This window comes from Barbus barbus (assembly GCF_936440315.1).
Source record: "Barbus barbus genome assembly, chromosome: 44".
In the NCBI taxonomy this organism is placed as follows: domain Eukaryota; kingdom Metazoa; phylum Chordata; class Actinopteri; order Cypriniformes; family Cyprinidae; genus Barbus; species Barbus barbus.
This window is the reverse complement of record NC_136722.1, coordinates 1,441,642-1,585,820: the sequence shown is the minus strand read 5'-3', so window position 1 is coordinate 1,585,820 and position 144,179 is coordinate 1,441,642. Positions and strand designations below refer to the sequence as shown.

At 37.7% G+C, this 144,179-nt stretch overlaps 1 protein-coding gene across 5 annotated transcripts; it reads left to right on the top strand.

Annotated features, from left to right (window-relative positions):
• Positions 1–74,248: 74,248 nt before the first annotated feature.
• LOC306863494 (neuropilin-1a) lies at positions 74,249–139,781 on the top strand. 5 transcript variants are annotated; one of them, XM_079406854.1, is made up of 18 exons: positions 74,249–74,667; positions 75,834–76,159; positions 78,093–78,267; positions 95,936–96,117; positions 103,484–103,711; positions 106,910–107,065; positions 109,917–110,083; positions 118,537–118,692; positions 122,774–122,918; positions 126,193–126,524; positions 127,529–127,673; positions 129,845–129,934; positions 132,921–132,977; positions 135,258–135,401; positions 135,492–135,769; positions 136,230–136,326; positions 137,013–137,066; positions 137,349–139,781. In XM_079406854.1, the coding sequence occupies exons 2-18, from the start codon at positions 76,093–76,095 to the stop codon at positions 137,633–137,635; spliced, it is 2,760 nt and encodes a 919-aa protein (XP_079262980.1). In that variant the 5' UTR covers positions 74,249–74,667; positions 75,834–76,092; the 3' UTR covers positions 137,636–139,781. The 5 variants fall into 5 exon arrangements, with proteins under 5 accessions (XP_079262980.1, XP_079262978.1, XP_079262981.1 ...); XM_079406852.1 differs by having other exon boundaries at positions 74,555–74,667; positions 129,845–129,955; XM_079406855.1 differs by lacking the exon at positions 74,249–74,667 and having other exon boundaries at positions 75,547–76,159; positions 132,921–132,968.
• Positions 139,782–144,179: the final 4,398 nt, after the last annotated feature.

The window sequence follows — 144,179 nt, the reverse complement described above, 5'->3', positions numbered from 1 at the left end:
AAATATGTCTTTATATGTAATTTTAAAATATGGTTGAAGTGTACTGCTGAATGCATTTCTTGGAAACTAAAACATACTTTAATGTCCTTTGTATTGAAACTTGCGTGTTGTGTATTTAAATACATTCATAATTACACATAATTACACAGTTATGATGCTGCAATTTAGTGAATTTAAAATATATACATTTTATATGTGATACTGAATAACACACTACAGTTTAAACTAAAATCTAGTGCTTTAAATGTGCTTTAGTATGTTAGAAGTCAACAGATCAAGATAAGTGTACAGTATAAAAATATATTATTTATTTAAAATATTAAAAGTAGTACTTTTAATTTGACATTATTAAAAAGATCACTTTGTAAAAATGTACTTAAGTGTGTTAAGAAAATGGACTTTAGAAATGGAAAATACACTTTAGTGGCCTTTTACTTATATGGAAGTGCCTTTATTTATATATATTTATATATATATATATATATATATATATATATATATATATATATATATATATATATATATATATATATATATATACACATACACATACACACACACATATATATATATATATATTTAGAATTCAAGTACACTATATTAAATAAAAATATTAATGCTATTTTTATCATGCTTTCAGCTAGTGAAAATGTAAGTAATGTATGGTCCGTTTGACACATTTGACCAAGTTTAAGCCAATTCAGTTTATGTTTTCCCCCACAATCAGCACATAAAATGTGAAAAAACGTGCAGATACTGCGTGGGCTCTAGTGATACGATGTCCATACAAATCTGTGATTATTGTAGAGCCATGGAAGGATGTTCATGTACTCTGGTGGACTATTAAACTGCTTGTTTTAATGCTCTATGTAAATAGTTGTAGCCTTGTATGATAGTCATATAATAATGTATTTCCCTCTGTTAATAACAGTATAAAGTTTTAGTGCCTCATTACATTTTACACGGCCATTAATGCCAGCTCAGGAACTCAGTATGCACTGTGAGTAACCCTTAACGGCTGGTGTGTATGAACTGTTTCCCAGTCACTGAGGGGAGACTTTCACTTTTTTATGTTTTATCCTTTTGGAATTAAACAACACAATCTTTGACTTTCAACTTTGATGTTTGTGATTTCAAAGTTCCTCAATATGTATTTGTAACACAGTTCGTAGAACGGGAAGAAGGAGGTGGGAACCGGCAAACATTTAAAGAATTTAATAACAAAAATAAACAAACATAGAAGTAAACCAGCAGCCCCTCACGGACGACTGCCGCACACAAAACACAAAATAAAGTCCAGGCCTGGTCCTCGCTCGTCTTCCACTGTCATCACTCCTCTTTTTATCCTTCCGGAGCTCCTCCGTGGGACTCGAGACCGGTGAGTGGTGCAGGTGTCGCTCATTATCATCAACTCCACCGGCCTCGCTCCGTTCCCACGGCTCTCGGCTCCGCCACACTCACTACAGTATTTAATGTCTCTAATTGTATTATCTAATAAATCCCAAGAGTAGAATCATACTGAAATTAATTTAATCTCACTGGAAATTCAGTAAACCTCTATACTCATGTTTTGCAATGGTTTAAAACCAAATTTGCATGTGGTAAAACACATCCTTTTCAAGTTGTTAGATGTGTGAATTTCAAAAGCCTCTCATCTTATGAAACTGCGCTTAAGAAACAAATATTTCAAAGAATGCATGCAGACGGTCAAACAGTCGATAGCATTAAGGTTTAGCTACAATAGTGAAATTCTGCAACCCAAAATGCTCCACTGTCAATAGAGAAGCAATGCATGAAGCAGAGCTCACAAAGAAGTCTTTGCCGTCCAAGCAGCTTTCTGTTGGTCAAAGTAGTGAATCTGCAGTTCCTATTGAAAGAACTGGATTTCATCTGTGAAAATTTGCTGAATGTACGAATGTCTTCTCAGAATGGGACTTTTCGTATCAGCCAGCTTCATTTAACTGCAGATCACTTGGTTAAAGCATACTGCAAGCTACCACTCAGTCTAACCAACAACAGATTTTTCCATCTGTGTGATCAGATTAATTTAAAACCTGCACTGATAGAGCATGCTGGGAATGTGATGGTGTCAAACAGTGTGTTGTGACATCACATGCTTTACATGTAGGCCAAATACCACCCACGGTTAGGTCAGGATAATGGTTACACAGGGTCCAGATCCCAAATCTGTCCTCTCCAACTTTGGGAAGAGATCAAATAGTCAGTATTGCTATCAGTATGTGTAATGTGTATTTTCCTCCCTTCATCTGAAACGTGATCTGTGGCCCTGACTGCTCTTGACATTTGGGTAAACAATATTATCGAAGGTTCCTGACCTTTGTACTTTGGAAACACTGGAGAGTTGCACCATATTTTTAGGCAAATCGCTCAAAATTGAACACACGTTACTCTCTAATGCCAGTTTTTACTCAACATTTGGTGCTCGGCGAGGGTTCATTTTTGTCCCTGGGTACAAATCCTTTCACGTGAAGCAGAGCATTCAGGACTGTGATGAAACATGTTCATACTCCCCAAAACATCATACCTCAAGTGGAAGATAGGAATGAAGATAACCGATGCAGAGACTTTAGATACAGGTACAGGTTGTAAATACACATTCTCAAATCTCTTTTTTGGGGGAAGGATAAGTTATGATACAACCATTCCAAGAAGTGCAAATCTTTTCAAGATTGACAGTAAAAGCAGCATCCATTTCTCCATAACTAATTCTGAAACGATTGCATGTTGTGTTGACAAGAAAGCATAGATAAATTCATTCAAGGGTGTTCAGAGTTGTTTTACAGACAACTAATAAAGCTGTTCTTCAAACGTGACATATAAATATATATATATTTTTTAATTTTATATATATATATATACAGTGCCCTCCAAAAGTAATGGAACAGTAAAGATAAAATTGCTCTGTTGGCTGTGGAGTCAAGACATATACAAATATGATTAAAAGATGAATATGAGCCAAAATTACAGAATGCCACATTTTATTATTGGGTGATTCAACACATTGATGTTTTAGCAGCTAAGAAGTTCAGCACTTTTAGAGTTCATCCCTCTATCTGATGTGAGCATAAGTATTGGAGCAGTTGCCTCACAGGTCTTTCTAAGTGATCAGCTGTGTCCTGTTGCATTAATTCTTCAGATATTAAAAGCAGGGAATGTGTCGTATCAGTTATATCCATTACTTCTGTATTCTGAATCTTGCATTCGATGATGACACACACAAACCAGGATGAAGACGAGGGAGCTGACTTTGAGAGAAAAGCAAGCAATTTGGATGCTAAAAGAAAAGAGGAAGTCAGTTAGAGCTCTAGCAAAAACAAAGAGCATGGAGAAATCAAGAGTTTGGAAACCACCAGCGACACCAGCAACCAACAACGACCTGATCGGCTGAGAAAACAACAGTAGTTGATGACAGACAAATCATAAAAGCTGTGAAAATGAACCCTAAAAGACGTGTCTGTAAAATCACCAACAACTTCCAGAAAGCTGGGGTGATGCTCTGACAATCTACTGTCCTCAGGAGACTTTGACACAGAATTACAGATGCTACACAGCAAGATGCAAACCTCTGACCAGCACCAAAAATAGAAAGGCAAGAGTAGAGTTTGCAAAAAAGCACAAAGGTGAGCCAGAAGAGTTTTGGAACTGTGTTTATGGGCCGATGAGACAAAGATGAACCTTTATCTAAGTGATGGGAAAGCAAAAATGTGGAGAAAAAAGGGAACTACAATGATCCCAAGCATACAGCCTCATCTGTAAAGCATGGTGGAGGTGGTGTCATGGCATGGGCATGCATGGCTGTCTCTGGAACAGGCCCTCTCAACTTTACTGATGACTTAATGTATGATGACAGAAGCAGAATGAATTTGGAAGGGGACAAAACCATCTTGCCTACCAATATTCAAGAAAATGCCACCAGATTCATTGGGAAGTGCTTCATATTGCATCAGGACAATGACCCAAAACACCCTGCCAGTTCAGTCAAGGAATTTATAAGGGCAAAGAAATGGAAAGTCTTAGATTGCCCAAGTCAATCTCCAGATTTAAACATGAATTTCACCAGCTGAAGAGGAGAGTAAAGGCAGAAACTCCCCAAAACAAGCAACAATTGGGATTGGCTGCATTAAAGGCTGGGAAAAGTATTTCAAAGGATGAAACCAAGAGTCTGGAGATGTCTATGGGTCACAGACTCACTGCTGTGATTGTGTGCAAGGGATCTGCAACTAAATAATAGCTTTTAATCTTTTATATCTGCTTATGTTCAGCTGTCCCAATACTTTTGCTCACATCAATGAGTGGGATGAACTCTAAAAGTGCTGTTCTTTTTATTTGGTAAAACATATATGTGTTGAATCACCCAATAATATTTATAATAATAATCCTTACTGTTCCAATACTTATGGAGGGCACTGTGTGTGTATATATATATATATATATATATATATATATACATACAGTATATATACAGTATACAGTATATTCTCGTTAAGCCGTTAAGCTCTTCTTGCACTACACATATGTCTGCACAGTTTTGTTTTATTTAACTGGTTTGCACTTTTTCTGCCTTGTGCCTTATGCCACTTTATTTATCTCTTTTTTACTTTTTCTACAATATCCTCAGACTGATAAGCTCCTCTTGCACTATATATACACACTCTATACATATACACATATATCTGTACAGTTTTGTTTTATTTAACTGGTTTGCACTCTATCTGTCATGTGCCTTATGCCACTTTATTGATCTATTTCTTTATTTTTCTACAATGTCCTCATTTATATATCTGTATAGTTGTATGTACATATGTTTAAACTGTATTTATCTGTATTTGAACATCTACTGTCAGTGTTTTAAATGTTAACTGTATGCACCAAGGGTCTGAGAGTTTTCACTGCAAAACGACAAGAATGGAATTAACCCTTAGACTTAACCATTTCGAGAGAGTTGAATAATTTAGAGACTTGAACACCCTAGCAACCAACATCCAGCATCATGTTTGCCAGGCAAGCTTCTCTCATATTTTCTTTAGAAAATGTAAAAATAGTATTTTATTTATCTCATGTCCGAGGACTGCTCTCAAAATTCAGTCTGCATAGCAGCACTTGACACCTCCTGAATTGTGTTTCAGCTGTTTAGGCTGTTGAGTCTTTCAGCTTGTCGGCGTATTATGCTGGAAACCATTTTGGATGAAATTAAGCACAAATAATCCCCATCAACAAAAGCCAGCAAGCCCAGTCATGTTCAGATCGAAGTGTTTATTCACATCTAACGGACCTTTTTCATGCTTCACGGTCGAGACATGTTCTGTCACCACCCTCTGAAACTCGAAACTAGAAAACAAGGGCTGTTTTGAAAACGTTCTCATCTGAGTGCAGATATGGTTATGTTTTGATTTCCATCGTAGCAGAGGGGAGCATAATACATGCTGTTGGAGTGAGTTCTCCCTCCAGAAAACCGACAACTTTATTGCTTTGTAATACCCAAGACCTCACGGGAAACACTGTCGACCTCTGGTGCTAAAGTCATCTAGACCTTTGGCAGACATGGCTAAGCCTTACCCCAAAATTTGTTAGGGCAAAACCTTCAGAAAGGGCAGCTGAACGTGGGGCGGTGAGTGAAAACACATCACATCCTTGTCGTGTACCTCCTTAGGGTGCGACCTGACCTTTGACCTTCAGTCTCCACAGAACAAGCTTTCATTTCTCTCTTCCTTTCTCACTCACCTTCTCCAAAACTTTGGATTTTTACGCACAATATTCTGGCCTCCACAGGTATATTCTAAATAAATGACTGCAGGAATGTGAACTCAAAGAAAGAGCTTTGTGTTTCCTTTGGGGGATGACCTTTGACCCCTGCAACAGGAATAATGCCAAGTTAAAAAAAACACCGCATGAGGCTCTACTTTAGTCTGTCAATCATCCAGGCATGTCCCCTTCGCTTAAGTGCATAAGAAACGTCCCTTTTGCATGATAAAACGCCGGAGCGAGCCGTACAAACACACAGCTGTCAAGATAACGCTGTTATTTACAAGACACGATAGGTTACTGATCTAATGATGTAGTGTTTGTGTGTTTTATGAACATAAATGTCATATACATAATAAGTACCTTGAAGATGTGGCTTTGACAATTCTGTTGACTTATAAACCAAAACTATAATTTTATACACTGCATTTTAAATTGCCCACATAAAAGCTACTGCAATGCTAAAGGGTTGTGAGTCATCGCAAAAGCACTTTAGTATGTTGGTATGCAGTTGCTAGGGTGTTCGGGATGGACGTTTTTGGGTAGTTGCATACTGACTTAAAAAAAATACTATTATACGCTGGTCCATAGATATAGCATTTTCAGTGTACTCTGGCTTTGAAAGGTTTGGGGTACAGTAAGACTTTTTGTTTGTTTGAAATGTTAAAATTACATTTCCACAAAAAAAAAAAAATATATATATATATTGTGCAGCACAACTGTTTTCAACATTGATAATAATCAGAAATGTTTCATGGGCAGCAAGAAAAAAACAACAGGTAATTGCGATTAATAATTGTGTAATTGTAATCCTCGCAATTCTGTCTTTTTTCTCTGAATTGCGAAGTATAAACTTGCAAGAAAAAAAGTCAAAATTGCAATTGTATATCTCACAATTCCAGCTTTATTTCTTGTCATTGCAAGTTTATGTCCCACAATTCTGACTTTATAACTGATTTAATATTTATTTTATAATTGCAAGTTTAATTCATGCAGTTCTGAGAAAAAGTCAGAATTGTGAGATAAAAGTCACAATTACACTATTTTTTATTCAGTGGAGGAAAGGGGCTTCCATTGAAAATAGTTATTTTAAACTTTAATAATATTTCACTATATTGATGTTTTATTGTATTTGTGATCAAATAAATGCAGCCTTGATGAGCTTCCATTCAAAAGCATTAAAAATATTACTGACCCCAAACTTTTAAATAGCAGTACAAGTCACTGTTTAATCATCCAACGAGAAAATCATTAGTTGCACCGCTTATAAAAGTAACCGCACACCTGTCCTCAATAAGATGCACGATTTGAGTCATTATTCATGTCTGTATCTGTGTGAGTCACGCACTAAAGTTTAATGCAGTTTGTTCTAACTCTAGGTATTACCACGGATGTTTGCTGTAGGAAGTGCCACTAACTAATATACCAAATGTGTTGTGTGCTCAGATATTATGTTAAAACAAACAGTCCTTTCCAAGAGACAAAATAAGAAATTCCATCCTACAGCACCCTATGTTTCAGTGACCTTGAAGAGCTGTAGAAAAAACACTCACTAGCAGAAAAATGCTGAAGGTGTTGGAGAAAATGAAAGAGAAGAGGGGTTATTGGAGGTATCTATGGTTACCTTGGCTTTATCACTGTTTGTCTTGGATTGCAAGTGCAATAAAGTGAGAAAGAATGCTGACGTGAGAGCAGTTATTGCATGAGCATTCTTTCACACAGAGTCACCAGGAGACAACATGGGAGGTCCTGAGCATCCATTCACTCGTTCTCTAGTTCCATCTGCTCTACATGTTTGATATACTCATTTCCCATTCAGATGCCCTTCTATGTCACATTTCATCTGTGTTTACCAAGGTCCTTTTTTGAACATGAAGTAGAAAATTAAGTATCTGCCAGTCTCATTATTTAAATATACCCTGCTGTATTGCTATAGAGCGCACCACGATTATGCATTTTTGCAGGCCAGCCCGAACGTTTGCATCACCCTGGTTCCCTCAACAAAAAGCTAAAAAAAGGGTTTTGCCTTTGGCTTTTGGATTATGTAGAAAATAATTGCTCTGATGAACATTTTTATGATTCTTACACATTTTCTTCATCACGATCATCTTCACACTTATGAATTTTGAAGCCTAAATACAATAGTCTGAGGTTAAAATTTATTAACCTAATTTCAGGAGGAGTACGCCCATCTAATCTTCCAATTACTATCAGAGTATAAAAACAGCCTCTTACCACTTCCGTTGTTAGCTCTTTCGGCATCCCTCTCCATCCCCATCTCCTCCTTTATGCATATTTATTTCATTTATCCTTCTGTCTACAGGAGTGCTATCGGAGCTCGAGTAGAATAGTCTCTCTGAGCACTCCATTGCAGACATCAGGCCAAATACTAAGATTATATAGGCACACAAACTCGTGAAGCCAATATTAGGAAATAAATTAATTACATCACCGTCACATGACTTTCAAGTTGTAAATTTGAATTGGAGAGTTTGCAAGCACACAAGTATAAACTTTTGGTGCTGTATAGAGTGCATGTCTAACAGGTAAATCATCTACCCCCTATCTGCTTTTATGTTTATTGGTTCAGTGGTTCTTCAGGGATTCTTCAGCGGTTCTTTGGCATGACTGATGTGCTATATAGCACTATACAGAACCTGTTAAGCTCCTGTATGGTTCTTCAGCGGTTCTTTGGGGTGATTAAGGTGCTATATAGCACTACTGCCGTACAAAGAACATGTTAAGCCCCTTTAAAGGCTCTTTACGAGCCAAAGAACCACTGTTGGTGCTGTTTAGCACCATTTTTGAAATACAATGCAATATGGAACCTCTTATGGTTCAACTTAGCACCATTCGACAAAGGTGCTGTATAGCTGATGTGTTTAATGCCACATAATAAAATATCTTGAGGTTGTGTTAACCGGATTATTTCAGGCATTTAATCAAAAGCTCATTCAAAAAACCCATTGACTTCAGGATGATGGAACATATGGAGTTAAAATACTTTTTTAAGCAAATAGAATGCATAATTGAGTTTCTAAAAAATAGTTATACTTAAAAAAAATAGTTAACTGAAATATATATATATATATATATATATATATATATATATTTATATATAAATATATATATATATATATATATTAAAAAATATAGTAGAAAAAATATAAAATATATATATAAAAAAAAAAAATATATATATATATATATATATATATATATAAAGTACTCATTTATTTTACAAATATAATGCATATTTAATAAAACTTATAATTTTATATTATTAGTAGTTGCCAAAGCAACATTTCTCATTTTATAGTTTATATTGAAATACTAAAATAACTAAGAAAAATACATATATAAATATTAAAAATACAAAATATAAAAAGAAAGCTGAAAATACAAAAAGAAAAACTAATTTATATAAAAGTGTGTGTGTGTGTATATATATATTTTAAAAAGATAACTGTCGCAGATCAAATGCAAGCATTCAGTTGCCATGAGAGAAAGCAAATCCCAGATCGTATTTTGTATGAAACGTGACATTGGAAAATGGCTAAAGAGAGGCTATTTAAAAGCATTCGTGTACTTGTAATGTTTTAAAATGCTGTCTGGTTTGGCAGCTTGCTAGTTTTGGAGCAGCACAATTGTGTGTTATTCAGTAGAGCTGTATCATTCTGTCCCATCCTGATAAACAGCATAAAGAGTGAAATGCATTCAGCTCCTCCACCATCCCCCTCACCAGCTCTCCAGGATCCTGGCCCCACAATTCACTGTGTGATCCTCAAGATGGGGGCCAAATTATTTCCTGTGTTACCCCCTCCTCAAGATGTATCATCCCTACACTTGTAGACCATCATCACCGTTATCTCTCGCTCTTTCTGTCTCCCTCTCTCCTTCCAAAGAGGCTGGAGAATTGAACACTCAGCTATTATTAGTCTGTGAAAGGACAATGTTTGGAGGAGCCATTTTGCAAGATATGGGGTGAGGAGGAGAGAGCGCAAAGGGGTGCCAGCCAGTCTTTTCTTCTCCATTTCTGTCCTCCATTCTCCCTTTCTATTGGCCTCCTTTCGAGGGGCACAATCACTTTTCCCTGTGCAGTAAGAATGATGTTTTCAGCGTGGAATGCTAAAACCAGGAGCGCTCTTATGGGACTGTGTTTTTGGTCAACGTATGTCAAGATAAATTTATTCTAATCTAAAATCTTCACTGCTCTGAGAATCATAGACATTATTCATTACAGATCTGTTCTCATAAGGCAATACTGACCCCTTACTAGTGCTCTTATTCAATATACCCTCCAGCGACTGACTCTGTAAAGTGAAACACCATTAGAAATATCATAGCACTCAGGATGAGTATTGACATGCAGATATGTTTCCTTATGTCATAACAGATGAGGATGCTATTTCAGTGGAGGCATGGCAACTCTCTTGAAAGGTTTATTGAAGATTTCGCTGACAAATACAAAGTAGGCCAAATCTTGCCAAAAACTGCACATGAGAAAAATCGCATGAAACTACAGCCTTTAGGCTGAGAGAGTGTGAACAAGCACAATGTATTCGCCCACATCTCACTGAAAATGCAGCGAGACCATCTGAACAAAAGCTTGCATTACTACGCATACTTCAAATGTGAGAATGGATTTATTTATTATTAAACAAATAGCTCAAATGTTCAATTGGTTTACTGCATATTTTAAAATTTAGATTATCATACACAGTACCGCCGCTACCTATACGCAGAGTACGCAGAGTACGCAGTTTGCGTAGGGCACCAACTCCCAGGGGGTCACCATCCCGGTTGCTCAAAAACACACAAACAAACAAACAAACAAACAAACACTTGACACGCCATTCCCACATTCACACCCGCTCACACCTCATGTTTGCGGCTGAATGCAAATGATCATAATTGATGGACAGCTTGTCTATGCCCGTGAAAAGATAACAGCAATCTGGCGCCAAGAAAATAAAAATAAATAAAGATGAAAATGAAGCCCGTGCATCACTTTCAGGTAGGCTACATTCATAATCCTGTGAACTTTTTTGGCTGTTGACGTAATAGCTAATTTCACCACCGCCAACGCATCTAATATTCTTTCCATGTTCCCTTACGAAAATTAGCCATGGTTTTAACATGAATAAAACCAAAAATCATGGTTCTTGTAGTCATGGTAACCGTAAATTAACCATGGTTTTGTTACTTCAAATAATAATTTACAAAGAAGTAGATAATATTTTTTTGTGGTTATAAAAACAGACCTAAGCAACAACAGCCTTTAAAATGACTTAAATGCATTATATAAAACAATGAAGCAATGATGATTGGTTAATTAATAATTATGGTTTCATTGAATAACACTGTTAAAATACATAATGCAATGCAAAATAAATGTATGTATGTACATTGCATGTTATTACATATGCCTGCAAAGGGAGTCAAAGGCCTGGTAATTGCTGCTGTTACACTTACAGGACGATCAAATCCTTTTTTAACAGGCTATCGACCAAACATTTAATTCAAATATCCACTTAATCTTTCATTTTTGGCCACCTTTTGGTATAGATGACACAGCCTCTATATTTTCTTCAACAAAAAACATGTGGACATCACAACCCTTACAAAAATTAACCATGGTTTTATCATTGTAAAACTGCTTAATTTTCTTTTGCGTGATTTCTGAATGCTTGAGACCATAAAATCAATCAGACAACTGTATTAATAAAATCATAGCCAGGTAACTGTCTAGAGATACAATTGTAATTTGTGAATAATACAATTTGATTACAATTTATTTATTTAGCCTACTATTATATTTTATTAAAGTTCTATTTTGACCCCTATAGGTGTTTTTTTTTTTAACTTCCATAATATTTGAGAGAAGGGGCACAGCAATACAATCCTGCCTAGGGCACCCATGTGGCCAGCAGCAGCCGTGATCATACAGAACTATTGCACAGACAGAGATAGACTAAAGAATTAACCCTTAATGAGCACTATTTCCTGAAATGCACTTTCCCTTTAAGAGCTGTACACATGCAATAATAATAGAACTGCAAAAACATTGTTCTCTTGAAAAAGACAACCTTTATTAACCCTCCTGTTGTGTTCTGGTCATTTTGACCCAGAGGCAATTTTCGTTTTCCCAAAAATACTAGTTAATCCTATTGTGTTGGCCTAAAACTTAATGACTTTGCTCACGAACATTATAACAACTCCGCAAAGCAATTTAGATATTATTTGTACTTTTGGGGGGATTTCTTTTCCCCACCTTGTGAAACTTTTGGTGCTCAAAAATTAACATTTTATACATTTCTTGTTATGCTATATAAATACTAAATATTGAACTCAATCTCAGACTAGTTTTCTTTCAATTGCCACAGGTGATCTGAGCTTATGCACATTTATTTATTTATGTGTTTTTTTTTTTTGTATGTGTGAATATATAAACAAATATTTTTTTATTTTTTTTAACTGAGGCGCATAAGCTCAGACAATGAGGCCTATGATCAATCAGCTCCAGAAACAAAAAAACCTGTTCTAATTGAAAGAAAACAAATTGATTAAAAGATTGAATCCAATATGAGAACTATACGGCATAATGAGACATGTGCAAGCAATTTTTAAAAGGCCGGTCATTTTTTACCGAGAACATAAAATTATGTAAAAGATTTTCTGCAATAAATATAAATAAATAAATCATCCTATTATCAGCACTTTTTTTTACTATTATTTTACTAATTCAAACATCAAACAGTATACTTGTTTATAGCAGTTTTAATGTAGTGTAATTTCTAAATTCACTTGTAGCATACAGACTATTTTAGCTTTAGTGTGCTTTTGTAAGGGATATAGATTTAACAAATCAGCCATTGCATAAAAATAATTAGCAGTTTATTGGTTTCTACCAGAATTCTAATCCCTACCAAACGGTTTCATTTCACACCAGGCCCATGCGTCAATGCCAGCCTCTTTCAAACCCATCTCCTCAAGGCCAGAGACCCTGATATAGCGCCCAGATCAATTTGAGATTGAGGGATACATTATGAGAAAAATGCTTACAGAATTTAACGCCAAGATTATTTTAGATATTATCTGACCCACTTGTCAAAATCCTGCCAACCCATAACTGAGGACTGAGATTTCTGCTCAATGTGGAATTTTGGAATTTAGAGCAAGCAAAGACCTTGGAAGCAGAAAGATGTCATTTTAATGTTCACCTTTAAACTAAACACCATCAACATCCTCAACACTGAATCAACATTTCTCTGCCCTTTAGTTTTGCTCCCAGAACAACTTTTGCTTATCAGATTTTGTATAGGCTCTCTGATGGCTGTACAGTGTACAGTCGAAAAATATCCTCCATATAAAAGGTTAGTTGAGGAAGGAACCCGTCTGAATATTACCTCAAAGTTCAAAACATACTGCAGACTCCTTTCATTAATTTATCATTCCATTACATTATTTCCCCCTCTTCATCTTATATGAGGTCCACAGTACCATTGATTTTTCCGTTACATGCTGTAGAGTTTGTATCAATATCCTCGGGTCCAGAATCAAATCAAGTGTAAGTACCGCTCTTCAGGGGTGGTTAACAATGAAAAGGTCTCTTTATTAGAAATACCGTACCAGCCTAACCATGTTCAATCCCAGCCAGTGCGCTCTCATGATGGACCATGACCAGCCCTCAAACGCTGATCAATACCAAGCCTCTCTTTCATCGGCAATAATCACGACGTTCCTCTCTATAGCTCCTCCATCCAATCCTTGACCAATCTTATTGATGGAATGCCAAGGCCAGGATTATGGGATGATTGTTACATGGCTTTTATTATCACACATCATGTCTCGTGAAATATAAGGATATTCCTGCCTTATGTTGTGTTGTTAACCTAAAAATGTTGGGATCTCCGAGCTCCTACTAGGGTTGTGCACCCTTCATAGTTGAATTGAGCCTTTTTACTCTAGTTTTAATTTTTTTTTTTTTTTAAAGTTTAGAAGTTTGAAGGTTTATAGTATGTGCTGCAGAAGTTAGTTCTAAAAGCCCAAGCTTCATTTATAAAGTGTTGCGTCGAAACAATCCTACATCCAAGATTTATTTTCAGATGTATGTGTATGAGATTCAGAGAAACTAATGTATGCGCAAAAACATGCATACCTCTCTTCCAGAAGTGGAATCTATAAACCATAAATGTGACCCTGGAGCACAAAACCAGTCTTAAGTCGCTGGGGTATATTTATAGCAATAGCCAAAAAAACATTGTATGGGTCAAAAGTTACAGATTTCATCTATATCATCATTAGGACATTAAGTAAAGATCATGTTCCATGAATTAACAGTTCTACTCTAAATATATCAAAACTTCATTTTTGATTAGTAATATGCATTGCTAAGAACTTCATTTGAACAACTTTAAAGGCGATTTTCTCAATATTTAGATTTTTTTGCACCCTCAGATTCCCAATTTTCAAATAGTTGTATCTCAGACAAATTTTGTCCTATCATAACAAACCATACATCAATGGAAAGATGATTTATTCAGCTTTCAGATGATGCATAAATCTCAATTTTGAAAAATTTACCCTTATGACTGATTTTGTGGTCCAGGGTCACAAATGATCTTGAAATGGTGCAGAGATGAATGGTTTAAGGTCTCTGCCTTGTAAATGCCCCCTAATTAATGTCATTAGCATGTAAAAGAACACCAGTCAATGTCCAAATCCTTTACTAGAGAATGGTGAGCGGCGAGAATTGCTTAGATTTCCAAATAACTGCAGTACATCAATGTTTGATCTTTAGAGTGTTTTGGAGCTTCCAGAGCTGGGCTCCATTCGGTTCCATTGTCTCAATTTTATTTAATTTTTGTATTTTTTTATTTAAACAGGTTTTTGGTTAAATGCCTGATAAAAGGTCTGTGGTTAACACAAGCTCAATATATTTTGATGTTTTATTCTATGACATAAAATACAGTAATACCCCACTCATGATTCTTTTTTTTTTTGTTTGTTTGTTTTTTTTTGCTAAAACGTGTCTAAATGGAACTACATATTTTGCTTATGTGTCCGTCAAATCTATGTGACCGTGGTGTAGTTCATTTACAGCCTACTGTTAACTTTTTACTTCTGGTGAATGCATTTAGGCTTCAAAATGTATGTTAATTTGTGAAGATTATATTGATGAACAAATGGCAAAAGAATCATACAATTTTGATCTTATTTTCTGCTGTAATCCAAAAGCCAATGGAAAAATCCAACCTGATATTGAGAAACGTAACTTTGAGGTGGCGATTTCTTATGAATGTGTACAATGTGATGCGTAGAGAAAAGTAAGATTTTTATAAAATAAAAAAAGCAAGCATGAAGGTCCACACCTAAACCTAACGGTCGGTATGGCATAAGCTGATCCAATGACAGTGAACAAATGAGATTGTAAAATAGTTATGAATTGCCATGAGAGTGTAATGAAACAATCCTAATGATTTTTTGTAGAGGGAACCAGGGTGACACTAGTTTTGACAGCAGAAGATCTGATCTCTATTGTAGCTTTCATTGGCCAAGGATTGCCCAAAAGGCCATCTACATGTAAAGGAACCAGTCACAGTTTGCTCCATGTTCCTACAATAACAGGCCAGCATGCAACCAATCAATCATTCATTCAGGAACATTGTGCACGTTTACTGCAACAATGACACAGAGCTTGACACACTTTTGAAAATCCAGCATTTAGTTGATAAGTGATCATTGTCACCATTATAAAATAGATGGCTTTCTTCTTCCATGAAGGGGTTTGGCACCACAACAGCTTTGTTTCTAAGCAGACCATTCCCAATGGGCAACTGATGTTGAAATGACTTTCAAAACTGACGGTAAAAAAAACAATTTGATGTAAACTGAACGTCAAACATATTGACTTACATATATACATTAAACCAATTTCAGTGTGGGATTAACTTTCTGATTACACCAAATTACCACTGGAAGAAACTGCTGTCCAAACTGAATTTAAAATGATCTTACAGCATCTTGTTCAAGTCTTTGACTAATGTTTGATGTTAAATTGATATCATGGTGCCCACTGGGTTAAAGAACATGACACATCGACCTAGCAATCCTATAGAATTTAACCAATGAAGTGTTTCCCTTTTTATGTGCCTTATGTGTGTACATCACGTCTGAGACTGACACTAGGGTGACGCTAAATTCCTTTATGGCCTACAAAGTTACACCATACTGTACCTGCAGCACTCTATAGGTCTTGCAAATGTAGAGAATGATAGACAGATGGCGCTTGATCTCAAACTTCAGATCTTTCGGTCAAGCATCGGACCACAGATAGAATTTATGTTCTGAAGCTTCCAAGTAAGAATGTTCTGGATAAAATGCTACATTTGCTTATGACTACCAGTCCCTCTCCGGTGCAGCAGGTTTATGTTGGACAAATTTCAGATTGTGAGATAGCAAATATGTTAGCAGTAAACCAACAATCACCCCATGTGACTGGCTTTGCCGTTTTAAGCTTTAGACATGGAGTGAGATAAACGTGATGTAAACTCTCCTCCCCTCACAAACTCTTCCTCACGCCGAGCCCAGTATGGCATCTCCAGCCTCATGTGGTGCATGGACTAATTGCAGCAGGCGAACACTTTAGGCCCATTAAAAGGTGTGAGACCCCCTCTTTGTCCCCCTGTTGGAACAGATGGCTTTGGCAGCCTTCGGGGTTCTGTTTAACTAATTGCCAGCACTCAGAGGACCCAGAAAGGGGTCTATAACACTGTTACTCCTTCTCGGCACAAGCCAGGCGCCTGGGGGGGAAAGGTCAAGGCCAAGGCTAGGAGCAGGAGGTGGTGAGGTAAACATAGGCGTGGTGCCTAGCCACCCGTGGTCCTGCTGGGAGGAAAGGAGGAAGGAAGGGAAGATTGTTTCAGGAAACAGAGTGCTGTCAATGCAGGAATTGTTTTACGATGACACATTGTGATCAGTATGAGGTGAAATCGAAGGCAGGGAGGGGTCGATGAGTTCATATTGTCATACAGTTTGAATGCACCATATAGTAGATATGCTTGTGATACAGTACAAATGCAAAACTCTAGTGATGCACACAACTATCCTCAAGATGTACAGATTATGCATCAAACTAGAAATGCTGTTGAAGTTCAAACTGCAATGGGGCTTTAAAGTCAAAATGAAATGAAAGTAGATCCATGATGTGATGTAAATCTGAGTGTAATGGGATAAAATGTAGGATGGGGGCTTGGTTCTATGCATCAGTTGTGGATTGGATTTTGAGATGTGGCATTCGCTTGCAGTCGATTGCAGAAGGATTGGGTTTAAGCGGACTAAATGATTGGAAATCTAAAAGACAACAGCATGGAAGACACTTTTTAGAGAGGGTTTAGTAGGCTAACAGTCAACTGTCAGAAGCTAAAACCCACTCAGAGAAGTTGCATCTTTTAATTCATTCCCTTCAAAGCAACCAAAATTATTAAAGAAATCTAGATAAATTCACTCACTAAACTCTCTGTCTTGTTGGATGAACGTTCTCTCAAGGTTCTCTCAAAGTTTTAAACCAACGTTGCCCACACTTAATTTTAAGTTCCCAATATTAACCACAAGTTTTGCCTCAAACTCTTCATTTGTTGCTTAATAGTTAGTAAGGTAGCTGTTAAGTTTAAAATATGGTCATGCATAATAAGGCATTAATATGTGCTAACAAAAAGTACTAATAAACATTTGGTAAACACTATATGCTTATTACTTGTTAATTTGTGCTTATAAATAACACATTCTGTATGAACATATTCTACATCCCTAATCCTACCAATACCTAAACTTAACAACTACTTTACTTACTAATAAGCAGCAAATTAGGAGTTTGTTGAGGCAAAAGTCAATGGTTTGTTAATAGTGAGAATTGGACCTTAAAATAAAGTGTGACCAAACATTTCAGTTGTATGTTTATTAATAAAAGTTTTAGAATGTTCAGAGAACTTTCAAATGATTGAAATAATATATATTAAAAATATAATGTTCTCTTAACATTTGCATAATCAAAACAAAAATGTTTTTAAAAAAAAATGGAGATCATTCAGAAATAATGTTTAGATGAACTTAATGGCAACATTAGCAAAATGTTCTTTGGACAATTTTTTGTTAACTGGGCCATTCTGACTCAAACCTATGTGTAAAATATAATATACTAGAGTAAAAATATAAGTATGCTTACATACTAGGTGGTACAATAGTGTGATTTTTTTTTTTTTTTTTTTTTTTTCAGACAGTTTTAGTCTATTTGCAGCAGGTGCTTGTCAAGGCATTACAAGACTTACATTCTGGTAAGTACTGTAAAAGGAATGTTGCGTGGGGTTTATATAGATCAGTGATTGCAGTTTAGAATCAACATCCCATAATAACGGCACTTCTACAGATCGATGTTAATTAAAGATATCAATGTCTATTAAATGCAACTCACATATACCCACACATACATTAATATAAAATCTCGATGTGGTTGCATAATGCATTCACAAATGGACGTCTGAAGGGAGAATACTAATTGAAACCCAAAACTGTATGTTGGAAAGACAGGTTGAGTGTGTGTTCGCAGATGTGTGCATGTGTAGCTGGCTGGCTTTGGGGGCACCAAACGCAGGGATTTATTCATTGCCTAATGAATGTAACATTTAGCTGATATTTGCATGCCATGTGTCGTTGGTTTTGCATGCAAAATGCTAAGCTTAGATTAAATAAATCTTGGCAATTACATACAATGATCCATGCACTTATATAGTGCAAGTTGGCCGCACTGGCCTGGATGTTTGTCCCAGGCAACTTAATGTCAGAGAGCTCATTAACCTCTACAAACTGTCCTGCGCAACATTCAAACAACAAAAACTGCGGATCCCAGAGCGATGTCGTTTTGTTCAAGTTTCCATAACCTTGAAAACAGGATGCAGGTTGCTACGGTGACCCTCTGTCACATTCTATTGGCTGGTTGGTCATCACTCATGTGATGAGGGAAGATTACAGTTAACAAATTTACCCGGTAACTGGGAGAGTTGCTCAGATGCACTCCCTGCAGATTTGCTCCTGCCGGCGCAGCGGACACATGATGAGATTGTAGGGTCATCTGGGGTGTCGACTCGTGCCGGATCACATCAGATTCTGAGAGCAATGGCATTACTTGTCTAATGGATATGTCACGGTCACCGTTTGACTGGCAGGCTGCAGAATAACCCATGTCTGCTGGGTTCATTCAAGATGTGTAACATCTTAACACTGAATGACAAGGAAAAAAGTACGAAACTAAACAAAAAAAGAGTGATTTTTTAATCCAAGGTGAGGCTATTTGATCATAAAATGAAATATGTCAAAATGTCAGAACAATTCTGAACAGTATTTAAGAAGTTTTACTTGCTCACCTAAGGTGGCGTGTCTCCTTGAGTCGGTTAATTAATTTTCACACGCATAAACAATATAAAACCCAATGCAGTTACCGAGCTGGTTGCTATCATTCCTGACATTTGGACCCTATTAAGGTGCTAATGCCCATGGCTGTATTACTGTAGTCAGTCTTTCTGCTAAGATCACACTCATTAATGGAAAGGTCTGTCATGACAGTTGTAGCATGCCAAGCTGCAAGCAATCACGCTAATAGGATTTCAGAATTAAAAAAATAAAAATAAAATAACTTTTTGTACGTAATTAAAAAAAAAAACATTCTGTCAAGATCTCAGGGATAGATTTATTATTTGTGTTCAGCTTTGGCTGCGTGAAGAAATATTAGTCCTTGTAGGAAGACAAAACTGAGACAAAATTAGATAAGACAAAATTATTATAGCTTAGGTTTATACAGTGTAATTCATGTATTTCTGGGAGTGATATAGGAAATATGCTGTATGGTAATGGATATTCTGTTCTAGTGAATATTACAGGGTGATATAGCTAAAAAAAAAAAAAAAAAAAAAGGTCACACTTTATTTTCAAGTCCAATTCTCACTATTAACAAACCATTAACTATGACTTTTGCCTCTATAAACGCCTACTTTGCTGCTTGTTAATAGTTTATAAGGTAGTTGTTAAGTTTAGGTATTGGATAGGATTAGGGACGCAGACTGATCATGCAGAATCAGCACATAGCTTTACTTTATAAGTACTAATAAACATTAAATATGTTATTAATAGTCATGCTAATAATTAACTAGTTAATTGTGAGAACTGGTCCCTATACTAAAGTGTTATATATGTGCACTACTATTAAAAATGTAATAAATAAATAAAAATAGGGACATGTTTAGTATTTTTATTGTCTAGGTATACACTAGTTAGTATTGTTTTCCTAAGCGACATCATATATACCCCAGGTGTCATATGTTCTTGCCAAAATAAATGCTAGAGAGTGTTGCTCTCTGGGCCCATTTGTAGGCCTGTCTCGAGAGCTTTGATATGCGCGTGTGTGAGCGTGTCTTTGTTAGAGTGTGTGTTCGTCCTCTGGGTGCTGTGCATTGAGTCTTAAAGTGTCTCTAATTATCCCTGACCTTCTGGGACGTTCTCCACTTTCAAACCTCACCCCTGTGGCTTCTTTCAAAATGTCCTCTTTCTTTCTTTTCGTCTCTCTCCTCTTCCTTCTGTTTGTCCCTCATCCGTAAAAATAACCCTCCAATCCCAGCCATCCATTAATTGGTACCATTTTTTAGTAAGACAAAAGAAAGGGGTTTAGGTATAAAACGGTCCCTCCCAAGGTCAAGGCAGGACACAGGCAGAGAAACACCTGGCTGTTTGGGTGAAAAGCGCTTTTTAATAACACTACTGCTTGTAAATTGTTTGCTGCCAAATCAAAATCTATCATTAGCAGCCACTCCATGCAAATTAATGTAATTAAGCGTTCAAAAGATTGAAGATTTGTTTTATATTTCCTTACTGGTTATTCAGTCAAACATCAAAAGCTTTCGGGTTCTGTAGTAAATAAATCAAGATGACTGAATTGAATGAAAGATGCTTCCTTGACAGTTTGATCACAGCCATAGCAGCCAAAGCAGATGTGCTTCCAAAGACACCCGAAAGGCTAAATAGACTAAACATTAGCTTGAAGTGCTATAAATAAACAGCACTATTGTGTCTACATTTACCCTTTGCCCCTTGTGCAGGGTTCAATAGTTCACAAAGACAAACAACCCTCGCAGTGTCCACTCACAACAGACAAACATTCATAGTGCTAGCCCCTGTCATGAATATATGGAAGGTTATTTATGCCACTGAATAAAAAACAAAAAAAAACATCTGACTTAGCATGACCATTGCTAGTTTGCCTGACAAACTCCCTCAGTTTTTTCCTTCACAATTGGACTTTATAACTCGCAATTGACTTCATAACTCAAAATTGTGATAAAAGTCAGGATTGTGTGATTTAAACTCGCAATTACGAGAATAAAATGCAGAATTGCAAGATATAAGCTTGCAGCTGTGAAAAAAAAAAATATACATCTTGCAATTGCAACTTTATATCTAAAAAAAAAAACAAATCATTATTGTGAAATAAAAATCACAATTATCTTAAAATTGTATTTATTCATTCATTCATGTTATCTCAATATCATTGTTCTTGGCTCTCCAGTTGTTTTAGTGTTTTTGTTAGTTTTTCCTGTTTTTTGTTTGTCAAACACGATCAGTTTCACCAGGGAAGAACTGCTTAACATTGGGCAGAGCACACCACAAAATCTCCAACCGGTTTTCGATTATTCGGATGTTTTGAACATAGTAGTCGGCGGAGCTGTTTAGACGCTTCAGGACGCGCAGACGGGGGAAGTGAGCCAGAGCGCTCATGAAGCTCAGACAGCGCAGATTTTAAATGCCGTTGCCTAGCATCCATCTAGCTAATCTCCGCTCTCTACCCAACAAAACGGACAAACTCCTTCTGCTTTCCCGGTTAAACAAGGACTTTTCTAACTCTGCTGCTCTGTGTTTCACGGAAACCTGGCTGAACGGCGCCATTCCAGACAGCGCGTTACATCTGCCTAATTTCCAGCTGATCAGAACAGATCGCGACGCGGAATCAACAAGGAAATCGCACGGTGACGGGACATGGCGGGAGATGTGCTGTTCAGATCTAGAAATGCTTTTCATCAACTGTAAACCTTTCTACTCGCCGCGGGAGTTCTGCTCCTTCATTCTCGTTAGTGTCTACATTCCACCGCATGTGCACGTGAACACAGCTTTACAGAAACTCACTGATCTGATCACAGACACAGAACAACAACACCAAGACTCTGTTTTAATCATTCTTGGGGACTTTAATAAAGCAAATCTCTCCCATGAACTGCCAAAATACAGACAGCCCACCAGAGACAGTAATATATTGGATCACTGTTACACAGCAATAAAGGATGCATATCACTCTGTTCCACGAGCAGCTTTAGGACTCTCTGATCACTGTTTGGTTCATCTTATTCCAACCTACAGGCAGAAACTTAAATCTGTTAAACCTGTATTAAGGACTGTAAAGAGATGGACTAATTAGACAGAGCGGGTTTTAAAAGCCTGTTTCTCTCTCACATATTGGAGTGTTTTTTAAGCTGCTGCAAATGATCTAGATGAGCTCACAGAGACTGTAACATCTTATATCTGTTTCTATGAGGATATGTGCATTCCGACCAGGACTCATCTAACAACAACAAACCTTGGTTCACTGCTAAACTCAGACAGCTCCGTCAGGCCTAAGAAGATGCTTACAGGAATGGGGACAGAGTCTTGTATAAACAGACCAAATACACAGTGGAAAAAGAGATCAGAGTGGCAAAGAGGAATTATTCCGATAAGCTAAGGATCCAATTTTCTTCCAGTGACACGGCTTTAGTGTGGAAAGGTCTGAAAGACATCACCAATTACAAGACACCATCCCCCAGCACTGTGGAGAATCAACAACTGGCAGACGATCTGAATGAGTTCTACTGCAGGTTTGAAAAAACACCACTCACACCTCCTGCAACCCCCCTCTCCCCCACACCTGAACTGCAGATAAGAGAAGATGACGTGCGCCAGGTCTTCAAAAAGAACAAGAGAAGGAAGGCACCAAGCCCAGACAGTGTGACACCAGCCTGTCTGAAATCCTGTGTCTGAAATCCTCCATCTTCACACAGATTTTCAACAGATCACTGGAGCTGTGTGAAGTCCCCTCATACTTCAAACGCTCCACCATCATCCCCGTCCCAAAGAAACCCAAGATAACAGGACTTAACGACTACAGACCTGTGGCTCCAACATCTGTGGTCATGAAGTCATTTGAAAAATTGGTTTTGGCTTATCTGAAGGACATCACTGGACCCTTATTGGACCCCCTGCAATTTGCCTACTGATCAAACAGGTCTGTGGATGATGCAGTCAACATGGGATTGCATTACATACTGCAACACCTGGACAGACCAGGGACTTATGTGAGGATCCTGTTTGTGGACTTCAGCTCGGCCTTTAACACTATCACTCCAAACCTCCTCTTGCCCAAACTGAAACAGCTCTCCGTCCCCACCACCGTCTGTCAGTGGATCAACAGCTTCCTGACAGACAGGCAGCAGCTAGTGAGGCTGGGAAAATACACATCCAGCACCCGTACAATCAGCACTGGAGATGGGGGTTCTCAGGGCAGTGCTGCTCAGGGCCGTGTTCTCTCTCCACTGCTCTTCTCCCTCTACACCAACGACTGCACATCTAAAGACCCCTCTGTCAAGCTCCTGAAGTTTGCAGACGACACCACACTGATTGGCCTCATCCAGGACGGTGACGAGTCTGCTTACAGACAGGAGGTTAAGGAGCTGGCTGTCTGGTGCAGACTTAACAACCTGGAGCTCAACACACTCAAAACAGTGGAGATGATCGTGGACTTCAGGAGAAACCCCCCTGCACTCCCCCCACTCACCATCATGAACAGCACTGTGACTGCAGTGGAGTCATTCAGATTCCTGGGCAGCACCATCTCCCAGGACCTGAAGTGGGACAATCACATTGACTCTATTGTATTTCCTTCGCCAGCTGAGGAAGTTCAACCTGCCACAGGAGCTGCTGAAACCTTTTTACTCTGAATCCATCATTGAATCCATCCTATGCACTTCAATAACTGTCTGTTTCAGCTCAGCTACCAAATCTGACCTCAGAAGACTACGGAGGGTAGTCCGGACTGCTGAGCGAATCATTGGTACAACCCTCCCCACTCTCCAAGAACTGTACTTATCCAGAGTGAGCAAAAAGACTGGTAAAATCACTCTGGACCCCTCACATCCAGCACACTCCCTCTTTGAACTGTTGACATCTGGTCGACGCTACAGAGCTCTGAGCACCAGAATGACCAGACATAGGAACAGTTTCTTCCCTCAGGCAATCCATCTCATGAACATTTGAACTCTTGTGTCGCGATATACCGGTATTGACGATAACCGTGATATTCAAAGCAACGATTATCGATATCGTGTTAATTTAGTGTGTGACGATATACTGGTATTGGCAATAACCGCAATATTTAAAATGAACAGGACTTTTATGATAACACCACATGTAAATACTCCAGCGCCAGTACCTGGTTGACCTCCAGGTGGCAGTATTGCGCCTTAACCCTGAAACCTGTCAAACAAGAAGACGCAGCTAGTTACTCCGAGAAGAGCCGTTTTCATCTGAGTAAGTTGCCATTATTTTACAAGTCATAGAATGGGAAATGTTACATTAACCTCTTAACAGAGGTTTTCTGTGTTCGTATATTAAGTAAAGGGTGATTATTTTAATTAGTACCGCGTTTTCTTTACTCATCTTATTTTTGTATTTGTAATCAATGTGGCCTGTGCGTAGTAACACTTTATTTCCTTGTTCAAATATGTTAACAGTTACACGATTAAAATTGAAAAACTGAGCAACCACATTGCTACATTAAACTCTGTAAAATGTTACAAGCTGGTCGCAGTGCCGTGCACTCAATGCCTCATCTGCGGCTGTTCTAGACGCACATTAATACTGAATTAGCAGCGCTCTTACTACATGACTTCATAGGTTAAAGAGCTTAAAATACGGGTACACAAGTTAACAGGTTAAAGTATCAGCTTAGATGTTAATATGGCAACACTTTACAATAAAGTCCATTAGTTAACATTAGTTAATTACATTAGTTAACATGAAATAAGAATGAACAATACTTCCACAGCATTTATTAATCTTAGTTCATGTTAATTTCAGCATTTACTAATGCATTATTAAATTCACAAGTTGTGTTTGTAAACATAAATGCACTGTGAACTAACATGAACAATGAACAGCTGTATTATTATTATTAATATTAACAAAGATTAATAAATGGTGTAATAAATGTATTGTTAGTTAATACATTAATGCTGACAAATTACATCTTATTGTAAAGTGTTACGATTAATATTTATTCATCATACTGTTGAACTCTTTCTCTCTTGTTATTTCATAGGAGCTCCAAAGAAGACAGCGAAAGCCAGAGTATTGTGCCCTGCGTTTATCAGTATCCTTATGTTTGTTGGGTGAAAAAGAAAAACTCAATAAACAAAGTAAAAAATAATTTGACTGATGTGTTGCCAGATATTGTTAGTAACACAACCAAACCCCTGAAAAAATGCATCAAAATAAGTTTAAATCTTGTATTTTGCAAATAAGATACAGAATATCTAACCTCAACCTTCATCTTCCCAGTGTATTAATGCCCTAATTACTTTATTAACTGTTACATTTAGTATTAAAACAAGTCCAGCGACTACTAGATCTGGCAACATCAGAGTGTGGAGTGGAGGCTGCACTTGCGCCAAGCTCCTTCACTCAGCTGCTGAGAATCAGCCACATGAATTTATTCAGCGACATGATTTTAAATCATTTTTCACATGTTTTCAAATTTTATTTTTGAACATGAAACATTTACGGAGGTCTGGACCTCATAGCTGGCTATGGGCCTGGATGAGTAAAGTGAATGAGTGTAAACTAGCCTATATGAATAAAATAAATGCGTAAATCAATAGCCGCGTTGGGGTCTATGCGCGTCTCTCAGAAATCAGAGCTTTGTCTGGAGTTATATCAACTAACTCGCAAAAATATCCTAAAAACGGTCCTAATTTCAAACCTTTTCGAAATCCAACTGTAAAAATGCATTACATTAGCCCTTTTCATGAATGGCGTTACGTTTAATTATACAAGATGAAGAAAAGCGAGGTTTGATCAAGGCTTTTGGAGGGTCCAAATGATTTGTTGTGCTCTGTTGATAAAATACTCTGTTGATAAAATGATCACAGACTCCCGCAACACATGATCTCCAAGTTACTTCAAGTTCAAGCGAGCTTTATTGTGATTCTGCTATGAGTACTAGTGCTCTTATTTAAGATTGTGGATGCTTGTGTCTTGACAAATTTGTACACAAAGTTTCACTGGAAAACAAGAAGAATAAAGTTATTTTTATTGTTTGATCAACATTTTCTGTAGTTTTAAATAGAAGATATTTACAAAGTTATAATTATAATAAAAAATAATTTAGTTATATATATATATATATATATATATATATATATATAGTTATACAAGGCATATTTGTTAAATGAAAACTACGAATCGAACAGATTTGCATTTAATATGGTATTTTCATGTAATTTGACAAACTTCCGGTTCAAATAATTTTGAAATTGTCACAGATACAGATACAGATACAAATAATGGCTCCGCTGCACACCCCTAGTTGTTAAAGTATGGGATTAAGGATTAAAGGGTGTAGAATATGGTCATTAAGAATAGAGCTTTGATATGCGCTTTATAAATACTAATAAAGAGCCAAAATGCTAGTAATATGCATGCTAATAAGTGTCTAGTTAACAGTGAGAATTGGTCCCTAAACTGAAGTGTTACTGTTTATAGTTATTTAGATTAATATGTCAGTCCTTTGGCTAAATCTCTCAGGCTAGATCAGGTCATCAAGTCCTAACAGCACTTCGCTCAGATGATGTATTCAGAGTTATTCAGTACAACTAAGGACATTTTGTTGTTTTAAAAAAGCTGCCATTTTTCATGTTTACTTTTTGTTTCTGGTGTGGTTAAAGGAAATTCAAAGTGTTGAACATAAGTTGTAATCAGCACTGAAACCTGACGTGCACACAAGCCTGGATTTATTTCCCACAGAGTCAGACTGCCCTGAGGAACATATGATGGTTTAGAAGTTGATCTTTTTCACCTCAAGAGACTTAAAGGGATAGTTCACCCAAGATATTCTGAGAAATATCTGATTACAGAATTGTCATTTTTGCCTGAACTATCCTTTTAATCGAGGTTTAAGCTATTTAATTGAAGTATAAAAATAGACACAAATGAGTCTGTTGTTATTATCTTGTTATTATCTTATAATATTGTCATATTGGAATATCTTAGAACTGTTTGAACAGAGAAATGTATTGAAACAGGAGACTTCATCAATTTATTATATTGCTAATTTGGCATTTTGACAGAGAGAGATGAGGGATGATGTGATGAAATCATGCAACTGAAAATGTAATGGTTACTGTTGAAGAAAAAAAGACACTAGGTTGTGTATTTAACGCCAGCAGCTGAACCTAAAAATATAGGTGTGCACAAGCATCATATAACCATCTGAACCAATGTTTTCAGAGAACCGCATCCATTATGAATACAGCCAGCAATCCATTAAACACAATTCATAGGAAAATAAATAACCAATGAGAAAAATACAAACAGAATGCAAATTGCTCATAACAGATGTTATTTTCTGATGTCCTTGCCTATGTGGAAATTACATTTGAGGGCACATGAAGGCAGATACCCTGTTGAAGACAATGGTCATAACTACAAATGTTCAATTCCAAAAACAGAGCGGAGAAAAAAAATCATAATGACATTGCCATGGAGACTGTAATTATCATGGTCCATCTCCACAGATGTGAGGAGAGTGAATGAGTGAGGGCGTTAACACACACGCCGGTGAATATAGTGGCCCTCGCTGCCAGTAAACAAGCCTTTCTGTGCAGCAGCATCCCGCTGTAAAGTACTCCATCCTCCTCGCTGGGTTGCCATGGAAACCAGGAAGGAGCAGAATGCTCTTGAAAGTGTGCTGGAGCTGCTGCTAGACAGATGGGTCACACTGGCCACCGCTGAGTTATGTGACCTTCTACACTGGGCGGTTCATGTGGACTATTCATTTACATGCAGACTGAAAATCAAGATAATGATCTGATTTTTTTAAGTGTATATACATTTATTTTCATATATTTAATATATAATGTAGTATAATATATTAATATGCTCTTTTGTAAATAAAAAATTATATCAAACCCATCTTGAGTGTTTGCTGCTAAAAAGCTCATTTTTTAGTTCCATCTGACCATAGAAGCCAGTTCCACTTGAAGTTCCAGTCGTGTCTGATAACTGAATATGCTGAATATGCTGTTTTTGGATGAGCTAGGAGAATTTTTCTTGAAACCCTCCCAAACAACATGTGCTGATGTAGGTGCTGTTTGACTATTTTATTTTAAGGTTTTCTGACCTCGAGACTTTCAGCAATTCTCCAGCTGTGATCCTTGAAGAGTCTTTAGCCACTCAAACTCTTCTTCTCACCGTGCATTAGGATGATATAGACACACGTCCTCTTCCAGGCAGATTCATAACATTTTCTCTTGATTGGAAATTCTTAATTATTGCCCTGATGGTGGAAATGGGAATTTTCACTGCTCTAGCTCTTTTCTTAAAGCCACTTCACTAATTTGTGAAGCTCAATTATCTTTTGCTGCACATCAGAAATATATTCTTTGTTTTTTCTCATTGTGATGGATGATTAAGAGAATTTGGGCTTTGGTTTCCCTCCTATTTATATTTCTGTGAAACAGGAAGCCATGGATGGATAATTAAATGTTCATAATCACCCTGAAGTGCTCACAATTGTGAATATGAATGGGAATATACTTCAGAGATATTTCACTCATAAGAATTTCTAGGGGTGCCAATAATTGTGTCCAACGTGTATTTGAGAAAAACATTTATTTCATAATGAGGTTAGATTTCTGTGAATTTATTAAATAAAATATCAAAAGGATTAACAATGCAAATTAATTTTCACAGCCTTCTTTGTTCATATTTACGGCCATGACTGTATATATATATATATATACACCAAAGAATTGCATTTACAAATAAATGTTGTCCTTCTGAACTTTCTATCCACCAAAGAATCCTGAAAAAGAAGATTTGATCATATGTGAACCTGGACCATAATACCAGTCTTAAGTCTCTGGGGTATATTTGTAGCAATAGCCAAAAATACATTGTAGGGATCAAAATTATAAATTTTTCTTTTATGCCAAAAATCATTAGAATATTAAGTAAAAATGTTCCATGAAGATATTTTGTAAATTTCCTACCGTAATTATATCAAAACTTAATTTCTGATTAGTAATATGCATTACTAAGAACTTAATTTGGACAACTTTGGAAAGACAATTTTCCCCTCAGATTCCAGATTTTCAAATAGTTGTATCTCGGCCAAATATTGTCCGATCCTAACAAATTATTTATTCAGCTTTCAGATGCTTGTATGCATCACAATTTCACAAAATTGAGCCTTATGACTTGTTTTGTGGTCCAGGGTCAGATATTAACATTAATAATAAGAAATGTTTTGTCAGCACTAAATCAACATGTTACAATGATTTCTGAAGGCTAAAGTAATGTCTGCTGAAAATTCAGAAATAAATTACATTTTAAAATGTATTAAAATACAGAACAGTTATTTGAAATTGCAATAATATTTCACAATATTACTGTTTTGACTGTATTTTAATCAAATAAATGCAGGCTCGGTGAGCAGAAGAGACTACATTCAAAAGTCTTACTGACTCCAAACTTTTGAATGGTGGTGTATTATTCTGTAGAGCAGTTTAATTTATCAATGGTGTGAATAACTCTGAAATACACGGGCCTCATTCATAAAACAAATGCAGCATTTTTTTGTTTTTGTTTTTTTTTTTCTTTGTTTTTTGTAATAGCATCTTATTTAAGCATCATTAAAATGGTGAAATGAGAAGCCTGATTCATTTTCAGACTGTCCAATTCAATTAATTGTTTCAATGATTCATTTGCATAATAACATAACAAACTACAAAAATGAAAATGATAAGTCTTCATTTTCTTCATTTAGAGAAAAAAACTGTTTGGAAAACAAACCGATCTCATGAGAAAACAGAAATATTTTATATTTTGTCAAATTTGTAGAATTTAGTACATACAATAGTGCAGAATTTAAGCATGAAATGGTTAGTTAACACACAAATGCAAATTTACTGTTAATATCCTCACCCTCAGGCCATCCAAGATGTAGGTGACTTTCTTCATCAGTAGAACAGTAAAGACAATTTTGAGCCGAAACTGTTGTTTCATAATGGAAGTCAATGGCTATCGTCACTTTGAGAGTGAATTTTTTAATTTTTTTTAAACATATTCAGGCAACACAAAATTAATACCCGTGGCTCCCGGTGATATATTGAGGTATTACGAAGTGAAACAATCGGTCTGTGCAAGAAACTGAACATTATTTACAGAATCTAAATCATTTATATGAACTGGTAAAATTCCCAATGACCTAATATATACACAATTATATTATTAAAGCAGCCAGTAATGATGTGAAATGTAGATGTTTTACACGTCTAAAGCATATAAAGTGAATAAACTACTCTTAATCAGCTCAGCTTTTTACATAAATCACAAAAACATTAATTTATCTGCTTCATTCAAGTGTTTTGTTCATGCATGCACATATTAGCGGCTCATCGGCTCATTTCAATTCAGAGTGACTGTCAGGCATCTGAAAGTGAGCTTTGATTGAGTAACTTGTAGATCTGTGGTGATTCAAGCCATGAATTGTTGCAGAAGATTCAGTCTGATTTGGTGAACTGATTCAACTAGTTCACAGATAAGAACCGGTTCAAAAGAATGATTTGTTCGTGAACTGGACATCACTCCGGACTGTTTGCACTGGATTACAGGTACTAATGTTGTAAATAATGTTAAGTTTCTTGCACAGAACATTTGTTTCGCTTCATAAGACTCAAAGACGTACAGCCAATGACTTGTATTTTATGAATCACCAAAAGCCATGGTTTTAGCAAAAAATCTTCTTTACTCTTCAACTGAAGAAGGAAAAAGTATGTCATCTACATCTTGGATGGCCTGAGGATGAGTAAATTAACAGCAAATTTACATTATTGGGTGATCTATCCCTTGAAGGTCCAGACTTGACCCTGACCCTAAACCTAAATAGAAGCAGATCACATGAAAATGGAATCACTAATTCACAAAATCTTTACAAAATGTAAAAGGGATACGAATTGCAATAAGTGTTTGTGGAAAACATACCTAGAATGTTGTTATAATATTTTTGCCGTACTTACATTTAAGACTTTCACATTGACTAATGGATTTGGGCATTGCATTGGAATGGCTGTTCTGATGCTGGATCAACAGTGAACATCTACCCAACGTTCTGTCGCATTACTGTACATCACCAAAAAGGCCTTTCGCACCGCAGAACCTTTTCATAGTACCCAAACTACTTGTGGAACTACCCACTTTTTGGCGTGTTCGCACCGCGGGAACTAGGAACGGTTTTAGTTCCAGGAACTCCGTTTGGAGGAACTGAATTAGCTCCGACTTCAGAGTAGGGTCTAAAACAGTTCTAGGAACTATCCGTGACGTACTGTAAGTGTACGCTGATTGGCTAAATGCGAAAACGCTCTCACCGCCATGATTTAAAACACAGTGTAAACATATACTGTGTAAACAGTGTATCATACTGAGAGCATTTATAAACGGCATTTACCTGAAGACTTCGTCTACGGCGTTTTGTGCTTCTATCAGCCTCAATGAAATGTAACACTGCAAATTGTCATTGGAGATTCTTAGTCCTCCTTTCCGTTCTTTCAATCGCTTGACGTATACATCGAAATTCCATGTCCATTATTGTGAAACCTGCGAGACACAACAAAAACACAGCTCCGATCACAGCGTCCTCCATCCTCCTGTTGTTAACGTTGTTCTTCTTTGTTTATGTTGTTGAACACCGCATACAAATGACGTCGCTGTCGACCGGCTTACATCACTTCTTAGTACCCACTGTCGGTGCGACTGCAACCCTTTAAATGGTACTGGGAAATAGTTTGTCCCAGTACTTTATTACTGTACTTTTAGTTCTGGAAGTGTGTAGTCAGAGAAGGACCCATAGGAGCTTGAGGTCCCATTTGGAACAGGACCAGACTGTCAAGAACAATCTTGCTTATATCACATAAAAACCTGCTTGTGCCCCAAGGATCCATTAATAAGAAAATCCCTTTCAGCCTCCTTTTCTGGTCTCAGGTGCAATCAGAGATTTTCTGAAATCCCATCGTTCTGAGCATCAGATGTTCCATTTTTCCCAATTTAATTTGTACTTCGTTTGTCAAATAGTGAAAGAAGTATAGGCCTGACTTGAGTCTACTGCCGTATCTTCAAGAGTACATACATAAGCTCCACAAACAGATGGAAATTAAGTACTATTTTCAGTTAGTTTGATATAATATGCTTTAACATATGTCAGCGCAAACTCAACAATTTCTCTTAAACTATGATTACATTGACACATATCAATCTGTGAAAGCCGCAGGCTGGTTTTAACCAGCGGAGGAATATTTCTGTCAGTTGCTGCCATTGTGTCAGGAGACGGCTGATGGCTGGGGGTTTTTTAATTGACAGGTTGAAAGCTGTGGCCCTTGTGTCCTTAATCACTCCACTGGCATTAATTAGCCATTTCTCCTCTCTGCCAATTAAGCATGCATAAAGGAAAGAATTCAAATAAATCATCCAGTCTGGGCCCTTATGTCTGCTGCATTCACAAAGCCCAAATACAGTTCCTGTTTTTGCTCTTTTCACCAATTAAGGACTGATCAAAGTACTCCTTGATTTGACACAATCAGATTTGGCAGCGAACAAAAGAAACTTTGCTGTATAAATTATTTCCACACAATAAATAAATGTATAACAAGATTAATAAATAAACGAGTGGAACTCAGTGTGATGGTGCCTTCAAAGCAATTTTATAATAAAAAAACAGTGTTTGGATATTTTTTTATGCATATTCTAGTCTGCTAACAAATAAAAAAAATGCAATGCAAATGCAAAAATGCAAATTACTCAGTTCTAGCATTTGTATTTGACTTACAACTTGTTTCTCACGTTTTGGGATACTGACATGAATAATAATAAGACTCTTTTGACTTGAGGCATTAAATACTCACCTAGAAAGTTATAGAAATGCTCTAAAACCACATTTAGCATCTTTGGATTATTGTGGTGAATTTTCCATAGACAAACACCACTCATATTTTCTTCAGGAAACTGTCTAGTTTCCTGAAGATAGTTAATCAGACTCTGTATATTGATTTTGACTGTTTTAATGAATTAAAAATGCCAGCCGTACAATAATATAGTTATTTTTACCAGGAAACTTGTAGTCATGCTCCAAACATATGGACCTTGAAAGTTAAAACACTGAAATATTGCCAACAGTGCATTCGATATCTGCCATAAAATCCTCAAGTAGCTCCCTAGAGCCTTTCGTAACGCATTCAGCATGTTTCAAAATTCTCCCCTGAATCGTGAACTCACACCCACATATAAACACATTGTTAAATGCAGATGCTCGCACACGTCTGTCTCAGATCAAGGGCAGGGAAGCATACACTTAACCTCCGAATGTAGATGCGCCGACGTCTTTTGTTTATCTGCATGCAGATGAAAGGAAAGACCTCTGGAGGACCTTTAAGACGCAGTAGAGCTCCTCCAGGTTACCTTTAATCAAACGCGCCAAAGCGAAGCGTCTGATGTTCATTCTCTGTCTCGTGCTCTTCAGCATTCTGTATCCTTCATCTGTAAATAAGTTACTTATTGGCTACTCAGCCTTTGGAAAGTAAGATTGTTATGTCTGTCAATCAAAGGATGAAACCGATGATCTATCACAGGCTTTTTTGCAAACTCTTTCATGTATGCAATAACTTCACAGACCCGAAATGCATTCTGGAATACAAAAAAAACCCATTTTATCTGTGAAAAGACATCCACATTTATGATGAGGGATTTGACACGCGTGTCATCATCTTTCATGGAATAAAAGTAGAGGAGCCGAAATGCATTGCTGTATAATTTCAGAAACTGTATGTGTGGAGGGTTCATTTCATACAGAGCATTTCAAGGCTGTATATTTAAGTGAGACCAACAATAAAAACAGCAAATTCCAAAGCTCTCTACAAGGACTTCTCTCTTTAAAAATGTAGGAGGCATTCTTTTGTGAGTGGTTCTGCAATTGATGGAAATATTTAATTTAATATTTAATTAATCACAATTTTTAAAATGTATGATTAATTGTTACCTAGAAATAAGCACTGTAGTCATTAAATATTCCCTTGATTAAAGAAATAACCTTGAGTTGAGCTCAATCAACAGCACTGTTGCACAGCAACGGTGACAATGTTGATGACCACAAATATAGAAATTCAACTTGTCCCTTGTTGTTGTTGTTGTTGTTTTAACAAACACAAAATAAGTAAATTAAGTGTATAAAAATTACAATTAAATTGCACTTTGCAATGGAAGTAAATGGGGCCAATTTGTAGAGAATATGAAAGAAAAGGTGAATGTTACAACTTTATAAAATCACTTACATTAATTCTGTTAAAACTGGTGTATATCAGCTGTTTAAATCAAAGAAAAGGTCAGTGTTTTTTTATTTATTTATTTTAACTAAAATCATGTTAACATGCATATTGAACTTTCTTGTTTTATTCAAATTATTAAATTTTTTTATGGATTGGCCTCATTCCATTGTAAGTGCTAAGGTTTTTGCTTTTAAAACAAATAATGGGGGATAAGAGGAAATATGTTTTTGTGGTTATCAGCACTATGCCACAAATGCTGTTAATTGAGCTTAACTTGTACTGAACCTGAAATATTTCTGTAAAACTTACTTGAATTTGTTTTAAAATCAATGGATGAACATTATGGTGCCTGAAATCTAGTTTTCTGGAAGGAGCCTTCTTACAAAAATGCTGCCTGACTGGGCAGCAAGGCAGTAACTTGGCTGCTTTCATTTTCAAACACGGCTTATATTTCTCTTTCTCTCACTGAGTTACAACACAAGTCCATCCATCACTAGTTTTTCTCATTTTCGAAGAGGATGGAGGAACCACAGTCATCTCGCAGAGGCCCTAATAAGAAGCAATGGTTTCCTTTATTACTCCCATGTTTAGTGGCCCACCGTTATGGCATACTGGCCCTCCTCTGTGATGTACGGTAAAACTGACTGAATCCTTCATCCTCTCCTTATATCTACATGATGGAAGACAGTTCCTCAGCACCATAGCATCTCTGGAAAGCTATACTTGGATATTAACAGACCATAAAAGAGTTAATGTAACTTTACTGACCATAGCACTTTAAATCTGTGAGGTTGAATTGAAAGCATAACTTCACCAAAAAAATTAAATGTTGTCATTATTTACTCCCGCTGCCCTAAAATCACATTTATGTAATTTGGTCATGTTTGTGAGAATCAAACAACATATTACTTCTCACACACATTTTGATTACAGGGCAGATTATTGATTAATAAAGACTTACTTTCACACAGTTCCTTACACAATACTATGTTATGAGCTCAAAACACTTTACCATATAGTGCATAATTTATAAACTAATGCATTTTGACATTTGCATCACATGTACGGCTTTTCTGATATAGTAAACTTGCTTGATAGCGCACCCGATACGGAATTGCACTTGCGATGTAGAGCACTTGGGTAAGAGTTTGCTTTTGTTAACAGGATTAAGCTAGTCTCAGCCTCAGACGTCACGCCCACAGAACGTTAGCTAAACGTCTGATGCATATCGCACACTTTTCTGGAAACAAATGTCGAAGTCGTCATCTGACTGGTTGAATTAAACCAGATTTCCGGGAGACGCGAGCGTTTATTTTCGGTCCGCCGGGAAACAAAGATGCCGTGGCGCCAAACCCCCTCACGAAAGTAGAAGGCCATCGTGTTTACAATTGTGACGATGAACGCTTATCAGGGTCAACTAAACACTGGATTTTCAAAAGTATGTGAAATATTTAAAGTTCGCGGCATAGTATCTTTAAAATATATCCAAGAGTTTATTATTGTGGCGACATTTCCACGCCCTGAAACGTGACGCTAAACGAAACGAACTATGACTGGTTTTTTTGACATGTCGGTCAAACGGCCTCATGGGCGGGCCTTGGCCAATGAAAGCGGACATCTATTCCAGACCTTCAGCCGTCAGTCTGAAGGTCTGGCTACACGAGACTGGGGTTAGGGTAGGGTTTTGTGTAGCTGCTACGTTGTTTACGTACAAATGCGACAGAGCATTAATCTTTTAGCACCACTCACTGGACATTTCGTTTCACCTTCATCTGTTTCGGGTTAAAAAAGAAGTCGCTTTTTGTGCCACTCACTGAACATTTCACTATGAAAGTTTTGCGAATCTTGCAAGAACCAACATAATATTTTGCAGAAATGTCACCATTTCACTTAAATTATGAACACAAAGTTAACCTATGACTTGTACTGGATTTGAAATATAGTGCACAAGTCATGGCGATCACTTTTATTGCCCTTTGATTGTGTTTTCGTCCTTTTTTGAGCTTAGCAGTATAAATCACTGTCATTATTTGAAAAAGAGCAGCTTGGGCATTCTGCCAAACATCTCATTTTGTGTTTCACAAAAGTGAGAAAATAATTATATTTGTGGAGTGACATGACAATTTTTTTGTGAACTATTCCTTTAAATCTAGATTTTATGAGCCGGCCTGTTTCTTTGACACATTCTCTCTGTCATCCTGTTCCTCTCTGTCTTTCAAATGCCTGCAATCCACATGTCCTTCTTCCTGGTATAAGGTCAGACACTGCAAGTCCTCAAGGGATGAACTGAATAAAGTGTGTGGTGTAGAGGGAGTTTAACAGGAGAAATGCAACTGCTCCATTATCGATCTCCATTGTGCCATGCTGCTCTGCCCTCGGTCAGACACCCGCAACTCCATCAGGGTGAGAGGAGAGAGGCTGGAAGGCCACATGGCACATGCAAGGAGATTATCTGTCACGATGCGCCATTTGAAGAGCCGGTTACACACAACTACACTCACAAACTCTTCGATATCTACAGAAGAATGAGAACAAGTGCAGTAAAAGGCCTGCTGAACGTGTTGTTGAGAGTGGCTTGCATTTGGGGCCGGATTTGATGTTTATGGACAGGCCCTGACCTCAAGTTGTGATCAGACCATCTTACACTTATAGGCAGGTAACAGTGAAGCTTTCAGAGAGAAAGGCATGGGATGACTTGTGCCTGTTAATGAGACGTTATTACATTGTTATTGTACAATGGTGTTTGTATTTAATTTTCCAATGCTTTGCAGCAATGCTAAAACGAACATTATTAATGTACTGACAACAAGCATTTTATGTTTGAACAAATATAGAGAAAACTTATTTCACAATTTTAGGTTCATATTAAATTAAAAGGTTGGTATTACAGTATAGTATTTAATGAAAAAGATTAATTAAATATGTTCAACACAAACAAATGTAATTAACATTATAATTCTTTTCTGTGTATTTTCTGGTGCCATATTCAACTAATTTTGAAGGATTTCATCACACTGTAGAAATATCCTGTGAAAATTATAAAACTTCTATAGTTTTTTTAGTTTTTTACACAATGCAATTGCATACCATTTACAGTTTTTCTTAGTTTTTTTTTGTTGTTTGTTTGTTTTTTAACCTTATATGACATTTATTTTTAGCAGTATTTTTCTCATATATATATATATATATATATATATATATATATATATATATATATACACACACACACATTGTAAATTTTACTTTTTAAAATTGTACATATATTTTTACAGTGATTTTACCCAAGAGTAAACTTTAGCATCTTAAAATGAATTAAAAATCAGTCATCATTTGATTATTGCTTCATTTAATTAAATCAAAAACATTTCTGTATTCTCTGTATTACTATGCATTACCATCACTGTTAGGTTTAGGCTCAGAAATATCTAAATAACAGTAAAAATGAAACTATATGTTTATGTTTGCAATATAAATATAGAAGCTAAAGTTGTGCATCGCTAAATACTTTTGTATATTTGTCAGTATGTCAATTTTATACATTTAATGTATATCCAACAATACAAAATATGTTTCAAAGTTATTTTTGAATACTAATAAAGTCAGACTGTTATTTGTTCATTTTTAACTTTCTTACTAAAAACAACAGGATAGAACATGAACTTTTATGCTGGTCTGAGCTGGTTTAGTGCTGGTTATGCATAAACTCTTAAAAATAAATGTGCTTCACGATGTCATAGAAGAACCTTTTTTGTCTAAATGGTTCCATAAAGAACCCTTCTGTTTCACAAAAGGTTCTTTGTGGGGGAAGAATGTTCTTCAGATTATAAAAAGGTAAGAAAGAGACTGAATGGTTCTTTGTTTTTAAGCACCTTTATTTTTAAGAGTATAGCATGTGTAATGGTGAAGCTGGTGAAGAAAGCTGCTTGGAACACCAACCTACCAGCATCCAGAGCACATGACAGTGAGCAGGAATGCCGTAGTGTTTTCTGGTGGAAGGTCATGCTCAAATCCCTATCAAACACAAGTGCACACAGCCGCAGGTGTGCTTCTCTAACAGCCCTCTCTCATGTCTCTGCAGTGGCCGTGATGATGGGGAACAAGGACTGCAGAGCTGTAGGAGGCACAGGCCATGTCCTTTTCTCTCTGCCTCTAAAGGGCCACAGGCGCTCAGGACGACACAGGGTATCTCGTCTCCTGTGCCCTGGACTTCCGCCCAGCCATCTGCTGCCCCTGCTGCAGCTGCCAATCATCTCAGACAAAAGCTCCTCACCAGGAACCTGCAACCTCCGATGGACCAGCACAGCCTCACGCTAGTTAGCATGCTAATTACTGAAGTCTTTCAAGGTTTTCCTCTCATTATGGAAATGTGCCATTTTTCTTACATGGCAACCATAGTTTAACTGTGGTATTTGTACAAACACCATAGTAACCAGTGGTAAAACTATGCATGGTTCCTTATTATCATGCCTAGATTAATGTAACTATGGTTTCTAAACTACAAAATCCAATAAGCTCCAGAGTGTTGCATTCGATGTTAAACTTCACATAACAGATACAGTGGATTGCTAAAATGTCTTTGGTGGTCTTGGATAGTTCATGCTGATTAGTGATCATTTATTGCTGGTCTGGCAAATTAACCAGTTAGTGAAGCTGGTCAACCAGCATAGTCTTTGTGGTGTTGCTGGTTAACCAAGAAAGTGTTGGTGATTAAGCAGGTCTTCAGCAGGATTCAAATATATTCTAAATCATAAATATGATGTATATGTAAATATTATAAAAAAAAGAAAGTAAATACAACACTTTTACTTCAAACTGTAGTAAATAAATGAATAAATAAATAATAATAATAATAATAATAACCTATATAATGTATAAACAAACCTTTACAATACCATTTCAAAATTTGGGGTTAGTGTGATTTTTTTATGCTCATTAAGGCTGCATTTATTTGATGAAAAATACAGTAAAAACAGTAATATTGTGAAATATTATTGCAATTTAAAATAACTGTTTTCTGTGTGAATGTAAAAAAAATGCTAATGTTATAAATGTCTACTGTCATTTTTAATCAAATTAATGCATCATTGCTAAATAAAAGTTAAAATTTAATTAATTAAATCTTACTTACCCCATATTTGTCAACGGTGTGTTGTTTTATTATAGGAACAACACAGTAAATTTCTATGCTCATTATTATCATTATTATTATTTAACAGTCTTTATAATACTACACTTACTGTTTTTCCTTCACAAATAGGTCTTAAAATATGCAGCTGCCTTTATATTTTATGAAGTGTCCTTGGCAGACTGGTCGTCGTATTTGGGGTTCCTTGGCATCAAACATTTTCAAAATTCCTCAATGTATGGATATTCATGGTGTATAAGGTTGGTTTACTGAAGACGTTTCACCTCTTATCCGATCAGCTTCATCAGTGAAGACAGTCACTGTACAGTAGCTCCAGCAGTTCTGTTTGTTAGCAGCTAGAGACCGAGAGGAATAAACATGTGGTATCAGTATCAATGCACTCATGGGCAGATGAGGCTCTGACACAGAGTACGATTAATTCTCGAGCTGTCAGTCAGTGTTAGTCGAGTAGATGGCAGTGCTGATTGGACTGATGACATCAGATGGTCTGCTGTCTCTCTGATAAGGCCCATCAATATCGTTAGCCTCTCCATATAATCGGACAGCGTCTGACCAGGCTATTTGTTTTGCCGTTCATTTCATTAAAACAGAATACAGGTTGTGTATGTTTGTTCAATTTTTTAGACCTTTCATGACATTTTATTTGACATTAGCAATAAATCAGGACGCCACGAGGCATTTGTCTCTATTGATCACGAGTTCAGCGAGTTCTCATGAAACTCATATTCCTTTGATTCCAAGAAAACATCCTGAAGTGACACTCAGAGAACGGTTTCCATGATTAACCTCATAAAGTATTTCTCAGCGCTCGAAAAAGGTATGACACAACCGGAAGCCCTTAATGGAAAAATAAAACACTTAGACTAGAAGGACAGATCCACTCAAACTTATTAAAAGCAATGGGTGACTAAGCTATTTATTTTAGAAAGCTCAAACCAGAGTTTCTGGACTTTGGGGAAATGACAACAAGATGAATGTTGTTGGCTATGCTAATTCTGCCATTTTTTTAGGGTTGAATCCAAAGACATCATAATAAATGTCTCACAATAGATCACTACATCCCTCCAACCAGCATTATCCTTTATGTGAACTCCTTGATATGTTCCCACTTTACTCCTTACTCTTTCTTTCCCCTCTTGTTATCAAATCATCCTGTTTTCTTCCAGTCTTCAAAGCGAAGCTTGACGTTGTGCTCCAGACACTGCATGGGGCCTATCATCCGCTACACTAAATGACCCCAGTAATGCACAGCCTCTTTCTAGAGCAGTCTGAATTCAATCAAAAAGATTTAGGAATTGTCCTCGACCCAAACTATGGCATGCATCAAATGTGCCTTCAGTTACACTCTCCAGCTGTTCCAAGAGCCTGTAGTGTGTAAATGTGTGATACAAAAGAGATTTAGTGACTCCATTCGTTAGGGGGGGGGGGGGGGGGGGGGGGGGTGCTTGGGGGGTGTGAACAGGTTGTGTTCATTCTCAGTGTAGGTGGTCAAACAGCTTTAACTGGGTAGACCAAGATAGTTTTTCTAGTCAATCTCGGCCTTACCAAAGGCTAATTAGCAATTAAAGCCATTAGCCACTGACTACACCATCTGGTTCTTAAATTCATTTTCTCCATTGATGGTCATTCAAATTAGCCATATTTTCTAACTAAATTACATGGATTTAACACAAATCTGGATTTCCTTTGGACCTCAGTTTCTGATCCGGGTGACATCAAAACATTTTGGATGCAATGTCTGTAGATGACGGTAAATTTGTTGAAATTAATGACTATTATTATTTTTTCATTAACAATAAAACCAGCCAAGTTGCATGTAAAACTACCATAGTATTGAACAATTCAGTTTACAGCACCTTTCGCTTTTTTAATAAAAGCAAAGCAAAAACGAAGGGGAGTTAAAAAAAAAATAACCTTGCTGACTTTTTTTTTTTTTTTTTTTTGTAGGAAAGGTACATCACCATTTTGCGCCAAACCAAAATGATTTGAATGCACCTGACAATGTAATTATGACTTCCCAACTGCTTAATTATCATGTAGGTCCCCTTTATGCTGCCAAAACAGCTATGATACATTGAAGCATGGACTCCACAAGACCTCTGAGCGTGTCCTGTGGTATCTGACACTAATACATAAGTTGTGAGGCGGGGCCTCCATGGATCAATTTTGTTGGGTCTGCACATTCCACAGATGCTCAATCAAATTGAGATCTGGGGAGTTTGGAGGCCAAGGCAACACCTTGAACTCTTTGTCATGTTCCTCAAACAGTCCCTGTACGGTTTCTTCTGTGTGGCAGGATGCATTATCCTGCATGATTCACTGGCATCAGGAAACACCATTGCAATAAATGGTAGTTAGTTATTTGGGTTTACTGCTCAAATTTTTATTTTTTTGTCACTTCCCTGTTATGTTTCCATCTTAAATGCATGACATACCACAATAACGCCCAACTTAGAGGTACGAGTTTCCCAGGTGCACTTGTTGCCAGCATTAAATGCACCATTATAGACCTCTTTGAATCTTACCAGCTGGAAGTCCATCTGATCAACCTCATAAACCAGCTTTGACTAGTTAGAAACCACGCAAAACAAGCTACCACCAGAAGTTTTAGCTGGACTTCCCAGCAGGGAGCAAAAGTCTATCCATATGTTTCAGAAACAACACAACAAGATGACACGCTTGCTTTTGTGTGCATACATCTCATTTAGAGCATCACTGAAGAAACTTTAGCCTCCGTGGGTCTGCATCTTATTTCTATCTTCAATTTTTCTGCTGTTCTAAACACTTACAGTACAGTATCTCCACAGCAGAGATAAAGAGAGAAGACATATGCAGTAAGATAAATGTCACAACACTTCCCATTTTCCTCTCTGTGCTCAGATAAGACCCGGCACAGATGAAAGCCCACGCTGAAATAAAACAGGGAAGCGCATTTGTTCTGTTCCAGATAGCATCGGCAGGGATACACACAAACAGAGCTGTTTTAAGATAACTGTGACAACTACGATGGAGATTCTCAAACATCTATTCAAAGACGTGAGATGTGACGCCTCGTATTTATCAGTCCTCATTGGCAAAATACACTCTTCAAATCAGCTCAAACGCATTTGCTTTTCAGGAGAAGAAGAAACGCGGCTGAGGGGAGGAAGGAAGAAAACACAATCCAATGAAATTAAAACGTCCTCTTGTGTGATCTTTATCTAAACAAGCACATTGATCTAAGAAATGAAGATATGGAAAGCTATAGAGGTCTTTCCCTTTTATCAAAATGGCCAAGGGGGGATTCTTTCCCAATTTCAGAGGAAGCGTAGGAACAATAAAAAGGCACCACCCAATAGTATTTTTTGCCAGAAACTCTCTAAAAAAAAAAAAAGTGCTGGAAATGGCAAGAGTTTCCTTGAGTTGAGAAACAATCTCTGGTGATTTATTGCTCTTTTAATGCAGACTTTCAACACGAGTGCTCTGCAGTTGAAGAAAAAACACGGTCCTCGCAACACTTTCCCTTCCATACGTTACATAAAAACACTCAAAACCCCATCTGGGATGTTTTCAGAGAGTAGAGTCTCACTCTTATGTGTCGTTGCCAGCATATTAAACAGGTGTTTGGTCAAGCTGTAATTATTAGTTTTGGGAGTGAAGGTTTTGAAGGACAAATATTCTTTCAAAGCTCATCTGTCTCTGACTCCACCGCTGATATGAATAGAGCGCACTGAGTCAAGTCTTTCCAACTGTTTGCTTTCCACCGGTTATACAGGATAACTGTGCCGTCTATTCATCTTTTTTCTCCCTTTTAAAGTAATAGTATACACAAAAAGAGAATTAGAATAGGGAAGGAAAAGAGTCATTAAATACTGACCAGTCTGATTCTTACATTAATGCATTTTCCAAAGCATTTACATTCTCTATGCATTTTCTAGGAATCGAAACCCTGACTTTGTGTTGCAAGCAAAATGCGCTACTGCTTGAGCTACAATAAAATGCTTTTCTTTGTCCATTTTAGAGCTTGATACTCTACAGTATGTTCACTGGTAGGAAAAATGCTGTGTGAACATACTTCAAAATATTTTAGTTCCACAGAAGAAACAAAATCATGTCGGTTTAAAAATAATGAAAATAAACAAATGATGACAATCTTTGAATGCACTGCCTATGTGAAAAAAGAATAACATTACATGTTTAACGTGTTTATCATTACTTATTATTACATAAATAATATGCTTTAAAATAATACATTGAATAACTGAATGTTGAATGTCAATTACAATTAAATTAAAAACTATTAAACTCATATTCAATGCAATTATTTGAACTTAAAAGTAAGTTTTTCACCCACTTAAGGAGGATAAATAGTATGCAATTTCATAATTCTATCTACTGTCTTCGAAATATGATTCAAGTATTGTTAAATGTACAGCATTTATGGTAAACTAAAATTTAATGTAATTACTATTGAAACGTATATCAGGTTTTATTTATTTATCTTTTTTTTTAAGTACACATTTGTGATGATAAAGTTGCAATTTAGTACATAATGATATTTTAGTGTTTTAAAGATTAATACAGTATGTGTTACAAGAAAACACTTTTCAGTCTTTCTATTTCAAAAAAATTACTTTTAAAAATTTCACACAATTCAATGTGTTATTTGTTGTTTCTTTTTAACAAATTGTGAGATTGTTCAATTATTTTAATGAAATTGTTGCAACACCACCTTGTTCAGTGTTATATATATGTATGAGTAAATGATTGATCTACTGTGTACAGTTAACTTTCATGAACTTTGCATAAGCTTTTGTGCAAAGTGCACATTTTAAAGTGTACTTAAGATTGTGTTCTGAGTGGCCTTTTATTTCATTAATTTTATATAGCCTACAAGTGCAGTTTTTACTTTTTACTTTTTTTAAAGATTTGAAGTACTCTACAAGTGCATATTCAGTAAAATCAGGCAGGTTTCTTTTTTCACATGGGTATTAGTGACCAGTGTTTGTCTCTTGTGTGGGACAGTGAGATATTTCTATGGCTCATTCCTCAGCACTATTACAGTAGCATCGGTTACTCACAGTTGTAGGAGGGACTGAGGTCCTCCCACTGAATTAGGCACCATCTGTTTTCTTGTGCCCTAAAAAGCTTTCTGACAACAGAGAATGATTCAGGATGCTTTGCTTGTCAGTACAGCATCACATGAGATAATGCCATATGAACTCATTGGTCTATGATCGTCTCCATGGTAACCACAACAAATCCACATTGTTACACTCCCTGTGTGAATCTGCAGGAATCAAAAGCTGCACTAATGTGCAGTTAAATGCAATCCAAAGGCACAGTGAACACAATGTGCCAGAGTTCAACAGATTCACAATAGCTCTGAAGTGAAGTTAATTGGTTAAATTGCTCTTCTACTTTTATGTGTTTTATGAAAAGTAAATGGGTTTTTTTGTGGGGTTCCAAAGAGAGTTTGATAAGTCAATGAATGAATATGAATTTGGATAAAGATATTGTTTCTTCACAGAAGCTCAATTAACCTGTAGAGAGTAAATTAACAATAAACAGAATGTTACGCATAGTCCAAACAGGATGGCTGTATATCTAATAATAATAATAATTATTATTATTATTATTAGTAGCATTAGTATTATTTTTCTTTTACTGGTAATGTAAATATTTTTCCAACAATGCATGTCTGAAGGGGTTTGTTTATTTTACTTTTTTGTTTAGAGCATCACAGCTGTTTATTTACATTTATAGAATTATATATAAATAAACATTTCTATTTCAAATAAATGCTGTTCTTTTGAACTTTCTATTAATCTTTGAATCCTGAAAAATAAAATGCATCACAGTTTCCACAAAAATATTGTGCAGCACAACTGTGTTCAACATTGATAATAATCAGAAATGTTTGTTGAGCAGTAAATCAGTATATTATTATGATTTCTGAAGATCATGTGACACTGAAGACTGGAGTAATGATGCTGAAAATACAGCTGCGCATCACAGAAATTATATTTTAACAGATATTCATATAGAAAACAGCTATTTTAATTGTAATAGCATTTCACAATTTAATTGTATTTTTTAATCAAATAAATGCTGCCTTTTGTTCAGGATGGTTTTATTTTTTAATCAAATAAATGCTGGAATTGTCCTGTAATACACAACAAATAAATATACATTAGCTAAGCTTCCATCTCAAGGAGAATATATTTGACAGCAATGATTGCATTGTTCTGCTTGTATCTCTGAAATCAGTCTATGGCCTGGAGGATGAACAATCTCATAGAGAGGCTATGACTATAAAATCAGCCCACTTTGATGATTTGCCTCTCCTTCCAAATGACAAACAGATACAAGGACACATCGGGTAATCATGTAATCATGTGAACATGCTCTTTAGATGAGCCAATTTCCTCTGTGTTTTGCTTCTGTCCCGCTCTGCGTCTCAACGCCAGCTCCATCATACCTGATTACCTTTAAGCCAAAGAGACAAATAGACAGCGCCGCTGAAGCAGCCTGGTATTATGGGATATATTCTACAATCTGTCGTTGTATTTGAGCTTATCTAACTGCCTCTTTGTCTAAGAGAGAGACTGTAACCAATACAGAAGAACTTCACAGATTCTGCAATGATTGGCTCCATTACTCTGATATAAAAGCCAGCAGCTCTTCATCGAGTGAAGAGCCACTAGTGTGGCGACACTGTAATAGCGCTTAACAAAGCACTCATTAATACCTGCTGGATGTGGTTAATTAGCTAACGCATGGAAAGTCATTTTCAATAGGGAGATATGGAATAATTGTTTCTTTTGTGCATATTGTCATACCAATGAAGAAAAATATTTCCAGGCTCAGGGGAGCGAATAACCTCCACACCTCCTGAAAATACAGGAATGTTCTGCTGATGAGGATCTTTGATGCCATGAAGAAAATGAAGATTTTTAAAGCACTGAGAGGATTCAGACAACCAAATTCACATACAGGAGAAAAAAAAAAGGTTTTAAAATAGGCTCTTTATACAAAATATTACTGAATAATGTTGTGAACAGAGAACAATATTTGTTAATTAGATGATTGTTTAGGACAAAATACCACTCCTCTCCACCAGCTTTAGCAATTTCTAGTTCAAAACAGGATTGTTATTATTAACTGAACCTGAAACTATTTATAAATGTGTTTTGTTAATTGAACTAAAACTGAAATAAAATAAAATATAAATATTATGCAAAAAGTACAATAAATGAAAATTAGAAATGCTTTCTTGTCAAGAACTGTAATCAAGTTTAAGCTAAATCAAGCATAAATAAATAAACTAATGCTAAAACTGACAAATAAACCCAAGAAATAAAATAAAATACATAAGCTCATAACAAAATTACTGAAATTAAACTAAAATGCAAACTAAAATATGAACTTAAAGCTAATTAAAAAAAAAAAAAAAGTGTGTGTACCGTGTATGTCAAACGATTAATCACATCCAAAATAAAAGTTTTTGTTTGTGTAATATGTGTGCATGTGTGTGTATTTATATATACATAAATATACACAGTAAACACACATATATTATGTAAACAATAACTTTTATTTTGGATGCGATATATGTATACATAAATACACACACAAACACACATACATGTACTTTATATACTTAAGAAATATATGTAATATATATATATATATACAATGTATAATACAAATCACATTGTATAGTTAAGAAATATATGTAAATATTTCTTAAACATTGTAACAAGCAGTCCATTGAAGTTGTGATGAACCCAAGTGCAGCTTTTATTCAAACAAGGTGAAATCCAAAATACAACCAAAGACTTGACTTGAATAGACTTGACTTGGCATGAACCGAATTACAAACTCACCAAGAGCAGGTCACACGGATCAATACTCGACAAAGAACAAGGGCAACATGAGGGCTATTTATATCAAACAATACAGGTCACATGACAAGAATCAACCAATGAGTACATGACACATGAACTGAAGAACCAATGAGAACATGACACATACACAAGGCAGAAATGCATGAGGATCAAGGGAATCACATGACTAAACAGGGACCGTGACTAAACTCCAAAATAAAAGACATGAAAACATGAAACAAAACCCACGTTACAAATATATAATGTATGTGTGTGCATGTTTATATACACTAATTGATACATTAATTGATTAGACAGCACTAAATTATACCTGCTTTTCCTCAGTAACATGTGGAACAGGTCCAGATCAGAGAGACACAGACAGACAGATTGTCATTTTCTTTATTTAATGAACAGGCCAAACTGGAAGCATGAGTTAGTGAGCTGAAGACGTGTTGTTGAGAGTCTGTGAGTGTTTGGTGGGGACAGATGCTGCACAGAGGGCAGGTGAGGAGTGAAACAGAGGAGAATGCTAATCAAAGTCAGGATTAGCCGGCCTTAAACTCATGACTGTTTCCAGAAGATAATTGAGCTCGGCTAAAGACTTCAGGATGTCGCTGAACACCTCCTAAAGCAGCTTTCTGCAGAGGAGCCAAATCACTGCAGTGCATTAAAAACTCTTCTGAGACAAGCCCTGTCTTTGTCCAAACTCATGATAGCTGGCAACAAGCGTGCAGCTCGTACTCCAGTCTGCATAGAGATTATCACCTCTTGTGACACCTTTACCTTATGCTGAGGTAGTCCTCAAGGCTTTGCAAATGGAGGTCAAGGGTTAATCTGGAGCGGAGAAAAGTGATCCCTGATCCATGACCCATCATCCTCCGGGTTTTCAGTGGGAGAATCAAAAACTTCAGATCTCCAGTTACCTTAAGAAAATGGTATTTCTGAAGCCCAAGTCCAAACCTGGAAAACATTAGCAAGAAAGTCTGAGAAGAAGAGAAGAATGAGAAGAATGAGAAGAATGTGAAGCAGTGGAGGCAGGTGTGTGTGTGTGTGTGTGTGTGTCAGGTCTCGGCTCACAGCTGCTGGAGACTGCCACAGATGGGCTCCTGATTATTAAAAACTCATGACACAACATATTTTATCTGGTCAGCTTCGCAAAGTGTCTTTCAACTGTTCCTTAATGACAGTATAATTAAAAACCTGATCAAAGTTTGGACCAAGCAAATGAAGCAAGATTTGTTCATTTTCTAAAGCAAATGCTAGTGTTTTTTTCTGAACAGAAGTTGTCGTCATGATGTTAAGGTGCTTTCTAGCGCATTGTAATGGTGCTCTGGCTGCTTCCTTACACTGTAAAACATATTTGGTCCCACTTTATATTAGGTGTCTTTAATACTTAAAAAAATGAATTGTTAGGTTGTGCACTTTCAATATATGCTTTTAAGGTATGTTCATTTTAAGCAGTAAATAAGATACAGAGGTGAACCTTTTGAAAAGACTCTACTCCAGTGACAGCTTCTGTTCTTCTTTCTTAGGATGTCCTCACTGTGTTCATGTTGAATCGTATTGAGGTGGGATGTGTTATAAGGTTATGGACCGGTTTTGGTGGTTTGGTTAGGTTTAAGGGGCAGAGGTATGTTGACAGTTTAATTGTAGATGTAACTACAGAAATGAAATAAGTAAGTTTTTGTTTTGTTTTTTATATAGTTACAAGGACACATTACAGTTATGGACACAATAAGTGCATTGTATCAAATGTTTAATGTAAATGTAAGTACAAATAAATAACAGTAACTAACAATAAAGGCAATATGAAGTGAGTCCAGATATTTTTGAAGTAGTAAATAAAAAAGATAATTGAAGAACAGTATTTTGGAGTTTTACAAGAAAATATTTCAATGCGTTACTTGCTGTAACTTTGTAATTATTTATAAAATTTGCTAGCAATTTCTGATTAAAATTGTTTCAAAGTACAACAGATTTATTTATTTTTTTTGTAAAAAACAACTTTGGCAAGCAACACTAAATAAAGAAAATCAGTCATTTTATAAAATGTACACTTTACACTCAAAAAGTAAGTAAATAAATAAAAGGTCCAGTGTAATGTGTTATCATGAAGGAATATTTCATGTTGTTTTTTTTACAGGTATTTACCCATATTTTTAATTATGCATTGCATTATGTAGTGTTTAGAATTGAAGTAAAAGTCTGTAAATTGAACACAAAATGTACTGGTAATTTACGGACATTATCCATTTTTCTACCGATTTTTATTTATTTATTTATGTTTGTTTAAAGTCTAAAGACGTCTATAAAAGTAGGGCCTAAAAGTACTGTGTTAATATGAAGGAGTTTTCACAGGTGTTTTACCCTAATTCTGAATTGCACATTACATTGGGTTTTAGGGTTAAAGGAAAGGTTCGTTAACTGAACAGGTAATATCCAGGCAGAAAATGACCAGTAATGTTCTATACAGGATTATTAGTGGAAGTCACAGAGACTTTAAATTAGACAAGTTGAAGCGTTCACCTTCCTTTTTGAAGTTACAGGTAAAAGCCAAAAAAACGCCAAAAGAAACAAAGACATACAAATTTAGATCCCTCGTATTCAAATGATTTGAAGTCCCAGTGATATTTCTCGAGAACAGGAGAGAAATAAGTTGAAATGAATTGCACATTAACAGACGATCCGAGCCCATTTGAATGGGAGGCGGCGAAAGAAGAGGAGATTAAGAATTTTAATAATCTGCTGGAACGAACCACAATTCATGCCTAATGCCACAACACAACAGCACGGGCCTCCAGGGGCGAGAGAAATGATCTCCATCAAAACACCACCTCACCCGGCTGAGAGAAACACGGGGAGGAAATACAAAAGGAGGAATTATTCTGTTCGCTGTCTGAATTCATTCTTTATATCCGAATGCAGAAAATAATATTGTCTTATGCATATGGGTAAACTGACAAAGTTCATCAGGAAAGCCAAAGTTTGTTTTAAAGAGATTTAAATAGTCATTATTTACTCACCCTCATGTTGTTCCAAACCCATATGATTGTTTGTCTTCAAAAACGAAAGAGAATGGGTGAAAGATTATTTATGCTTTTCTATACAATGAAAGTGAATGGAAAAAGATGCTATCAAGCACCAAAATTGACGGAAAGCACCAGAAAAGCAGTCAATGTATCTAGTGCACCATGTTCTAGGTCTTCTGAAGCCCAAATTACAATTCTGTCATCATTTAGTCGTCCTCATGTCACATCAAATCCATCTGGCTTCCTTTCTTTCGTGGAACACAAAAGGAGAGATTCTGAACAATGTTCAAGCTGTTCTTTTCAATACAGTGAAAATGTTGCAGAAACAACAAAAAAACATCATAAAAGTGTCAGAAAATGTTCTCATATTATTTATGCTCTATATTCAAAGTCCTCCGAAGCCATGTCAATGATTTGTGTTAAATTTAAGTTGTTATTTGTGCTATAAAACTTTCTAACATGGTCCTCAAATCTCTGGATATTCAAACTTGCCTAATGATGAACTAATGGTGAAAAAGAAGTATACTTCAAACAAAGTGCTGAAGTGTGAACTGAATGTCATTTTTATTTGTTGAATGTTATTTATTTATCCATTATCTGAACTTTATGAGTGTACTAAAGCGTGCCAAAAGTTTATTCAAATAGTAGTTTAAAAGTAAAATGTTTATTATGTCATTGCTATAAAAGCATACTTAAGTTGGTTAGGAAACCATCTTTAAATACACTCAAGTGACCTTATATTATAATATGTTCTTATCTTTAAGTACAGTTTTTTTAAGATTTGAAGTACACTACAAGTGCACATTCATACACTTCGATTACACTAGAGCATGATGCCATTTACATCAAAACTGACACAATGCATGTATACATGCCGCATTTCAGTATACATGTGAAAAACATTTGAGAGAATCTACAGTACAGTGAGTTATATAGACTAATTGTGTGATACTTTTAATATTTCAAGTTTGACAGTATCATTCATTTTTACTTTATGAAAAAAAACATCATAAACATAATTTAAAACACCTCTTTTTGTGTTCCTCAGAAGAAAGTTATAAAGATGATGACAGAAATTTCCGTTTTGATCACTATTCCTTCCAGTGCCAATGATAAAACAAGACAAAGAGATAAATCAGAGAGCACATCTGCATACGTGTTTTGCGCGAGACAGAGCGAGATGAGAGGCCCGAGCTTTAGATGTATTCTGTAATCAAGCGTGCATTTCTCTCCCTGCGACACTTCCCAGAGGAGTCAACAGTCAAACTGGCACATCGCATTACGCACACAAATGTTATGGCTCCACAAGATTCATGATAGCTGTTTTCTCTCTCTTTCTCGAGTGTGTGAAGCGGCTTTAGCTGGATGTTGAGCATACCGTGGTGAACCCTGGGCTGTCACTGAGCAGGAGAGCATCTCTGGAGTGCACTGAGAGGTCAGGCCAGCGGTTCCTCCTCTACAGCTTTACTGAGGAAGACTGAGGAGTCCGTGAGAAAATCCCATCAGACGCAAAGCGACAGTAATTCCCTCCACATCGAGGCACCAGAGAAACACAATTACATCAGTAACGTCTGCTGTGTTCGAGACACACGAGAGAAACACTTGTCTCAGACACAAGTGCATGGAAACAGTGATTTGACTTTATGGAAAACATCAATTTGGATTAACAGAGGACAGAAATAAAAATAATATTTCATATAATGCACAGTATTTGTGTGATATTGAAATGACTTTTTAAAATTATGTATATTTCATTCATCAAAGACACATTAATTTGATCAAAAGTGACAGTAAAGGCATTTATAATGTTACAAAAGATTTATATTTTAAATAAATGCTGTTCTTCTGAAATTTTGATTAATCAAATAATCCTGAAAAATAAAAAGTGTGACGGTTTCCACAAAAATATTGTGCAGCACAACTGTGTTCAACATTGATAATAATCAGAAGTGTTTGTTGATCAGTAAATCAGTATATTATAATGATTTCTGAAGATCATGTGACACTGAAGACTGGAGTAATGATGCTGAAAATACAGCTGCAGATCATAGAAATAAATTATATTTTAATAGATTCACATGGAAAACAGCTATTTGAAATAGTAATAATATTTTACATTATTGCCATTTTACTGTATTTAACAGTATTTATCATTTATTTGTTTTAAACAAAGTATTTACCAACGTAAATACCTTTTTCCATGTTTTTGGGAAATTGTATCACATTACACTTGAAAACATTAACTAACCTTGCCATGTCATAAAAAGGTCAAATTATAAGGTATTTATTGAGCATGACACATAGTCACGAGAGACATCAGTGGTTCTCACTATGACATCATTTCCTGTTTTTGCTTTTTTTCCTGCACGTTTCTGCTTGTTGGCTGGACCACATGACTTTGATTTTGTGTTTAAAAATTGTTCAATAATTAATAAGCAGTCTAAGATGAAAGAAGATATTTCATGACTTGATGTGAACATGAGTTGATGACAAGTTACATTTTTGGCTGAGCTACTCCTTTACCTATACAGTAATATAAACGTGCCAAAATATTTACAGTCTTATTTATTGCTTGCATACATTTAAGAGAAAGAAGAACGACGGATCCTTCTAGAAGAACAGTGAGACACCAATATTCCCCCAGAGCGCTGATAGATTGGGTCTGCCACAGGCTGCGGCTCATGATGACATCGTTTGTTTGTGTGTGTGTGTGTGTGTGTGTGTGTGTGTGTGCCGGGCTCATCAAAACAAAGACAAACAAATTGACGTAATCATGAAGTTGCCGGCAGGGTGTCATTTGTGTTGCAGAAGCAAATGGAAATAGTTGGAGTGATGAGACTCCACCTCCTCATCCACCCGTCACCCACTCCACACACACACACACACACACACACACACTACATATGTGAGTGATTCATTTCTGCGGCTCTGCTGGCGGGGCTTCTATGCTGTGATACTCTGGTTTTCCCAGCACCACTGGGATGACAAGAAGCATCTCATCAAGGAATAATCTTGTGAGATTTGTTAGATAATAGACAGCAGAATAGGTTTATTGAACAGACTTTCTCGCCCATCCCCTTAATTGTCAAAAAATTAAATAGACGTTTCTGATTGGATAACTTTTAGTGTAAAATAGCTGATTTACAAACAATGTTAATTACACACACCAACAGAATTCTATACTAATGCACAAAGTTGCTTGAGTACTGTACGACTGGGCCTAAAAACATAGAGTTAATTTAGCGAGGAAGAGAGTTTCCTGAACAATTCAGTCCATTATTCAGAGATTTAGTCTGATTTGTGTGTGTGTGTGTGTGTGTGTGCGCGCGCGCTCGTGTGTGTGTGTGTATTAGTGTTCATGCAGTTTTAGATAAAGCTCTGTTTAAATTTGCTTATTTATTTATGTATTATTATTATTAATATTATTATTATTAAAGCAATAGTCACAATAGACAATTTTCTACAATTTAATATAGTTCCTATTTTATTAACCTTACAATGTTTTATATATATATAAAGCATTGTAAGGTTAATAAACACACAATATATATATAGTGTGTGTGTGTGTGTGTGTGAGTGCCTGCGGTCCCCACTAGGGAAAAAAAATAGTAAATGATGTTTATCTGAAAGTCTAACAATGCAAACAGGATTTTCTGGAAGGGGTAGGTTTAGGGTTAGGTGATAAAAAATATTGTTTGGTCAGCTTAAAAGTAATAGAAGTCTATGGAAAGTCCCCACAATTCACAGAAACAAATGTGTGTGTGTGTGTGTGCGTGTGTGTGTGTGTGTGTGTGTGTGTGTGTGTGTGCGCGCATGTTTTTGTGACAAATGAGGACATACATTTGTATAATGACACAGGTATGACAGGTATTACAAGGTGAATGTGAATTATGAGGACATTGCCCCATGTCCCCACTTTTCAAAATGCTTATAAATCATACAGAGTCAGTTTTTTGGGGGAAAGTAGAAATGCACAAAGTCTCCTGTGAGGGCTAAGTTTAGGTGTAGGGTTGGTGTAGGGCAATAGCACACACAGTTTGTTCAGTATAAAAACCATTACGCCTGTGGGATGTCCCCACTTTTCACAAAAACAAACGTGTGTGTGTGTGTGTTTTCACAGGTTAAGTAACTGCCAAAAACATGTGAGATAAGGTCAATTTACTGTAATACATTGCCTCACTATTTTATAAGTCAGAAGAGGCCATGCATTACAGTGATTTTACCATGGTTAAGTGGATTAGGTTTTATGCTTTGTCTAACAAAAACCTTTAACAAATATATAATCATGGTAACGTGTGCCGGTTTGTGTCTTTCCTCATTTTTGTACTATACCACTTTTGCTCACTCATACCAAAGTATTCGTCTTAAAACAGCACACAGTGGGGGTTTCAGTTGTAAAGTATGTGTTAAGTCGGTCTGTTACCATGTCTATTCTTTCTCCTGGCACTTTCCCAGGCCGGGTTATGATGGATCTGCCCTCCTATCACCATAGAAAGCCAGATCTCGCTCCCAGAGGCTGCAGGAATGTATCTGTGACTGGGGTTCGGCTAATAGCGTCCTGAGGGGCTCTCCCAGCCCTCCATTAACCATTAACTAGTGACGGTGTGATGGGGAACACGTTACAACATGTTTACCAGAACAAGATAGAGCCGCCGGCCTCCTCACAGAAGCTGAGAACAGCCTGAGATAAGAACACAGACCGGGCTCAGAGACGGGACAGATACGGCACGAGTAAACAAAGCTAATCACCTCGCATTGCTAAATCTAGAGTTCATCCATGACTGCTACGTTTCAAACTCCTGTCATCTTATCTGGGGGTGAAAATGTGTCTAATTGCTTCTGTAGAGTAGGGGAAAACTGTCCCGTTTATTTTTTAAATATATTTTAATGACCAAATATATGTTTCAAAATATATTTATGTAAATATATTTTCTAACAAATATATTTTTTCCCATTTTTTGTATATTTTAAGAGCATTTACAGTTGTTGTTTTTATTGCTTGCACACATTTTCAAAACTTTGCCTCCTTTTTTCAAAACTTAACACACAAAACTAAGAATTGCACACAGAAAATGCAAAATGCCTCACTTCTCTTTCAAAATGAAGCACTGCATTCAAAATATCACAAACACATCTTCAAATAAAAGCTTTGCAAACACCTTTGCCATAATATTAACTCCTGTTAGATTTGTGTGTGTTATTAGTGTCTGGTTTGCTGTGTGCTTCTGCTGTTTGAGTGTCAGCTTTCAGAAACTGTGTGACAAGGAGAGATTCTGTGTGTAAGCAGCTGAAAAAAACTGTAAAATATTTGTTGCCTTCCATATATTTCAACCCGAGAAAATACATTCACGACACGTGAACACAAGACATTTGGAAAAAAAGGAATAATGAATAGAGCCTAAATCTAAACTACTGTAAGATTGGAAATGATTTTCTTGCACCTGAAATACATTTAAATATATTTTGGCATATGAAAGTTGAAAGTAAAAATATGTCTACTGCTTAACTGTTCACAACATATATCTAAAATGCACTTTGGAAGGATTTATTTATTTATTTATTTACTTACTTACTTACCAACCAGCTACATATATAGATTTTTCACCTGGAACTGAATAAAACACATAACCTAGTGCTGAACACATTTGTTCTTTCTTTTTCTGTCTTGTAATGATCACCTTATGTTGTTTACGAAAAAAAAAATTGTCTACGAAAAAGTTGTCTCTGAAATTAAATTAAATTAAATTAAATTAAATGAGTTTCTTCATCTTTTCCCCAGATTCCTTTCCCAAGCTTAGCCTATGTAAATAAATATAGATCATATCTGTTTGATTTGGCTCTGCGTCCATCGAGCAGGAGATCACACTGCTGCACTTTAGTATGGTATTGAAAGGAAGACGTGTTATTTAAAATGTGTTTGTGGGAAGTCATTATTGCTCTGTGGCATTTAAACTGAGTGAGAGATCATGTTATTGTGCAGCTCTCAGCGCACGCAGGAGAATCCAATAAGAAAACAGTATATGGAAACAGAGACTTAATAAAGAGAGCGGATCAAATGAAGGAATCTTGGCATGCAATCATACACACTCTTGATTGGCTTTTCTTTTCTTCTGCCAAGATATTTAGTCAATACAGTCAAGTACACATTATTATTATTATTATTATTATATTGTTGTTGTTGTTGTTGATGACGATGATGCAAAATAAGTATATTTGAATAACAATATAAAAAATTTATTTCATCTGTTACTAAAAGTTATTTGTTTCTTTGTTTGTTTTTCTGCCTATACCTGTGTCCATTTTACTGAAATTGATTTATTTACGTTTTTATTTATTTTTCATACGTGTGTGTATGTGCCTGCCTGTATCCATGTTAGTGAAAAAAATATTTGTATTTATTTATTTATGTGAACAAATATGTTAAAATTCCATTCAGTTCAATTCTAGTTTATTTGTATAGCTCTTTTCACGATACAAATCGTTGCAAAGCAGCTTTACAGAAAATATTAGTGGTGACTATGGCAGAAATGTACAGTAAGAATTATGCAGTTAGTTATAAATGACACGTAACCAAACAGACGGTGAACACTATTAACTGCAATGATTATATGTTGCAATTAATCTTTGTAATTAAATGTTGCGATTAAGCCAAATTTGGTAGTTTTATATGTTGTTCCAGGGTTAGCATCTTCTGGGGGGTTGGCATCATCTCTTCTCAGGTGTTCGCAAAATAAGTATACATCTAAGTATGTAAAGCAAAATAAGTCATTAATAATCTAAAATAACCGTTTTAGGTTATTTCTTATGTGTTAAAAACTAGAGTTTAAAAATAATAATAACAATAATAATAAAAAGAAGAAGAAAGGTTGTGGAAAAGTAGTCCCAGAGGCAAAGTTCAGAGGAAGGTAAGTTATTTTATCATTATTTTACTTGTATTATTTTATTTTATATATATATATATAATTTTAGTTTTATTATATATTTTTATTAAATAAAAATAATATTAAAAATGTTAAATATTTATATTTATAACATATATATATATTTGTTATAAACTTTGATGCTAGTTTCTTTTTGTTTTAAAAATATTGTGTAATGTATAAACATAATTAGTCTGATTAGTGGTGTGTTTTTTGAGATGACATTGCCATTTTTGGAAATCTCTCATATGAATTGTGATGATTGTGAAATAATGACATAGAGCAAACATATTTTGTGTATTATAATACTGCCAAAATGTAAATAAATACTTACAGTCATCTTTTTGGGAAGAAACGTCACTGAGTTAACTAGTAAGAATATGAGTTGATATTTTTTGAGAATGACCCACAAACGCATTCTATCATCGATGTAACATGAGATCTATTTTTTTTCATTCAAGTCTATTTCTACATTTGTCCTTTAAGCTAAATTTAATAATGCCAAAATGTAAATTAATACTTGCTATCAGGTTTTTTAAAAGACTGTTACCTAAGCAAAATAAAGAAACGCACTTATCCTTCACCGCTTTAGCATCCCTCGACCTCCACCCTACACTGTAAAAAATTATCGTGATTTAACGGTAAAAAACTGTGAAAATGCTACGGTAAAAACCTGTTACATGGTTAACGGAAACTTCCTGTAAAATTTACAGGGAAAAACCGTAAACTGATGTTCCCAGAATTCCCTGCGTTCCATTTCAAATTCTGTTTGAATTTGACGTTTTTTCTTTGAAATAACTATGTTTCTTCTTAGTTTTTTCTTATCAGTTATGTTTATTAGGGTTGTATGTTACATCTAATGTTGTTAAATTAATGTTTATAGCATATTTCAGTTTAATGAGTCTCACCATGATGGTGTTTAGTGCTTGTGTGAATGACACTGTGCACCTTCTATATATGCTATTGTTTAAAAGTTGCTTGTGATGGGCTTTGGCTCATCATGTGACTTTCTCATAATCACCTGCATTTGGTGGTTATCAGTGTATTTCAAAAGAACAAAACAGATTTCAGTACTTTTATAGGTTGGTATATTAAGATTATATCAGTTAAAGAAATTACGGTATTTAACTGTAAATTTAAGTTAAAACCGTAAAACCTAAAATGTTGCTACTGTATTTTATACGGTAGAATTCTGGCAACCACAGCTGCCAGTATTTTACCGTGAATTTGACAGATTTTTTTTTACAGTGTAACATCCCATCTGCATCTCCCTCCACCTCACCTCTTTATCTGCTTCTTTCAGCAGTGTGCTTTTGAGTGTGCCCTCAGAGCATCGCACTTTATGGAGGACTTTATGGAGGTCCTCTGATAGCGTCTCGCTCTCAGAGTCATGTGGTCTGACTCATTAGACGGGGAGGATGAGTGAGACAGTCAGTCTACACGCAAAAACCCTGTCAAACACACACATACTTACACACTCTTATCCTATCTGAGCTGTTGCATGCATGAACTTGAGTTATTGTGATGAAAACCAGGTCATAAAGGGGTTTGGGAAAGCTGTTTGTCATTATTTTTGCAATTCGTGACAGTAGTGGTATAGAAATGAATGATAGCTCTTAAAGGTGTTTAGTCTGCCTTCTGGAATATGGTTGCTGTTTTGTTGTTGGCTCATGGCAGTCTATTAGCTTGAAATCATTTCTACGAGCTGTTATTCCAGCTAATCAACCTGTTGGCCCAGTTTTGACCCAGTTTTGGGTGGATTTTCCAGCAGGGTGCTTTCTGAGCTCTGAGTGAATTCATTTTTCAGAGGCTCCGCATCTGCTATTTTCCACTTATTTTGTATATGGAATCTGCCTGAGACGTGTTTCCAGCAGCTCTGGGTGATTTTCATCATGTACAGTAATTATGACAGCACATGGTAATTCGCTGTAAGCTGTAAGAGCGCAGCGCGGCATGCCGTGAACAGGACTCGCAAGGAGTAAAACTTCACTGCAAACTGTCGGGTGAGAGACTTTCACACTCAATTAGCGAATGCTATCTATCTTTCAAAACTCATTTGTGGTTTTGCAGTGGATCTAGTGTTTGTGTTTTCAAACGCTTTAGTCTGTCAGGCAAACATTAGCTTGTGTAAAGAATACAAGGTAAAAACTAGCAGAGAAAAATGTAATGGAAAACTAGGCTGCAGCATATTGTGTAAAATAATTAAATAAAATAACAAAATGGGCAAAATATATATTACATTTGTACTAATTGTATCTCTTAAACAGTGAAGCTTGATTAAATGTATATTTGAAATTGAATTTCAAACTTCATATACCAAAATATATATTTAAAATGTATTTCAGGGGCACTAATCCTTCATTCATTCAGAACATTAAAGTATGTAAAGCATGCAATATATAAATATATATATATATACTATATAAAGGCCAAAAAATGTATATTGGTAGAAAATATATTTACGTAATTTTATGTTGTTGTACTTTTAGCAAATATATTTTGTATATTTGAAAATAATTAAATTCTATCTGTCAACATTATTTGTATATTCTGTCACTTTATAGCTATTTAGTTTATTTGGTTATATAAATGTAATTTAGCGTTATATAAAAGTATCTGAGTTAAATCCAGTTGAAAAAAACAAACAAACATAATTTGGGTTGTTCAAATGTTTCCATCCCTCCATTATGGGACATTTCAAGTCTTTCAAACATATTCCCAAAACAATTACTTTACAAATCTGTCAGCTGAATTTGGTAGCCTCTTAAAACAATGTTTCAGCATGAAGTTTCCATACTAATAGCACCTAAAAGAACTGTAGGATAGCCAGACTTTTGATTGGGAAGTGATTTAAGGACAGTAAAAGCACAAATATTATTCATTCTGTCAGTCTCGGCCTGTCAAAATGTTTTTTTTTTTTTTTTTTGGGGGGGGGGGGGGGGGGGGGGGGTTACAGAACCAAATAATTCTGGACTCCTCTCCTCAAACACATCGATATTCATTTCACACTAAAGGCATAATGACTGTAGGCTGCATTACACCGGTAAGGTTACATCTGAAACAAATTATGCATTTATAGCTTGGCCGAAAATCTCATGACCTTTCGACTTCAATTCCAGGGAAGACACTGTCTTGAAGGTCTCGTCTCTCCCACTGGTTCTCTGCTGGCGCAAATTTCTGACAGCGAGTTTATTTCGGCACCGTCGGGCAGGAGATAAGCAGGGCCCAGTCCCTGGAAGGCTGACAATAACAAAAGCCCTCTGTCAGTCGGGTCCCAGACTGGCCCGTGGCGGTGTCAGAGTGAAATGTCCAGCAGATAAGCTGACTGAATAAATGCAGCCGCTATAGCATCCCAACAACTTCTCTCTCAGAATCATGACATTTGGGTTTCCACCGTTTCATTTCAGTGTCAGCATCCCAAATGCCATTTTTAATTGTGCCAAGCACAACATCCACCGTTTCTCAAAGCCAAAGGAAGTTTAAAGACTCTCGTGCATTTTATCTCAGTTTCAGTTGTTATTGTGCAGAAATTGTCTGTCAGAGTAGGTCCAAAGCACTGTCCAAATGATCAGCAGGCAATTTAGCTTATAAAAGCAAAGTGGGACTTTTTTAAAAACAAAGGATACAGCATGGCATTTCTATAAAAACAGTGTTCTCTGACATCCATCTTAAGAAAACAAACTTGCGTGGCTATGTTCACCCTTAAGTAATGTGTTCAGGTTTCATTTACAATATGTTCCAGTAACATGGAAAAAAGAGGAAACTAAGACAGTTTCTCAGACATTCTGCTTCCATGCTTTCTTAAGTATCCTTTAGCTGTCTCATAATAACACTGCAGTGAGAGGAATTACAGTGGTTCTTCTACAGTGACTTTTCTGGAATAAAATCAGTTTAATATATATACAAACACCACAATTGTAGGATATTTTTAGGATAAAATTAAGATATTTTTCATTTGTTTTACGTATTTTATATTTTATTTGTATTTTTTATTATTTATTTATTTGTTTATGTATGTATGTAAATCAATTATTAGTTTTATTTAGCCAGGACACATTGCATTGTGAATCTGCCAGTAAAATATTTATAATCTTAAAAAGGATTTATTTTTCAAAAAAATAATGATGATAAAAAAAAGTAATGATGCTGATGCGTTGACCCCAGAAATAAATGACATTTCACTATATATTCACATAGACAGCAATTATTTTAATATGTTATACCATTTCACAATTTGACTGTATTTTTGATCAAATAAATCCAGCCCTGTTGAGTATAAAATACTATTTTTTATCATTTTGTGTTGGAAAAGATGGATTTAGAAAAGATATTTGTTCATGATGGTTTTGGAGATTTTACGATATATTCACATAGAAAACAGTTATTTTAAAATGTAATGATATCTCATAATATTACTGTTTTTACTGTATTTTTTGAACAAATACATACACCGTTGGTGACTACTTACAGACATCAACCATTTGAACAATAGTATAAATATATATTTGTCAGACAAGATATTGTTTTGCCTTCACTTACAACAAATTTTGGTAATTTAAATAAATCTAGAATTGTATTTTTTGGGGGAGAAAACAATGTGTTGGCCTGGGTTATTTGAACAATATTGCCTTCGCGAGCACTGATAATTATAACGGTATGTGACCAACATCCCTACTCCCCTAATATTTTATTTTATCAAATATTAATACAGATTTTGCCATTATTATTTCAAAATGAATAATGTCATTCTAATACATTGGAGTTCAAGGATGACAAATGTACATTCACATATGTCCTCATGAAACGCAACAAGCTCTCATCAACCAGAGCAGCCTTCAGTTTATCCATAATGGAGGTCAGCACATCCATCACGCTCGTCCGCAGCTCATCAGACATATGTAAGACATACATTACTGTGCGTTGTGTTTTCCTTTTGCCAGAATGATAGCGGCGGTGCCATGTGTCACTGTCAGGGGCCGTGCGATAAGTAATCAATAAAAGCCATGTTTGGTGGGTCATTCAATGACCGGAGTACAAACGATGAGGAGAAAGACAAATTAAGAGACTGTCACAGCGGCGTTTCTCTGAGATGACCGTGACATGGGCTGATCTCCAAAACAGAGGGTCACATTTATCGTCATTTGTGTCTTGATGCGACGTGACGTCGATTCTGAGTATCTCTCAAGGAAAAGATAATGCATCGGTTAGCGAGACCACTGTCTAAGAGCTCCCTACAAAGTCAACACTACACACACGCGCGCTTTAGTGGAATGCAGGTCTAGACAGATAACACAGACAGAGATGTATCACTGAATCAGACAACGATGGGCAAAACAAATGGGGTCAGAAAGGGTCAAATACATCACTGTGTCAATCACTGGCAGCATGAAGCGATCTATGACTTTCCTGCAAACATCATTCACTCCTTTAAGATGAACATAACAGCCAGACGCCTCTTTGTACATTAGAATGATTCCCCTTTTAAAGTATTCTCACTCTTAAAGAGCTCTGAGACTGATAGCAATTAAGTCACTGCAGGTTGCAGCGTCACTGTAGTTTTGTTAATACTTGGTGCTCCAACTCAATTATATTTGACTGTAACAAGCAGTGAAATACTTGAGCTTCCCTGTATGGACGTTCACCGTTAGTTGACTGGCAAGAGTGTCCATGATAAAGAAGAGGAAACAATTCTTTAAAAATATATAAATGTTTGTATTCATATTGGTTTTGTATGGTTTTTGTAAAACCAATTAATGACTGAAAATGTCATGTCATGTAAGCTTCAAGTAAAGTAATATTATAGTTTTCTTACACCCTGAAATAAACATCCTGAATACGTTATATTTAAAAAACAAACACTCAAACGTTTTTTGAATAACTTATTAACTTAACTTTTATTCAGCAAGGACACATGAAATTGATTAGAAGTGACAGTAAAAATGTTTATAATGTTACAATTTATATTTCAAATAAATGCTGTTCTTCTGAACTTTCTATTCATCTGTGAATCCTGAAAAATAAAATGCATCACAGTTTCCACAAACATATTGTGCAGCACAACTGTTTTCAGCATTAATAATAATCAGAAATGTGTCTTGAGCAGTAAATCAGTATATTATTATGATTCCTGAAGATCATGTGACACTGAAGACTGGAGTAATGATGCTGAAAATACAGCTGCAGATCACAGAAATATATTATATTTTAACACATATTCACATAGAAAACAGTTCATTTAGATTGTAATAATATTTTACAATATTACAGTTTTACTGTATTTCTGATTAAATAAATGCAGTCTAGAAACCATAAGATACTTCTTTCAAAACCGTTAAAAGTCTCACCCAAACTGTTTAACAGTGGTGTACTTTTCAAAGTACGTTTTTCTTTTTTTCTTACAAATATTATTTCATAAATACAATTTAGTGTTTGGAGAGTCACACCATATTACAGCCTGAGCTAACCTTGCCTTGTCATAAAAAAATTGAAATGTTCTGATATTTTTAGAGACTGTAATGCAGTCATTAGAGTATACTGTATTTGAGAATTAAATTTTTAATGAGGCTTTTTTTGTTTTTCTTCATTAAGACATCAGGGCGGTGCTATCACACTGACATTTTTGAATTTATACCCACCAAAAAATACCAAAATGAATTTTAATTCAGAAACTAAAAACATTCCCATCATAGAAGAGGTGCATTGAAGTCATTGTAGTTTTAAGGTTTTTTATAACCAACTTATTACATTAAACTAAAAGAAAGAAATGAGAGTCATGTCATTGACCCGAATTCTGAATCGCTCTGCTGCTCGTTTGTCACATCAGCAACGGTTACTGTCACTCACGACTCCTCAAAATTTCAACTCTAATTAAAAACAAATATTTCTGGTTGTCGCTGCCAATCGCTGTCAATGTGAATGCTTCTTTAGGCCCCGTTCCAAACGACTTGTCAGCCCTAACAGCTTGACGCAGTGACACAGAGACTGCTGGCTAGTGGTCTTGTGTTTCGCAAAAGGACACACTGTAGATGTAAAGGAGCACCCTTCTGAACCATAAAATTACAAATGGGACGTCCTACTGTCTTGTTCTGGAAGGACAAGACAAGCAAGTGCGCCATTTGGGACAGAGCCTTAGACACAGTGTCTGAGCTATTATAATGTAAGCCTATACTGTTGGAAGCAAAACTGATTGTCTCAATGCCAACAAGTGCTTTGACAGAAGCTCGCCAAGACCTTGTACCAATTTCTCAGACCATATGGCTTCTCTTTGAAGACAGCGACGTGGCTCCTCCTAATCCACTCAGGCTTTTGTAAAACACCCTTTCTTGTCACAAATCTCATAATTGGGCGTAAAATGTGACGAGGGGACGGCAGAAGGAGCTGTTGCTTTTGTACGGGGTCCAGAGTGCGTCGGCTCTCTGTGCGGGAATGAATCAGTCAAACAGAACATAGACAGAAACAGCTGAGAAATGAGCCGGAGGGCCTTCACTATGCAAATCGCACCAATTGAATGACCTTTAGCCCTAATCAGACTTATTCCACCCGCCTCTCTTTTTCTCTCCGTCTTTTATTTTTGCTTACTCTTTTGAGGCATCTCTGGCTCTCTCTCTTGTTCTCCTCACCCTTATTAGTAATGCAAAGTCATCCGTGTGGGAAGTCAAGCGAGGCTGAGAAATAATAGACAGACGGTTGAAACATTTTCAAACCTCAACCGCCCTGACATTAATCTGCGACATCCAATCTGCACCGGCCTTAAGACAACAAACGGACGGAGGGAGATATAAGCGCCGGCTCTCTGAGGACTCGCTGGGTTTTCTGATAACCTGTGTTTGTGTGTGAGAGTGTTTCGTCTCAGCTCGGCCGCAGTGACAGGAGGGTCTGCCCGTCTTTATTTGTCTATCTGGGTGTCTTATTTGTAAGGGCGTTTTTATTTTCTCACAGTCCGCTGTGACGGGAACTGTAGACACACTGGCAGAGATGCTGTTTGATGAACAGCTTATTTTGTGTGTTTTTAGGGCTGTCAGTTTAAAAGCTTCAGGTCATTCTGTTCACGCTCACGATTGGTTCAAATAAGGCACGCTTGAACACCAAAGTTATTTGAGTATCAGATATTATTGACATCAGAATTGGTGAGATGCGTCTTGATACACCGCAAAATATAAAGTACGGTGGAGGGAAATATTTTCAGTGAATAAACTTAAATATCTTAAATTTTAGTCTTAATGAACCAAAAAAGTTTGGTCAATATCTGTTTGTTTGTTTTTTTAGTTTTTTTGTTTTTTAAAGAAATTAATACTTTTATTCAGCAAGGATGCATTAAATAGGTCAAAATTGACAGTAATGACTTTTATAATGTTACAAAAGATTTCAGTTTCAGATAAATGTTCTGCTTTTGAAATTTCTATTTATGAAAGGAAATAAAAATATCACAGTTTCCACAAAAATATTGAGCAGCACAACTGTTTTCAACATTGATAATAATCAGAAATGTTTGTTGATCAGTAAATCAGTATATTATTATGATTTCTGAAGATCATGGGACACTGAAGACTGCAGTAATGATGCTGAAAATACAGCTGCAGATCACAGAAATACATTCTATTTATATATTATAAAAATATACAGTATATATATATATATATATATATATGTGTGTGTGTGTGTGTGTGTGTGTGTGTATACATATATTATAAATATTATTTTAAATAAATAAATAAAATTTGCATGTATTATATATATATATATATATATATGTCTTTGAACCACATTTTCCTCTGTTTTACTCAATACACACACACACACACACACACACATGATTTAATCAAGCTATCTTTCCCATCTCCTGTAAGTGATCTCATACTAAAACAGTGGCTGAGTCACATGACACTTTGACATAAGCCCAACAGGAAGAGATCAAACATTAGCCCGATACCTTCGACCTTAACACCCCCCCCCCACACACACACAAGTGTAACAGTTTGTGCTCCGGCTGGTCTTTACACACCGTGGTGAAGGGGGTCTTGTTCTCATATTCCAGGCTCTAATCTCTCCTGTATCTGTTAATCTTCACTATCTGAGCTGTGCAGGGGCTTTCCTGCGCTCGATGCCAGAGACTGCCGTCTCTGTGTCGGCTGTGAGCTGGTCTCCGGCAGACCCCCGTCTCACCGTCGCGTAAGATGTGGTCAGCAGGGGGTCCAAGCATTGCCACCTGTTGTGATAATTATTGACCAAACACATGCTGAATTGAGACAATGGGAGTTGTGCATGCTTTCATTAATCACTTCTGATCTTTGGACTAAAATCACTCAGGTCTGCACAAACGTGCTCTGGGTCTCATTTCTCATTGTCTTTCATCTTAAATGCATTGTCTGGGTCTTGGTTTATGGTTTCAACCACCACAGTCTATTTCAGGCTTACTAAAGATCATAATTACCTCAACAACAGGTTGACAATTGGTAAGACTTGTATGGCTTTTCACAACAAACTGGACTCATTATTAGAAATAAATGCTAAATTTAATATTATTAATTTGTATATTTTATTTTCATGTAAAAGCAATAAAATACTGCACTATGTTTAAACACCTCAATTATTTTAATATCAAATATTATTGGTATCAGAAATGGTGTGATGTGTCTTAATTTACCACAATATTATTTATTATTATTATTATATTTTGTTCTTGTGATTTTACACACACACACATATACCATATGTGTGTGTGTATATATATATATATATATATATATATATATATAAATTTTTTAATGCATATGACTACTGAATACACATGATAATATGTATTTTATATTATTTTATACTGATATATAATAATTAATAATTTACAGTATTTATAAAGTATAATTTTTTTTAAAGGTCTAAATATACACCTCTTCCACAAACACTTATCTTCCCAGTCCTAAAACACTAAACTGTTTTATTTAAAAAGACAAAACTATTCTTTCTTTATTGTTGCTTTGTCTTTCATCTCTGTTCTAGGCTGTGCTTTTCTGAGCAATTGTAAGACTTTGTAGTGCAGCGCTTTTCAAGTTAATGTTGCCTCATTTGTCGCTTTGGATAAAGGCATCTGCTAAATGCATAAATGTAAATGTCTGGGCCTTAAATTCTAGCACCGGTCTAGCTCTTAAAGGGTCTGGTATTGGTCTGGGTCTTAGTCTAATATGAAGCCAAGAAGACTGCTTTTGCATAGTGAAGGAGATAAGTTGAGTTTCTCCATTTCCAAATATCATACCCATTTCTTTCTCACTTGAAGAAAGATCAAAAGGGGATCCGTCTCATTTGCAGCCTGACTCTGTCTCCGCCACGAGGGAAACGTTCAAAGGCCGATGCTCACAAAAGTGATGCTTCATACTCTGAGTCGGATGGATTTGCAACAAAAACCCAGCCATCCACTCAATCTGAGCAGATACTGCTTCATCTCAGCACAAATCCACCGACAGAACATTTCTCTCCGAGTTTTCTGTCAGGTGCAGCCCCCGCGCTCCGATATTTATGAAATTCCTTTTGAGTTTTAGCTCTTGCATATGGATGTTTGACTGGAATATTTCATCCTGTCTGCCTCTTTTCATATGCAGAAAATGTCGACGAGTATGCTGAAATGTGGTGCAATGAAAGCAGTCTCCATTTCATGTGAGGTTTTGACTTGCTGTGTCTGCAATGCAATTAAAGGAAGGGTGAAGCGTCTGCAGTGTAATCCTCGGATGGATCCTTTGAGCGCTGATCATTCCTTTCAGGATGAATCATTTGATTAGGCATCAAAGTTTGCATGCTGCCGACAACCTCCATGAAATATTCGGGTCATTTGAGACAGTATTTGAGAAGCATTACTGCAGTGAAACGTGTATCGTTTACATCTATGCCTCTGTGAGATACATATAGGAAGCTCCTTGTTGCTGCAATACTATGACAATGGCGCTGCTCTGTGATGTAAAACAATGCAGATTCTGCTCACACTTGCCTTCATTTCGGCTGTTTTTCTCTCAGGATGCCCTGATTTTGTGAGCACCGCTCTTCGTCTTGATCTGTCGGGGTCCCAATGGATCAATAGACTCTGGAAGTTTTTTTTTTGTTCTTGTTTCTAATCAAGGGATTCTCAGCAGACTTTGCATCTACGCTAAGAGCAAAAAGCTGAAAGGATGAAAGGGAACAGCAGCCACTGTGTGGATTTTACTGATAGCTCTGATGAAGCACGGGGCCTTAAAATCGCTCTTGGAAGTTTGAGATATTAAATGAGTTTTGGGGATGTTTGCTTACTCTGATCACACAGACACGCACATATAAATAAAGCTCTCACAAAAATGTATTTAGAATCAAATAAAGTGCACAGGACTTGGAAGAAAATTATTCATATATTTCCTGGAGACATGTCACAGTTTACGCTGTAACCAGTACAATATCATTAACAATTTGTACCAATTTTATGATTCCCCGAATTCATACAATCTCATTCGTACATTCAACCTGCTTACGCCCCAGCCACATGCATGTTTAGGGTTGGCATTAGGGGCCATGAGTTTTTTCTAAAAACCACACATTTTGGCACGCTTTTACAAAATCACCACATTATAAAATAGTTATGTTTTCCCATGAGATCAGGTTGGCCATAAGATGAAACATCTAAGTATGATATTAGTATCAAAAACTTTTTACTAAAACTACATGCATGATTTTTATGTGGTTTCATTTCTTCCTAATTTTTTGGTACATTTAGAAGCATTTTAGTCCATTAAGAATAGTGCTGTCAAACGATTAATCGCATCCCAAATAAAAGTTTTTTGTTTACATAAGAAATGTGTGTATGCTGTGTATATTTATTATGTATATATAAATACACAGACATTCATGTACTGTATATATGTAAGAAGTTTATACATTTAAAACATTTATATTTTATATCAATATTAAATATTTTCTAAATATATATATACTGTATGTGTGTGTATTTATATAAACATAATACATATACACGATATACACACATATATTATGTAAACAAAAACTTCTATTTTGGATGCGATTAATCGTTTGACAGCACTAATTAAGAAGCATTTTTGATTAATCATAATTTGTTTGTGAAATCATTCATGTGCACATTTCATTCACAAATACTCAAAACATTCATTGTCGTTGCCAAATGTGGGTTTTTGTATCATTAAACAGGTTGGCTTTATGAGCAGATTCATCACCTCACTCCAACGTCTGGTCTCGTTTACACGCATTGGACTCCTTCACTATGCAAGACTTCTTATCAAGTATATTCCTTCAAGTGTGATTTCCTGTACTTACCTCCTGTGTTCTCTCCAGCGTGTTATCCTCATCCTCCATCGTCTCCTCGTCCTCCTCGTCTCCGGTCTAGCTACTGGTGTGGTCTCTCTCTCCATCCCATCCATCCACGATCTCCTGGTCCTGTAAGACAAGCCTACCATCACCGACCTCATCAAGATATCTGAAGTTGTATTGCTCTGAATACTCACCTGATCCCCTGCTCATTCTGCTGTGTTATTCTAATAAAGCATTTAACCGTCCTCTCTTTGTCCTGGGTATACTTCCGTAACAGTGAGTTGGTTGTCAGTTATAGTTTTACATTACTACTGCATGTTACTACTAACTTTGATCAAATACATCGATTGAGCCTTAAATGCTGATATGGCAATAAAAACAAATAAAACAGTGAGAATTGCTGAAACTGTTGTTTATTTGAATACACACTTAATACATTTGGGGTTTTAAATTGGTTACAGAAAGTCACTCTCTAATGACCCCACTGAGCGAGCCAAAGGTGATTTTGTATATCACTTAGGGTGGTAATGAAGGTTTGTGTGACCGTCTATGTGTGTGTGTGTGTGTGTGTGTGTGTGTGTGTGTCTGTGTGTGTGTGTGTGAAGTGTTCTGAGGCAAATAATCACCTACAGCTGGCAAAAGTGTGAATTATGTAACTAAATTTTGACCGGTATTTTGGATGCATAATTACTTTAACTACATGTGCAGGCATAAAGGCCTTTGGTGCAAAATTTACAAGTCAAAAAGTCAAACATAACCTCAGTATGATATCTGAAGAAATTGCCCTTCTCATTTCTGCAAAATGCTACATTTATTGGATCAGCTTCAAACAGTGTAAAAAGCATTTCAAATATTTACCGTTACCACTGTTTTATTGTAGCGTGTCGTAGCAACTGTGGTGTTTTGAAAGATTATGAAAAGTTTGTCTAAAATTGTAATATTTCTGAATACACAGAGGTCATGCATGCAGATCCAGTTCATGCCAATGCCGTCTGCAAGTCACTTATATTAGCTTTTATGGCGGCGTTTCATCCCAGATGTAAGTGAACATTAGAGACTTCATGTGGTAAATGCTATTTTATTAGCAATAGCGGTCCAAAACCTCAAAAAATAAACAAACCAAGTCTTTCATGTGGCTTCAGCATTGGCAGAAGAGATATGAGAATCGACACACCCTCTCATTTAGAGACGAGGCTAAAATTATCATGACTTATTAAGAGGTTGAATTCAGAAAACTAGTAACGTTTCAAATTGGGTGGCCATTTTGTGGTAATGCCAACTTTTTCTAAATATATTACCACACTTTCAATTAATATGCAAAATTAATACTGGGTTCGTAATAATCAAATGAATGCCTATTTTTGCCTTTCGACTGGTTACTTGTGAAATGAAAGAAAAGATGCATTAACGGAGCCCAAATGCACTCAGACAAACAGAATGTGTGCTTTTGTTCGCTGCTAATTATTCCTCAGGAATGTATGAAAGATAACTCAGGACAGGAAGGAACAAATTTGTTAAATGGACTCTCCATTGTTCCTGCAAAACCACCACCATTTTAGATATGGCAGCCTTATACTCTGTGAAATTACTCATTCTCATTGTTATAGAGCCTTATTACCCCCTAGAGAATAGAGTCTAGTCAAATATAATTTTATAGAAAGGCTGCCTCGCTCTCCCTCCTCCTGTACCATCCGCAGAAGTGGCAGAGATTCCTAATAGTGATTGGTCATAAACTGATGAGGTGCTTTTGTTTAAGAAACAGATCGTTGTTGAAGCCTGGGTGTGGAATGCTTAAATTGGAGCGCTCTCCCAAATCTTATCAGAAAATGGACTAAATGGACATACTGTGTGTTTTCCCACTTAAATGCATGTTGGGTTTCTGCAAAGAATGCATTCACGAGATAGTCAATATGACCCTGACGCAATCACAATGGAAGCTGATTTGTTTATAACATCTGAGTTCCCCTCAGTGGTGCCTGATTAGCATATGCTGAGCAATGCATTTACACTTCCTTTCTGTAGAACAACAATAGGTCAGTGAACTGGACAAATGCGGCCACATGTGAGCTTTGTAATGCGTAACCAGTGAGGTCAACACTTCTGCCAAACATCAAACGCTAACGAAATTCTTTTAGGTCTGCTGCATGCAGCATATTGAGGTGATGCGACAGTGTAGCGCACTACTGTTTGATATTACTGTTTATTAATGCATAACATGCACTCTTTCATGGATCATTTTCAAATCAATTTTATCTCATAATTACGACTTTTTTATCTCATAATTATGGCGTAGTATCTTAAAAATTTGGCTTTAACTAATATTTTCAACTTTTTATTTCATCATTTTTTACAGATTTTTTTCCCTTTCTAACCCATAATTTCCTAATTCCATAATTATGATTTAGTATCTTAAAATTATGACTTTTAACCATAATGTAAACTTTTAATATTAATAATTTTGACTGAATATTAACCCATAATTTAATTTTTAGCTCATAATTATGACTTAGTATCTTAATGATTTTTTTAAGCCATAATTTTAACTTTTTGTCTCGTAATTTTGACTTAATATCTTAAAATGACTTTCTAACCTATAATTTATCTCATAATCTTGAATTAGCCTCTTGAAATTGTTACCTTGGTCGATAATTTCAATTTTTCATCTTGTGATTATGAATTAATATCTTCACATTTTCTAATCCATAGTTTCTACTTTTTATCTCATAAAATTACTTTTTAACATTTTAAATTTTGGCTTTCTAACCCATAATTTTGACTTTTATCTCATAATTATGACTTAGTATCTTATAATTTTGACATATCTCATTAATTTGACTTTTTATGTCCTAATTGTGATTTACCAAAGCATGGATATTTGTTTTTTCTAATGTGGCTTCTATAGTTCTGTACGTGGCACAGATGCAGTAAGAAGTACGCTAGTATTGCTCCTCGACCATAGCCTTGCCATGTTGAAGGTCTTGATTTATAAATATTCATTAGAATACGTGACAGGACGCTCCAGAGCGGTTACCAAGCAACGTCAGCGTGACCTAGTTAATATTCATAAGCTAAGCCCTTCCCCACAGTAGTGCGTCGCTGCTTGTGCTGGTCCTCCGGTGGTCTGTTAGCAGCCGAGACAAAGCATAGCTGAGCGGCTTGAGCCTCCGTCCAGGAGCCCGGGTGCCTCATCCTCTGCGAGGTGGAGCCCGCTTGTGTGTAATATGTTGCGGTCGGGGACCGCCAGGAAGGCATGTGTCTCTCTGGCGTCTCGAATGGAAACACTGGCCCCGGAGTGCGAAGAATTCGCGCAACAAAGCCCCACATATCACACGAGATATTTCCCAGCGTTTGAAAACTTCTCATTGAGCTTCTAGATTTAGCTAGTGGAAAATATAAAACCCGATTCAATGAATTAACATTAGGCTGTGCTATTTAATAGACTCGGAAAAGAGAAGCTAACTGACTTGTCAGTCACAGGAAGTTTGTAGTTAACAAAAATATTAGTAAATAAAAAAATACAAAAAGCTTGCTGATCAAAGTTACTTTAATTTCCCTGATATAGCCTTATAACACTGATGCATGTTCTGTTCTGAATCCATAATGTAATGCTGCCACTGTAAAAATGAATATATAATGTAGGAAAGAGCAGGCAATGTTGTGACACTATCACTTTAAACAGTATGGGCTATGGGGTAAAATCACTATCCTATACATGTCTACCATAATCCTTACGACTGACTGTAAAATAAAGAATTAAGACAAAACACTGAAGTAAAACTTGTCATATTAACTTAACCTGGAAAGTTTGATCTGGTTTGTTACTGAGGTCTACCTTCTCTAACCAGCTCTTTCAAAGTTCCCACTGATTCCATTTGATCACCATATAGTTTATGATTATTAAAAAAAAAAAACAATGAGCAAAGTCTAGACAGAAAACATAGAACACTACAATCAACAGTGTAACTTACAGTGCCACAAGTGAACGTCTAATTCCAAGTAGACAGGAAATATCCAAATATTGTATGTTTTATGATTCATGATCATTATAAGCCTTTACAGGTGTCCCACTTTACATGTTAAGCTGAGATGGTGGTTAAAACAAACCCTTACAAGCAAGTAACCTAAATGTGTTTTTTCAACAATATAAACCTTTTGCAATCCAATAATCATTTAAAAGGCACCATAAACTCATTTGTAGGGTGGATCTTCCATCATGTGCTCGCTCAGAATCACAAAGAACCTTGTGACAATTATGAATAACTGTTACATTTGATTATCTCCTGATAAGGGCAATCTATCATAAAAACCTCTTTGTCCCTCTGTAACTGATAGTCCACTTTTGCTAATGGTTCAGATAGGCATGAAATATCAAACAAAATGCATTTTAATATGAACTTTTATTACTTTTAATATGGCTTTGTTGAGAACAAGTTGTGATATGATCTGCACATTATTGTGATTTGGGATTGTTTCGCAAGAAATGTTCCTTCGGTGCACTTCTATAGTGGATAGTGTGGATGGTGCAGGCGGCTCGCCGGGGCAGCCTCGGGGAACAAGACGAGCATGAGGCAACTTCTCTGAGATTCCGCGCTTTGTGCCTTCTCTCTGGACCCGTCCCTTGGTATCGAGCTCTGTGAATGACTGCATGTTCACTGGAAGATTTCACTCTGACTATAGGCTACGACTGCTCTCAGTGATTCCTCGCGGTGGCTGCTTGCTTCAAAGCCAAATGAATAATACAAGCGGAGTTGGAAAGGAGGACTGACTCGTATTTGGAGAGGGCGACGCGATCGGCTCCGAAGCTGATGTTTATGGATTTGAGGGGACTGTAGCGCAACAGAACATTACGGGCTGGGCGATCGCGGTCACCGGATCGTACTGTATAGGCTACGGGACGTTAACGGATTTGACAGCTTGTAGGCAAGTGCTGATTGTTTGTCTAAGCAGAAAGGATTCGGTTGAAGTGAAAAAACGAGGACACCGTTGTGCACGAAAGCAAAATCGATGCGACCGTGCAACTTATCTATCCATAGCCTATCTACTGCTGCTGCGTAACGCGCAAGTCCCCTCGCTCAACGCTCCTGTTTGCATTTATGGATGAAACGCTCGTTTTAAGGCACCATGCTGCGTAAATGAGACGTGGTTGCAACAGATTTAAGTGAGATAAACCCTTAAAGGAAAAAAGCAGGTTGCCCCTATATGGACATATAGTTCCATATTTGTATAATACATCCTCCTATTGATCAGAATTGTGCAATATTGAACGAAGTTCTGGATTGCATTGTAACAACTATAAGAATAAGAATACATCTGCACGTATGCTGGTGGTGAATATGATGTTCGTTTCGTCTTTAGTTTTGTGTTTGCATGCATGTGTATAAATAGGCTACGCAAACTAAATATAATATAGTTATGATAGAAACGATTCAAATGAGAAGCAATATCGATCAAATGAAAGGCAGCTTTACAGTTTTGCGCTTTATTTGAAACCATATGCAATCTCCATATCTCCATATGCAAAATATATGTAGCGGCTTTGTGCTTTTCTCATTTTGAGAGCTAAAAGTGGCTGGTGTTGTTGTATTGAATCTAGTTATTTATTTTGGTCAGCAAGTTCATTCGTCGCTTGATATAAAGGACAGCAGCACCCGTGCCACACTTCCACTGCGCGCGAGGGCTGGACAGTGTCTCACAGAGGTCTCTGGGCTCTTTTATACGAGAGGTTGGGCTCCATATAGGTCGGGCTTTGCATATGTTTAATCAAACCAATGAGAATCCCCTGCGCGTCTGGCACACGGCAGAGCAACAAACTCTAGGAAGAAGAGAAGCGTAATTTAGGGGGTGTATCCCTTGTTTAAGACGCTGTTATGGCAAAGCCAATCGCCAGATGTTTGTGTTCCTCACTTAGATTTTGAGACTAAGCAGAACGCCGGGTTACTACGCGGAGGCTGATTCGCGTATCCAAGCCACTTTTAGCCAAACTCTAGCTACACGCGATCTCCCTCGCCCACTTTACGCACAGGATTACGCCCGTTTGCTCGTCTCTTTCGCGGAGCTGCAACGTTTTTTCTGTCATTCTTTAACAGGCTGAAGGAAATGGCAAAGGAGAGAGGAGCGCGGCTGGGAGATCGCAGAGGAAACCAGAGCTGAATGGCAGGATGCAAGCAACCTGAAGACGCACAAAACCCCGCATTTCTACAGCTCTCAGACCCTTTTACGCCTTCTTTTGGTTTCCTTGCTTCCGAACGAGAGGAATTACACCCTGTACGACCATTTAAGGATTTTCCTTTTTCTTAATTTTTCAAATTTGTATTATTTTCACACGCAGAACTCAAGGAATCGAGGATGCATTGTGGATTAGTGTTAATCCTCTTTACGGGAATCTTTCTCATCGTCAATGCTTTCAAAAATGGTGAGTGTCAACTGAAACTCAGTCACCGGGGTGTTTAATGACTTTTCTTGGGATTAGATGGGGAAAGCCTAAAAATGAGGGGTTTCGACTTTAACCTGGTCACCTGCTCTCACCTGCAGGCTGTCTCGGACACCGCATGGCCAGATCGTTTTAACCGCTCCGATGTTCGGTTGTTGTCGTTGTGGTTGTTTTTCCGCTGTACAACAAACGCACTGATTGTGGTCAAATGTATTCACATGGTAGATATATTATATAATAACTTCAATTAATAATATTAATGTTTAAAAAATGGTGAATATCTATTTAAAAATATATACATTTAAATTTATTATAATAAAAATTATAAGCGTATTTTCTTAAAAGATGAAAGTAACTTTAATGTGCTTTCAAATATTTCAAAATGTAATGAAACCCATATTTTCATAAACACTGTATTCATATTTTAATATAGATTAACTACGCATTAGTTGAGTATTATGTTATTTTTATTAATAATGTGTTATTTAAAAAGTTTTTATAGAGTGCTACATAAAGTTTTCTGTCCGTCTAAGAAGTTTTGTGTTACTGACTCTAATCTCGGCCAAATTTGGGAGACTACATTTTAACATTATTTCAGGGAATATGACGCCTAACTGTAATATTACGGGTCTGATGTTACGAACTGCAATTACAAATAATAATGTTGCCCCATTGTCGTGAATAAGTTTAGTTAAATAAAGGTGTAACAATATTTATAAACTTTGGGAAAAGTATTATTTACTAGGCCATTGTAGATGTTTTATTGTAGTTAGTCATGCAGTTTTCAGTCCTGTTTGCGCACTCGTCCGCGTGTTTTGCTAATTCACATAAAGTCATATAATGTGTATCATGTCTGTCAGGAATAAAGTCTAGAAAGCTTCAAGCGAAATTTCATGGGGTCACTTGCATGTCACTTAAGTTTTTATGAGCTCATATGTAGATAATCATGAGTATAGGCTACTGTACGTTTATGAATTAAAATAATGATTGATCATAACAAATTCTGTGTTTAAGAGTGAGTATAGGGTCATGATTCGCTCTCAACAATATTAACCTCAAATACAAAAGCCTCTAACGATATATATATAATTATTTTTTTGCATTATACTTTACTAGACCAAATTTAAAACATCTAGTTCATTCTGTTTACATGAGATAATTATTTACACTGAAATATCTTGAGTTGTTTTGGCATAATTATATATATATTTTATGCTGGCAGTTTTACATTGAAGCCCTTTCATATTTTCTGCCTGAAAGTGTTGGTGTTTATTAAATAAAAAGTTGGTGTTTATATGTAAATATGTCCGTTAGACTGTGAGCCATGCGGTGCTCCTTAAGTTTGTTTGTTTTTGATGAATATGATGAAATTCAGTGTTGATCAGCTCTGGAGTGGTTGAAAGAGCAAATAAATAAAATATGGGAGAGACAAAGGTCATGCTTCCCTCCCACATAATGACATTAAATGTAGGCGAAAATATCAAGCCTGTATTTAGTGCTTAGAAATGGGTCAGAAATGACTAGAGGAGAATTTCTCTGTTTTAGTGAATGCTTGGAGAGAAACGGCATAGTCATTCTTATGTCAAACTATACAGTAGTGTTATTGTATTAGGTGTTCAAAAATAAACCATTTAAGACAGTGTCACAGTGAACATGGAATGCATTTGAACCATGGAAAAACATGTTAAGACTGTTTTCATTTTCTTATCACTGTAAGTACTCTGTGTATTCACTGAAGTATATATAGTTGTGCATTGTTGGTTGTAAACCAACATGTTAAATTCAGATTGAGCAGCTGGTTGATCAGAAGGACCTGGTCCCATACTGGGGACAATCATCCAAAACACAACATAGTGTATATTGGTGACCAGATTTACCAAAGCATGAATGAAAGTTTTCTTTTCTTTTCTTTCAGACAAATGTGGGGACAATATCAGAATCACTAGCGCAAATTACCTCACTTCACCCGGTTATCCGGTGTCTTACTACCCATCTCAGAAATGCACATGGGTGATTACAGCTCCAGGACCGAACCAGAGGATTTTGATCAACTTCAACCCACACTTTGACCTGGAAGACAGAGAGTGCAAGTAAGTGTTCAGTGTTCACTATTTAGTGTGGAGGTGCGCCACCTGCTGGCACTGCTTGAGCATCTGCAAGACGTTCAGCTGGTGTGGAGCAGAGAGCCTCATGTGTGCTCGGCTTCTGTTAGTGCAGATTTCATTTAGGTTTTCCAAAAGCATTTTTTGATGTTTGTGTAAATGTGTTAAAAATAACACAATTTAAGTCAACACTTGTTCGTGTTGGAGTTTCCTCTGCACATCGTGCTGGCAGATCTGTCATGCCGAAAGATGAAACAATAAAGTATTGAATGCTAGTTTTTGTTTGTTTTTTTACATCATGATTCAACAGTTGACACGTGGTTTGGTTGCTGCAGCTTGTTTCCATTGAGTCCAGTCCTCTCTCGCTCCTCTCTTTCTCCTTCTCGTTCCGTCTGTTTCCTTTGTTTGTGCTGGTGGGTTTGAGGGACATCATTGTACTGTCAGAGTGTGGCTGACTCTGTTACTGTATCCCCTCCACCCAGATAGTCTTCCGCCTGGAGTCCTTTGTGTTCACTGAATGCCTCGTATTAATGGCACCGTTTATCAGGATCTTTACCTTTTTATGGCTCTGTAACCCTACAGAGATTTACAGCCCCAGATGACCCCGCGCTGTCTGCTCATAGGGGGTCCGTCTCTTCTGAGAGTTCAGGTTTCGTTGCCCAGAAACGACCAGACCCCCCTCCAGTCACAGATACGCACACACTCACAAATCTCCAACCAGGGGATACTTAGAGTGAATGGAGTGTGGATAGACACATGGTGAGGACATAATGAGCCCTCCTAATGAAATTATCCAGCAATGGTTTGCCTGTGTTCGAACAAGCCAAGTTATAGAATTGCACGTTTAGCTCCCGAGGCAGTCAGAGGATAGAAATGAGTTTAACGTGAGCTCTTTAAAGTGTAAAGAGCTCAAAACTCCAAAATGATTTTTGTATAATTTGGTTTTGCATTTTGCCTTTGCAAAATGGTTAATGGTTCATAAAATAGCAGTAAAAGTTATGTTAAGTGCTAACTTGAATACACACAATTTGGAGACCAGATAGACATCTGTTTGGTGGATCTGGTTTCTGCAGATTAGGGGGTGTTTTCTTGACTCCCAGATTCAGCTGGACACACATTAAGGGTCTCTTGCATAACGTAAACTGTTGATGGCCGAAATGGCTTCTTTATCAGATGGACTGCCGAGCGAGGGAAGCTACAACACAAGCTTCAGTGCGCTGCTCGCAATCTAATTAGCAACAAATGGAACGCACATGCTCAGCATAACATGTCCGTTATCAACAAAGCAAACAAGAAATGCTTCGTGTCCACTTGTGAAAAAAACAGCTGCCGGATCCAAGTCAACACTGGGTGCTGAACACGTATGATGATCTCTGGCATGTTTTGTTAGTGACTGGAACAAATGGACAGACTGAGGATTTCTTTGATTTACTTTTGATTGTATATATAGACAAATATAATTTATTATTTTATTTTAAAATGATATATTTACATATATGAATTTATCTATTTTCCATTTTGATCAAATGACCTGGCACATTTGTGGAAAAAAAAAAAAAAAAACGGCATCGGATGACAGCATTGTAGATTGTCACACTGGTGTATTTACTGTTATTAAAGCAGATGGACTTCAGTGAGGTCATTGTGTGTGTCTCTCTGTGTGTGTGTACTGTGTTGTGTCAGAGGCCATCCTCTCCTGATAACACATTCCTCTGACAGCACTATGAATCATTGATGCGCCCCAATCCGCTGACCAAACAAAAACCGGAAACATTTCCTCCTGATTTTTACATTCCTGTCTTGAAGCGGTGAGGGGATGTATTGGATGGAGGAATTGTTGAAACGTGGCAAAGGACAGAGTGTAGCTTTGCTCTCAAAAGAGATAAGCTTTACTGCTTGAAGCAATATTCTTTGTACCTAGTCGGAGAATGCTCAACAATGGCCTGTCTGTTTAGATTTGTGCATGTGTTTGCTCTTGTGAATAGTCAAGATGGCATTCAGAGAATGCTTGCTCAAGATTGGTCCCAAAGGAGGCCACTAGAAGGCCCTTGGCTAACCCTAAGACTGAAAGCACAGCTTTACAGTGACCAACCTTCAGCGCCGCCCTGCTGGGTCAGCCCACAAAGTGCCACATGTCCTGCAGAGAGAGCAAATACACTCTTGGCTGGCCAAACAAACCACACATCCTGTATCTGTGTTGCTCGGAGACTAAGACAAAGCTGATTAGTCATGGAGACTCTAACAGTAGATGCCTTTGATTTAGTTATGGGTTTAATTTATATAGAAACACACTCAATGGCTCTGCTACCATTCATTTGCTCAGATGCCCTGCTGTTGATGTAAAATAATGTTTTGGCCGACAAACCGAGGCGAGAAGAGAAAGGGTAAAACAGTAGACCTCACCGGTGTTTAAATATCAACATGGCTCTTCCACTCAGGCAGGGTCTTGATCCATTGTTCGCATGGGCTCCAGTGTAGCAGGGACTCCATGGGTCTCCTCTCCCCCACTGAGAGGTTCCATAGCCAGGCTGGGATGGCCGTAACACCTTCCAGACACCTAACGCTGGCCCTCTCCACTCCTCCACAACGAATAAACACAGAGAGAGCCGTATGGCATGAACATTCATCATGTCACGGAAGGGAAAACCAAAGAAGTATGGAAAGCAACGGACTTCCTTTCATCCTCAACGATGAGGGTTTTTAAAGGCAGGGAATGCTTTGACCTCTGGGCTGTAGAGGAGGCTTGGGCTGACAGAGATTGTTTTAAATACTTATGGCCCCTGTTAAAAAACATAAGCACGGAGATCTATTCTCAGGGAGGGTCAGGGAAGCAATCGTATGATCAAAAGCAGCGCTGGGCCAGGCACAGAGGCAGAGAGTCGAACTCAGTGCTCCTAAAACAGGTGTACCGCTCCTGTTTCATTTCACTAAGATGGTATTTTTTCCCTTTACGGTTGATGTGCTTTGTGTCGCCGAGCAGACAGAAAGCAGACCGTAAAGCAGGGGCTTTCGCTACCGCACTGAGCAGTTTTCTATGTTGGGAGGTTGTTTCTTGTCCCTAGACTGCTTCTAAATCACATTTGTTCTGGCTCTGCGCTGGATTCTGGGTACAGGGAAAGGAGGTAGCAGCTGTAATATAGAGCAAGAACGAGGTGGTGTTACTAAAGCCAGTCCAGATGGAGAATGAGGCATAAACATTGAAAAACATACACAATAATGCCCACATACTGTTGAGAAAAACTGAGCTGTAAAAAGATGATATATGTCATTTCTCTCCTGAAGGCTGATTGCCTTCTGGCTCTGTGGTGCTTTCAAAACATTGCTATTTGTTTGAGAATCCAGACCAGTCTAACATAGCAACAGTTTAACTAATGATGAGAGTGTGGGGTGCTATTTGTCGGATCGACCAATGAAGTATTTTTGTAAAACCTGTTTGAAAACAGTCATTATTAGGCCATCTAATAGAAAAAGGCCTTTTAGAGGAGACCTCAACAATGTTGCATAGTATGTCCAGTAGCACGTCTGAGCTATGCGTTCCACATTCATTTTATAGTTGTGAAACAATTGTTGTTGTTCTGTATTTTCCACATTTCATCACCTCATTTTCTCCTTGGCGCTCTAACACTCTCGCATGACACTGAGGAACTTGAGGTTGTAAAGTGGTCCGGCTAATGAGAAAGATTAAAGCGGTGGGAATCTTTCTGCATGTGTGTGTCAGGGCAAGGGGTTTTCCGCCACTAAAGCGCTTCACCTTGGCCCGTGTGTTGGAAGGACAGGCTGATTGAAAAGCTCTCTCTCTCAGTGACATCTGCTGTCCTCCCTGCTGTTCTGTCACTGGCTTGATTCATGTCCTCCTCGTTCTCTCGCTCTCTGTCTCTCTCTCAGAAAGCCTAGGCATTTCGCCGCTCAGCGTGAGCTTATCTATGAGGGGAGGAGAGAGTGATGAAGTAGGGAAGTGGGGAAGAAAAGGAAGAGAGTGTTAGAAAGTGAGTAGATGAAGAGGAGGAGGCAGATGGGTGGACAGAATGAAAAAAAGTGGAAGTAAACACTACACTACAAATAAAAAGCACTACAGGATGTGTGAGTTATAGTTGGATAAATGGCGCTTAGAAGAAGGAGTAACCAAAATCAATTAGGAATTAACAAAGTTGTAGCAAACCTCCACCCTTGCTTCAGTAAAGCCCAGAAGCAAATCTCAAAATTCTCCCACTGACAGAGGAATGATGAAGATTCTAAAGAGAATCTGGCAAAGGTTTATTCAGCTTTCCACACAGAACAGGTTTCCCAATATGGAAGTTTATGTTTTCTGCTGTGAGCCATGAGTAAATCAGCTGAATAAATCTTGTTGCTAATTTCAGTTTTGTTCCAGCTCAGATGTTCTTCAGTAGAGCATTACAAGTTGCATGATTAAAGAACAATTTGTTAATCTCACCATTGCATTAAGATGTGAAGATATAACTTTGTGATATGGTAAAAAGTAGGTAAGAAAACCTGTTGTAAAGGAATACTGTAATCAAACACCACTTGGCATTTAGGTAATGTCAGATAACTCTGAGGCCATATGTACTGTATGCTAGCGCACACCTAAAAATTAAAATTGAAAGTCTTTGAAGCCACAAATATTGATGATTTATCTTGCATGCATGGGCATATATATATATATATATATATATATATATATATATATATATATATATATATATATATATATATATATATATATATTGTCTTATAAAATGTAACCTTAAGTGTGAAATATATCTTTGCTATTTAGCAATGGCATTATGAAATAAAACAGTGCAGGAAAAAGGAGTCATCTACAAAAAGTAAAACTTCTTCATGTCTGAACTGCTGCATTACACATGTAAAGTTGCAGTGGAACATAAATCCCTAATTTTGTTTAGATGAAGCTCATTAGCAATAGGGCAAGACGTTTCCATTCAGAGGCCCATGGAATCCGAGAACTTACGAGAAACACAGAGAGAGAGTGAATGAGGGAAAATTACCACAGCTTAGGAACCAAGAGTTGAGGTTCTCAGCAAGATTGGTTAAAGATCTGTTTCGAGACAACCTGGTTTTTTAAGCTCCCCTAGAGAACATCAGAAGGGCCTAAGCTTTAATTGATGTTGTCCTGTTGGAGAGCTAATGCACCATGTCTGCACATGCTGGCCTTGTTTAGTTTGCTGCCAGAGCCGCAAATGGCCCTTTATTTTTGATTGATGGGGCTCCTGCCCAGCTATGGTTCAGCCCATACTGCTCTGAGCTTAAGGGACCAGTTGGATGGGAATTTAGGTTTGACAAGGTTCAGCTCCACTTGGGCCCCACGCTAAGATGACAAATTCAGTTTTTCAGCTTGTATTTTTGAAAACGTTGTGTTATTTGTTGTAAATTTAGACTGTGAGATCTTGTTTTAAGAACTTAACTTTCATCTCATTCTTATTGGTTTGCTCCAGTTTGAATGCAGCCGAGGACCGTCCGTCTTCGTTTTCACTGCGACAGTGTTGGTAGTGAGTTTGATGACTGGAAAGGGACAGTGATGAATGGAGCAAAGGCTCTCTGATTGAGCTGAGGCAGTTCACATGCCGTTCGCCCGCCCCTTTTGTTTGCTTTTCTCTTGGTCTTGTCTTTCAGCAGGTTGGTGTTCGTTTTAGGGGGTTTGTTGTTGTGCGAATGTGGTACTTTTCTCACACTATAATTCGCAATTAAATAGCACATGTCCCAAAAGCTGCAAACTGACCTGTTTTTAAATCAACCCCTTGGTGGGATGTTCGTGGTCTTGTAATGTTTCAGCCTCGATGCCAGCTTAAGTCTGTCAGACCCTCCTTTCCTTTCCTCTCCTTCAGTTTCTGCTGGTCATAGCATGCATACTGAGCTAATTATCTTTCACAAGCTCTCCAAGCTGGCAGTGGCAGAGTGGGTTTGTGAATGGAGAGGTCATTTTGCCCTCCAAACTTTGGCATCATCTTTGGCATCGGTGCTTTGATCAAACTGCCGCACGACAAGACACCACACATATGCGTACACACACTTTGACACAAGCACATTGCCCGGGTCACAGCAGAATGCACCGGAATTGCAATGGAAAGAAAACAACACACCACCTGGCTGTCTCAGTGTGTGCCCTCTGGAGTGTGTAATTCCAGGAACTTGCTTTCCTTTTTGAAGATATCGGAAAGGAAGGAGATAAAGTGAGACTGCATGTGATAATGAATAAGGACACAGAACGAGTAAGGAAACGAATTGTGAGATGTTGAAACAAATGTCAGAGATTTAACAAAGCAAATAATTATCTTTTGTTCTCCTTCTTCCTCTTATGTAATCAAGAATCGGCATCTAAAGGGTGTGTGTGTGTCCCAATCCCTTGCCTCACTGTTGACCATGACACTGTTCTCATGAGATATGATGCTGACTTGGCCAAAGGCAGCACTTTGTATCTATTCCCTGCCCCCATCTGCTGTCTACATTGTACAAGCATGGATGCAAGGAAAGCAAGTTTATTGAATTACTCCCAGTGCAGTTATAAGCACAGCTTTCCTCTGAAAGAAACAAGAGACATTAGGGGAAAATTTCAAGTGACCCAGGACGCAGACCTGGGGGACCTCATGCTCTCATCCATGAGCTTGTAGCACATTCTTTCTCAATCTGTCTCTTTCTGTCTACCTCTCTCTTTCTCTCATGGATGCCACCCACTGGTTTACCTCTAGTTGACCTCCCTAAGTATTCTGTTAATTACTTACTTGAGAGTATGTATTAGACTGCAGTATGCAATTGGGCCAGAGAGTTTAATAATGGTTGTTTCCTTTACACAAGCTCATTGTCTCATACGGTACATGCACAGTCGTCCTTTGTGTCCTACTCTGAAAGACTTTTAACCCTACTCTGAAAGTCACTAGGTCATATCCTTGTCATAAATTTACAGCTATGCCAAATTGGATTTGTGGGTTATATAATTGAATAATGCACTTAGATATACATCTATAATAATTGTCTGTTCTTTTTCTTTTTTGCTGTTGGATTAGTGACATAGGTCAGACATTTTAGCCTGCGGGATCTTGCAATATATCTCCAAATAATTAGTATTGTAATTAGCATAGCAAAAGGTATTACCTTAAAGCTGACCCCGATTCTCTCTGCAGATAATAGGAATGAATTTAGTCCTCATTAGAGGAGGCTCACTTCACCTTCTACCACTGCAGAATCAGCGGCAGTCCAAAGGTGGGAGACACTGGTTGACTGGGTGAATTTTTTATTTTATTTTTTTTGGGGGGGGGGGGATTTTTTAATGGAGATGGAGAATGCACATCTGGCCCTGACCCCCTCCAGCCACCTCCCTCCCTCAAACTCAATCCACATCCTTTTCTATAGCTTGACTTTTCATCTTCTTAACCATGGACCCATCTCCAGAGAGCTGGGGCCACTCTGGCTCAGTAATAATACCCCCTATCAGATGTCAAGGTGGGACAAATGGTGGCTATTCTCTTAGTAATGGCGAGTGAAATGGGCTCCTGACAGAAACCGAATGAAGACCTGTGTCCCTTGCACACCATATAGTGCAATTTATTTTTCCATTGTCCTGTTCTTGTACTAAATTGGATTTTTGTTAACTCTTTCTCTCCGATGTACAACAACACTGACTATATATTATTTAAATTGAATTTTTAGCTGAATCCTATGTAAATGTGCTATATCAAATAGCACTGGTTCTCGAAACATTTGACATTAACACCACATTAAGTGGCGACCTAACCCACAATTTAGGTACTGCCTTAGCTGTATGGTTATACATTTTGTAAAATTCCACAGTTAAATTTCAGCATCGTTTAGCTCTAGCAAAGTTAATAACTTATTTTTCCTAAACTGCAGTAGGTTTATTGTTAGCGTGATTGCTTTTTTTCTCCACCATGTCATTGCTACACTCAGGTTAAATTTCTGAGGTAAAGTTATGCCAATTTAGTGCAGTTTCTCATCCTATCCTGTTAGTGGATGATACACAGATATCCATCCTGCCCTACTGGTTGAAGACAAAACTTCCTCAAGCTCCTTCAGCTGTGTTTATATTGGATCATTTGGGAATTGTACATCAGTGAAGAAGTGTGGCACTCTGATGTAGCCTGACCGAGCTCTGTTCTTGTAGCTCGCTTAGTGTATGTGTTTCACTTAATCAGTAAATGCATATTAGCCATTTTGCCCCCTGGGCAGAACTCTAATGAATTGCTCTTGCTCCTTCCTCCAACAAGAACAGGATGTTAGATTCTAAATTAGGGCATTTTATGGTCTAATATGCCTTCTGTGTTTCTTCGCATTCTAACCCATAAAGCTTTCTGTTTTCCAGCAAAATTGCTTTAATGGATAATGACAGATGATGGAATGAGGGGAAGCATAATTGTTTGCTGACGTGCACTGTTGTAGAGGAGAATTAATAATGTAGTGGTAGCACAGTGCCCTCTTTGTCTTGTGGCCCACTCTACTTTTCCCTGGCAAAAATGAATGTCCAACAAGTTTGGATTTGGTTAAGAGAAAGAACAAATGCTTGTCTCAGAGGTGTAAACAAAAAATGGAAAGCTTGCTAACGGTGGTCAAATGTGATTGCACACAGAGTGGAAATTGCAAGAGCAATCTTGTATCTTGTGGTACATATGGTATACGTTCTCAGCCTTTACTGCTACCGCTTTTATCTGGTTATTTGTCTATAATTAAAGACTGTAGTGATGTAGTGTAGTGTAAACTGCTAGTAGTGCAATGCGCAATAATTCCCTCAAAATACTGGAATTCATTAATATGATTGTTGGGAATCTGTGTCTCTCCGAGCAGCCTAATTAGCAGTGCTAATTAAAGCGGACACGCTAAATCCATCAATGTTAATCATAATTGCCGTTTATGAAAGGGTGCGGTGTGGTCTCCTGCACTGCACCCATTCAAAATTGATTATCATCTAAAAATATGTCTCAAAAACATTAAGCATGATGCATAAGACCTCTCTGTAATTGTGGCCACTGGGGCTGGGTTGGAGTAATTTACTCTCACGGAATTGAAAAGTATTGAACCGTTTGACACATCCACACCCTTTGCCAGCCCTACACCACATGCACTCTGTGCCACCCATTATTAAATGGTGCTTCTCTAATCACTTGGGTTTAGGGATGAAGGATGAAGGGTGGTTGTTTGGATAGACACATCTGTCTCTGGGGAACATCAGATATTATTTGCACCTGTTTTTTTATTATCTTTTAATTCTGATGTTGACAAAAATTTGGGAACAGTTCAGGTGGTCAACAGCACACGTGCATTATGTAAATCAGAATCAGAATGAGCTTTATTGGCCAGGTATGTTTACACATACGAGGAATTTGTCGTAGTGACAGAAGCTCCACAGTGCAACAGAGAGACAGCAACAGGACAGGACAGATAATAAAGAATAATACAAATTTCCAAATAGGCAATGTACAAAACAGCAGAAACACAATATATAATATAGACAAGTATGTGTGTACAGGTCTGATATGTGCAAATTTGAAATAAAAAAAATTAGATAAATAAAAAAGTAAGCAAGTGTGGTGAATAAATAATAGAGTTGTGTGTTTATTGTCAAGTGTTCATGATAAGGATTGCCTGAGGGAAGAAACTGTTCCTGTGTCTGGTCGTTCTGCTGCTCAGAGCTCTGTAGCATCGACCAGACGGTAACAGTTCAAAGAGGGAGTGTGCTGGGTGTGAGGGGTCCAGAGTGATTTTACCAGCCCTTTTGCTCACTCTGGATGAGTACAGTTATTGGAGAGTGGGGAGGGTTGTACCAATGATTCGCTCAGCAGTCCGGACTACTCTCCGTAGTCTTCTGAGGAGAGTAAAGGTACTTTCCCACCCAAATTTAATTTCTCTTTTTTTTTTTCAATAAACTGTACTGTACTCTTTTAAAACAAAAAGAATGTCCTTCTCAACAAATCCTGTTTGAACCAGTCAAAAGATATTAAAAAATAAACAATAGCACCACTAATCCATTAGTCAGTTGTCATAAAACTCAGGGCTAACTTCTTAGCCATAGCCTCAAGTCATGGTCCCTCCCTCTACACGCTGCAACAGTCGCATGTAAGCTAATAACTCCATCAGGGAGAGTTTTCATTCTGGGTACTGTTGTAACGGACTCTGGTCCCAACGCCAGCTCCTTTTTCTGTCTGTCTCACCAACATTTTGAGTGGCAGAAGTGAGGTTATTATCGTTCCAAACGCAGCTAGCGGCTGCAGGAGCCCATTACAGTAGGCTTGGTTAACTCTTGTCACATACTATGGAGAACGGTAGACAGTTATGGTGAGCGAGCTGCTACCCTTTCCCCTAAAGGCTTGAGGTGTTAAAATAGAAAAAAATGCAGCCTCCTTCGTGGAAATGTTAACCTTGTTCGGCATGGGCGTCTTTGTGACAGTTTGTTAGTGTTTTTTAGAACATGATGTTTGGGACAGAGTCCCTCAACAGCTTACAGCTTTGTTTACACTTTCTTGAAGACAACGATGACTTGTATATCATCTCAGCCATCTCCATCTCAAAGGATGTGACTGTTTTGAAAAGGGCACGTCGAACCTAATCTTTCCCTATGGAGATGGATAAAGTTTTCTGCTCTATTGTAGACCACGCCGGAGATTGGCGTCATCTTGGTCATATTTTATTTCTGTGAATGCTTACTGGGGGTATAGGTAACAGGGTGTTCTGGGTAGTAAGAGACACTATAAAACCCTGAGTCTGTGATAAATTGTTGTGGTTGATTGTTTTTAACCCCAGGCGTGCAAATAAGAGCTACCTTTCCCATCTGACCATTCTGGATTGCGTAGCCATTACTATCCCTGCGGAAAGGCTTGTCTGTTAACATTGCAAGGCAGCGAAGCGAAGGTCTCTGAGTATTAGATTCATCCTTTTTGTTTTAATTTCCCCTTTGGATTGGTAGGCAATTTTCACCACTATTTTGGCTGAAAGTGTGTGTGTGTGTGTGAAGGGGCCTCAGAGACTTCATGAAGGTTCACAATCCTTAAGAACAGTCCAGTGGTATAGGCCAAAAGATTTTGAACAGTTGAAGAGGGCAAAGATAGACAGAGAGAGGAGGGGAATGCATTAAAAACAATCTGTCCGCTGTCTCTTCTGGGGTCGTAAAATGAAGCCGGCAGAAGGAGGAGCGAGGAGGTGGTTTAAGACCTGGGGCAGGTGGAGAGGTGTCTGGTCTGAGAAATTGTGACTGTATACTTGATGTGAATGCTTTACAGCTCTCTTCTTGGCTTCAGGGTCCAAACTCCATTTTAAAATCGGTCCCTGCTGTTTTTTCTTGATCTGTTAACGGCAAATTCCATTTCGCAGTTTCAGACCCCCGCAAGTTCCCAAAGAAATAGATTAGCAAATACTGTTCTACACAGACCTCTCTGGGAAAATATCTTTCTCCGAATGCAAAATGGCCTCTGCAGACAATCCCATAATGCCATGCAGATGATTAGCAGGGCCAAGTTGGCAGTCAGGATCCTCTGAGCTTGTGGAATGGTATGAAACTGTTCGCAGCCTGTGCCGAGTAGTCTTTAAAAACAGAATTGAGAATGTGGCTAGAATGCTTAAAGACATTTTTTTTCGTGAGCAGCACTGGCCTTAAGGCGACTACTGCAGTTCCATCTGCATCTTATTCTAATACCTCCCACTCCAGCTTTACAAGGTCCATCTGTGTTAGGGAACAAGTGCCGCGCCTGACTAAAAAATGGCATAAACAAGATTTCCGAAGGTGCTAAGACTTTATGTGCAGGCAGGAGAAGCCTGCTGTTTTTCAAAGCCTCAGCGAAAAGGATGTCTTGAGGAAAGCTTGTAGTACAGTATAATGTTACCTCCGCTGTGATTCTGTGACAGACTGCTGAAATCCGATAACACACCTTTGATTCTCACGGCACCACTGAGGAGGAAATGACTTCTTAAACTCCCAAATCTATGGCTGGATAACGCTTGCATCAATTTTTCAAAGGTCTGGTCACGCTTGGGTTTACCTAGGTGGGATTTAAAGTAGAGAGAAAATCTGTAAGAAAATCTGCAAGCCATAAGTGCAGGGAGAAATTACCAGCTGAAAGAGGAAGGAGAGAGCAGAACAGACAGATCTGAACAAGACTGATGCTCTCCATCTTGAGCTCGGATGCTACTGTCAAGATCTTCACACATTACCGCACCAAAGCATCTTCCCAAGCTGTATTCGGACCAATCTCTGATTTACAACAAAGTGCACTCCCTTTTTTAAAAGTGTGAATTTGGTTAAGATTTTACAGCAATGTGATCTCACATCTGTCTTTAATAGTGATGTGTTTTACTCAAGTACGGGATGTTGCTGAAGCAGTATACTTGTTGAAACTGGACTAACATCCCTATCAAACAAATATAGATAAAACCTTACCCTACACTCTAAATAAATGCTGGGTTAAATACAATCCAGTGCTGGGTAAAATATGGACAAACCCAGCAGTTGGGTTGTTTTGACCTAGTGGTTGGGTTACTACCCAGAAGGTTGGGTTAAACATTTAACCCAACTGCTGGGTCAAAACAATCCAATTGCTGGGTTTGTCCATATTTTTAATATTTTTTTTATATTTAACCAAGCATTTTTTTAGAGTGTAGCAATAATCCAGGTCTAAAATCAAAAAGAAAGTTTTAATCTCAGTCCTAACCTATCCTAAACAAAGGTCCTGTCCTCAATGTCACCTTACACTAGGGCTGTAAAAGAATTTCGAATATTCGTTGAATTTAAAATAAAAATCCACATTCGAATGCAAAAATGCTTCATTCGAATTTTAAATCAGACAGCCTTATATGTGGCACACAAGATGCGATGACGATGTTGGTGTCATTGCATTTTAATGCTTTTTTTAGTCTATCCAGGCGAACCCACTGGATGTGGCACTACTCATTCAAAATATAACGTTAGCAGAAAAAGAGAACATCAATGCGGAGATTATGTTGTTTACGTCAAAACTGAAAGCAAGTCGTTCACACAGAACACATCATTATCACATTTTCTATAGGGACATCTTTCACCGTTGCACTCACATCTGGACACAAAAGAGTGGCATGTTTAGAAAGCCATAAATTAAAATTCATTTAAGTTCAACTTTTAAAAAACATGTCTCAAGACTTTATGGCGGTTTTTCTGCATCTCATGTTTTTCAATGAAAAAAGTAGGCTACTCTTTGTGATTGCTTTTCGGTATTAAACTATACATACTTACATGATGCTTGTTGTTTCTAATTGTTTAAGCAACGTAATTAATTATATATGGTTTATAGACATTATTTTAAACATTATGCACTTTTTTTCACGTTTTTTATTGCTTTGAAGAAACGTGCATTAGTACGGTAATGTTTTGCTCGATGCGCTCTATTGTGGCCTCAGGAGAGAAGCCAAAAGCTTTTTTCCCCCTAACAGAAATTATGCCTTTTAAATTTGAATATAATGCAAAATTTTAATTTAGTTTTTCGGCCAATTTGACAGCCCTACCTTATACTTTTAAGTGCATGCTTTGGTAACGTAATTTCATATATTGACTGTTTGGTAATGTGGATGGTAACACTTTATTTTAGGGTCTCTTAACTAGTTGCTTATTAGCATGCATATTATTAGAATATTAGTTATGAACTTATTCTACATCCCTAATCCTGCCCAATACCTAAACTTAAAAACTACCTTACTAACTATTAATAAGCAGCAAATTAGGAATTTATTGAAGGAAAAGTCGTAGTTAATAGTTAATAAGTGTTCCCTATTCTAAAGTGTTACCATGTGGATTAGTGTAGTCTCAGCAAAAGGCCACAACTTCTTATTATGGCTGCGAAGAGAGTGTAATGAAGCCTATCACAAATGGGATGAAATGCATAATCTGAGGCCTAAATATCAATTTTTTTGTTGGCACCAGAAAGGAATGTCTATGTCAAGAACAACCATCCTATCAACCAATCAGATTCTTGTTTTAGAGTTAAGACTGGGGCCTTGAATAAGATTCTCACCAAGCAATGATTTCCTTCTGGGTTTTAGTGATCGGGTAAGTCTGTGTTTATTTGAGGACAAAGGATGTTGCTCCAAGAACATGTTTAGACTTGAATACAAGGGTCATAACCATGGATCAGCATAACCATCACGCTAAGCGTTTCTTCTCTTCATCTTCCCCTCTTATCTTGACAAAATAGTCTCTCACAGCATCCTTTGACCTAACTTAAGTAAGTCAAGCTCACCAGAATACTAGGCAAGCCAGAATGATGACAGAAAACAAAAAAACTCTTAGGGAGAGTTAATGACTGCTTTTTATGGCCACTGTGCCGTAAAGGCAGTGAGTAAAAGTGTAAGTGCATTGGCTGGATTCCTGCGTAAATGTACCATGATGGGGCTGAAGGTAGACTGAGGTCTCCTGCTCAGACTGATAAAGGAGAAGAGGAGAACAGAGCTTGTTTGTGTGGGTGCAGGAGCGCTGTTTCCACAGCTGGCCTTAAGAGGAAGAGGGCAGGGAATGAAAAACAGAACGGCGTGCAAAAAAATGGCACCAAACACAAAACAGTAGACCCAAGCCAAATAGAGTGAGGTCATAGCTCTGCTAACGTCGTGTGAGCAGCAAAGGCTGTCTGAAAAGAGTAGAGGTTCTGTTTATGTGCTTGCACATGGTTTTATTTGTATTATGTTGATATTTGGGTCACTGACAAATTAAAAAAGGCAAAATACTTTAAAAATCAAACAATAAACATGAACTAACCTTACCTATTCCATAAGGTTAAAATATCTGCTTTTTCTTTACTTAATAGCATACACATACAGTCATAAGGGTCTACAAGGGTCCTCTATTTTTCCTATTTTTTAATAATCACACATGATTTCATCATTCAAATATTTACATGACAGTCGAGTAAGTTGTGTGGCGTTTATGCAGAGTGTTTGGACTTTCTTTACCTGTCAGTTTAAATGCGTTTTCAGTCTATATGTAGCGTTAAGGCAGTGGCACTCTCTTCTGCTGTGACTGATGGAGTTCTAGGCCTCTTTCATCAGGCCAGCCAAGCGGAGAGACATGGGTGAAGTCATCTCTACATTACCGCCCCCTCAGGGGACCCAATTTCAGAGAGCGGCGCGCTTCTCATATTCCGTCCCTTCCATTCGCACACATACGGTATCATGCCACCCCCAACGGTGTGAAACAAAACAACCTTTATATCACTGCATGAGTGATATAAAATGCACAGTATGAGACGTACCCCGATTTTTACGCCTCCTAAAAAACCCTGGACACACAGACACACATTCTGCTGTCTACGATACCTTCGTTAAATTTTCACACATTTCCGCCAATAATGTGTGGCAGGTGGTATAGACCATTTTCTTGAGCTGGGAGGTCTTCTATTGCATATCTAGGCTAATGTGTAGATTAATAATGTATATATACAGTTTGTATATCAGTATTGCAATACTCCTCTCAGAATAATGAAATGATATTATGCACAAGCAAGATTTTAGTTGTGTATCCCTAATAAGCTTGGAGAAGCCAAACTGTGATTCTTTGAAAAGAAATAGAACGTTCTACTCCCCATGATGCTTTGCTCTCCTTTCCTCCCATCGTTCCCGCAGTTAAAAGTGTCAGGGGTGATTAAACGCCATGGAAACAAGACCCTGCTGTCAATCATATTCCACGCTGAGCCTACCCCCAGTTGAAATTCAGCATATCAGTATGTGGAGCGTATTGTCCAAACAGACTTAAAACAGTGGAGAATTCACATCAGCTTTAGTTTTTCATCCCATCTCGCTAGCTGAGGCAGGACCACCCACCCACTCTCGTCTTGTATTACAGACACAATATTAGCGCATGTATGTGTGTGTGCACGTGGGTTTTTGTGTGTGCACGTGCTGCCATTTGTGCAACAGTCTTCCAAACTGTCGCCGACTCAATTATGTGGCGGCACAAGCCAATAGCTTTAGGGTTGAAATTCTATTTTGAGGAGAACTGGAGCGTGCATGTGTTTGTGTGTGTGTGGAGGCGACACCTGCTTCTTCTCACACTATAACTGTTGTTCCACTCACATACTGTCAAACCGACATGTAAAGGGTATCACCATCTTCTGTCATTCATATGCAGCAGTTTGTCTGCCCCTTATTAGCTCTATGACATGCACACATCATGATGCATTACTCATCTTTAGAGTGCAGAGGAAGAAAAAAACCGGGCACTTTTGTGGATGTAGAGTATTGTAAGTGTCACTGTGCTAGTATTATGTGAATTTTGCATCATCTCGTTAATATTCATGAGCCAGATATACAGAGGTGTAAAATACCTGAGTAATTTTACTTGATTACTGTACTTAAGTATTCTTTTGGGTGATTTTTACTTTATTCAAGTACAATTTAAACTGAATACTTGTGCTTTTACTTGATTACATTTCTGAAGAAAAAACTGTACTTTTTGCTCCTTACAATTTAATTTCAACTTAAACAGTTCATTAAATATTTATTTTATCTTATGCACATTAAACATGGTAAACGGAAGCTCAAACGTGCATGCTTGACGTGACAACCAATGATCATTGTTTTCACGCATTAAGCACACACACACACACACACACACAGTTCTTCTTCAGTTTTGACTTTCATCAGGTAAATGTTTGGGTTCAAAAGTTCACCATCAAATCTGAGGAAGCGTGTTGAGGTAGCAAAGTTTCGTTTTCCCCCCCCAAAAAGTTTATTCATTATTCTATTCTATATATATATGGCTGAATGCACAAGACTGAGTGCAAATAAAATCAGTGATAAAATGTTTAATATAATTAATATTTTTGTGGGAATTATTATTTTTTTTCTTAAATGTTACAAATCTTCAAAAAAGTGTTTAAATGAACATTATGTTTACTTAATTGTAATTCATGTTTAGTGATGTTCTTACCAGGTACTGGATAAGACTCTCAATTAATGTTTTTTTTTATCTTAATAATTACATGATTTGCTAATTAATTCATATAATTAGTCACAAATAATTATGTTGCAATATTTGCTGAGAAAATGCCCCCCAGAAAATGCTCATTAAACAATTAAAAAATTAATTATCCTTTTAGACAGTGACGTAGACAACACAAAAAAGTGGGCTTTCAAAACGTTAATATTGTATGTTTTAATTCTATGACTCTCCTCATTAATTCAACCTATTCTTGCATTCTGTCTGTTTCTAACCTCTGCATCACATTGTTATTAAAAGTGATAGTTCACCCAAAAATTAAGATTCTCATGTCGTCCCAGATGTCCCTTTCTTTCTTCAGATGAACACAAGCAAAAATGTTTAGTCCATATAATGCAAGAGGACAGAACCACTTCAGAAACAACACAAAGTGTTTGAGTACTTTTTACACATCTGAAGATGCATGTGTTGTTAGTAGCTAAGATGTTGATGTTTGTGTGATTGACAAAATTATAAAAAGGAAAAAAACTTATACTTTTAACACACGCAGACATTCACTACCTAGTGACTGTTTTCAAAAATGCGTTTTTTTAAGCAAAAATATTTATAATATTTAAAATGCAAGTAATAACATAACCTTTTCATAGAAACAAACTGAATGAACCGACCTTCTATAAACTGTACAAAAAGTGCACAGTGTTTATGTTTATTTGAACTGATCATTGTGTTTCTCTCTCTGTGCAGATATGACTATGTGGAAGTGAGAGATGGAGTGGATGAGAGCGGCCAGCTGGTCGGGAAGTATTGTGGGAAGATCGCTCCCTCTCCTGTGGTGTCCTCTGGGAACCAGCTCTTCATCAAGTTTGTGTCTGACTACGAGACTCATGGAGCTGGCTTCTCCATCCGCTACGAGATCTTCAAAACAGGTGAGTAGAAAGAAAAAGAAAATGATTGGGTATAAGCTACAACAGCCCCAAAGTAGATTTTAGAGCCATAACTATCGTTTTATAATAAGAAGTATGCGTGCAAGGTAGGAATTTACTGTAGGAGAGCACAACGACCATCTTTCTGTTTTCTCTTTGTCAGTCCCAGTGGGAGAGCTGCTGGAGGAGAAAAGATCAGTTGACTTGTAGACCTTCAGGGTCTCTCGTTCTGGCATTGTCTGGCCTACAGAGACACACTGAGGGACTGTTGGTCTTATCTGGAGATGTCAGGGCAATAAGCAGAAATTTCCTGTTGTTCAGATCTGTTTCCTGTGTTTGAGGTAGGGCTATAGACTCAGAGAAAGTGAGAGAGAAAGCGTGTTTGTGTAACCTCGGACAGGTGCAGCACACAAATACTGACCCTGGGCTACCCCGAGTGTGACCTCAGGATGAGATGGATGATCCAGGGAGTTTATTTTATTTTATTTCTTCAGTGTCACACGATCCTTCAGAAATCCTTATAATATGCTGATTTGCTGCTCAAGAAACATTTCTGATTATTATCAATGTTGAAAACAGTTGTCCTGGAAACAGAATATTCAGGATTCTTTGATGCGTAGAGAGTTAATGAAAACATTTTAAATAGAAATATTTTGTAACAAGTCTTTACTGACAATTATTTTTTATTATTATTAATTTTATGCATCACTGCTGAATAAATTATAAAAAAGAAAAAACTGACCCCAAACCTTTGAATGTTAGTGTATATAATAAATTATATTTATTAATTTATTCATATGAAGAGTTTATTGCAAAACAGATAACTTCATTTTATTTTTTTAAATCATGTTTTTTTATTATGTTATGTGTTTTTATTGAGTTTTATTGTGTTAGTTAGCTGTATTGTTATTTTTTACCTAATCAAAATAACCCAATTCTAGTTTGATTGAGATTAATTGGAATGCATAATGAAAAACATGATTATTGAAAATTTAAAAAAATGGAGTTATCTGTTTTTGCAAATGAACTATTCATATATTAACATATTTAATTTATATTGTTTTATTATTTATTATACTTTCAGGAGAAAAATCCGAGACAAAGTTGATATTTCACAGAACGCAATTAAGAACTCCTGAGTTATAAAAGAGCAACCCCGAAGCAATAGATGTTCCTCTGGGTTCCCATCCCCCCTGTTGCACCTCCACACACTTTGGCTCATCAATAACATCAATAAGTCTCCCACAGTATTCCATTATCTCAGTGCTGGTTTTCTTAAACTCATCTTCTTGATGTGTCTGATTGGAAATAAGGTTCCTCTGGAGAGAGCAAAGACGTCTGAAACATATCGACTCAAGGGGTCGAGCAGACGCTCTCGGCCAGGATGGGTGCCCCCGCGCTGGGTGTGTTCCTCCAGAAAACCCTCTTAGTTTATCAGCATGGGTGGGCCACGAGATCCTGTGTGAACGACAAAAACTGTTGTTTGCAGTCCAGGACATGGGAATTTGCTGTGACTACACAAACTCTGGAGAGCGTACATCAGCTTTATTAATTAAAGACAGAGAAGGACAGCGAGAAAAAATGTGAAAAGCAATAGGAAAAGTGACGGATTGTGAATAAAGAAAGGGAAACTGATTTGAAAGCCTTGTCAACACTGTCTGATCTGCATGTTTATGACATACAAGTAAAAGTAATGATTACACACAGGTGTTGAAACAGGTGTGTGTAAATGTGTATTCAAATGTGGGATGATTATAAGAATGTCACACCATTTAAAATGAGATTATACTCAAGCTGCTGCTGCTACATTTGGAGAGGTAAACTGTGGATTAGAGCAGGTTTCACACACATCCGCAGCGTGTGGGCTGAATCGCTAGAAGCAGCAGTACAGCAGAATGTCTAATTAAAGGTACACAGTGTATTTTGTGAGTTTTATAGAGCTCTCAGATGCTAGACTGATTTCAGAACAGGCATCTTAAGCTTCAGCTGCTTATATATGTTTTTAGAGCAATTAGCCACGAGAGACTATGTGTTACAGTGATTTTACTCTGCTCTGTCCTTAAGAACACCACTTAACATGTGGTTAAATCACTTTAACATGCGTATTGAGTGGCTTATTGCTTTTATAAAATGCCAGCAACAGCAATATGAAAAAAATGGCAGTATTCACTATAAACAATATTTTCGGCAAGAAATATAGCTCATTAGTGTATTAGATAGATAGATAGATAGATAGATAGATAGATAGATAGATAGATAGATAGATAGATAGATAGATAGATAGATAGATAGATAGATAGATAGATAGATAGATAGATATTGTTCCTCAAAGTTTGGATACAGTAATGCAAAACAAAGACAGATGGAGTAGCAGAGTAGTGAAATGTTCCCAAGCTTTAATATGTAATATTTATTCTTTTGGAATGCATATAAAGAATAATGGGGAGATTTTAGACAAGCATCGAGGAGGGAAAAAACGAGAGTAGAGAGCTAATGTGAAGACTAAAAGAGAAAGAGAGAATAAACAGAGAACACAAAAGGAGAGAAGAATCTATTCAGGAAAAAAGTGTGAAGTTGACAAAGAAAGGGAGTGAGAGAAGATGAGGTGAAGAGAGGGCGAGAAAGCCTGGGAGCTACACACACACACACACAGGAAAGATAAGAGATGAGAATCTCTCCACCGCAGCTATCTATGAATGCAATCAAGCCTGACCCAAGCACTAACCCACACTGGACAGCATGGATATCTAACGAAGAGCTGTCCTCAGGGGGCTTTCAGACCGCTACGGTTTCACAGACACCATGTTCTTTCTCTCAGAGTTCCCTTACACCATCCTTAACAAGGTACTTTTAGATGATTTTTAGAAACTTGCGTATCCCATCTGTAAAGCAGGGGAGTGTGTAGTTATCATGTCATCCTGCCTTGCCGTGGCATCCCCAAAATGGCCTTTCTTAGAGTTGAAGGAGACATGCGTTTTTAGTTAACAGCTCTGCAATTTTCAGAGCCACATCAAGTGAGAAGAGAGGCTGATGTTTCGCAAGTGGGGTGGAAGGTGTGGGTGTGGGATAGAAGGATGGAGAAGTAATTTATCCTTGCTCAGAGTCAGTGTAGAAGGAGGGGACTTTGAAAGCCTGTTTCCACCTCTGAGTAAAAAACAAAAGGTAACTGTGAGAATAAATAGGAAATTACAGGTGAGAGATCATGTTGCATTTACCTTGTGAAAACGGGCTTTAATATGAGATGCACCACTAATAGAAAAATGAACGCTTCATATGCCAGTTGTAGGAATGAAAGTCAAAATGTACATTACTGTTGCAGATTTTATTGATCTTTTGAAACAGATTTAGGTCTTTCTCTTTTCAGGTAAACAGGAACTCTTCTTGTGCATCCAACCCAGGTTCATTAAGAAAACATGCTAATGCAAAATGATATTACATTGGTTTGTGCATGTCTCGCAGCACTTTCAGAGTGGCTTTAATAGTCTTTAGTTTTATATGAAATAGATGAATGTGGATCTGGGTTCACATCAGCTCAGAAATCAAATGTCCGGTGAGTAGCGATAAAATACTTGCATTTGAAAATAAAGTATACATTAACATAAGATAAAAACATATTTTCTGAAGCAACCATGCCACTTTATTGTCTTTGAGCTCTTTTATTGTGACTTGTGTTTCACGGGACTTGAACCCAAGCACTCTGTATGCGCTTCAGATAAGAAGCTGATTATGTCATGCAAACATAAAAATGTATTAGTTTACAAATCATGCACTATGTTAAACGTGTTTTCAGTTCATAACATAGTATTGTGCAACAAATCATATACAAATCAGTTTTTATTAATCGATAACCTGCGCATGTAAGTATAATTTGTGTGAAAAGGAATAAAAGTTGTTAGTGTTTTATTGCCACTGGTGTTCATTTCAGTTGGAAACTACAGAGAATTGTGTTTATAAATTTAAAAAAATATATAGATAGAGGCACATTTTTCCAATGAACCTATGTGTGTACTTAAATAGCTTTAGTCATGCCGAAAGTCTGCATCATCATCGCTAACTCGTGTCTAGCTAGGCCATTCATCAGTGAGATGTTATCTGAACATCTTTACGAGGGCACCTGTATCAACACAGTAGGACAAGGATTGCGTGATGAAGGCAGCTTGTTCACTGTGTCCAGTTTAGTTGTCTTTTACAAGTTTAGTTGCTTTTTACAGGCCAGTGGCATAGGTCACATCTGTCACGGCAAGCACGTCATTCTACAAGCCCGTCTTCTAAATAAACCCCCCTACATTAACACTCAGAGCAAATGAAACCCAAGGCAGAAACTGTCTTTCTGTGCATTGCCCATTCTCAAGGGGAACCATCAGCCGGGCCGGCTGGCTAAATGATGTGTCAGCAACTTTAGATTGTAAGTGTGCGTGTTTGTGTGTTCAGGGTAACCCCACAGCTGTGACTCCAGATTAATGTTTGTTGGAAAGTGTGGTTAAATTTTGCTTCTCAAACTCTCATCGCACCCATTAACCTGTCTTAGCATAGCCACAGGGGTAAAAGGCAAGGAAAGGTGTGTGTATGCATGTGTCCAGATTAATTATTCTCCCTGCAGATATATGGAATATAAACAACAGCGATTAGCTCACTAGACCCAGAACACCTCCAGCCATTTCATTTTTGCTTCAGCATTACACAAACTTTGTCGTATGCCAAGGGATCTAGTAATATAGTTGTTTGGCTTGAGTTTACAGGCTTGAAGCTCCCTCCTGTTTCTCATCTCAGTTTCCCCCAGACTTTCTCTTGTAAAGTTTTTTTTCCCCAACTACTTGCAAATAACTGCAGAAACAAAGCAAGAGACATGGGAATGTGTGGAGGTTTTAAGCATTTGCGGTTAGTGTCAATAGCGACATGTCTCTGAATCCATATGAGACACACATAATCACAAACGCACACACATATACACAAAATCCCACCGCAATCTGTAAACAGCAGTGAAGCATTACAAAGCCAGTCACAGTCAAGAGCCACGAAGCTACACAGTTAGTGGACCAACAATTCTCTATTATATTTCACACTCAATTCAAGTCATCCACAGAGAGGCACTAAAACTACACAGGTGTGCCAATAACATGTTGTAAATAATGCTTAATATGTATTCTGGCATTAGTATTCAGTGGAACGACCTTCAAATTTCAGATAGCTCGCTAGCTACTGTTTTGACAGTTTAGCAAACTTTAACATTTTTTTCCCAAATTGTTGCTCCAACAAACTTAAATAACTAAACAGAGCAACTAAGAGCAGTAATATCCACTATAGTGCCCTTTTGTGGCAATGCTGTCAATGCAACATCGAAATGGATTCTGACGTATTTCGGAATTCAATGCATTTGCTTTCATGTTCTTGCTTCGAGTATGTTCTGGGTTGTTTTGGTAAAAAGATAATGTTATAGCATGCACTTTATAAATAGAGTGAGAATTGGTGCAGAGGAAATGTGCTCTTATCTTGCGAAAGTAAAATGCAATTCCTTCTTGCCCGTGGAACAGCCACACAATGTTTTCCTCTGTCAGAAGATTATCTTAAGAATAGTCTACAGAATTGAGTGTGTCTATCTGCTGTTGCTGGAACTTATGCAACTGTCAAAAACTAAAGATGAAAGTTGAAAGTTTTTGGCTCCATCATCAAATAGTTCCTTTGAATTTCTTTATGAGTTTGCTAAGCCTAGTAACTTTTATTTCAACTTGGAAAGTTTCAGAGACACTGATTGCTGACCATTCAGCTGACAGCTTTCAACCCTAAACCCCAAAGTGTTTGTGCAATTACCCTGCCCTGTCCGTGTGACACCTCCTCATGTGTAATTGCTGACACGCTAGGTTTCAGTAGATTAGAATGGAGGCCTGTAGAGTTTGGGAAGGCCACATTCACTGACTGCAACAGCTGTTTTTCTTATTTATGAAAGAAAACGTAATATAAAATGTCTGGAATTTTAAAGCTCTTTGAAAGGACTAAAAGTGTGTAATTTATGTCCTGCTGTTCAAAAACCAACCAATAGTGCACTAAATGTCAATTCACTTTAGCTTCGAATTCCCGTGCTGGTCATTTTCTTTAGAGCACAGGAACAATGGGAAAGAACTAAAAAAAGAAAGATAAAAAGAAGCAGTTAACAGGTTTTGTGGTAGAGTTTTTGATTAAATTCAATTATCCACTCAAGATTCCAAAATAACAGAAAATGCTCTTCAACATCCCTTTAAAGCTGAGAAAAATTCTTCTTTTTTTTTCTAAAATTTTTCCATCCTCTGTCCATTTATAATATTTAAAAGGGAGTAGTTCACCTAAAAATAAAAATTATGATATTATTTATGTTCCATTGTGTCAAAACCCATTTAAGTTTCTTTGTTTCATAGAACAAAATAGGATACATGTACTAAAATGTTCAAGCTGCTCTCTTGCACATTGAAAAGTGAGAGGTTTTCAATTAACCATGAGTTAAATTTTGATCTCTGGCTTCAGAAGATGATTTAGAACAGAAGTTGCACAGACCACTTTTATGATGCACCCTGGTCCCCATCCAGTTTTTATGCAAGAAAGCAGTTTGAGAAGTCTTCCAATTGTCTTCCACATAAAGAAGTAAGTAAAATAGGTTTGGTTTTAAGCCATAGTGACATCATTATTTGTCATCTCTGTTCTGGTTCATGATCTTTAAACTTTTGCACCCGCAGTAATAACCACGAGATTCCACACTACCTTAGGTGCAGTGCTAACGTAATGTTGACATTTCAGTGTTGATGATCCAGAGGTGATCCTATATGCATCACTCTGTAACAAAAGCGTATTTACTCTTAGAGTTCTGAGCCTATTCATCACACAACAGCTTTAGCTGAGCGACCGTCGTGTAAGTGCAAAGTAGTGATGTATGTGTGAACTTCAAGAACACACTACATCGACAAACTAGTCCACCAGGGAGTTCTGAGTAAATGTTTTGACTTGCTGATATAAAAGTGTGTGTGTGCATTTCTAAAGGATGGAGAAAGTGAGTTATGTAGGATGGCCATATTTTGCTATTTCTTAATTGTGTTGTTTTAAGCACCAGCCATTCAGCAGAGAGTACATATGAAACATTTAATAAGTACAGGCTCATATGGGCTTTTACTTTCTTTTTGGTCTCGTTTCGTCTTCATCATTAGCCCACACACCCAAGAAATCAGGCAGCAGCCGTATCCCGAGCAGGGTGGGCCTCCACCACGGCCCATAAAGCATGCAATCATCGAGCAAAACAACACAGACCACCATGTTCTTTCTTCAATGGTTGTTTTTTCCCCCCTACTCCATCTGCCTCAGTGAACAAACAAAAAATCCTAACTTTTTCCTTCCTCTCGGTGTCCAGGTCCAGAATGTTCCAGGAACTTCACCTCCAGCGGCGGACTCATCAAGTCGCCGGGTTTTCCAGAGAAGTACCCCAACAATCTGGATTGCACGTTCATGATCTTTGCTCCCAAGATGTCGGAGATCGTTCTGGAGTTCGAGAGCTTTGAGCTGGAGCCAGACACGCAGCCACCCACTGGAGTGTTCTGCCGCTACGACCGCCTGGAGATTTGGGACGGCTTCCCTGGAGGTGAGTCATTGGAGAGATCTGTTGCTCCAAACAGGAAAATATGAATGTTTGAAACAAAAGATCATTCAGTGGATAATGTTTGCACATTGTTTCTCAAATACTCACACTTCAAAGGACCAGCAACATTAAACTTCAATCTACACAATCATGGCATGACATCAAATATCAAGAATGTATACTAGATCGTTACAATGTAAAATAGAGTTTACATTTTCTGACGAAAACTTGAGTTTCCTATGCAAACCACACAAACACTATGTACTAGGTGATTGGGAGGGGATTTTTCCACGCTGTCAAATAAAATGTGCAAAAATTGTACCTTAAAGGGTCAACTTTGTCCCTCATCTACCTTTAAAAGGTGCATATTAGGACCTTAGAGTAGTAATATGTACCCTGAAGGTACTGCTTATGATCCTTAAATAAAGTACAATGTCATTCCTTTGAGCATACTGCCACAGTAACAGGCACCAGTTTTATTTCAATATTGTAAATCTGATCATATAGAAAAGTAATCGCAAACCTTTCCTCAACAAGATGCATACATTGCAATATAACACAGTTAAATACTTAAGAAGGTAGTGTGGAAAATAAAACTATACAGTGGTCAGAGCAGAAGTAAATAGGAGGGTCTCATCTTTGGCTTTATGGAAATGGCCTTTAACAGATAAGCCAGATGCTATGACTACATAATAATGCCGTATGATTGATCTCTAGGGAAGAACAGACGCCTGACCTCGATCCATTTCCATGTGTTTCACAAGCAAAACGAACCTCTCCTAGGCATGGCCAAGTGTCAACAATGTCTACAAATGTGATGTATAAGAGTATTTGAGAACATGTTAGTAAGAGCTCTTTATCCCGTTAATCGCTGTTCTCTCTGGACATTAGACTGGTTTGTCTCGGACAGTTCGGGGTGAGGGACTCTGGAATGTAGACTGTTGTCATAACACCAGAAATATTTTGTTCTCCAAGATAATTACAGTTTTTATTTGTGCGTGTGTATTTGAACTGCATATACACACCCAGAAGCTCAACAGGAAGATTTTAGCTCAAAGCGGAAAGGAAGTCTGCGAGGACCAGAGGTCTTATTCAGTTTCCACTTCATTATCGACTTTTTTCTGTCTTGACGGAAGAGAGAAGCCGTGAACAAATGACACCTTTGATCTGAGACTTTTGAGCTTTCTCATCAGTTAAAATTTGTATAATTAGTTTCAGCATTCTTCCGAGGATAAGTTGTGAATCTATTGTCGCAATTATGATGAAAGGAAATCTTTTTAATTTTTTTGTTTTTGAAAGGTTACACAAAGTCTTTGGTGCTCAGGTCCGAACAGAATTTGCAATCATTTTTGGAATTTCTGGATGGATTTTGAAGGAAATCAACGGAAAGACCTACAGTATGCTGTTTGTTTATTTGAGGTTTCGTAAATTTTTGGTTTGTGTTCCACGGCAACAGCATGCAGGTTTGGAACAAGATAATTATGATTAATGCTGACAGAATTTTCATTTCTGGGTGAACTATTTCTTTAAAAAGTGCTGAGAATGCTGCACTCTTATTGGTGTCTTAAGCAAGCTCAAGAAGTGAGGGGTGTGTACAACTTTGTGAATGATGCTATCCCACTTCTTAAAAAACCTGCAGAGCCCTTTGTGAATCCAAAATCCATGTAGGCCTGAGGAAAGTGTAGAACCTGGGACAAAGATTGCATGCTTTATTTTAGACCCAGCAGCCTCTGTTGAAAAATCTACAATAAAAAAGGTGTCCCACAAGTGCACGGCGACAGAGAAAGAGCCAAGAGGGAGGTTGAAGACAAGACTTTAAAGGGAAGGCCCTGGTGCCTTAGGGCCTTGGTGTAACTCGTCTCTACGGTTCAGACACTAGCTGCATTACCTGTGGAGCCACACCAATCAATAAGTGCATTAGTGTGGAAAGGCTGCGAGGCATGAGACAGAAGCCACTATGACTTCGAGCCCTCAGCCCACCCCTCCATCACCCACTGGCCGCCACTTTGAGGCAGTCACAGCCTGGCAGAGGTTTATAAAGAGCAGACATGCTGGATGGGTTCACGGAGAGGCTCTTTAAAATTTCATAGCTCTGTTGAGTCATGCAGATAATCCGGATGGTTCACCACACCCAGAGCTGTCTCAACACACAAGCGCACACATTTATGCACACTTGGATGCACCTGTTTCTATGAATTCTTATGAAGATTAAGATTTGTGTAAACCCATAAAGCTGTTTTATATAATCACACACACACACACACAAAGCTGGCAGATCTGTTTAATCTCTTGTACTGTAATGGGCATCTTCTCAAAGAGCCAATCACAGTTTCTTCTTAAGCCAATATACTTTGTGGTAAATTTTAACATAATCCCAGATCTTTAATGTTTTGCGTGGTTCTTATTTTGCATTGGGTCAGTAGTCAGTCCTTTTCCTCAGGTTTTGAGATTTCATGTATATTTGTAAACCTTGAATCAATCTTGTTATTTGCATTTTTACGAGGTTATTTATTTATTTTTGACTGTGTGCAAAAACTGCACAAAAATGTGTAATTTCAGTGTAATTTAAATTTCCGTGGCTGTACAAAGCTCATGCATAATTAATAAGGCAAGCAATGGGGCCATTTATAATTGGTTGTCTGTTGCCAAACAACTTGCTTTTACATTCTAGCACCGCAATCTACCATGGTACAGGTTTTCTTAAACCAAAGTTTAAAAGCGGCCTTAACCTGGAAAGACTTGTGCATATATTATGAAAAGCTATTTTTCAATACAGCTTCAAAGCATTTCTTCTTTCATCTGAATGTACTGCATACCTCTTAATTTACAGCCTTAGTTGTGTTCGGTTCCTTCCTTCTTGTCCCCTCCAACTCCTACACATTTTTTCTTTTAAAGTGGCTTCTGGGAAGTCACATTAAAGTGGCCCTGGAACGAACAATAAGTGTAGGAATTTATGGTCGCCACTGAAAACAGAAACCCAAGGTCATAGACACATACAAAACAGACACTGTCCTTTTCATTTCCATCAACAACAAGGTGTAGAGAGAATGTTTTGTCAAGTCAATGCAGTTATACAAGGTCAACCAATCACACCGTCCTTGACGTTCACACACTACAGCTGTGATAGAATGGCTTGAATAGTAGATTATTAAACCTATCTAATCATGCTTCTCTTGCCTCTATCTTTGTCTCTTTCCACAGTTGGTCCATACATTGGCAGATACTGTGGACAAAATACTCCAGGACGTATCATATCCTACACTGGAATCTTAGCTTTGACAATCAACACAGACAGTGCTATTGCAAAAGAGGGATTCTCAGCTAATTTTACTGTGCTGGAAAGGACAGTCACGGACGGTAAGTCAATACTGCAATTTTTAAAGTGCATAAAATATTTCAAGAAATGAATACTAAATTCACATGAGATGAAGTCTCCAGTCATATCAGCATCCTAGAAGAGGTTCTTTATAGAGCATAACATGCATGGATCACCATATTAAGATCACACAACCAGCCATGTTGTGTGATTAAATAATTCAGTATGTAAATATTGTTTTCAAGATTTAAGATTCAGCAGTTAATAAACACAAACTTTAGATAAACTTGTCTTGCAAAAAAAAAAAAAGTCAAATTGATATTCTGCAAACAATTTAACCATTGGTGCTCCATAGCTGATAGAGAGGCAAATTCTATCAGTTTTGGAATTTCTTCAAAAACCTCTAGAAATTACACACACAAATAATAATAACTGTTATAAACCAGGCAAATGTCCAGTTTTCTTAACCAGAGTTAGTATAAGATGAAAAAATCCCTCAACTTAATTTGTGAACTTTGATATCATCTTAAAAAATCTATTTCTAGAAAATAAAAAAATAAATAAAAAAAATAGGTTAAAGGACATTATGAGAACTTTATTTTGAGAATGTTTGTAGCCAAAGTTATTGAAACACACCCTGTTGATTGGGGTATAAACCCATATACAGACGTGGACCCACATTCACATGCAAATGCAACATGATATGACATGGGAAGTTATTAAATCACCACGTCCCGCTCAGCTCTGTTTCTCTTTCATTAAGTGATTGTGTTAAGACTTATGACCCATCTGCCCTGCTTTATGGGGATTGGTTTACTCTTTTTTTCCAAACCAGCTCACCCAGAGGGTTCACCGCTTCACCCCAATTTAAGAGATGCTCCAACTAAACATTTAATTTCAGAACACACCACCAACCCTCACCCGCAATAACGCTATGCATTCAAATCTATCCTTAGACACTTTCTTACTCCTTCTCTATTGGTCTTTCTCACCGTCTGTCTACGTCACCTACCCTTGAGAACATACCTGTTCAACATGACAAGTAGTGGTGCTTGTGATTCGACACAAATGTCCAGTAAAATTGCAGCTCTACCAGTTTAAGGTGGATACATATTGTATATATCATAAAGTGCATTAATGTTGTGAACTGGTGTAACATATTATATTTCAGCTTGAGCTCTTAGAACACATCAAGGTGTGTACTACATCTCTGCCATCCCAGCTCATGCTCAAGAATACATTCAGTGTGTTCTCAGCAGGGGCTTTGCCGAACAGTCGCAGTCTATCAATTATTTATTGGCTCCATAAATTTACATTCTGTGGCAGCTTCTCTCGCAGTTCGACATGTTTACCAGTATAGTGTGCTTTGCAGGAAGGAAGGAGATCGCCATTGGCAATAAGTCTTTATGCGAAGGATTTTGTCAGTGAACCATCATAGATTTATGGTCTCTGCCGAGTCGGACCGAACAGTGACGGATGCCAGATGTAATCAGACGAGAGATCTGGTTGTTTTCAGTCATTGTTCTAAAGAATGAAAGGGTGAAAAATGGATAGATATCTTGAAGAGATTAAGCTGAGCTGAGCTGAGGTTTCAAGGTTAAAAGAGAGAAATTCATGAGAAGCACATAAAAGACTCAATAATCACTTTTGATTTCGAATTTAGTGTTAGCACGAGTTGCTAAACTAATGAATTTATTTTTTTAATAAGCACAAAAAATACAAATTTATACAATATGTTGATATTTTGAAAACATCTATGGTTGAAAACATCTTCACGCCATCTATCCTTGCTCTGGTATATTTTTGTAAGGATATTGGATAAAATATTATTGATACTTTTCCATCCTGAATTAAATGTACAGTTATATAGGCAATTAAACTCTGATTATTTTTCTAAATGCATTCTGTGATTGGTTATTTTACAAAGAATAAATGCAATGCTGCCTTACAATTTGAACAAAAAGAAGTATCTTAGACGGTACATTTGGCAGATCACTAGGTTTTCAGAATTGCGCTTATGGCTCAGTGTGAATAAACAAATACAACTACTGTCTATCTAACACACATGCTGTCTCCATCTGCCACATGTGTTTAGGCCTGGATGTTTGGGTTGTGTTGTTTGTGTTTGTGTGTATCTGACCCGCTTGAACCTTTCACTGTTATATTAGGTAACATGAGCTCACCCTGTTTCAACATGCATTTCCTTACATTTAAAACTGTGTTTGTTTGGAGTCTGTGACCTGTTGTAAATAAATTAGCATGTCTGCCACCTCAGCCTCAACATTTCCCCATCCTTCACTGTCTCAGAGTCCTAAATTCTGTGTAGAAGCGTCTGGAAAAAGACCCTTGGGGGTCAAAGCATGAACTCAGACACACGGCCAGCATGCCCCATAACGTCACAAAACAATCAGCAATGCCCTTATCTTGGGTGGTATGGCATGAGGAGTGATATACAACCTGCGCTCCTTTCATCTGAAAACACAGTCATGCTAGAGGCATCTCTGACTTTACATTCCTCCAAATGCTGACGCTGGGGAAATGGCCTTCCCATGTGCCATTTAACTGTGCACCTTCAGAAGGCACTTCTTTTATGAACCTCAAGACTTCTCTCGCAGCTGGACTTAAGAGCATAAACTGAATGTTTTATGAATAAAGGTTTGCATCTTAATGTGGTACACTTCCCACAGTGCTTCCATTAAACTGTGGGAAAGAAAAGTGCGTATGTTTTATTCTGGTGCTAAGAGATGGAAACCTATGGTATTTTGCCTCAGAGTGGCCCATTCCCAAGAGGAAGGCCTTAGTTTGGGTCGTGGTCTGATGTATTCTTTATTTAGATTGTGAAATGACATTTTAACAACTCCCCTGCCCTTTTTTTCTCTGTGCTTTCCTCAGACTTTGACTGCACCGAGCCTTTGGGTATGGAAACTGGGGAAATCCATTCGGACCAAATCATGGCCTCATCCCAGTACAACCCCAGCTGGTCTCCAGAACGATCTAGACTCAACAACCCTGAGAACGGTTGGACCCCTGCGGAGGACTCAAACAAAGAATGGATCCAGGTACTGTACGATTTACAAGCGTATACTGAAGATAGCAGTCTATTATGAATGAGCAATGGAGGGATTTGTCCTTGGCAGAGAATAGAAACTTCTGTGATATTTTTGAAGAATAGAGAAGTTGAGTCTACAGACGAAAAGTTTGAAACTCCCTCACACTTCTTTATGGTTTTTGAGTTAGAAACTTTCTCTAGCTGAATTCGACTTCAACTCAATCAGGCAGCCTTGCGGATGCATTTGCCACTGGCTCTCTTTCGAAGACCAGCAGCAACATCTGTTGAATTTTGCCCTTTGGTTGAAAGCCATGGAATGTTAAAACCCAAATGAACTGGTTCGCTCTGGCCCCAGTGAGTCGTCCTGGCCAACAAATGCTTGTAACCTTAACAAAGACTGTCTATGAGATGAATCTGGGTGTATCTAACATGATCTTAATGTCCGAGAGACAATAAGAAACCTGAAACTTATTCTAAGGAATGTGGCCACACACAAGGACAGAGGCATGGACAACAGATTATTTGCATGTGTCTATTTCAGTCGCATGAATCTGTGAAAAACTCTTGGCAGGAGTCATTGTGTTGATTACACAAACATCGCAGCACCTCTGCAGGCCTTTTCTTGCACTTAGAGGCTTTTCTGTGACCCAAACCTCAAGGGTACCCTCAAAACCCAGACTTGTTTTATAATCTTTGCCTGACTGGATAGTTTGGGCCAGAGAGACTCCTCAGGAGGCTAATAACAGACGTGACCCACAGTCAAGTATTTGCTAGGGGAGGTCTGTTAAGCAGATTTTCCTTATTGCTGTCAAAATATTGTCTCTGTTCTAAGCCAGAAACTAATTGAATTAGAGGAAGGTGCCTCAACTTAGCAGAGAAGAGGAACCACAATGTTTAATTCTTCCTTTCGATGTAAAAGCGAGATGTATGCATTTCCTGAGGAACTGGAGACAAGTTCTCCCCAAGAGGCTACAAATTCTGACCCACGTTTTAGGAAGAAAGTAGAGCCCTGAGGATACAATATGGAGTCTGATCGAGTTGAGGATTGTAACTGTTGCCGATTTCTCCATTGCTTTTGATCATAGTAATTCAAAGTTCTCCTTTGTTTAGATGGACTCATTATGCTTATAGATTACCAGTCTCTGTCAATATGGTATTGATCGGGACTGTTGTACAGAGCACAATGAACTATCCTAACACTCTTCCAGGATGTTCTTTGAGAAGCAGTCAATAATTAGCCTCTACTCGTTTTACAGGCTATCACTTTAAGTCAAGGATTCTCATGTTCATAAGATGACAGTATATTTATCAATGTTTGGCATGTGGTTTTGACATGCTGTTGTGCTTTTATCTCGTATCCAACTAATGAGAAGTTTTCAGAAAAGAAACATTCCGCTTATGTGACTTAAATGAGTCTAAAAGATCAGAGAAAATTTCTCTTCTAGCACCCAAACCAATCGGTTCCACATCATTTCACAGTTGCCACTTCATATTTTATTCAGGATAATTAAGTAGACTTTGCAACTGTTCACCCTCTTGGCTTGCTGAACTTGTTTAGTCATTTCTGATATTAATGAAACCCTAAATGACTCGCCTCCCACAGTGCATTATCGAGCTGAAGAGAGCCCAATTTTGCAGCCGCCTGGAATTCTCTAAAGGGTATTGATTAGAGGAAGGGTACTCTTTTTGGTGGGAGAAATTTCAGCAAATCAAACGTATTCTGTTTCAGCCCCCATGTACCGTGCCCCTGTAAATCCCTTTCCGCCAATCAGATGTCAAAGTTGAACCCTGCACATCTGTTTCCAAGGGAACAAAGGCGGAACCCTGCCGAGGATGAATGATTTATAATTTGGAGACGTCCCGCGCTCGTTCTCTCTCTCATGCCTGGCACTTGTGGAGGAGTTTAATTATAACAAGCGTTATTAAAAGAGTGGAATTCTTCATTTCGCTTCCATTAAGCAACATGACCCACCACAACAGTATTTCTCCATCTAATGGCGCAGTCCACTTGGCACGCACAACTCGCTCTTGTGTCCTCCAACGCATATTATCAGTTCATTATTTATTACATTTACACTCTCGAATGTAATTTACAGCCGACATTTATATTATTCATAGAGGCCCGGTACTTCCTTGTTAAAAATCCCCATTTCTTGCAGTTTTTTTCTACCCAGAAGGTGTCAAAAATACAGCGTTTGTCATGCATCTTAATGTGGCTTCAAATTAGATTCAGGGTCTAATGCTCCCAGCTTGCCACTCCTGATAATTAGTCGAGGGTCAGGAGATCTTGAGCTAAGCCAGTGAGCTACAGAGGCTTGTACGTTTACAAGGGTTTGTGCCATGCTGAAAATCGAATGTCCGTTAAGGTCTTTATCATGTATGATGAATGAAAGAAGGGCCCAAGACTTGCAGAACACGGGAATCTGGTTTTGAAAACTTCCAGTGTATTGTGTTTATGGATACGGTCTGGTTTCAATCGGAAGACCATGTTAAAGCGTCACAAGCCGAGATCTACCTACATCTGTACAACACATTTTGACTCTCTCTCAAGGAAAGACTTCCGATTTATAGAAGACCGTAACATAAAACAAAAGACGCTGTGAAGATATGGACGGCAGATTTTCAGTCCCGTGGAGAGCTTGGCATAACAAAGAACAGATCCTGTTTTGGTAGACATCAATGCAGTATGTGGCATATTGCAAGTGATGCAATAAATGCACGCTCATCCCCTCCAGGAGCATCAAAGCACTTTTATGAATTATGCATTTTGATCTGGGAAAAAGTCAACTGTCAATAGTTGAAAGCCCCTGTCTAGCTCCTAATGGTTGAATAGAAGTTGCTCATTATAGATCATGTTCTGTTTCATTAATCTCAGCCTCGCAATCATCATTCTCATCGTCAGGTCTACCGAAACGCATCAGCCGCTTGCATTTATGCGGTGGTGCTTGGAATACACAGCGGTTCATTTATAAACGCGCTGCATACGTCTGTCCTGCTGTTCTGCTAAATGCTTTGATCAGGGCTTGATTCACAGGGATGCGAGGGCTTTTCTGCTTCGCATCACTGGAGAGGATGTTTACCTTCATTTTGTTCATTAAAGCATCTCTGACGATGTTCAAAACAATAAGGACGATGTTTTCAAGTCTGGAACTGTAGAGTGCCAGCCAGGTTTTGTGTCGGCCAGTTCAACGGGAAGCAGTCAGCTTGATTGATGGATGTGAGGAGTGAATGTGCCAGGGCCGTAGATGGAAGCAATGATTGAGACACCACCCCACCCTCTTATTCTTATCCCCTGTGCCACTGTCTTAAGTCGCCGACCCATTTTGCTACAAAAACAGGTCGGAATTCCAGGGCCATCAAGCAGGCACTAATTGCAGACTTCCTCTGAGAAAAAAAATCCTCTTAGTCTCTTGTATATTCATCAAGGAAGGTTGAATGTAACGAGGGAAAGAGATAGAATAAGCGAGACTTAGGGGTGAAATGTCACTCCAGAAACAATGCGTTTGGGCATACCCTGTTTGCCTATCCACATATGCTTTCCATTAGCGATGGTCATCTAGATGCAGCTATGTTCGCTCTCCATTGTTTTGCTTAGATTTTTTTCTCTCTTCAATTAAAGGATTAGCTGCTGCTATTTTGAGACGGGTGCTGTTCTCCTGCCAGCTGATGAGTAATTAGACAGTGGGACTGTAATTAACATGAGAGTCTCTACTGACAATGCCTGCAGAGCTGGTGTCAAGCTAGGCCACCCTGCTAGCATCACACCTGCGCTAGGTACATTCTTATGATTTAGAGTTTAAACCATCTTCAGTGCCTACATGTAATTAGCTTGAAGCATTTAAAATATCCTCTTTGATATCATGTTCGCAATTAAATATGGATCCAGGTGTATGTTGGCTACATTAAGCTTGTCTGCTAATGAGAAAGAGGTCCAAAGGCTAGCAATATAGAATTTATGCTAAATTCATGTCAGAGGAAATCCATTTCTAAGACGGACAGGATGTTCTCAGGATGGTGAGCTTATTGTTGTCTTATTGTGTTTAATATCAACAAAACATGACTTGAACATCGTGATACAGATCTGTAGCCTGTCTCCGGAAATATAGTTGTATGACCATTCTTCCTTCATGACAATTAACCATGGTTTTACTATAAATACAATTGTAGTTAAATCATTGTAACCACAAATTAACAGTTTTTATTTATATATATATATCTTTTTTCTGTTTTTGCACTACCCATAGTTTAACCATGTATTTGTAGTCGAACTGTGGTTATACAAATGGTAATCAGTCTTCCAAAAAACATGGTTGCTACACTTTTACTATAATAAAACTGGCTAATTTTCTCCAAAATTTTAACTTTAGCCATGCAGTATAGCAAATGAAGCAACTTTCGTAACATATTTTACACACATAATGTTTTATCCGTCTGTAACTGATTGGATTGTTAAACGTGACCATTATATCACAGCTGGTTGAAAGAAAGGAGCTCTTGTATTTTTGTTAGGTGAGGGTTCATCTCCTCAAATATGATAGAAATTATATTATTTTCTCTCTTTATCTGTGTGTGTGTGTGTGTGTGTGTGTGTGTGTGTGTGTGTGTGTGTGTGTGTGTGTGTGTGTGTGTGTTTTAAATATTCGGCCCACTTTCAAACCATCCACCTATTAGATTAAGTTAAGAAAAAAGAAGCACATGATCACCATTAAGGCACATGCATAATTTTAAAAATGATAAAAAAGTTCTAAAAATAACTCCAGCTAATTCCACTAGGTAAACTGGGTGATGAATGTGAGGTCTTCGAGGAGCCTATAGATCTCTCAGCTGGCAGTAATACAATTTTCATGAAAATGTGAATTAATTATACCTGTGGTTAATGGAATTTTAGAGGAGCTTTCGGAGCAAACAGGTGTCGTGGGATGGGATGGTGGGAGGAAGCCGCGGTTTGATGGATGAAGTAGAACTTTGCCCTGCGAAACCTGCCGTCCCACATTTGTGTTTGCATTGACTGGGCCGTCGCGCATCTGTCTGCTCAACGTCTTAGTTCCTCCTGGCTAACCTGCACCAGATGGTGTTTGAGCCTTAGATACACAAGAGCAGTTGTGGTTTTAATGATTGACCAATTTGTGGATTTTTGTTGTCCGCGAATATGCAAGACAAGGGTGAAAGAGACAGGAAAATAGACAGAATAGAGAAAAATATTAATGCACGATGTTTTAATTTTGCAGACCACAAAACGAAGGACCGCAAATGACAAATAGTTTTAAGAAAAACACTGAAAAAATCCTGTGTAATCAACTTCCTACAAGCACACAAAGCAAAATAAACAGCCACCAAACACCATAACAAGTCCATGCTAGGATGAACACAACTGTCACAGCTTTAGGAAACGGGCAGACATGTTTGACGCTTGTTTAATTCAACGCAATTAGCACGAGAAGCTTCAGTGAGTTTTGCACTAGATTTAGGCAGATTAGATTTCTGCCACTTCCTTCCATTCAGGCCAAGGGCAAGGCAAGAACTGTCCCTTCCAACACACACACACACACACACAGGCTCTGGTGTAATAAAACACACACTCTTTGTAAATTTAATTAGCTCTGAAAAATTAAGCTGGGGTCCATACTTCACAGATGGAACAATTTTTAACATACCAGACTTTCCAATGACATAATTATGAAAACGTTGTTACATTTGGGTTCTTGCCAGCAGGATAAATTCATAAACTGTTTTTTTTTTTTTTATTATTATTATTTCACATTTTAGATCATAGGATGTGATATAATGAGAACTGCATTATTTTATTAGTCTATTGAGTGGGATATATTCAGACACTTATACATCCAACATCCAATTAAAAAAGAGTAGAAATAGAGAAGAATTCAAAATAACAAGCAGTGAATATGATCTGCAGAGTCAGCTGGCTTGAGAACACATTTTCCTCTGGAGACATGTGGATTCCAGGTTGAACTCTTTCTCACAGTGTTTGCAGCAGACTTTAAATTGGCTTGACCGTTATAAAACTGCATAGTCACACTAGTGACTAATATAATAATTTGGCAACTTCAGATGTCCTCAAATGTCAATTCAAATGTCTGTGTGGTTTCAACTGTAAAAATATTTTCTTACCAAAAATGATATAATTCATCATTGTTTTTGCTTCTGTGGTCATGATTTTTCAGATAAATGCCCATAGTCAAGTCTGGCCTGTCTCCTTATAAGGAAGTGCGATACACTTTTGGAATGGCTTGTTTTCTGAACAGAAAGTGGAGTTTCTCAGCCAGGGAGTTCCCATGAGGAACTGGGGCTTTCCCTTAATCTCCTGTTTGTACTGTTTGCTTTTAAAGGTGAAGTATGTGATTTTTGTTTTATTTATTTTTTTATTCTTAATGTTAAAATATTCTTTCCTATCCTAGTTTAATAAGCAGGGACTGCTACAAGTCATTCGTAGGTGCATTTCTCTGGAAAGTATACACTTTGTGATTCTGTGTTTCATTCAGAACATTGCTTTGTTTGTTGAAGAATCTTGACCAGCCTACATAGCAACAGCGTAACCAATGGTGTGAGTCTAAAACAGAATCAACTTATTTGTCGGCCAATGGCAGGCAGGGAGAGTACTTATGAAACCTGTTTGAAAACAATCACAATTTTTGTAGAAATTCATGTTTTACTGGTTTTAATACTGAAAAAAATATAAAAGAATACATATCTAATATAGATATATACAGTATATTAAATAATCATTTGCATATTTGGGAAACCAGTGCTTATATTTTTTTCAATATACTGTAATATATGCCTAAAATATATAGCAATGAAGACAAAAACTGCACTGCATTTTTACATTTAACAGCTTTATTAAAATTCTCAAGTAATTTCTCAATATTTATTTATTATTCATGTATCTGTATATTATGAAGTGTATTATTTAATTTAAAATGGTATTACGATATATAAATATATAAGTAAAATAGCAATTCCTTATGTATTATACAATATGTTGTAATATATTAGCACAATATGTTATTCTGTATAATATATAATTTAATATATTGGTTATTAATATATAAGGAAATATATTTTCTTTGGGAAAACTGTAAGGCTTATATACAGTATAATGAGGGATTACTGTAGTAAAATGTATTGGAATTGCTTGCTTTTTTCTTCAATTTCTTATTGCTTTAGTTTCTTTTCCCCTTTTTCCCCTCTCTTTGTCTTTCTGAAGCAGAAAGTGGTTAATAAATCACGAGGCGCTCATTAGTTCTGATCTGTGATCAGCTGGTGTGAGGGAAACTGATCCAGACTGTCTCTTCTCCAGCCAAGCTTTCTGATCTCAAATCGCTGGCTGTTCCACAGCTCTCTTATCTTCCTGCCATGTATATTTTAGCACAGCCAGATCAGATCAGCACTCATTCAGCAGACTTCAGAAACAAAGACCTTATATTTTTAATATCGTCAAACTGAGTCAAGACGTACAAATGCTGCACAATAGGGAACAGACAGAGTTTGCAATTAGCTCTTCTAAGATAAATGAGTTCGAGACTAGAAAACCATTATGTCAGTTCATGTTGAGTACAAAATGAGTATGATATTTAATGCAAATCTGGTATTGGTGATTAGAGTATCTACAACAGATCCACTACATGGATGTTATCCTGCATTTTTAGCTAGTTTTAGTTCTGACGGCTATGTGCTGCTGACATTGTCTTAGCACTACTGTAAATGTTGGTTAACCAGTGACATTTTTTGAAAATGTTGTATGGGATGGCATCAGTTTCAGATTATGACTAAAACTAAAGCATTTCCCCAAAAACCTCTGCTTGGCACTTTTCACTGTCCGTTTGCTCAGTATATGCTGTGGAAGCGAATGGCTGAATCCTGCGCAAAGATCTCTATTTTCTAAATGTTTTTCTTTTGGATAACAAAAATGAGATATTACATGAGATATTACATGAGATACACCCCCCCCCCCCCACCCCACCCCCCATCCTATCCTCTGTATTACAGCTCCAATAATCCTGGATTTGACCAAATCACCCACATCTCTGTCCACAGTGTTTTCTCTTCCAGTAACCCCTGACCACACTCTCCTGACCGCCTCTCTCAGACACACTCACGAGAATGACATCACAACTCATGACTTCTTTATGAAGCATTCATTTTTCAATACGGCACACGTCTGAAATACACGTTTCCTTTCAAATGATTTTTTTTTTCCCCGACACAGTCTCTTGAAGTTAAATATCCTTCCTCATTCAATAAGCTCTTGTCTCCCATTCAGGAAATTAAATCGTCACATCAAATATGTTTTATTAAATTGGGATTCATTAAAATTAATCTTTCATTCTAATATTCACCTGGGGTCTTATGAGCTCAATATGTGACACCCGATAAGCCACTTTTAAAGTGATACTCCCTCTGTTCAGAGTAATATAGGAGTAATATTGTTCCGTCTCTCCTCAGGTTGATCTTGGATTCCTGCGCATTGTCTCGGCGATCGGCACACAGGGAGCCATCTCTCAAGAGACCAGCAAGAAATACTATGTGAAGACCTACAAGGTGGATGTAAGCTCAAACGGAGAAGACTGGATAACTATTAAGGATGGCTCAAAACAGAAGGTGACTTATTTGCTTCCTTTCATGGTCCTTCTTAAAGGTGCAATGCATCCCTTTTCTGATTAAACCCAGAGCTTTTCAGCCTTTTTGACTTCAAGATCCATCATTGTCCACAACAATATTCAAAGCCCTATGATTTACTGGATTGGATTTTTAAAAGATGTTTTTACTGTCAATTTTTACCCAATAAAATATTTTAGAGCTTGGAATAACAAAATGTATTTAAAATGTCAAGAATTTATTGATTTACATGACTTTTCCTGGTCTACAAATTACAGTTTTCATATATCCTGGTTTTCCAAGACAGTAGGAACCATGATTCAATCAATCAATCAATCAATAAACCTGTTGAGGGGGTCAATTAAGATATTTATTTATTTATTTGGTGTTTTGGCTTTAGATTTCAAATAATTTTAAGTCATCTTGAAACTTGTTGAGAACCACTGATTAAACCAATGTTAGCATGTCAGGTCTCAGAAACAAAAAGGCATATGGAAGAATTGCTATAAGAACTTTGGTAACAAAAAGAAAACGTGCACATTTCTGCTTTTTAACTCTCCGAAATGCCTTGGACTACAGACATCCAGTGTAAACACAGTTTTTATTCATTTTTTGAAACTAAGCAACAAGTCGACAGGCTTTTCTGTGGTTGATAAAGCCTAACTTGTTTTAAACCTGAACATTCCGTTAACAGTTAAATGTTATATTTTCATATAACAATGAAACAGTGTTAGAAATCCTGGTAGAAGATCAAGTTTGGTTCCGTACAGCTCACTTTCTGCTAAACGATAAAGAAGCTTTTATTTTCTCAGTCTAACATGGAAGTAATCCGTAACTAGGTACATTTCCAGAACTCCTTGGCAGGAAGCCCTGTAAACATCTTCCTGTATTGTAGCGCTGTCACCGTGTGCCTCCGTTACACCAATCCATGCTCCAGATCCAGACGGGAATGCAACGCTCATGTGTTCTGCAGGGCTTGTGTTTCTCCGACTCCATTATGTGCCCAGTGTGGTATGTTAATCCGGCCTCTTAAAACACTGAATTTGCAAGCTCTGTAAAAACTCCAACTCCAAAGCCACCACAGTAGTCTGACTGCTTTTCTTTTTTTCCTTTAAGGAATGATGTCAACATTTGTGGTAGGGCTTTTTTCCTTGAAAGGAAGAACAAAAGAGTTAATAAACAGAGAGTGGCAAATGGAGAGAGTGAGAGAAGGCGAAGGTTTACCAGGTTTAGAGTGTTTGAACAGCTGGTTGGATGCACTTGAGCTCATGAAGGATTGAATGAGGAGACGCTGATCGATTAGCCATCGTGTGAGATGTGTCCCTCAGCACAGAAAACTTAACTGCTGGAAGACATGCCTATTACATTTGACGCATGGGCTCTGGCTTAAAACCTAGTGAGCTACCTACCCAGACAGCATTTTGGTGATTATATATCCAAGACAAGTTCTAATTTAACCACATTACACCTGTCAAGAACATGATCATATTTTATGCCAAAATTTACCTGGTCTCATGCAATAAACGTACCTGGGTGCACTTTTTAGCGAGACGCGAAATACGTACCAATAAGTACATATCACTGCAGTTTCCAAAAGAAATGTACACTAGAGGAAGTAAAACTCTGATGCCTTTTATTCCTTTTCACACAAATTTACACAGTTTTGATTAATAAAGCGTAATTTTCGCACAATTACTTGAAGAATATCAAGTTATGACTTCAAAACAATATTAATTTGAAATTTGAAAACTGATGCTTTTGAACGTCAGCATCACACATATTCAGCTTCATATCTATGGGTTTTCATAGACGGTAGGTTTGTTCGTTAGCTCACGGAGTACGGAGATGTACTTGAGAGATGAGGAGCTCCCGTATAACTACGGTTCAACAAAACAGTTAAAATATGCATATAAGGAAGTTCAAATAATACGGTTGCATCAACAAATACTATCGGGTAGGTTTATGGTTGGGTTTGGTGCAGGGCATATTTCCAACATGATAGAGCATTCATTTTTAGCGATGGTCCCCAGATATTTGAATTCTGAACCGCCGCAATACATACTTGAAGCAACATAATAAAAACACAGCAATGTGTACCTATATCAACGTAATAAAATAGTTTTAGCGCCACTCAGTGGACATTTCTCTTTGAAACTGCAGTGAAACATGCAGTAATGTATGTAAAAACGTTCTCGCTAAAAAGTGCCCCCAGGTACGTTTATGCCATGAGACCAGGTTGGCCAAAATAGAAAAATAAACACTAAATTTAACTTTTTTTGGGACTTTTCTCCCCAAAATTATTACAGGAATTTCATAATTTCAAGAAACAAATCAGATGGAATGTGAAAAAACATTATATATTTTAATTACTTTATTATTTTTTTAATTCATCGAAAGAGTCACAATGCAAATCTGAAATCATTCTAAAACAACTTTTTTTTGCTAAATGCAATTTCATTTTAGTTTTCACCTGATTTTTGTCAGAAATGTGAACTGGGCCTTGTGAGATTTACTGTACCTGAACCAAAGATTCTGTCTCTGTACACAGCTTCGTAGATTTTGAGATACTTCCAGTGTATGAAGTTTATCATTTTGTTTTACACATTTCTGAGTGCAAGATGCGCTCATATGCATGTTTACGTCTGCTTGGCAGTACAATATAAGTTTTAAAATAGACCTGTCAAGCTCTGCAAGCCAATTAGACGCTTGTGTGTGTGTGTGTGTGTGTGTGTGTGTGTGTGTGTGTGTGTGTGTGTGTGCGCGCATACGCATCTTCATGCCTGGAAGTAACAGTGAGCTTAAATATACCCAAAGGCCCAATTTCTGTGTCGACCCTCAACTAAAGTACACTGTTCTCTTTTTAGAGCTTGCATTTTTAAGGTGCGGTGCCTTGTTTCTGTCTGCCTGGCTCTAAAGTGCTTTTGTGAGGTGAGGGCCCATTTACAGACTGCTGAAACAGCAGTTCGGCTGCGGGGTTGTTGCACAAAGGAAAGCCTTTTTACTACTTAGAGCAGTAGAGCAGAGCATTGGCGTGACATTTAAAGATAGTGGATGGGTCCTCATGTGTCTCCCTCCCAGACACACAAGTTTTGACAAGCAGTGCCCAGGGACACGATTAGCAGCATGGATTCTGGGATAGACGGATGGCTGTATGCCCTGACTGGGGCTTAGCAACACTTGGCCATCCTGTACAGCCTACAGTTTGACCTTGTCTAGTTTAGAATTGTGTTGAACATACTGATATTAAAGCAGTATGCTAACAAAGAGGCTGTGCATTACAGGGATTTTACAATTCTTAGAGGGCTAAGAAGGTTGTAAGGACCCTGAATAAAAGACAACACTGCTCAAACAACTGTAAAATAACTGTAATGTCTTATGAAGAATTGTGTATTGAAAATTATAAATGTTTCTGATCACTGAGGACACAATCTTACATACTGTAACTTATGTGCTTTTTACCCAACAGGTCAGAAGTCAATAGCATTCAAATTTACATAATTATTTTAGTAAATCAGGTGCTAAACCAGCAAGTGAGGAAACTGAGGAAGTAAAAGAGAGATCTTTCAAGATGTACTTAAAAACCTGTTGACCTTTACATAGTGACCCGTGAAACAAGATACTATGAACGACAAGGTTGCCTTTGCTTTAATTTGTCTTTCTTGTAACAATTGCGTCTTCCTTCGACACATTTCCAGATCCTCTCTTCACAGAGAACATGTGCTAGCTGTCAGCAAGAATCAGCGCATATGGACATAACACAATCTGATTCATCGCTATGTCTGTTGCAACAACAACAGAACCCATTGTGTAACTGAAGCGTCAAAAATATTCAGTACTAGTTGTAACCCAGACTCTGACATCACAAAGTGGCCTTTGTATTGCTACCCAGTTGGCTCCAGAGATAATCGAATTCAGGCTCTATTTAGGTTGTCACATTTGAAGCCGCTGATCGAAACACATTCCTGTCATATCTCTGTTTCTGGGGCAGAGTGTTAGGTGAGTCCCAGGCCTCAAAGGTCTGTCCTTGGTGGCTTGCCTAAACAAACCCTGTTAATAATTAATGTGTTTGTTCTTCGTTTGTCAGATTTTCCAAGGCAACACCAACCCTACCGATGTAGCGAAAGCCATGTTCCCCAAGCCCACGTTGACGCGATACCTCCGGATCCGACCCTACTCCTGGGAAGCTGGCATCGCCCTGCGCTTCGAGGTGTTTGGATGCAAAATCTCAGGTTGGTTCCAACACAATCTGTCAACGGCACAACTGGCATACATCAAAAATGTTTAGAAGCAGAGTGTTAATTCAGATTCAGAGGCAGTGTTTTGTCAACACACCACTCCATCATGATCTTTCAATTAAATGGTTTACGTTTTGCTTGCTTTGGAGGCAGGCGTATGGAGAAGTGTTTATTCATGCCTCTGAAAGCCATGTGCGAACCGTGCATGTGCAATATTGGAGGAGCTATTGCGTTATAGACAAGTGTTCACGTCAACGAAAAGGACCGTGTATTCATGTTTCCCCACGTTTGGATGTACTTCATTCAAAATGAATGGCGTGCACAGCATGTATGGCTGCTGCTGCAACCTCTCCATTTCTACCCCAATTCTGCCTCTACCCTCCTCCCCCGAGCTCTAACCTCTCAGCCTCTCTCTCTCACACACACAGATGTACATATTGCACATGCTATTGCACACGGCGAGATCTACACCCACCAGCTGCAGTCAGACCCAGCTGGCCCTGTCTTCATTTGCATACTCATCTGCATGTTTTGGCATGGCTCCACCCTACAGAGCTTTGATTGCAAAGGCTTTCATATCATCAGCGTCTCCCCGCTGAGAACATTTCCTCATATGTGTAGGAGGAGGGCGAGCATGTTTGCCATTATGCGCCGTCTATCAGCTTTACGTTCAGCATGCATAGGGGCTTATTTTTAGAGTATGTGTGTGTACACAGATTTAGCACTGGTTGTATAGGCCCTGTTTGTGTGTGTGTATGTTTGCGGTTCACCGCAGTTCTGGAGCGCAGCTGTTGCAGTCGTGTTTTAGACGGGTGAAGAGACCGCATTCTAAACACATCACAAGAGCGGAGGCCTCCCAGTGACATCATCAGTGTGCATCAGGCTCCCTTGTGATGATGCGGCCAAGAATCTTACTAACAAGTACCATGGTATTACTACTGTATGTTTTTTGGACAAGGTTAAACATGTTTTGAAGATATACTTTGATACTTTTTTGCACATTTACCATGGTACTACTAAGAATATCATGGTACATATCCCAAAACATTGAAAGTACCTGATGAGTATCATAGAAACACCATAATTTTAGTAGCAAGGTACAAATACTATTATCAAGGTACCAAAGTATTATCAAGTGATAATATTACCATTTTACCATGGTTGCACCAAGGCATATACCCAGGCCATGTACTTTTAATACTTACCATTCATTACCATGGTAAGTATTAAAAGTACCAAGGCATTACCATCTGATACCACTTCACCAACGTGCATATCAGTTTTATCAAGGTACTGCCGCAAACTCTATTCATGGGCACTATATACTGTAAAGCTGATATAAAGCCACCCAGCTGTATATAAAGCCGATGTAAAGCTGCTTTGACACAATTTGCATTATTAAAAGCGCTATGCAAATAATATTGACTTGACTTGACTTGACTATGTTTGTAAGCACTGTACCTTGACACTACCAACAGAGGATGCCTGCTGGCATTCATGGTCTTGTGCACAGTTCAGGTCTGATAGGCTTTCCACATCCACACATCCATTAATAAACTTCCTCCCGCTGTTTGTAAATAAAACCATCTGTGTGTGTGGTCATCCAGCCTTTATGTGCTGTGCACAGACCAAACCAAAAGACGAAACACGCGACACACATGGATCAGTTCACCCTCAGGGTGTGTCTGTCAGGGTCTACCACACCAGGAGCTTCTACCATGCATCTCCATCTGAGACCCATAAACAGGTCCTGATGACAGTGCCAGCCAGTGGATTGAAAATAAACTTGGTTGACTTCCAAACTTTGAGGTCCAACCACCTCAGTGGAGATCTTTTTCATTCAGGTCCCAAAACAATTTGGCACGCATAGAGCAAAAATTACACACAGAGACATTTTCCAAATTTGGCAGGGTTACAATAAACCCAACTCTGTCTTTACATCTACAAACAAACACTGGAAAAATCAAAGTCACAAGCATTTGTTGTTTTAGGAGACTGGAACTCACATTTGGATTCTCTGCAGTTTCTGAAGGGGGTCACGGACAAGTGCTCTTTCCATTTCAAAACTACAGAGGAAGTTCCCTACATCAGTACAAAGGCACTGTTGTGAATGAAAACTCTGTTCTGGCGGTATTTCACAGGACATTAGGTTCATCTGTGACTAGTCCAAGATTGTCTCTGATGCTTTCCTGCTCCACGGGTGCTGATCGTAGATTATGGTATCGCTGGCAGGTCACAAATCCCTCTGCGTCGGAGAAGGTATGGAAGTCGTGACAGGCAACACACAGTCAGTCGGTCAGTGCTGCGTGTCTGATAATTTCCCTCAAACTCAGCCTGCCTTTGCCTACAAGTTGCAAAGCATGAAAAATCCTATTATCAACGCTGGAACAAAGGAAGTCAGTTTGGAGAGATGAAGACAGATTACAAGATGTATGAAGGTATAGATTTGAGGAAGATGAATAAGCATATTAAAAACAAAAGGAAGGTAAGAGTGGAGCAGAATTGAGAATAAGAGCGAGAAACTGTTCAGAAATTAAAGGTAGATACACTAGAGAATGGGTTTTAATTAGGTAGCTTGAGAAAAAGAGGCAAAGGAGTTACTGCACAAGGTCAGTGGTGAAAGGAAGATGGAGAGAGAGAAACAAAGAGAACAAGAGGTTTCTTATCTCTTCTGTCCACTTCATCTGTCTTTCCTGTGCAATGAATGTCTTTCCTTCTCTCTTTGTTCAGCCTCTTTATGGCCCGTGACCTCTTTAGGTTGTTGGTAAGAATGTTTCCCAGCTCACTGAGATGTGACCGTTTCTACCAGGTTTATCAGCCAGCATCATTTATTTCTTCTCCTTTCTTTCTCTTCCTCTCAGACTCACCCACTCACAGCTAATTTAATCTTTTGTAGACACATCCCTCAATTATCATTCAACTCTTCCACTATGTTCTCAAACAACCCTCTCTTTCTCGGCGTCCATGCGTTTTATTGGCATGACAAATAATAGTACATTTGTTTTGCCACAGCAGTGGCAGGTTAGACAACAGTCTAACCAAGGGATCAGGGTTTGGCTGGTTAGCATGTCCCTGTTAGCCCCTGCTGGTGGGTGCAAAAACTACACAATCTTGGTCCAAAATTATCTTTCTCCTTTGATGGCCAGTACATTTAACTGCAAATACATTTTTTTCTCTGTCTGCTGTTTTTGATGCCACATCTCAGGATAGTCATTAGTGAAGGGTTTGAAACTTCCTTGAATCTAATACTCTCTTTGTCCTTCAACAGAGTACCCATGTTCCGGAATGTTGGGAATGGTCTCAGGCCTTATCGCAGACTCTCAGATCACAGTTTCGTCCCACACCGAGCGCACCTGGGTGTCAGAGAATGCTCGTCTGCTGACCAGCCGTTCGGGATGGACATTGTTGCCGCAGCCCCAGCCGTATGCGGATGAGTGGCTGCAGATAGATCTGGGTGAGGAGAAACTGGTCCGAGGGTTGATCATCCAGGGAGGCAAACACCGTGATAACAAGGTATTCATGAAGAAGTTTCGGCTGGGCTACAGCAACAACGGATCTGACTGGAAAATGGTGATGGATGCTGCTGGCAACAAGCCCAAGGTAAGATATAGGGAAGCTGGAAGGTAGTTAGACATAAACTGGATATACATTTAGAATAGTTTTGAATCACTATGAGGTTCTTAAGCACTAGTCTGCGATTTGTTTAGCCTGATTTTAGGAAATATGTTTAGAAAGTCGAACGTGGAGCTATAATGTATTCTTCCCGAAGCCTTTTAGATGGACAGAGTAGAGAATGATAATAATTAGACTAATGCCGTGAGCACAATATTGGTGAAACATCCCAAATGCATTCAACAATACTACTAATCATCTTAATCCTAAAAACAGTTATAATACCAAACAAAAAAGCAGTATAATGTTCATTTGCGATCGAATTTCAAAAGAAATTATACAGAACGTGAAATACATGAAATGTGCGACTTTTTTGTAGAGCATAGACTATGTGCCTTATCCCCTATCAAAAAGCGGGATTAGAATATCAATCCTAGAAGGCCCCTTTTAAAACCCTTATATGTCTACCTTAGTTTGAAGGACAAAAGGAGACACATTAGCTCTGATGGCCATTAATGTTCTTTCATGACCTCTCGTCTTGTTCTGTACCTTTGTTACCTCTGGCGAGTGTCTTTTCGTCTTTCCTTCCTTTTTTTCTGTCTGTCTCCTGTGGTACCTCTTGTCTGGGTTTTAAGGCTTCAGAAGTGTGAAGTCAAAGGCAGATGCTTTTGAAAGCCTGTGCATCCTGCTGTCGTAGAGCCTTTCTTTTTTTGCGCTAGCTCAGCCGTACAATGTCAGAAGTAAAGTTGAAGACTTTCTTTTCTCTAGTGCTTTGTTGCATTAGAAATGCAGCAGTGCCCAAGTTAAGAAAGGTGTGAGCTGCGTGCCCTCTCACTCGCTCTCTTTCATTAAAGCTCTGTTCTTTGCTTTCCCTGTTAGATGAACTTTGGGATACTCTTAATACATCTTTCATCATTATCTTTTTCCATTTTTTTTCTTTCCAAGTTATCTTTCTCTGCTTGACTGCTAACTATTGTCGTTGTTCTTGGCAGATATTTGAGGGGAATTTGAACTATGACACGCCAGCATTGAGGACAATGGAGCCTATATTGACACGCTTTGTTAGGGTGTACCCAGACAGAGCCACTCCTGCTGGGATGGGACTTAGATTGGAACTCCTAGGCTGTGAAATGGAAGGTAAGTTGAAAACTCATTCACAGACACACACAAACCCCACATTCATACCACTACCGAGGAGTACTCAAGTAGGGACGCTACTGACTAAAAGGGATAGATCACCCAAAAATTAAAATTCTGTCATTAATCACTCACCCTCATGTCGTTCCGAACCTGTAAGACCTTCGTTCATCATTGGAACCTAATTAAGATATTTTTGATGAAATCCGAGAGCTTTCTGACCTTCCATATACAGCAAGGGAACTACAACATTTAAGGCCCAGAAACATAGTAAGGACATTGTTAAAATAGTCCATATGACATCAGTGGTTCAACCGTAATTTTATGAAGCTACAAGAATACTTGTTGTGTGCAAAGTCAGTCTCTGGTCTTCCGGTCAGTCTCCACCTCCATTCACGAGAGTACCAAGACGTGTGAACGTAGGTCAAAGGCTGACACGGAAGAGAAGAAATTGTTGAATAAAGTTGTTATTTTTGCTTTCTTTGTGCACAAATAGTATTCTCGTAGCGTCGTACAATTACGGTTGAACCCCTGATGTCACATGGACTTTTTTAATGATGTCCATACTTCTATTCTGGGCCTTGAATGTGGTAGTTCCCTTGCTGTCTATGGAGAGTCAGAAAGCTCTCGGATTTCATCAAAAATATCTTAATTTGTGTTCCAAAGGTGAATGGTGGTCTTACATGAGGGTGCGTTTTTAATGACAGAATTTTAATTTTTAGGTGAATGACCCGTTTAACTATATTTTCAGTCGCATTAAAAGTTGCTCTGCTTTTTTCCAAATATTGTAACTTTAGGCTAGTGTAGCATGTTGCTTATTCCATCAATCATTTTCAAAGTAACAGTGATTCATATACATAATGGACAATCTTGCAGCAAGTCATAGACATATTGTCCAAAGCAAGTGAACAAAAGACAAAAAATTATAGACCTTTGATCTAAAAGGAGTTTGAAGGTCCTCAAGTGTGTGGTCTTATAGTGCAGATGTTATTTGATTGAATTTGGACTTATCCACTCAAGAGGACAGGATAGGGTATGGCTTAGCTTTCTTCATAATTACTTGTCCCGCAGATGCGTCATCAAAGGATGTCTCCAGCCCAGAAAATCAGGGGCCTGTGACACTTCTAAGTAACAGGGCCCCTCACAGCTGGAGATAATCTTTGTCCACCTGCCTTGAAGGATTACGGAAAGGTCCTTGATGTCTTCCCCTCTGTCTTTCTTTCTGAATTAGTTTAGCTCTGATGGGGTGTGTGTGTGTGTGTTTTCTGTTGAGGCAGCGTTAAGTGGATTTACATATTGGATTTCTGAGCAACTGTGAGACTTGCTTGTGTAAGCCACAGCATCCCACCGGGAGCTTTAGTCGGATGATAATGCTTGTTTTCACTTTTAATGCCAGCACATGCATTCCAACACTGTGTATATAAATTCACCCCATTTCTTTCTCTGTCTAAGCTAAACCTTCAAAATCAAACAAGTGAACCCATTCGCATTCCTAACAGCAAGGCGCTAAGTCCTAGCAGGAGTGTGCGATGCGATCAACAATGCTGTCCAGAGCCGGCACGGTGACCTTGCTGTGACCCCTCTGCTTTAGAGACTCTCTTTAAAATACCCTCAGTTCACCCGCGCAACTTCCACTACAGCTCCCGTTTCCCCCTCTCCCTCCCTGCTCATTTTTTCCTCTCTTTCTATCCCGGGAAAGCCCTACAGGCTTAAGGGCAGCTCATTACAAGCTGAGAGTAAACACAGGGCTTTAGGCAGATGTAGGCAAAGGCCACATCCAAAGGGACACAGGCAGCCATAATGAGAGGACACAGCAGTTTCAGCGAGCTGTACCGGCCCAGGGTGGAGCATAACATCCTCAACCCTGCAGCCAGAGTCACGCACAGGCCCGTATCAAAGGCCTACAGACTTGGAAAGACTACAGAAAGAGCATAATCATTAAGATGATTTGTGGAAGGACCAAAAAAATAAAATACCATAGTAGTACATGGTTTTGGACTTTCAGTAATCACCTTTACAAATGATGAAAATATACCTTGGTACTGCCATGGTATTTGGGAAGCGAGGGGATTCATTGCCTGTCACTTTATTTTGTGAAAGCTGTGTCACAGTTTGTATTTTAATGAATAATGAGTATCTTTTTCTCTCTATCTCTGACTCTCTCGCTCTAGTTCCCACAGTGCCCCCTACTACACCCGCTTCCTCCACCACACCATCAGACGAGTGTGATGATGACCAGGCCAACTGCCATAGTGGAACAGGTGATGACTACGACCAGACAGGTGCTAACACCCGCCTGCAGAGACTGCACCCTTACTTACTGCATCTTGCACCTTTTACAACGCTAATCCCACTAGACCAGGGGTCGGCAAGTAAGTTTGGCATCAGGCCAAAAAACAAAAATTTGCCACTAGATGGCGGGCCAGAACATAGTCAAAGGATAATTTAAGAAATTAATTGATGAAAAATGCAACTAGAATTGCCTGTGACATACTGTTACAGTGTTTTTTGTAACTGTGAGCTGTTACTCGGTGTTAAATCCTGTGGTAGGACAGTCATTAACAAAATGTCACATTTGTGTGGCAGTGACAGGCAGAGTAGGCTATGTGAGCGGAGTGGAGCATCAACAATTTCCCCTCTGCGCTCCGGGCATTTAATAACTGCGCTCACGCTCCACTCCGTGATCACTGAAATCAGAAACACCGCTCTGCCTTCGCTCCATGGCTAAAGTATTTCAGTATCACAGTTCTGTTCATAGGCCTATATTAAAAAATAAAATAAATAAAAGATTGTTTCAACGTGGCTTATTGGAACACTAGTGTGCAAACTTTTTTCCTACCACATGACAAGCTAATAACATGGTTGTCAGCATTAAAAGGCATAACTGCTGCTTTTTGCAGTGCAATTTATTAATTAAATTTTTTTGTGATGAAAATATCAGTACGTTTCGTCCGTTATTTTACCTACGGATCGATACATTTCTTACAGATTTCTGTTCATTCGAAATCGGATACGGATGAAAGATTACATTTGTTTGCATGCATTATTGAGAGAGCGATTGCGTGTGAATAAGTGTTGTAGTAGTTGTTTAAATCATGCTTTCAGCTCAGAATATTCAGTATCTAGAAGGAACAAACTAATTCCTTGCGAACTATTATAACTTCCTGCTCATGTCCATTGCCATCATTCACATTCTTTATGATTTGAGTGATCCTTCTCTATCAAGCTAGCTAAATATTTTAAACTTGTGAATTCTTGCTAAATATGCAGTTATATTACGGCCGGGTCGTTGGCATGAATTGTACTCGTGATGGAGCGGTGGTGGAGCGCTCTTGGAGCGAGTGAAAACCACGCCGCTCTGACTTTTAAAAAATGCGCTCCTCGCTCTATTCAAAATCACACCGCTCCACTCGCGCTCCGCTCACATAGCCTACTCTGGTTGTGAGTAGGCTAACTGTTGCTGTCATGACCAGAACCAGCCACTATCAAAATAATCTGGCTGCAGGAGCGGGCTAGATATTATAGCTGGTGGGTCACTTTTGGCCCGCGGGCCACCTGTTGCCGACCACTGCACTAGACTAACTTCCTCCCTTGCTTCCCCAAATATCAACTCGTCTAGCCTTTGTTTGGGAATGCTAATACTAATCACTCCTCACACTATGACCCCAAATCTCTTTGCATATAACCACACTTACCATACTACTCCTACTAGAAGTGAAGTATACTGTGCATGGTATGCAAATGATCTGTATGCATCTAATACTGAAATAACCTACTACATTTGCCAAATCCACTCCACTTGACCTTCCATTTCATTACAAAAGCCAGACAGTGATGAATGAATGGTGAGCGATATCAAATGCAATCTCAACTTCTACTTTGTGGACTGCCAAAAGTTAAGATCGTTTTATACAAAATTGGATTAAAAATGCAAATTTACTGTATTTAGTTCTGAGATGGTAATGCCTTGCGCTAATGTAAAACTGCAAGGTCATGTCACAATATTGTAGCATACTACAGTACAGTTTTAATAGTCCATTATCATTGAATACAATATATTTAAAAATAGTAAGCAGTATACAGTACATAATGTGTAGTATGCAGAATTTAAAATGTACATACTAAGATCAACTGCTGGTTAAATTTATTAATTTACTGTTTGCTTACTACATACTGCTTTATTTTAAGGAAATAGCATGCAGAATACAGTATACACAGTTATTATTCCATTCCATAATTCATACTTTTTCACATACAATAAAAAATAAAATGGCAGGGGCTATTTACAAGAGCAATGGATTCTATTTACACTGTTAAAATAGCAGGATTTTCTGCCATGTATACGACTTATTGCAAATAGTGGCAATTATCTGCACCTCAGTATTGTAGTACATTATAAAACAGTATGCAATAATAAGGTATTGAGTGTAAATTATAGTTTTAAATCAAATGATTAAATAGATACCACCTTACTGGGACAAAATAAGCCCTCCTTACACCTATCCTAACCCTACCCGATACTTTATTATTTTCTTCATTTTTATTGAAAATTAATGCCTTTCCGATGAGATGTGAGATTTGAAAAGGGAAAAAAAAGGTTTGGAAAAAAGGCGGATTCGAACCCGGGTTGATTGCGTCAAAAATTATTTTTGCACATGCTTTTCCAATCTACGCCACTGGAGCTGATGTTATACAATCATCTTTTGTAGTGTTGACTAGCCCAATCACATGTTGGTGAGCGGAGTTAGTGTAAATAGCTTCTGCCAACAAGGTGGGCTATTTGCACTTAGTGTAAATAGACACTCCGAAAAAAAAAAAATATTGGTATTAAACAGTAACACTACCACACAGTATGTAGCATACAGTAATATAATTCCAGCCTAGCGTGCACTTACCTTGGTATTCACGTTTAACTATTAAAATGACTGCTCTCCAGCTGCTAATACTAACACTACATTATAAATTCTGCCTCTAATCTTCTGTGTTCACTTCAGTGCAGTCTCACAGAGTGTGTGTTGCTCAGAATTACGCTCCCCTCTGCTAAACGCTTAAAGTAAAGGTTCCACATGAACAGAAATGTATTTGCATGTCTCATCCGGCAAAGCTCGTTTTAAAAATGCTAAGAAAATACAAAGAGGGAAATTAGCACCGTCAGATCCTTACCTCCTGATAACATCCAAATAAAATATTAGCCAGTGTCTCACTTTAACTTTTCATCTAATGGCCTTCTCTGTGTCCACACTACAGGTGGAACCGCTGCGCCAGAGACGACCACAGAGACGAGCACCGTTCCAGGTGAGAAAGGTACTTACCTCTAATTCTAGCCGTAGTTTCTTTAAGTATCCAGGATTGTGCTAATGCATACTCCCTTAAAGGTGCGGCGTGTCATTTTTGCAGTGTTAGCATACTTTCTCCTATCCCAGTTCAATGTGCACAGACAACTCGAAGTAAGACAATTGTAGCCGAATAAAGGGCACATTTAAAATATTTGTTTATGCGTTTCATGCAAGATTACCTGTTTTTCTGAACAACAGAAAAAAATGATGTACTGTATTTTGATGAGGGCCAGTAAGCAATTTTCTAAAGAACAACATAATGAACATTTTTGCAGTCACAGTCTCTAGCAGCACAGAAATTACGCACTGTACCTTTAAGAAAGACAATTCTTATGATATGTTTTCTTAGTTCTCTGTTTGGTTGTTGAGGCCATTTGATTATAAGTGTGTAAACTCATAGATTAGTATGTAATCTCGTTTCTGAAGTGTTCTTGTGAAAATCTATAAAGAGCCCCTCTGATTTGCTAATTCAGCGTAATGACTGATTAGCCATTCAAGACTGCTCACTAATGGGCAAATGAGAAATGCCCCTTAACTGACCTTGTCTAATTATCCTGTGTGTGTGTGTCTGTTTGGCCCTGTCTGAGTCTCATCACAACAGCAAAACAGCAACACAACTGAATAGATTGAAGGTCCTAATAAGCATGTGTCCTTGTGTGTGTGGTCTTGGCTGCTTAACATTGAGTAGATGTGTGCGCTTTCTATTATTGGATGTGGTTTATTTGCTATGACAAGTATTCAAAACTGGTAGAACATTCTGGACTGCGGTGAAACGTATCCTTGCACTGTCCTCCACTGCGACAGCACCAATCCATTTAAAGATGGAAAAGAAGGAATAACTTTTAATTGGAAACTGGCATTTTTTGAAGCGGCAGTTGCTGCGTGCCTGAGCTGCGGCTTTTAATGGGGAATTCTTTCCTTTGCATTCAGTGAGCAAATACCCTGCGAAACTCATGGAGAATCCTGGCATTATTAAGGGAGCAGAGCACTTGGCTTTATTAAACTGTCTAGAAAAGCAGCGCTGAGGCTGTGCAGGCACCGGAGTAGCTGACATCCTAGACGTGCTTCTGCTTTTCTGTCTGTCTCAATTCTCTCTGCTCTTCATGCTTTCTCTCTCTTTGGCTTTCTATCGCTCACTCAATCTAACATCTTTAAATCCCTCCCTCCTTCTTTCATGTCAATCTCAGTTTCAAAGCTTCATTGTTTCGTGTGCTCTGTATTCTCGCTCAAGATCTAGCTATATATGGTGTATGAATGTGGATTTGGCTTAGGCACGACAGAATTTGGAATGGATTTGGAAATGCTCATGCTTAAATGATGGTGTTTTCTGCTTTTAAAATAACTCTTTATTGCCATCAAGTGGACAGTAGATATAAAACATGTAGTTTGGAGATTTGTGGAATCCAATCAATCACATAGTAGATTCAAAACATTCAAATGTTATCATATGAAGAGTTTATTTGCAAAAACAGATAACACCGGATTTTTTTTTTTCAAAAATATTTTTTTAAATTATGTTATCATGTTGTTATTGTGTTTTATTGTGTAAATTAGCTGTATTTATTTTTTTAAACCTAATCAAAATAACCCAACTGCAGTTTGATTGAGATTAATTGGAATGCACAATGAAAAAACGTGATTTTTGAAAATTGTTAAAGGCAGAGTTATCTGTTTTTGGATATAAACTCTTCATATACACTACTGACCTAATGGTTTCCACAAAAATATTGTGCAGCACAACTGTTAATAATCAGAAATGTTTGTTGAGCAGTAAATCAGTATATTATTATGATTTCTGAAAATCATGTGACACTGAAGACTGGAGGAATGATGCTGAAAATACAGATTTGATCACAGAAATAAATTACACTTTAACAGATATTCACATAGAAAATAGTTATCTTAAATTGTAATAACATTTCACAATATGACTGTTTTTACTGTATTTTTAATCAAATAAATGCAACTTTGGTGAGGACAAGAGACTACTTTCAAATACATTAAAAAATCTTTCCAAGCCCAAACCTTTGAATGGTGGTGTACATTTTTATTATTATTATTATTATTTTATTTATTTTACTATATTAAAATGCATTAATGTAAATAATTATTATAATAATATTAGTATCATTATTAAATATAAAAAGTAATAATTCTTAAATAATATTCTGTGTGTGTCACTGCTTTAGTAATATGAAATATATTAGTGCATATGTTAATAATCTTTCCCTGTGTGTTCTCTCTGTAGCGTTCCTGTGGTTTGCCTGTGACTTTGGCTGGGCCAGTGATCCTTCATTCTGTGGCTGGATGTCAGAGGACAGCGGTTTCAGGTGGCAGATCCAGTCCAGCGGCACGCCGACTCTAAACACCGGCCCTAACATGGACCACACTGGTAAGAAAAAAAACACTGTACCCGTTGGCCTCACAGCACGGAAAGTGTGAAACATCTGAAGCTCACATGGTTTCTCTCCGTCTGCTGTAGGCGGATCAGGGAACTTCATCTACACATTGGCAACAGGTGCTCAGGAAACAGAAGTGGCTCGGTTAGTGAGTCCGTCCGTGTCGGGCCAGGACTCGGACCTGTGCTTGTCCTTCTGGTATCACATGTTTGGCTCTCACATCGGCACGCTACACATCAAACAGCGCAGAGAAAGCAGCCAGGGCTTAGCTGATGTCCTGCTCTGGACGGTCAGCGGTCATCAAGGCAACCGCTGGAGGGAGGGCCGCGTGCTCATACCCCACTCCAATAAACCCTACCAGGTACTGAAAGAAGGAGATAAGTGTATATGTGTTAAGATTTACATTGATTGCATTTTAAATATGTGGCCATGGACCACAAAACCAGTCATAAGGGTCAGCTTTTTGAAATTGAGAGTTATGCATCATCTGAAATCTGAATAAATAATCTTTCCATTGATGTATGGTTTGTTAGGATAGGACAATATTATATAATAATACAATATAATAAAGAGATACAACTATTTGAAAATCTGGAATCTGAGGGAGCAAAAAAATCTAAATATTGAGAAAATCACCTTTAAAGTTGTTCAAATGAAGTTCTTAGAAATGCATATTACTCATCAAAAATGAATGTATATTTGCGGTAGGAAATTTACAAAATATCTTCATGGAACGTGATCTTTACTTAATATCCTAATGATTTTTGGCTCCAGGATCACATATAGTTCAAATTTAATGTTGGTGTTTGTCTTTATTTCAGGTGGTAATTGAAAGCGTAGTGGAGAGGAAGAGTTGGGGAGACATTGCTGTGGATGACATCAAGATCTTAGACAATCTGAACATGGCCGACTGCAAGGGTGAGTCCCCAATATAGTGCAAAATACACTGAGATGAATTAAGACCATGTCATTTGGATATTTCTGCTACTGCTGCTGTAATGGCAAAGCTGCTCATTTTCAAACATTTTTTATTTACTGACACTAGGAGCGGCGATAGACCTAAGTCCGGTTAGACGCCATAGTTGAATTGAATGCGAATGAAAATGAGGCTGTGAAGGACAAACATACAGTTTTGCAGACTGGTGCACGTCCTAGATCATGTCATTTTCACAACTCCTAACTTGTTTTTATAGAGTTTGTATCATTTTTTTTTTTTTTTTATGTACAGTACTTCAACCACTCACAGTCAAATATTAAATATGGTTCTACACTGACTAAGATCTATGTATTAAAATATGTAAATAACTATTTATCAATCATTAAAATTATTTACATTTAAAAATTACAGAATTTTCTTCTTGGCACTTGTAAAAATTACAGAAGTTTCTATTACTAATAGAAACTAATAAGTATTATAAGTATAATATTACTAGAAATCAGTTTTTTAAATATTTTCTCATATATTCAAGATCATGACAACATTGGTTCTTACATATAATGGCAGCTGAGGGAACAAATTAAAATTACAAATATGATTTTAACTTAATATCTAACAATATTGAATTATGTACATTTCCTGACTGTTTTATGTTGCCCTTTTATAGACCCAGATGTCCCAGCAGAGCCAATTCTACCTGAAGACAACTTCAATGAAATCAGTAAGTGGCTTTATCAAATATAATGCATGCAAATGCTGAATAAATGTTGGAAGACTCAATTAGAACACAAAAAAAAAAAAAAAACACTGTAGACATGACATCTGGTTTAAGCAGCTAAGAACCAGCTTAAACCAGCTCAAACCAGCAGCCATGCTTCAAAACATACTAACCAGCATATGCTGTTTTTTTCAACAGGGGCACCCACTAGTAAAAAAATATCAAAACATTTTTGGTTTGACTGCATAAAATCTAAAACAGGCTTGCTGATCTGTTCTCTTCCAGTCGTGGACATCACAGACTTCCCAGAGATTGTGGAGAACCACGAGATCAGTGGCGCCGGAAACATGCTAAAGACGCTGGACCCCATCCTCATCACCATCATCGCCATGAGCGCGCTGGGGGTCTTCCTCGGCGCCATCTGCGGCGTGGTCCTCTACTGCGCCTGCTCCCACAGCGGCATGTCCGACAGGAACTTATCCGCCCTGGAAAACTATAACTTTGAGCTGGTGGATGGCGTCAAGTTAAAGAAGGACAAGCTCAACTCACAGAACACGTACTCCGAAGCGTGAGGCGCCGACCAATGAGAGGGAACCTCTCCTCAGGGAGGGCGGGGCTAAACGGACTGCCGATGCCATCCGGTTAGAGGAGGACAAGGCTCTGTGGTTCAGTGAACCGAAGGGAGGAAGAGGAGGAGGTCTGGGACTGGGCCATGCTTTTCTCAGGAGCTGCAGTGAACAGAACCTACCAGTAGGGGACACTGTGTACAAAACATTGCATACAAGGAAAAACAAAACAAAATGAAAAATAAGAATATGTACAGATGATTGAAAATATTATTTTAATTTTTAATTTTCTATTTTTTTTTTGGTTGATCATTTTTACAATCGGATGCTGGTGTTGAGACCAATATATAATAATGTTATAAAGTATTTATCTTTTTTTCTTTTTTTTTTGTAAGGAGGAAAAAACAATTATTTTAAAAGATTTATTTGCGCTTTAAGGAGATGTGTAAAAAACAAAAAAAAACAAATGAACCATATATGGCCAAGGGAAGGTAAATACCCCATGGTAGGGCAAGGATCAAAGGGGGTGGAAATCATCCAGCCCTGTTGCATTCTGGGTATGGTTCAGTCAGTGCCTTTGGTACATCTTTTTTTGGCCTCCTCTGTTGTTTTCTTGGTGTTTTCAAACCTTTAGTTCCCGGTCGAATCTGCAAAACAAATCCCGGTAAATTCATAGCGCTTTAATGTTGACAAATCCTGCATATTGTACATAAGTTTTAATATATTTTAATGCCCTTTTCAAAGAAACGAGTAAAAGGACAAAAAAAAGAAAGCTGCAGTTTCCCTTTTTTCTTGGGTTGTATGTTGTAAATACAATCATCTGACTGTTTTGTGAAAGTGAAACGTGTGCTTTTTCCGTCCTGTTTGGTTGTTTTGCTACGCTCCCAAAAGATGCAGCCCTTGTTCAAAACAATCAAATATTGATACAAATCCAGCATTTCATCATGGGAACATCAATGCATTTCATAGGCGTCCGCAGTGTCTCAGTTGAGTTTTATTCACCTGGATTACAGATTTATAATCATCATATGCTCTATAATCACATTCAGAATGTCTGTTTATCCAGCATACCAAAAAAAATAAATGATCATCATTGCCTTGATTGCTTTGATTCGGGGTTTCATCAAAGCGCTTCTTTCACCATCCGCCGAGCTTGAATGCATGTGGTCTTGAATAAAGCTCTCATTTTAAGAGTGGTGCTATTAAATGTTCTCACGTATTCTGGCATTGGCCTTGTGTCTGTACCAAAGGACTGTTGCCTCACACCGCAGGGTCCAATCACAACAACCCATTCTCATCTCATCTCATCTCATCTCATCGTCGTTGGGTTCTGGACTGCTGGATGGGTCTGATTTTAGCAATGCCGTACACACGTAGTTTAACCGATAACAGGGCTTCACTGCTGACAATACTAATGTTTTCTACAGGTTTCTCGGTATGTTCATGTACTGTGCTGTATACTGTGGCGAACACTTTGGTTTTTCCCGTTTCTTTCCGGTAGTTTCCGAAGACATGACTCCTCGTGTCGATGCTACATGTGTGTCAGCTGAAGCTGTATAAAGGCGACTGGCTTCAGTCGGGATGCTGTGAGAAAGCATACTGTAGCATTAACGAAAAAGAAACAATGTTGCACTGATCAATATACTGTATTTGATGAAGTTTATGTGTTTATAGCATTCATTTGTAAAAAAGACAACTGAAATAAAAAAGACAGTGTTCATTTTTTTAATAGCCTATAGTTTCAGAATATGTAATACGATTCTGAAATGGTCAATTATCGAGATGTTTTCATTATTGAAAAAGGTATACAGATTTCCTATAGTAAAGCTCCCATTTACCTGATCCCGGTTATCTTTTGGTTTTTGTACTGTCGTTGAAATTTTGTGCTGATTTTTTGCTTTTTCTTTTTTTACAAGAAGATGCGGAAGCAAAGAAAACTTTTATTTTCAATACTGCCTCTGTACGTTGCTGTTGTAGGAAGGGAAAAAATGAATAAAAACAAACAGCAAGGCCTTAAAATGGATATCAATGTTTTGTATTCGAACATCTGCATCACGAAAGAAAATCTCCTCCACATCTGCTCTGTCTCTGATCAAATCAGATCAAATGACATTCCAAAGATTCAGCTCCAATAAATGTGTTCTGAAACGTCTGCTCTTTTTAGAAGTTATTTTTCATTTGTTCATTTTTTTAGCTATAGATTTTAATCAGAATGACATGCAAAGAGCATGCAGGTGTAAAGACAGGAGCAACCTGATGACAAGAGAAGCACTAGCTAGTGTTTAAAGTGTACTTCTGACATATTTACATAATATAAATGTACACTTTCTGTGGTTTTGAGGGCTTATTTTACACAAAAGAAGAACTAAAAGTATTCAAATGCGGCACACAAGTGTCCACCATTCACCTGCAATATCAGTTTATTTCTAACAAGCACTCTGATAACGTCTGTGAACGTACTCTGTTGTGTATTGTGTTAATTATTTGAGTATAGTTATATTACAGCTTATTAATTCAAGTAATAACAAGCATATGTAATCACTGAAGAACTCCAGTGAATATTTCTCAGGGCTGAATGTTAATTACTGTGTAGACACATGCCTTTAAAATATGCTTTTGAGCATTTTACTGATAGGAAAAAGACAGTTTAACGAACATGCTTGCTATTTTAGCAGGGCATGACACTATTTAGAGTCCCTTGTGGGGGAAAAAGTGCACTTAATTGTACTGAATGTGCACTTTTTAGTCAATTTCATATAGTATATTGAAAAAAGCTGTACTGACGTATATTACAGAAAATGGTAATGCATTAGTTTAGAAACTGATTCTCACTATAGCTTATTAGCATGCATATTACTAGCATATTGGCTGTTTATTGGTACTTGTAGAGCACATATGTGACCCTGGAGCACAAAAGCAGTCTTAAGTCGCTGGGTATATCTGTAGCAATAGCCAACAATACATTATATGGGTCAAAATTATCCATTTTTCTTTTATGCCAAAAATCATTACGATATTAAGTAAAGATCATGTTCCATGAATATATTTTGTAAATTTCTTACTGTAAATATATCAAAATTTCATTTTTGATTAGTAAATTATGCATAACTCCAACCCTACACCAAAACATAACCTAAACCATAGTATATGCAGTTAAATAATAATACTCAGTACTTAGTTGTGTAATTACACTGCAACAACATTCCCTCAAAATATAGTGTAACCATAGTATTAATGAAATGAAAGGTCTCTTAAGTGCACTTAAAGAGAGACACTTTCAAGAGAAATTTGTGATAGTCAAATTAAAAGTTAGCATTATTTTAATCTTTTGCCGTGCTTTAAAGTGCACTTATTGTTATGTGTTGACTAACATAAAGCACATATAGCATACTTATATGTACACTATATTTTAATTCAATTGCAAGTATCTGAAAACATTGCATTTAGTTTGTATTTAAGTACATTCTTTTAAAGTATATTACTCATTATGTTAAAGTGTATAATGAAATTGCTATAAACATCATTAGAAAACACATATTTGTGTGATTTGATATTTGACTCAAGCATTTTGTATACAGTGTTTGTGCCAGCTGACCCAGCCTGTGTTCTGAAACTCTCCAGAGCGTTTCTTTGTGTGTGAGAGACTGAAGCAGCGTTAAACACAAGCTCTCTTTCATCACAACAGAGCTCCTCAAGGCCCCAGTTTATCGACCAAAACAAAACCAATTGCTGCAATATACAACATGAAGACAGCCGAGCTGCAAATCAATGCATTCTTTCAGTTAAAACTGCTTTAATCAACAAAACAAACCATATACACTCACCTAAAGGATTATTAGGAAGACCATACTAATACTGTGTTTGACCCCCTTTCGCCTTCAGAACTGCCTTAATTCTACGTGGCTTTGATTCAACAAGGTGCTGAAAGCATTCTTTAGAAATGTTGGCCCATATTGATAGGATAGCATCTTGCAGTTGATGGAGATTTGTGGGATGCACATCCAGGGCATGAAGCTCCCGTTCCACCACATCCCAAAGATGCTCTATTGGGTTGAGATCTGGTGACTGTGGGGGCCATTTTAGTTCAGTGAACTCATTGTCATGTTCAAGAAACCAATTTGAAATGATTCGAGCTTTGTGACATGGTGCATTATCCTGCTGGAAGTAGCCATCAGAGGATGGGTACATGGTGGTCATAAAGGGATGGACATGATCAGAAACAATGCTCAGGTAGGCCGTGGCATTTAAACGATGCCCAATTGGCACTAAGGGGCCTAAAGTGTGCCAAGAAAACATCCCCCACACCATTACACCACCACCACCAGCCTGCACAGTGGTAACAAGGCATGATGGATCCATGTTCTCATTCTGTTTACGCCAAATTCTGACTCTACCATCTGAATGTCTCAACAGAAATCGAGACTCATCAGACCAGGCAACATTTTTCCAGTCTTCAACCGTCCACTTTTGATGAGCTCGTGCAAATTGTAGCCTCTTTTTCCTATTTGTAGTGGAGATGAGTGGTACCCGGTGGGGTCTTCTGCTGTTGTAGCCCATCCGCCTCAAGGTTGTGCGTGTTGTGGCTTCACAAATGCTTTGCTGCATACCTCGGTTGTAACGAGTGGTTATTTCAGTCAAAGTTGCTCTTCTATCAGCTTGAATCAGTCGGCCCATTCTCCTCTGACCTCTAGCATCAACAAGGCATTTTCGCCCACAGGACTGCCGCATACTGGATGTTTTTCCCTTTTCACACCATTCTTTCTAAACCCTAGAAATGGTTGTGCGTGAAAATCCCAGTAACTGAGCAGATTGTGAAATACTCAGACCGGCCCGTCTGGCACCAACAACCATGCCACGCTCTAAATTGCTTAAATCACCTTTCTTTCCCATTCTGACATTCAGTTTGGAGTTCAGGAGATTGTCTTGACCAGGACCACACCCCTAAATGCATTGAAGCAACGGCCATGTGATTGGTTGATTAGATAATTGCATTAATGAGAAATTGAACAGGTGTTCCTAATAATCCTTTAGGTGAGTGTATATGCCAACTCTGGTTACACAAGCTTTGCTCTGAAATCTGTTTGTTCTTTGCTCAGGGGCAACAAGCAGACAGACACACACAGAAGCATGGGAATTATATGGGTTTACTCAACGTTTTAAGTTTTTGCATGTGCAAAATTGCAAAAAAAAAAAAAACATTTAGCTAAATAATTTAGTTTTAAAGTAAACCAATCAAAATAGATCATAAACAATCATATCAAGATAGATAGATAACAGAAACAGATTCATCTTCTAATAGAAATAGTAATTTTCATATGCAGCTTTAGAATCACATTAATCAACACTAGAGGACAGTGTTGTATTCACAATAACACAATAACCCTCAAAAGCGCTAGTATCTTGAATTTAAAGCATCATTATATACACAATAGATGATAAATATTACATTGAGCTGTTGTATTTTAAGGCTGTTTGTACTATGGTAAACTAGGTCAGTACACTGACCTAAAAATCATTAAAAAATTTGTTAGACTCTACTTGTAATAAAGTTGAATAAAAGATAACAATACATTGTATGGATCAAAATTATACATTTCTCTTTTATGCCAAAAATCATTAGGATATTAAGATCATGTTCCATGAAGATATTTAGTAAATGTCCTACTGTAAATATATCAAAACTTAATTTTTGATGAGTAATATGCATTGCTAAGAACTTCATTTGAACAACTTTAAAGGTGATTTTCTCAATATTTAGATTTTTTTGCACCCTCAGATTCCAGATTTTCTAATAGTTGTATCTCAGCCCAATATTGTCCGATCATAACAAACCATACATCAATGGAAAGATGATTTATTCAGCTTTCAGATGACGTAGAAATCTCAATTTTGAAAAATTGACACTTAAGACTGGTTTTGTGGTCCAGGGTCACATTTATTATATCAGTCATGTGATAGTAAGACCCTATTGGTCCTAACACCTAAAACAAAGTGATTTCAGTTTATTCTGTCTGACAGTTTAATCAATATATATATATATGGAGAGAGAGAGAGATATGATTTAAATGTATAACTATCAGTCCAAATAATACACATTTACAATTGTACACAGCAACATTTGTCCACCGTTTCTAGCTGCTCCACAGCAGACAGTGAAGTATTTCAGGATTCAGGCAGGAGTTCATTGCTGCATTGCCTCTTTTGGGCGTCTCTTTTTCTTCTGCTTATGTAATCATAGCAACCAAGGTTTTCTGGGTCTGGTTTTTGCACACAATACAGGATCTTTTTCCATCATTCCTTTTAATAATGCAGCCACCCAATACTTTCAACATGAATCCTGGCTTTTAATATCTCTCTCTGTATCAGCTCTCTCCCTTACACTTTCACTTCTCTTCTTTATTCCCTTTTCTTTAGAAGTTATACTTTATATATTTTTATAGAGAGTCAATTTTAGCAGTGTCCTTCAAAACTCATATACTAATACGAATCAACATTTTATTATTTGTTGGGAGAAAAAAAAAACCCAATGTATGCATGCTAAAACTGTTCT

Excerpts from the sequence above, each read along its gene's own strand:
- LOC306863494 (XM_079406852.1), top strand. The coding sequence starts at position 76,093 with ATGCATTGTGGATTAGTGTTAATCCTCTTTACGGGAATCTTTCTCATC. Across the intron at positions 122,919-126,192 it reads GTTTGGATGCAAAATCTCAG|AGTACCCATGTTCCGGAATG; the intron begins GTTGGTTCCAAC and ends GTCCTTCAACAG. Across the intron at positions 132,978-135,257 it reads CACCGTTCCAGGTGAGAAAG|CGTTCCTGTGGTTTGCCTGT; the intron begins GTACTTACCTCT and ends TTCTCTCTGTAG.